The following is a 144,179-nucleotide window of genomic DNA, read 5'->3' as shown; positions in this document are numbered from 1 at the left end:
TCACAATCTGCATTCACAATCTGCACTCACAATCTGCACTCACAATCTGCACTCACAATCTGCACTCTCAATCTGCACTCTCAATCTGCACTCTCAATCTGCACTCTGAAACTGCACTCTGAAACTGCACTCTGAAACTGCACTCTGTAAGTGTGCTTACCCCTCTTCTAGTGCACTTCCTCAGAGGTAAGAAGCACTATATACATTCAGCTACAATACAATACACGCCTTTCGCGAAATTATTTTCTTCCTTTGGTTGTCTGCCCTGGACTATATATATATATAGACATATATATATATATATACTACGTGTAGAAAACAAAAAAAAGCTTAACACAAAAATGAGACAGGACGCTTTATTACAGTTTTATAAACATCAACTTTATCGACTGTTAACACCTCTCTTGGATCCGAAAAACCCAAACAGGAAATCACGATGATCATCACAAAATATGTAATTGCGCAGACAAAGCTTGAGAATACTTTCATCGTTAATAGCCCATAGCCAACAGCAAGATCTCAAATACTCTGTACCCAACAATACCTAGGGTACACTGCTAGATTGATTTAGTATGGCACTGGAAGGGGAGGTGTGTGTACGAGGCCTATCATACTGTCTTCATAAATGTAAAAAGCCTACCTGTTGTGCTGTTCGGTAACTTTGCCCTACGGCTCCGAGAATATTTGCTGAAAGAACAAGCGGGAGGCGGCTCGGGCGCAGCACGTCTTCCGGAGACGTGCGCGTCCACAGAGCTGAGTCGGCTCGTGCACAGGCCAGTAGCGGCTCGTGCACAGCTCTAGACTCCCTTGCCAGTGAACACGGCGACTATAGAACTCGCTGGCGGGAGCGCTTCGCGCTCCAACGCCAGCTCGACCTAAAAAAGGGATGCTATTAAATAACAAGCATTAAAAATGCAATAGTTCTCGCCTTTTATTAAGTTAAAGCCATTTGCTTAGCTTAGCTGTACAATACCATTAGCAAAGCAAATGGATTTAACTTAATCAAAGGCAAGACCTATTGCATTTTCAATGCTTGTATTTTTCTTAGGCACGGGAGATTAAGTGATTTGCCCAGAATCACAGGATGTTGAGCATCGTAGCCGAGACTGGAACCCGGTTCCCTCCACCTGTGTATTTTTTGTTCTCAATGTTCTTATTGACACCTTTCTCTCTCCCTTCTGCCCCCTCAGTGCCACAGATGCTCCTGGCACCTTCTGTAATCATGCCTCCCCGGGCCCCCCCTCTCCCCTGTGTATTTACAGTTGTTGGAGCCTGTTCTGTGAGAGGCAGGTGGTCTGCTGTACACACAGCGTGGTTTGGACACGTGTGCGGCATCCACCTAGCCAGACCGTCACGCGCACGCAGGGCCACTTGGGCTGCCCCACAGCCCCTCTTCTCTGGAACCTCCATAGTGAGTGAAAAGCCTTGTGATGAGCAGGGGGTCTCCCAGCCCTTGTCATGCCACCTGCGGCAGCCTCCGTGGACCATAGGGGCGGGGCTATGGAAAGGGGAACACATGACCGAGCCACCCCTCTCCCACTTCATGAAGTGGTATGTCCTGGGTTACTGTAAGGGCAGGGGGCACCTGTCACTCCCGGCATCTCTAGGAATGTAGTTACTGTAAACTCTGCGTGCCAGATAGCTCCCACTTTCGCCTGCATGCAGCTTCAGTGATTTTTGGCGGACACTGGGTAGGGCGCCTTCCTCAGTCCCACCCCATAATAGAAGTGTAGTGACCACTCACTGAAAACGCTGTCTCTCGAGGAACTCCCTCTCACACCTGTGTGTGCTGTGCCATGGAGAGCGTTGGCAGCCAAGCAGTTCCCCGCCGTCACCCCCTGCGTCAGTGGAACCGCTTACTATAACCTCCGGCTGCCATGATGCAAATTTGTAGTGCAAAGCTGCACAGCAGCCAAAGTTTCTGCGCCGCATTGTTGTTCTAGGGGGAGAGAGCAGGGTAGAGTCGTATCTACTAAGATCTCTCTCCCACCGCTGGTGCACAACCAGGGTGCCCAACGCTAAGCATGTACCTTTGCACCACAGTGCCCCATAGTGCAATGGTGTGAGGTGCGTGCGGGCCACTGCACACAATAATATGACTAGAAAAACTTTAAAGCTTTTTACACATTGGATGCATTGTACAGTACCGCACACATGCAGAAATTAAAAGGTTTCAGCAATTTAACAGTAACAACGGTGTGTAGTGAATCTTCCATTATGATGCTGGCATTTGTGTAGCGCACCGTCTCGCATTAGTGCGCCTCACAGTGCTCTCGGCTCTCTGGGATGCCTTTCCACAGAGTTCGAAGGTTCCCACCATGGACAGGAGTCTTGGAGGTCCAGGGAAGAAATGGTGCATGTATTGTGCCCTAACCCCTCGATAGATCGGGTGCCAAAGTTTCATGTAATTAATTTAATTACTTGGCTGCATGAGCGCTATAAAAGATATGTGGCCAAGACGGAAGGGTGGGACCGTGTAAGTAAAGAGCTACAAATCTAGTGCTATTGCTCAGAATTTTCCAGAAATTTCTAAAACAGCCACAACCGCTCTAAACAAACAGAAGGTTCCCTAATCTGGCAATGATATGAAAAAATGAAAATCCTTACCCTTCCATTAGTGTTGCGAAGTGATTTAGGAGACCTTGGGCGCTATATGAAACTGCCAAATAAATAGATACGGCTTCCATTGAGTAATTTCCATAAACTTTTTTATATATGGACAGGTCAAAAGGCCGCTAAATGGATTAGAATTTGGTAACGTTTAATAGTAAGCTGTATTGTGATAGAGCTGACTAGTGTCGATGTTAGCCAGTCTTCTAAACAGCAGGTATGGTTTTTACCTAACTGCACTCATTTTATCAGTTTCTGGTGACTAAAACTTTGAGTGGACGAGCCAGGATTTGAAACTGTTACCTTTGGGTTACACACTTCTGCAAGAGAAGCTTAAACTTCTGTAGTGACAACAAAATTAACTTCCCTTTTGCACTTAAACAGCAAAAATATGTATTGCCGCAGTAACAGTAGTCTTGTCATCCTGAGGGGGTTGAACTGCCGACCCACCCCAACCTTGTTCTGAGCCTCAATGGGTTACCCAAAGATCACTGCACTGGGCGCTCAACCCGCTGAGTTATCTAGCAGCCTATAAAACCGGGTTCTGAGCCGTGTCAGATCTTCAGAAGTCACGCAGATGTACACAAAACACCCCTTGATCGGGTACCTATGTTTCGAGTACACAGACATTCCCCACACAACAACCCCCAAGATGCACTCAGCCCAAAGATGCCCATAGCACACAACGTCACAAAGTACAAGCCCCCGGGATGCCCAGAGCACACAAAGTGGCGAAGCACACAGCCCCTAGTACATTCCTGTGTGATTCTTATAGTTTCTCCATTTGTATCTCTTCCTTGAGTGACTTTACAACGTGTACATTTGCAATTTTTCTGTTTGTATCTCTTCCTTGTGTGACTTTACAACTTGTACATTTGCAATTTTTTCTGTTTGTATCGGTTATGAAACTTAAGTCCTTATGTATCGCAACTGGTTCTTATGTAAATCGCTCTGACACCTTTGGGTAATGTTCGCGCTATATAAAATCCAGTGCTTAATTTGTAAAATATGAAGTGCAGGTGCTCACAGTTTGTAAAGAGGCCACACCCCCTTCCCCAGCCTCACCCAATTCCTCCAGTGGCTCCATCTATTTCCTTTATTGACTCCAGCCACATCCACAAGACTCAACACATCAGAGCCACCTCCTCACTTCTTGAGTTCCGCAAGTAGCTGAAGGCCCGGCTCTTCACAAAAGCACCTCACACTTACACACCTGCCCAAGCCCCTGGATACCCTCCTGGGTAATTAGTGCTCAATACAAATCAATATAACATAACATAATAGACCATATAGGAAGCCTATGACAAACACTTAAAAGTGTACTCAAATTAGAGAATGTGTGTAAATCTTAAAATGCAGCTTTAGGAAAGGTCATTTGAGGACTTGAGGCAGCTTTACCGACGAAAGAAAATGTGATTTTACTGTGCTGTTTAAAAGAAAGGAAAGGATGAAGGAAGGAATACATTAAAGAAGGCAGCAACAAATGCAGGCAGGAAGAGGAGCACTGGTGTAAGGAAATAAATAAGTAATGGATCAAAGAAGGAGGAAAGAAGAAATGAATGTGTAAGGAAGGAATGAAGGGATAGAGGGACAAACTTACCATTTCTGTTTGTAAAGCATATATTCATAAAGATGGGCCTTAACACCATATTACAAATGTTGTTATCCAGCTCATTTGCATTAATTGTCTCTGAAGATGAAAGACTGGATGTCCACACGAAGATTTCAATGTATGACCCTGAGAAAAATGAAAAGGGAGAGTGAGGGAGGAGGAGAGATCTGAAGGCAAAGATCGATACGGTACCCAAAGAATGTGAAGAGAAATATGGAAAGCAGAGATTGGGATTGCAAGATTGGAGTGGAACATGATAAGAAGGAAAAGTGAAAAGAGGAGAACGGCAAGGGAAGAAGAGCGGACAGCGGGGAGCGTTTGTGAGAAGAGTGGAAGGGAAACATGGAGAGGTGAGCAATGTAAAGCATTTAAGGAGCCGAGGAGGCAATTAAGAGAAAACGCAGATGTTGGGCAGAAAGTGATGGAAGATTGGAGAGAAGGGAAGGAGTGACGTGTGAAGGGGTGGAAGAAAATCAGATACTGAGGGAGAGCAAGACAAGAGTACACCTCTGCTTTATTAAATATACAGTAATTATTTATGTAAAGTTGAGGGGTGACAAGAGTGTATCATTCTTGTCTTGCATCATCAATGCATTGCAGTGATGTCCATGACACACAATCGCGCTTCTTTAACTATGTTAAGTTTTATGCTATCAAAAGATGTTTTGTGCCATCATAGGTATTCCTGATAAAACATAATAAAGTGTCAGTTATACCATTGGGATTACACTTTGATGGAGAACCACACTCTCATGCTTCAAACAAATTGTTCTATTACATGAACAGGCTATAATTCGTGAAATCCCACTGTCAACTATTTTCAAATGAAGTCAAACATTCAACTCCATTCAGAGAGGCTTCCACATACACTTTTTAACTAATAAAGCACACAATTCAACTGAGTCTGCCACCAGTGCTATATTAGGATTGTATTTTATGATCAGCAAGTAACAAAAGGATGTCTATGTCAAAAAACAGAAACCCACTAAGCTATCCACATAAATACAGTTCTGTCCTCTCCATGGTACATGTTCTACATTACCCCTTGTGGCTGCAACAGTGCCCATCGCAGAAGGGAGAGGACCAGTGTGATAGGGATGATACAGTTCTGGGACAGGTAGGAGCGAGTATGAGTATACAAACACTTTCCCCACAAGCCTACGCGTTCTGTGTCTTTGAAACTCTGGAAGCCGCATGCGCCCTGCCAGCATCAGCAAATCCTTTGCCTGCCCACACCTCATTTCACTGCCCCTTCGAAAGAATGCTTTATTAATCACTCAGTGACATGCAGTGTACTGTTTGCAAACTTCCTGCCTATCATGGTTTATTTAAAATAAAGCTTTCTCAGTATCAGACAATTCTCAGGGAAATCAGATTCCACTCTAGTGCTAATTGAAATGCCATCAATAGCGTATAATCTAGGTATTAATACACTGACTTGTAGGAAGAAATGTTTTCACTTTCAGACCACCCTCAGCTCCTTCTCGTATTTTGTTATTATGCTGCAAGGGCTTGTCTGTGCTTCTGGGGCAGGCAGTTACTAGGCAGTTTGCTGCAGGTGCCGCTGTGCTGGAATCCATCGATGGTGTCCCACAGCCAAGCACTATTCTGTCACTCTGTTACCTGTAGGATGTCAGTTGTGTGTAAAATAATGCACGCACAACTAACTAGCCTTGCAGCTACAGCTGCACTGGAAAGCGCAGACCGCTGGCTGGCGCTTCTGAAATTATGGTTCCAGTTAATTTATGAGTACAGTTTATACTGATGGTCACACACAAGGGGTATATAGAGTACACGACTACAACAAAGGAAAATTCTCCAATTTGTGAAAACTGCCCTCACTCACATACCGAAGTATGTGACATGCTTCATCATAGGGCCTGCTACAAACGCCCTGGTGTAGCCACATCCAGGGCGGAGCATTAGGGAGGGGGAAAAAATAATAAATTCCACGTCACAGAGACGTAGAACACAATCAGTCAATACGTACAACACATAACATACATGAATGATAGAACATGTAGGTAAACACCTCGTGGATCTGATATAAGTGCGACAAAAAAAGTGCAGTTAGGATGTGATTAAAACTGATTAAGGGTGCCAATAAAAAGAATTACTTTATTAAGCCCAATTTTGATACCCCTATCAGGATTAAAAATAAAGGAAAAGGATGGGAAAATGTCTTATGGAGAAAATAAGGTTCCTCAAGACTTCCCTCCTACCACTGCTAGAGTCAACATGTTTCGACCGCTTCAATTGTGCCCCGAGAGGTCACATCGGTCTTCCTCAGGACTGTCGCAGTCAAATCCACTCGTTACCCTGTGCCGTAGTTCGGTCACTGGGTTTCCCGAATGTAGTAGGTCTCATAAATCCGTACTCTTCCGGTTCTTCCAATGGTATAGTGGAGAAGATATCCCCAAAGTCAAGGGGAGAGCATTTACGAGTTTATGAGCTACATAAACTCGAACTGGTGTCCGTCAGGTGGGTCTGCCCGTGAACACAATCGTTCAGTTAGGCTGTCCCTGCCCCAAGTAATCCTGTTCCTAATGACACCGCGTAGATGGTTTATACTGCACATGACAACACACCTGCCCTTCCCCCACCCTGAAGACCAGGCACTGGCGCACACCAAAGGAAGCACACTAGCAGCATGCACCAAATCGAAACGTGCAGCTGCACAAACCTCTCTCCGAGGCTGGGGAGTTTTAATGGCCTGAGCACAGTGCTGGCAGTGCATCAGAGAAAAATTCAATAGCCCCGGCCCTGAGAAATAGGTGCAGGTGCTCAGCACCGGAAAGCACCTGCACAAATTAAGCACTGATAAAATCGCATTAAATTAAAAAAAAAGACGGCACAGGCAGTGTTACAGACCCATTCCCATGCACTGAATGGGGAGCCATGTCCCGTGCCTGTCAGCCACACGCCAGCCAATCACCGCTCTGGCTTTGTGTGTACAGGGAGACAAAGTGATGCTCGCCTTTACACCGGAAGTTACTTTATTGTCGAGCGTGGAATCGAGTGTTCAAGGCAACATTACCTGGGTCACGTCACCAGTTTACAAAATATAATAAGACAAAGTGATGCTCGCCTTTCCACCGGAAGTTACTTTTTTGACGAGCGTGGAATCGAGTGTCCAAGGCAAAATTCACTGGGTCACGTCACCAGTTAACAAAATATAATAAGAGGCAGACACAGGAACAAGGGAGGAAATCAACCTGAAGGGTGATTGACAACCAAAGGTCACCCACCCAAACCAAAGGTGCCCAGTACCCAGTTGCACCAGTCCAAGCCTGCACTTAGCAGGGGCTGCCTTATGACTAACTTCTTCAGAACAGATATTACAAGGATCGTTAAACATTCATTTTAAATGGGAGCTGGTACTAAGTGATTTAAGGCATCTGAGGTAATGGATAGAGAGGTATGAGAAACGCATGACCAGCAGACAGGCATACCAGAGAATCATTACAGGAAATGTGTATCTGTGTAGAAATGCAGTATTGTGTACTGAGATAGATATGCCTAGCAGAGTGGAATTGAGCTGAGAGATTGGTGATGTCTTTAAGGAAAACAAACATGCTTAGAACTTGCAAAAGAGAAACTGGTAACTACTGTGAATTACCTTGAAACACCTTATCGACCAGTGGCACATGCAGGCAAAGCAAACAACTGTTTGTAAATCGAGTAAATCCTTTACTAATTAATAACTCTTTAAGTTGAATTACTACCTTTGGGAAACTCACAGGCAATCAATTGAGCCTATTTGATAATGCATGAATGCCCTTTTACTTCAAAGACCTATCAGGCAAATGTGCAATGATTTAATAACACAGGCTCAACCTGGTTGATCTGCCTTCATCAGTGGCCGCGCACCGACTAAAGTCCTAGCCCTGTGTGCGCACATCCACTCCCAGAACAAAGCCCAGAAAGGCGTCACCATGTTGGGAGAAAGTACACACACCACTAACCCCCCACAACACAAATATATAGTTCTTATATATCCATAGCGTTGATGAGACGTTCTGTGGGGTGAGTAGTTCATCGAGGACACATTCGTTGGGAATGGCCACACTAGTTGTCTTTGAGGGATCATGACTGTAAGGCGGTTGTGAAACTAGAACAGAAGAAACTAAAATGTCATGGAGCCTATCTGATGAGTAAGAAGAGTTGTCATTGAAACATTCTGCAGGTAGTCTGGAGTCACTGTCACACCCACCATCTTCCCTGATCCTTTCCCTGAGCCTCATCTGGCTCCAGGCGGTGATCATGAAACCATTTATGTCACTAATCACAAAAGGTCAATGTTTGATTTTTTTCCCCAAGGTCTTCTTGATTTGGCAAGTACTACATCATCTTGCTGTAAGTAGGAGACGTGAGCGTCTCACCATTGGTCTACCTGATGCTTCATTATTTTCTTAGTCTTTGCATCTTGGTGGTGCACTTCTTGTAACATGTGGGATTTATGGTCTCCCCAACGATGTGAATGGTCATTCAGATTTTTCCACCCAAACATCAGTTCAGCAGAAGACACAGCTGAAGTACTATGGAGAGTGTCTCTGTAGTCACATAGCGTCTGACCTAACGCCCTCAGATATTGACTGGTGAATTAGCGTGACTCCTTGGACAGCTTACTTCAGAGAGGCCATAAAATGTTTCACTATACCACTGGCAGGCACCCACAGCAATGTGATTGTTCAGTGCTTAAAGTCTTTCTTTTGTGCAACTCTTTGAATTCTATTCCTGAAAAGGGTGTGGGGGTGTTGTTGTTGTCAGATTTACAATAGTTGAGATGCCAAATGATAAAAATACTTTGTTCAATGCAGAAATGGTAATATCTGACAATGTGCTGGGTACAGTCATTACTTCAGGAAACCTACTCATCAATGACCACTATTAAATGCTGACCAGTCCGTAGGGACTCAAAGAAGGTGATAGCAACTTCTTTCCACACTTGTGTTTGGATCTTGGGCATCTGCAGAGGTTCTGGAACTCAGTAGTTGCTCATAAAAAGCTGGCAGGTATGACAAGTGCTGACTTTTTTTTCAATGTATCGATCTAGGTACAGAAACCACACCTTCTGCCTTAGAGGATGCTTGTGGCCACCACTCCTTGATGTGCTTCATGTGCAAGATCTATGGAATTACTTTGTGGTGACCAGGGAATGACCAATCATGTGTCCCACAAGATCAGACCTTTTGGATGGTGAAGTAGCTCTTCCTTTATGTTTTTGAATGTAGAATTTCAATTTTACTCTGGGGTTGAGACTTATGACTCTTTTCCAGTTCATTCCATCTCTGGGACTCAATAAGGGCTTTTGCAACGAGGATTGTGGGGTCATGTTCGAATGTGTGTATTATTTCTCAAAGCTTCAGAGCACAGAGGTTTAACTGTTGAAATATACCTCGTAGGTATTCCTCAGATTTGGACAGATAATTTGCTGAGCTTTCTATAGGAAAATGAGGCATAAAGTCCGCAGGATTCTAGTCTTTTTCTGGTTGGTGAATTATTTTAAATCATTAGTGCTGTAAACATAAACCCACATTGTGTCAATGTGGTGATTGATTGTGGCCTTGGTTTGCCAAATATTGATAGTAAAACATGGTTTTGTGTTACACTGTGAAGACGTTTTCATACAGGAAAAGCGGAAAGTGTTCACAGGCCCACACTACAGGCAGGGCTTATTTCTCAGCGTGTGAATACACAGCCTCCCGCTTAGTAAGACTGTTTTTAGCATATGCCATCCTGCACCTAGTAGCTTCAGGGTCAGTGGCTCTCTGAGCTAGGATAGAAACAAGTCCTGTGGGGCTTGTATCAACTATCAGTTCCGTGGGTAATGAAACATCACTGGACGCACAGTTATCAGCTGTTGCTATTTTGTCTTTGATGTCTTGGAAAGCCTGCTGACACCGTGAGGAACACTTGAAAGCAGATCAAGTTTGTTTAAGCTTTCACAAAGTCCACGGTATTCAGGCAAAATTAGGCTGGACTGTAGAACAATAGCTGGCAAGTTCCAGAAAGGATCGGAGGGCAGAGACATTATCTGGAGTTGATGTTGATCTCAAAGCGGTGATTTTATTGGATTATGGCCTCATATCATCAAGAAAATATGTCCAAAGAATTTCAGACAGTTCATTCGAAGGGTGTTTTTGTCTTTATTGAGTATCAGATTAGACTAGACTCTTTTATGCACCAGAATACAATCATTATAGTTGAAGCTATTTTTGATACCACGTATGACTTTTCTTACCTTTTCTTGAAAGATTTCAGCTGCTGATGAAATGCCAAAACTGATTCTTTTGCAGAGGTATAAACTGTCATCATTGGAGAAAGTGGTTATCGCTTCTTTTTTTCTGCTAACTCCAATTGATAATAGCTGTGTTAAGATCAAGGTTAGAAAAGACACTGGTACTATTCAGCTGCTGTATCATGTCTTGCAGTCGTGGAAAAAGTAGTCTCTCTTCGAATTGCCTGGTTTTGTTTGCACTTGTCGACACATAGAACAGATTCTGTCTCACGCTTGTTAATTGAGATCAGAGACAATGGGGAGACCAAGGTTTGGGACAGGTTCAATGATGTGAAGTTTCATAAGGTTGATGAGTTTTTATTCAACCGGTTTTTGAATACTGACCAGAATGCCTCTGAAGTGTTGAGCAACTGGTTCACATCAGGGTCAATATGCAGCTGAATCTGTCAATCTTTTAGCTTGCATATGCCATCAAACAGCTTTGGGAAACATTCTTCAAAGTTGTTAGACATGTCCCCTAGAACGAATGGAGCACTGCAACATAAAACTTTGAGGAAGCCAAGCTCAACTGCAAATCTAAAACTCAATATGTATTCAGTCCTTGCAGTGACTTCAACGACATATACCTCGGTATGAAAAGAGTGATCGTCATGTTTAAAAAGTGGACTCAAAACACTTCGACATTTGAAGGGTCACTGTGATTCACAGCCATATATGCATAGAGTGTCAGTGTGCTTTAAGACTTGTTTATGCATGAGTGTGGCAAAGGCAGTGTTTGTCATCACATTAATGGTAACATCTATGTGCACAAAAAAATAAATTGACATTCCACCTACTTCCATGTCTGTAACAAGTTCTTTCAACTTTTGTTCTATCACTGTGACTTCAAATTTAAATTTAAATTGAGAACAGTTTAATTTTTTTAAAGTGTTCAGTTTCTGAGGGCAACTATTCAGTTGACCTTCATGATCCAAGCAGGTAGCAACCTTATTATCCAGTACAAGTGTGAGATGTGCATTTTAAACACTCTCTCACATCTACCCTTTTATCAGTGGTTGTGGGAAGCAAGTGAACAGAGTTTGAACCAGGTGCGCAGGACCTGTGTCTGCCAAGGTCAGTGACCTAGTATCCCTGTAGGTGCTGCTGTAGTGAGTATGATCGCATGAGGAGAGTCAGAGCCCAGATTGTGATTACCGTGGCAACCTCATATGCAAGGAGGGCTGCTAGTAAAACTTTGGCCTAGAGTTTAGGCCACCACCCATACTGAAAGACAACTACTGTGACCAGCATGTCCAGCCGGCATGCCTTGATCTGCACCTGACAAAGTCCATGAGGTTCACCGAGAAGCCGTTGAGGATGATACAACCTCGTTGCAGCTCTAGTGAGGAGCCAGAAGATCACACCAGCACCACCCCCTCTGCTAGGGGGAAGAGGAACTTGTCATATATGTCAGCCAAATGGGAGCGAGCAGCTTCGATCACTGGAAACCGCCAAGCAGCACTGCTCGACAGGAAGGGGCAGCACCTGTGCCTGCACCGACAGGTGCTGCCACTTCCATCGCAAGGGACCCGAATTTTCTGTACAGTATCCTGACTTGGGAGAGTCAGAGAAGAGGGCACTTATTGCACCGCTGAACACTGCTGTAACACAGAACTAAAACTTGTCCTTTGGTGCCCTGAGGGACTTGCTGCTAATGGAGCTGCCGGCACGATGGACACTTTTGACTAAGTTCCTAAAAGATCAGAAGAGAAACCCCGTGAGTACAATAATAATAACAATAATAATCCACATTTGTAAAGCACAAACAATCACCCGTAGGGGTCTCTAGGCACTGGGGGCCGTCAGGAAGATTCAGCAAGCTACTGCCCAGAGTCCCATGGTGCTGGGCTAACCTGTCGCTGGAGCTGGGGATCGAACCATGATCCCCAAATTCCAGCATCAGTCGCCCTTGCCGCGGCGCCACACCTCTCCCTTAATACGTATAGCCTAACAGTTTGCATTCTCTGATGCGGCCACCAGTGAGTAGGGAAAAAAAAACTAAACACGTTACATGGAAGAGGGTAAGAGAAGGATTTGCCTGACAACTGCTAGAGCCCCAGCCTCATGTGGGATTGTGTTAATGCATTTGGATATCACATCTCTTTGCATGTGTAGAATTAGAAGTAAAAGTTTACTTTTTCGTATAAAAGCAAGTATTTGGCTAGACCTCGATTTATTGTTCCTACTTTTTGCATTTTGAGTTATGAGTTGTATTCACTGACCTGTATCTACTTCCCCCTGAGGGAGCCTTGGACTGCTAGACACGAGCTACACCTGAGAGTAAAGTGCAGAAATGGGCCCTGATGAACAGGATACATAGTAGGACGGGCCCTGGGACATCAGGAATAAAAGACCTCAACTGCCACGGTTGAGCTTAGTAGCCCCTGCATGTCCACTGAACGGAGTTCCGACCACAAGCTATACTGTGATTTCTTTTGTTTTCTCTCAACTTGGATAGTGTATTGCTGATATCTTTTGAAAATGAATTAAACGTTCGTGAGTAATGTAGAGTTAAACAATGGAAATGCATCACCTCAAAGATGAGGCATTAGCTGAGAGTTGCCTGTGCTGCACTGAGTTCATTCCAGAGTAGTTTTGTTTTCTTTAAGATGCTTGATAAAGCACAGACCAATCTACAAGGGAATTTTACAAAGAACATTTCTTTTTATTTTTTTTATTTTATGAAAGTACAAAAGTCAATACAAAAGTAGAGAAAAATATCAGACAACCAGCCCAGCCCAGCCCTCCCCCAACCCCCACCCCATGTGCAAAAACAGCGAAATTGGCTTGTGGTGAAGAAAAGCCTGTTACACCCATTCAATTTATGCCTTTTCTTGAACCATAAAGTGTATAATTCAAAACATAATCACATGAGAATAGCTAACTTTTAACAACAGTAATGAGCTTTAAACAATACATAGAATAATCAGTATGGGCAGAATGATGTCCTTATCATAGGTTTTATAGAAATCAGTTAGGGCAGAGGTCTCCTATCCTCAAGCATCACATACATTCCAAATACGTGAGATTTATAGACCGTCATTGGCGAGCAAAGGAATAGTAAAGAAGAAGAATTTTTACTTTTCAGGGACCCCAAGATTGTGTCTGACTGAGCCAAGCAATTAAAGGTTCCCAGATGACAAGACCCTTCTTTTTTCCCCAGTTACCCTTCTTGGCAAAGATAGCCTTCTCGATGTGACGAGTCGTAATTAGTCAGGCCAGCCATTAGGAAAATAGTGGAGGGTTTGGATCTATCCAAGACGAAGCTATACAAATACATATTCTGGTCATAGCTACAAAGATAAGTTCTCCTCCGCTCTTTCTATTGATCTTATTTTGCCTCCCTAACAGAATAATCGTGGGAGTTAGCTGGATATCTTGAGAGAGGACTTTCATTAAAAAAATCTTGCATTTTTCCCAAAAAGGTTGCGAGTTTCAGACAGGTTGCAAACATGTGCACCGAATCTGCGCAAAACAATGAGCATCTAGGGTAGAGCGTACCTTTTCCAGTTCCCCATTTAGCAGCTCTGCTAGGTGTGATATATAAAATAAAGGCAGTCTTCTAAAATTGGGCCTGCAGTTTGGCAGACAGCAGATCACTCTGGGCGGATTGCACAGCCCGATTAAAAGTATTATAGGGAATATTCAGCGTCAACTGCCATTTATTTGCTATATTGAGCATATCGTTGGGCATTAGGCTGTTTAATGTGGCATAAATATATCCAATACGGGGTAGAGCGGGGCTTTTTAGATTATCGATGAGAACCACCTTTGACAACCCAGCAGGCCCCCCGGCCTTTCGAGCCAAAACGTCTCTTATGGCAGTATACTTAAAGGCCGCTTGTTCCCTCAGATTATATTGAGTTTTAAGATCAGTAAATGTTTTAATGCCTTCGGTAGTAATCGGGTCTCCCAGTTTCAAGACTCCCGTTCTATACCATTCTTGGAGATAAGATTTCCCAAAAATTACAGGTAAGTCGATGTTCTTAATAATGGGGAAATAGTAATTCAGTCTGCCAGGCCCAAATATTCTGCGGATGTTGGAAAAAACTTTATATGTACTCGTCAGGGTCTTAAATCTGACTCGTTTGTAATAACCAAATGTCAATTGCTGCCATAGACTTCACAGACCTCTTCCCCAAGTAATAGTTGGAAGGGAGACAGGAGTCCTGCAGTTGGAATGTCAGAATGTTCCTGGAGCAATTCCATGCTATACTGCAAAACTGAAGCCCAATAATAAAGTCTTAGATTAGGGAGCGCCCACCCACCTTTTTGCCTGGGAAGGGAAAACTGCTTGAAAGCCCGCCTTCGTTGAGAGCATTCCCAGATAAATTGAGAGAAGAGCTATTCAAATCTCTAAAACATTGCTTTGCTAATCTCTAGAGGGATGGCCCTAAAGAAATATAGTAGTTTAGGGAAATAGGTCATCTTGATGACATTATAACCCCCACAATAGTTAACCGCTTGCGTGCGGGCGGAATTCCGCTCGTACGCTGAGATATGCGAAACCGCATGTTACGTGACGAGCTGGGCTCGTCATCAGCGTAGCAGGAGGCTACCTCATGATGAGCCCAGCTCGTCATCAGCGTCGAAGGGGTTAAGTGCAAGTTATTCATCCATTTCAGCGCTCTTTTAGTTTCTATTGCCAACGGAATCAGGTTTTCTTCCACTATCAGGTCAGTTTTTTAGCTTTCAGAACAACCCGACTGTCCAACCAATCAATTTAATTATTTAAGATGATCTGCGTTTTACCTTTATTAAGAGCATACCCCTAGATTTTCCCAAACTATTCCAGTGCTATAACTGCATTCTCAGGGTCAGGGATCACTACGACCAAGTCGTCGGCATAGGCCATGATTTTAGTGTCTAGTCCACATCTGCTCACCGCACAAATAGCTTTGCTGTTTTCTATTGCTTTGATGAAAGGATCTATGTATAGTGCAAAGAGCAGAGGTGAACACGGACAGCCTTGGTGAGTCCCATGTGAGATTTTAAACTGCTCCATCAGTTTCCATTTATTGAGATATTAGTTGTGGGATTAGGATAAAGAGCTTATTTGGCTTAGATTGCCTTAGGCCCGAAGCACATCCTTCTCAAGACACCCCACAGAAATAGCTAGGAGACCAGGTCAAACGCTTTTTCAGCATCAAGCAGGATTAGTGACATCAGGTCTTCTGAAATCTGAGCTGCATCCAGTAGTGTGATGGTCTGTCATATGTGGTCAGTAGTACTTTTGTGGGGGATGAACCTGTGTTGCCAGTACGACACTAGGGGTTCTATTCTTAGGGATAGTCTAGTCGCAAAAATCTTAGCATATATCTTGGAGTTGCAACTAATTTGAGTAATTGGCCGGTAAGACCCCATTTCAAGTGGTGACTTATTCTTTTTCGGGAATAATACAATCTTAGCGTTGGACCAGGAAGCAGGTGGAGAAACCCCATTAAAAATGGAAACTACTAATGAGGTAAGAAGAGCACTTAATTGGGGGGGGGTGAACATTTGATAAAACTCAACCGGGATACAGACGGCGCCAGCCGCTTTCCCATCTGGTAGACTTGCCAGGGCTTTAGCTATTTCGTCCCACGTAGGAGGATCCTCTAATTGGTCATGAATTCCTGCACTGAGTTCTGCTAAAGTGATTTGGTCTAGATATTCAAAGATCTCTTCCTCTCTCAAGTCTGATGGCCCTATATTCTCCTCAGGATAGAGATTCTGATAGAACTCGCAGAATGCACTTCGAATCTTAGTTGGGCCATTCGTGGTCTCTCGTGTGTTAGGTTGAATTGAGAGTATTTCACTAGCAGACACCTGCTGTCTGGTTCTAAGGGACAATGGATGGCCAATGTGGTTGTTGTATTCATAGATTTTCTCTCTCGAGGAAGCCCATTTAGCGGCGCTCTTCTCAGCAAATATTGACCTGATTTCAGCCTTGGTGACTGTTACTTCAAGTTGAGCAGCTTCAATTTCAGCCCCCATTTGAACTGCCAAAATTAATTTCTCCTCTTCCTTTTTAATCCTATCCTGCAACTTAAAGATCTGTTCCTTTTCTTTCTTGTTTTCCTTATAGAAAACTGTAAGGTCTCCGCTCTGATGGCCATCTTCAGTGCATCCCTTACAATCATAACTGTGGCAGACCCTATATTTAGCTCAAGAAACTCTTTGATCCACCCCTGCATGAGCGTTCGATGTCCATCATCGTTGAGTAAAGCTTTTTCAAAACTCCAATTCGGGATCTCCCCCCTGGTACCCCGCCCACTGATGTTTAAGATGAGTAGGTAATGGTCTGACATGAATCATGGGACAATATCTATAGAGCAATCTCGGACTAAAAAAGATAGAACTAGAAAGTAATCTAGTCTTGCTAGGGAGAGGTGCCGGCTGAGAAGTAAGTATAGTCTGGCTGGGTACATTTTAAGCTGGCCCACACATCGCTAAGCACATGAGTTTGTTTTAGATTAAGCATGGCTCGATACATTTTGCTCTTTCTACCTACGTAGGCCCATTGATCATTTGCTTCCAGTTGATAGGTAAATTGATGTTGAGGTCCCCACAGAGAACAATTGGAAGTGGCCAGTGAGAAAATTCTCCTGTGATCCAGTTGATAACCCCGGGTCATCAGTGTTACTCCCATATATGGAGGATAAAGTGAAAACAAAGTTGGGAGGTAGATGACATTCCGCTATAACCCATGTACCAAAAGGGTCAGGTTTTACCCGGGTTGAGTTCAACGGATGTCGTTTTTGTACCATAACCCCTACCCCTTTTATCTTTGCAGCCTGTGTAGTCCCTCCAATGACCATCTATCCCAAAGAGTTCAATAGATGCTTCTGGGATCCCTCTACATGTGTTTCCTGGAGGGTAACTATTTCAGCCCCCAGTGAGTGCCAGCCCTGAGCTACCTTCTGTATTTTCCGGGTGTTGTTCAGACCACAAATATTTACTGACACAATTTTAAGGGTGTTTTGATTGTTCATACAAAATGGTTTATTTTTTCCAAATAATCAGGTTTAACCAACATAAAAATGAAATACCCCGCATTATAGACATTTTTATCCTGCATGTAATGATGCCCATAAAGTCTCTTCCCTGCCAATGCCACATGTGTACTCAATGGAAGGCCTGCGTAGGGTTTGGAAGAAAAACAGGACACTGGCGCTCTAGCAGTCACACCAATAGTTTTGGAAGTGGTAGGTATGTACAGATTTAGACGGTACAGCCAGTTTAGAGGATTACCCTAAACCTCTTAAGGAGCTAAAGGTGAGAAACCTTTGCACCAGAGAAACATATAGCAGGTACTGGGCACACGTACAAAAGATAATCAGTATTGATACTGAGTGATTTATATACAAATAAGTCAACGCCAATGGTGTGATAAACATGTTGCTTTATGTGGATATTCTTCAGAACATACAACGCCAGCCGACACATGTTTCATCAACAGGGGGATACCTATGACTCATCAGGGCCTAACAGGCGGGAAGAAAGATTGCTAGTTACCGGTGATAGTTCCAACCCGGTCAGCAACTATCACCGGTAACTAGCAATCTTTCTTCACGCCTGTTCAGCCCTGAGATTGTCCGACGTCGCAGCGTCCCCGAGAACAGCGCTGACTTGGGCTGGTTGAGCTGCCTTCATCTTGTTACCATTTTCGCTTTTGGCGCCCTTGGTCGACATAGTCGAGCTCCACTGTCGTCTTCTTGCCATTCGTAACACAAGCTTAAAGGTGATTGAAGCGAGCGTGGAGGCAACAAAGTAACAAAGCAGCCAACATTGAAAGAATGTCTATAATGCTTGTCCTAGAGCAAACACCCCGCGAAGGTTATCAGCATCCGTGACGATCTTAACAGGTTGGAAATAGAGACTATTCACTTGCGTCCTGCTCCCTCCCAGGTTCGGCATCGCTGCTCAGTCCACATAGCCGATGGTCTATGCGTACAGCGTGCATGACTGAGCGGCGTAGATTCACACTGACACCATCTTGATTCTCTCTTACAATGAACATTTCTATTGTAGATAGAGCATGTTCAATACAACATGTTTCTACAGAACAGTGTTTTGAATGAAGTCTGATTGAAGACAGGTTATAAAACCTTGCTGCAGAGGAGTGGCTATCATTAGTGAGGCAAATGCAATAGCTCTAGGACTGAGATATCTTAGGGCAGTACTTATTAAAACAAGTAAGTGCATTCTTAAACCATTTATCAGGGGGCTAGCCACTTCCTCCATTGACACTACCCACTACCACTGTAGACGACACTGCCAGCTCACCAAGAGCAGATGGCACTGTCTGTACAACCATAAAACCGCCATATTGCTCTCTCTAAACATACAAGCATTGGTAAAGCAAATAGGTTTGGTTTTATTGTACCGACACATGTAAACATGGCATTTACAACCGCTTAATGTGCAAATGTTGTTTATCATATTAAATCCTATCCTATTGACTTTACCAAATCTGAAAAAAAGCAAAAAAGGATTGCTGTCTGTAAAAAATTCAAATAGGAAATGCAAAATTAAATGTGACATATAGAATTATTATCAAGTATGCTTTTCTGATGTAAAGTAGTCCCTTATGCATTATAATGGAAGCACTTCCTGGAAGATTGGATGATGCACCAAATACCCAGCAGCATGAGGAGACAGAGTAAGGCTCTTGTGGGTGAAGCAAGAGCCCAATTTATAAATATTCATAAAGCTTGGTAACAATGCGTCTGCAGGCAGCTGTGCTGTCAAACAAGACCTAAAATTTACATTGAAAGTATAAAAGCAACCATTTGGATTGTACATTTGAACAATGCATATAACCTATATGATGTATCCTACTGTAGACATTGTAAACCAAAACAGAAGTCACATTGCACCAAATTTCCATCACATCACAGGTTCAGAGATACTGGTAAATCAGTATTTTATGTATTTTAATGTATTTATTTTACTTAGGGGCACAGAAAAACAGAAAAAGAGTCAAAGAGATCGCTAGAAATGTGTGAATAATCTCGCCTCTGACAAAAATACATCAGGAATGTATGAAAATTAGGCTAAAGAAAACATATCAAAGAAGAAAATACTTGTCCCATGTGTCTGCATAGTTTATCAAAAGTAAGGAAGATGTTTCTATAGTCTGGGCAAGTTTTGTCCGGTAAAGGGAATTGACGTTTCCTCATATCCTCTGTTCTTAGTTAGCAGCTTCCAGAACAATGCATGTCTTTTATCTCCATTACATCCCTGACTGGTCACTACCACTTTACAGCTTCCGGTTACAACTTTAAATGCATGCCTCACTCATTTAATTCTGGTTCTTAGCTCAGCCTAAGAATTTCATTAACTGATATATCATTCCCTATCATTTCTCCCCACCCAAACTTACGTTCTTGATCAAACCACTGGTAATTTTCAGTAGGCTAAGATAAAACCTCTTTACTAATCGATTAGAAAAAAACTGTCTATAGAAAGTTAAATAAGCACCAAAAAACAATTTACCAGAGTGTGTAGGGAAACTAGGCCCACACTGCCACAATTACTAGTAGAGGCGATGACACTCACCCTGCAAAACTGTAAGATGATAGGGCTTCATATCTTCACATGGCCAAAAGATGCAAGGCCACCCTAGGAGCAACATTACACAATCATTGAAGAGGGGCTGACTAGAATGGCACAGGCCATAGCATACCATAGGTGTCAAAGTTAGAAGGTCCCCATGGCACATAAGATATGTCAAATATGGAACAAAATCTGTAGATTTGGAGCAAAATAAGCAAATAACTGAGAAACAAAATCTTTGGTTGACTCAGTTTAACTTCAGAGACAAGATATTGTCAACCCAAGGGACAGTGAATGAAGTGGATTCGAGGACAGGAGACAGAAGACATGTGAGCATTGGCAATATTGTCAACTTTACTAAAGAGACACAAGAACAAATTGTGGATTTGTAATACTGGTCCAGGCGCAACAACGTGTGTCTACTGGGGCTGCCCTGAAAAATACAGTATAAATACTGGCTGAAGACATCCCTAGAAGATTGGATGCCTTTGAGACTCTGAAACACTTAAGGGTCTCCAAAGTGTTCATCACTTGTAAACTCGGCAGCTTCCAACGGCACTGAGCCCTGAATGAAAATTATACCGATATTTAATGAATGTTTCAATACAAGTTGAGACTCCTCACAGCAGCAAACAAGCAAACACAAATTATGTATGATTGAAGTTTTTTTCCCCAGATTTCAGTGTGAAGATGCAGGAAAAAGTGATCTACTTATAAAGGCGCGAATTATTAACTCTGATGCACCAATATATCAAACAAATATTTTATTTTCCAGAAAACAGAGGGTCTCAGATTCTGAAAATGAATTAGGTAAAAGTGATTGTAGTTTGCACACTTACTTTTACTGAATGCATTTGTATTTTATGATCTGACCTATGTATTAATAAGTAGGTTCACAAAATACAGAATCATTTCAATGTGACCTAACTCAGAAATATTAATGAGGTAGGTCATAAGTTGGACCCACTTTGATTGGCTACAATCACAGGCATACTGGCCTGCTGCGGTTAGTAGACAATCATGTATATGATTACTTTTCAATAAAGCAATGTTTTCTAAATGCAGCCACTTTTGGAAAAATATGAATGTTTTGTGACCATATTTTGGTTGTAAAACAAATACACCACAAGGAATGGATATTTGGAAGTGCCACCCTTAACACACCCCTTTGAAATACTATGGGTTCAATTCACAGAGGGCCTCTGCACTCATAGCAGATGCCCCAGAGTTATGGCAAGGGCCACACACATGTGGCAGGACCTTTGCACTACAGAATCCCATTGTGGCGGTCCTTTCATGACTGCGGGACCCCTGCCACAACTGCGGGGTCTCCAACATGACAGTGGATGCCCTTTGGTGTCCTAAACTAATTTAATAATTTGAAAAACCGTTACCAAATTGTTTAATGTTCTTTGCAGATTTTGAAAAGGGTTTTAGCATTTGCAAACCCCTATTGTTTACTAAGCCGGAAAATTAGCAAATTCTAAAACTGTAGGTACATGATGCCAAGAACCTCATAGAAATACAAAACAATAAGATAGAAAATATACAATACAAGAAAAGATAAAAATACAAAAATGTAAAAAGCAGCAAATAAAGCAGGCACATTTAATATTTTAAACAATAGGCATAAAAGGTTTTATCACTGCATTATTACTTTTTAAGGTGCTCAATTTAGGATTTCATTAAGAGTTGCAATTGTAGTACATGTATCGTCCATCTTATTATCAGCAGTATAAGACATTAAAAAGTTTTAGCAATACATTAAATCTTTTTAAAGAGCACAGTGGAAAAACCAACATGCATCAATCAAAAGATTTTCTTTTCTGGATTGACTTCATATAGCTAGCAAGTGTAACACCAATATCTAACGATTTTATTTTAAATAAAATGATTTGTGTATTCGAAGGAGTGAAATATTTATATTTTAATTATGTTGGGCACAATATATTTTGTATTTTCCTCCTAGAATAAGAGAAATTGAATGAACCCAGTGAGAGATATTGCGTTTAAGGCCCAGACTGTGAGTACAAAAACTATTGGTTGAATCATCTTTATCTCAGAGGCCCTTAATTCTCCAAATTGGATAAATACCAACTCTGATACTTAAAATGTGGCTATACATGTATTTGCATGGTATGTGAGATAAGTTGGGGAAATAGCCCATTATCTCTTATCCCATATATAAAAATTAGAGGTCAGGTGGTCTTTAGCTTGACTTTTAGGGGTTTCAGTGACCTTTTTGTTAACTACGTTTTAACTGTAATTAGTGGGATCAGATCTTCTATTTGTGAAATATCAATTGTAGGAAGATGGCTTTTTATCCAGTGCACAAAATTGAGATACTTTTAGACCTAGCATCTTTTGCCATGTTTCCCCTGTCTTTTTTGCTTCTGACCGCCTGTTTTGATGGTATGCTGGATTTCGTTTTTGCTGGTTTAGTGTCTTTGCACCCTTTTTCACTGCTGTTCAGTGCAAAGGTTTAACTGTTCCAGGGTGCAGTGTATGTGAAAGGTAGGACATTCACAAGTGTGTTTTACATGTAAACATAGTGAAATTCTGTGTATTTCATTTTTCACTGTTAAAAGGCTGTCTGTCCCATAGGCTATCTTTGGAGCTGCACTGTAACATTTTACATGTGTAACTTTCAATTGGGACAAGAGGGAAAAATGGAGTCTAGGCTCTATGCACTCAGAATTTAATAACACATCTTTTAGTAAAAGTGTTTTTTAAATAGTGTGTTTTAAAATGCCTATTTGTGTATTCACCATCTGGGTTTGGGGTGACAGGAGCTGGGAATGTGCATTCACACTAGACAGTCACAGAGGGGTCTGAGGTGTGTCCTGACTTTCCTGGGTGACTCACAGCCAGGCTGAATAGACCTTTCTGCATTTAGAGTGGTTGGGAGTTTTCACTAGTGCCTGAATAGACTGTGTTTGCCCTGCACAATGCTGTCTCGATCTCCTTTAGTTGAGCTGAATCAGGGAGGACCAAATTGGTTTCTACTGAACCCAGAGACTTTCTGCCTGAAACTTCAAAGGGAAAGCAGTATAAATATGGGGCCCCTGGCCCTAGAACTTTAGAACTCCTTGTACTAAGGAATCTGCCAAGATGAAGTGCTGGAGAAGCTGTGAGGAGTGACTATCACTATGCTGTGTGCTTTGCTGTGCTGGCCTGCAGTGGCTTCTTCTGTCTTGGGCAGTGATAGGACTGGACTGCACTTTCTGTAACTTATTTTCCAAAGTTTCTCCAAGTGTTTCAGGAAGAGCTTTCCCCCTGTTCAAGAAGTCTCAGGATCAGCAAAGCCTTCACCATCCTCTGGGTACAGGCTTCTGGAACTTCGGCCGTTACCGACCGGTATTTGGATTTTCAGATGTAGGGGCCATTATTTTACAGAATCTGTAAATTTACCGATTCGGTAAATCCAAATGTAGGTGACACTCCTGAGAGTGACACAGGCCCTTAAGAGTCGGTATTTTACCACATGATGCTATTGTGTGGTAAAATACCGAATCCAGGTGTGCATGCACATCTATGCATGCACACTGTGCAATGTGACACACAGACATGCCCTTAGGGCATGTATGTGTGCCACATGTCACACATGCCTTTACTTGGGGTGCTAGAGGGTGTCAAAGTGACACCCCCTGCACCGTTGCAACATTCGGTATTTACCGATTCGGTAAATCCACATTGCCTCTGAGATAAGCCTAGCGGCTAGTGTCAAGCTACCAAGGAGGTGTGCATGGATTATTTTAGAAGTGTAATCCCCTTATCTGGAATAGAAGGAAGGGTCCCTACTTTGACAAGGTACACACCTCTGCCTACTAGAGACCCTCCTTTCTAACAGGTACACTATGTAAAACGGCCAGATGACCCTTGTAGGCTTACAGGGCTTAAACAGATATTACCAAATGCTCTTTTTGTGGTAATGTCGGAGAGCAGCTAAGGCTTATTAGATGGTAGTGTTAAGCATTTATTGAACACACAGAGTAAATAAATGAGACACACTCTCAAGAAAAAACTCGAGACCAAAATAACATATAATTTTTATAGATTTTTAGACACCAAGAACTTTGTATTCGGTTAAGTAATTTAAATGTTATCTAATTTTACAGTAGAAAGAGTAGAAAATGACAGCTGTCATGTTTGAGGCATGAGCATCAAACCTGGTAATGTTATCCTAGTGGAGAAACATGCACTGCATAGGGTCTATTGCAAATGACTTACAAGACTGTTCTTGTAGACTTGAGGTGAGCAGAGGTCAAGGTCCAAGAAAGGATCAACAGTTCAGTTTTACCTGTGCTGGGGTGTCTGAGTGCAGAGGTGCTTTCAGCAGTGGTAGCTTCAGACACTGCATGCTGTAGTCAATAGGAAAAGTACCTGTAAAAAAGAGGCTGCATGGTTAAACAGGGGGGCTAGTCTGGCAGAATCCACAAGGGGGCTCTAGTATTGGGGATTAAGGCCACAGAAACACTGTCAGTTTCAATAGACTCAGGCTAGGGGGCTCAAGGGCATAGGTGTTTTGTCCAGAAGGTCATCGAGCTTGAGGTTCCCGCGGTTCTCGGTGCATCTGCAGAAGAAGAGCAGAAACATAGCAAGACAACTACTTGCATGAAGAAAATAGGTTTTAGAGATGAGTTTTATAGAAATTCTCTAGGAAAACATGACTTTAGAGAATACTGTATGAAACCCCTAGCGTGTAAAATACTGTAATATATGTGCATATATGTGTTTTACAATTTATGGAAAAGGTACGATCGGCGCGGTAAACAGCATCATTGCGATGTCCTGAATAAGAGCTAAAACAGAAAATAAGTCTGAAATATGGTTTTTAAAAGAATTTAGTAGAAAAATATGAGTTTAAACATGCTTTGAATGAAGTATGTATATAGTAATATGGGATCACTGAAATAATATCGACTGTCAAAATATCTACTACCCAAAATATCGAGAAAAAAATATCTACAGCCAAAATATCGAGTTTGTATGTACAAACAGGTAAGTACAAAAATATCGAGTCCAAAATATCGTTTACAAAAATATAGTTTTAAAAAATATCGACTTTATTAAAAAGTGTGTTAAATTAAATTAAAATTTAAAATTAATTACTAAAATATACTTGAAAATACTTACTTTAAATTATAATAATTAAATATTTAATTAAAATTATAAAAAAAATTGTAACAATCATATTTGTTAAAACATATATATATATTACCATAAAATAATTAAATAATATCCAATATTATTAACGTACAATAACAAAATGTAAAAAATACTATTCCCACTCCAGTGGGTGCAACAGTGAGGAAAGCGTTGGATAGCGTAGGGGTAAAAAATACTATTCCCACTCCAGTGGGTGCAACAGTAGGGAAAGCGTTGGATAGCGTAAGGGTAAAAATTACTATTCCCACTCCAGAGGGTGCAACAGTAGGGAAATCGTTGGATAGCGTAGGGGTTAAAATTACTATTCCCACTCCAAAATGTGCAACAGTAGGGAAAGCGTTGGATAGCGTAGGGGTTTAAATTACTATTCCCACTCCAAAGAGTGCAACAGTAGGGAAAGCGTTGGATAGCGTAGGGGTTTAAATTACTATTCCCACTCCAAAGAGTGCAACAGTAGGGAAAGCGTTGGATAGTGTTGGGGTAAAAATTACTATTCCCACTCCAGTGGGTGCAATAGTAGGGAAAGCATTGGATAGCTTAGAGGTAAAAATAACTATTCCCACTCCAGTGGGTGCAACAGTAGGGAAAGCGTTGGATAGCGTAGGGGTAAAAATTACTATTCCCACTCCAGTGGGTGCAACAGTAGGGAAAGCGTTGGATAGCGTAGAGGTAAAAATTACTATTCCCACCCCAGTGGGTGCAACAGTAGGGAAAACGTTGGATAGCGTAGGTGTTAAAATTACTATTCCCACTCCAAATAGTGCAACAGTAGGGAAACCGTTGGATAGCGTAGGGGTTTAAATTACTATTCCCACTCCAAAGAGTGCAACAGTAGGGAAAGCGTTGGATAGCGTAGGGGTAAAAATTACTATTCCCACCCCAGTGGGTGCAACAGTAGGGAAAGCGTTGGATAGCGTAGAGATAAAAATTACTATTCCCACTCCAGTGGGTGCAACAGTAGGGAAAGCGTTGGATAGCGTAGGGGTAAAAATTACTATTCCCACTCCAGTGGGTGCAACAGTAGGGAAAGCGTTGGATAGCGTAGAGGTAAAAATTACTATTCCCACTCCAGTGGGTGCAACAGTAGGGAAAAAGTTGGATAGCATAGGGGTTAAAATTACTATTCCCACTCCAGTGAGTGCAACAGTAGGGAAAGCGTTGGATAGCGTAGGGGTAAAAATTACTATTCACACTCCAAAGAGTGCAACAGTAGGGAAAGCGTTGGATAGCGTAGGGGTTAAAATTACTATTCCCACTCCAGTGAGTGGAACAGTAGGGAAAGCGTTGGATAGCGTAGGGGTAAAAATTACTATTCCCACTCCAAAGAGTGAAACAGTAGGGAAATGGTTGAATAGCGTAGGGGTAAAAATTACTATTCCCACTCCAGAGTGTGCAACAGTAGGGAAAATAATAAATAATTCATATATTATTTAAAAAAATATAAATTAATATCTATAACAAATTATTTTAAATTAATTACCAATTTATTTTAATATAACCATTAATCAATTAAAATTACAAATTAAAATTAATTATTATTATTTGTTACCCATTAATCCAAATTAATTACTAATTATTATTTATTTAATTAACAATTAAAACGTATCTATTATTTCAAATTAAATACAATTAAATAAATTGAATTATTTAATTAATTATAAATAAATTACTTCCCACCCTATTCCCCTATAAACCCAGAACCCGCTACTGAAAATAAATAAGTAAAATTAACATAATTAGCAATTAATCAATTAAATACATTTAATTGCAAATTAAAATGTAATTAATTACCCATAAAATTTTAATTAACAATTAATTCTAAAAAAATACCAATACATTTTTTTACATATTTAATTAATTTTAATTAAATTACTTCCCACCCAATTCCCCTATAAACCCACAACCCGCTATGGAAAATAAATTAGTAAAATTAACATAATTAGCAATTATTCAATTAATTAAAATTAATTGCCAATTAAAATTTAATTATTTACCAAATATAAATTAATTAACAATTAATTAAAAAATAGTACCAATAAATAAATTTACATATTTAATTAATTATAATTAAATTACTTCCCACCCTATTCCCCTATAAACCCACAACCCGCTACAGAATTTAATTACGCAAAAAATAAAAAAACTAATTTCATTATTTAACATTAATTATAACATAAATACACAATTTTCACACATATAATAACATAAAAAACATTTAAAAAAATTAGATACTATTAAAAATTAGATATTTTTAATTACCTATATTATATACTTTGATATTTTAACTGTCTATATTTTTAACATTCGATATTACATTACTTACCTTAAAAACGATATTTTATATTCTGTCCTGTCGATGTTTTGTCCAGCCTATATTTTGAACTTGATATTATGTCCAGTCGATATTTTGGAGTCGATATTATGTCTGTTTACCAGTAATATGTGTAGTGTAATGTTCAGAATGGATTTTTTTGCATATTATTTTTGGATTTGTTAGTTGCCATTGAATGTCTGCTTTTGTTTTCCGTTCTCGTGACGTATTTGTCGGGATCGCAACTTCATCACAAAAAAACCCCAAAACTGGGAAAAGGGATCTTTTTAAAGAAAATTAACAATGTTTCGGGTGCTAGGGTGGCTCTGAATTGAGCCTTTGTGTTGCTTGTATGTATATGGCTACTACACATTAAGACCGCATGCAGAGTTTCGGGCCACTGAATAACATCCTGTTGCCTTCATCTGTAAACTGCACTCCATCATTTCTATAAATTTCATGCATGTCAAAATGCAGATCATTGTTACAGATACAGCCCATGCAATGTTCGCTGAGGAATGCAGAAATAGTTTTAATAACATGTTTCCTAGCTTTGTCAATCTGTGGACAGAATTAATAAGACCACTTCCATTTCTGTATTTGGTATATATTAGAGTACACCAAGACAGAGTGAGGGAAAAGCGATGTCAGTTCTGCAAAGGTTTCTTTGATTAGGATTTCCAGCTCTACCCTTAGTCAAATTGTCTAGGTCATTGCCACCACAGTGCACAAACATGAGGTGAGGAGCTTGGGAATCCAAAATGGATTTAACCAAAGCCAGCAACTGATGAAGCTTTAGCCCTCTCTGGCCAAACCAAGTAATCTGCACATTCGGCAAACCCAAGTCTCTGTCAATACCTCTATTTTCACATTCTCTTTAGCCCAATTAATATCGCTGTGGCCCACAATCCATACTGTAAGCATTTTGAAGTGAAGGAGCAATAGTAATCATGAGAAGGTTGGAGCTGAATGAGGTAGTTTTCCAAAGAAAAAGCAGCTAAAATGGAGTTGTTATAAATATATTTATATATATTTCATTGGATGCTGTCAGCATGAAAGTGAATAAAATTAGTTAGTGTGTTGGATGCCTTAGCAAGAAGTATTAATATTAGCTGTTGTTTAAAAAAAATAAAAGTAATGCATAAATGGATATGCTTTTGACTCTGTGGAGTAAAGCACAGTATCTTATTTGGAAGTATCATGTTCCTTCTAGAATGTGCTGTGAACTTGTGACCTACTGATTCCACTGGGTTGCCAGGTACACTGAGCTAAAACTGTATTGGGGGAAGGGTGTTAAAAAGACAGATTTCTTTTTAAGTTGAGGAGTGATGACACAATTTAAGTAATACAAAAGGGGGTGGTGATGGACGGAGCATCTGAACCAATCAAAGACTCACACCCAGTCAAAAGATCTGGGTTTGATCCATCACCGTTCTTTAGCCCACTTTGCCACCCCAGTTCAGACATGGCTATATGCAAATCAGTCTGACCCTGTGCCTCATGGGAACAGTCCAGTCCGAACTGCCAAGCCATGCCTTCCCTGGACCGGAAACAAGCTTCCGAGGACCGGTTTCTGGCATTACAGCCGTCTTCAGCCCGGCTTGCTTGAATCCAGTGGCAAAGTGAGCAAGGGACTCACGTCTGAGCATACCCTGCCACACTTATGGCGGCCAAAGCGGTACAAAAGGGGGTGGTGATGGACGGAGCATCTGAACCAATCAAACACTCACACCCAGTCAAAAGATCTGGGTTTGATCCATCACCGTTCTTTAGCCCACTTTGCCACCCCAGTTCAGACATGGCTATATGCAAATCAGTCTGACCCTGTGCCTCATGGGAACAGTCCAGCCCGAACTGCCAAGCCATCCCTTCCCTGGACCGGAAACAAGCTTCCGAGGACCGGTTTCTGGCATTACAGGCGTCTTCAGCCCGGCTTGCTTGAATCCAGTGGCAAAGTGAGCAAGGGACTCACGTCTGAGCATACCCTGCCACACTTATGGCAGCCAAAGTGGTACAAAAGGGGGGTGGTGATGGACGGAGCATCTGAACCAATCAAACACTCACATCCAGTCAAAAGATCTGGGTTTAATCCATCACCGTTCTTTAGCCCACTTTGCCACCCCAGTTCAGACATGGCTATATGCAAATCAGTCTGACCCTGTGCCTCATGGGAACAGTCCAGCCCGAACTGCCAAGCCATGCCTTCCCTGGACCGGAAACAAGCTTCCGAGGACCGGTTTCTGGCATTACAGCCGTCTTCAGCCCTTTCTGCACCGCATCAAAAATTTGTCCGACTGGATTATTTTTTTGTCACCTCTGGTCTTTTAAGTAATATAGGCTACGAGACATTCCCTCGAATAATCTCAGACCATAATCCGATTTTGATAGAGATCAGAACAGACTCACGCTCGACATCAGATCCGACATTATGGTCATTTGAACGGAAACTCTTAGCAGATCCTTTATATATAGAGCACATGAATAAATGGATTAAGGAATTTTTTTATTTTAATCGAGGGTCTGCCTCCATTCAAAATGTTTGGGACTCTTTTAAAGCCGGTGTGCGTGGAGAGGCAATCTGGCAGATGCATCAAGTAGCCTTTTGCTATTCCTAAATAGCGATTTTTAAGGAATCGCTATTTAGGAATAGCAAAAGCCTATGCATGTAGGAATCGCTATTAAAATAGCGATTCCTTAACATTACTTAATTGCTACTCGCAAATTGCTAGTCGCAATTAAGGAATGCTGTCCCATTCATTCCTAAGGGCCTACAGGCCCATAGGAATGTATTGGAGATTGCATGAGCAATTTGTGAGTACCAGTAGGTACTCGCAAATTGCTCATGCAATTTCAAGGGTGCAAGGGTGTCAAAATGACACCCTGTTGCACCCTTGAAATTGACCTATGTACATATGTTGCACACACACATGCCATAAGGGCATGTGTGTGCGCAACATGAAACTTTGAAAATTGCACAAAAGTGCTTTTTTCTAAGTTTTAGCAAATTACCATGAAGTCCAACTTCATGGTAATTTGCACCCCCTATTAGCGAATTCGCTATTTATTTTACTTTCATGCATTGCATTTAAGGAATCTCAATTTGGGATTCCTTAAATGCAATCGCAATTTAAGGAATCTCAATTTAGAGATTCCTTAAATTGCGATTTTTGCATTTGGGATGATGCATCCCAAATGCAAACATACCGGGAGCAAAGGGGCAGATTCTGAGAATCTGCCCATTTGCTCCCGGTATTTACTTTGATGCATCTGCCAGTTTGTCTTTCTCCATACATAAGCAAAAAAAAGACCCGAAATACATTAGCCATTTATTACAAGGCAGTGCTGGACTGGGAAGCTAAATTAGGTAGCGCCATCAATTCTTTTCAAGATACTGAATACATTAAAGCTACCCATGCTATACACAAATCTAAGTTGTATGAGATCTTTGCGGCCAAGCTTGCAGAACAGGTGGCAATTTTTTGTTCACAAATATATGAAGTGGGGGAAAACTCTGTCTGGATCCTGTCCCAAAAAATTAGGCAAAAAGAGGTATACAATTCGATTAACAGCATTCAGGATGAGGCGGGTCAAATCTATCAGCACCATGAAGAAATCTTGGAGGTTTTTCGGCAGTTTTATAGCAAACTGTATGATGAGGACATATTATTCTATTCCGACAAATCTATTTTAGATTTCATCTTTCCTGACATCTTAACTAAATTAACTTCCGCTCAGGCGGCATTATTGGAGGCAGATATCACATGGGAGGAAACAGAGGCGGCTATACTTTCTCTTGCCATTAGCAAAGCAATGGGTCCGGACGGCTTACCGCTGGAGTTTTATAGAGTTTTTCGTAAGGTTCTAAAACAAGATTTGCTGTCCACTCTCCTGGAAGCCCAGAAAGGGATGGCTCCAATGTCCTGGAGACAATCGATAATAATGGCCTTTCTCAAAAAGGACAGACCCCCTCTTGATCCTGCCTCGTATAGGCCGATTTCTTTAATCAAAGCAGATAGAAAGGTTTTTTCAAAAATTCTAGCTTCTGGTCTTTCTGGGAAAATTTCTGTGTTGGTTTCACACTGGCAGCGCGGTTTCATTCCTAACCGTGATACCGCGGATCATGTCCGGTGAGTGATCGCCCTAATGGACTGGGCCCAGGGGACTAATACGGCACTTGGGATCACCCTGCTGGATGCCGAGAAGGCATTTGACATGGTGGCCTGGCCGTACCTCTGGGATCTCCTTTCATTGAAAGGCTTTGGTCCTCAGATGATCACCTCATTTTTTATTTTTTTTTGCAGAGTTATATATAGCGCTAACTTGACCCGAACCGAATCAGGTATCAGAGCGCTTTACACAGCACCAGTTACGTTACATGAGGACGGACACAAATTCATTTTAGGCACGGGGAGATTAAGTGATTTGCCCAGAATCACAGGAGGTTTTTTGGCGTCGTTACCGAGACTCAAACCCAGATCCCCAGGTCCGAGGTCGAGTGCCCTAGCCGTTAGGCCAACTCCTCTCGCATTAAAAGCATTGTATGAGTCACCAACTTCCTGCATTAAAATTGGGGGGAAAAAATGTGCTTTGTTTCCTATTTATCGCGGTACACGCCAGAGCTGTCCGTCATCACCACTTCTGTTTGCCCTGTACATCGACATATTCTTAAATAAATTGAATCAAGCGGAAGATATAGTCCCTGTGTATGCTGCAAATACTAACTATAGAGCTCTTGCTTACGCAGACGACATTGTGGTGACTACCACTGATATTGTAAAGGCATTACCAAAGATAGAACAGCTTGCAACTCATTTTGGTGCTGTTTCGGGCTATAAATTAAACCTGGCTAAAACCCAAATTCTATATATCGCTCCGCAACCTTTCGTACACCCGAATACTGTGTCAGTAGCGACATACTTGGGTATTAAAATTACAACTCCAGTGTCTGCAATTCCAGAGCTTAACTTTAATACACTCCTCAAAAAAGCTAATACCTCATTGGAACGTATTGATCACCTCCACCTATCCTTATATGGCCGAAATAACGTCTTAAAAATGCTGATACTCCCGAAATTTTTATATATGTTCAGAACAATTCCTCTTGAGTTTCCCTCTGGGCTTTCTCAAGCAATTAGATCGGATGTCTGCCAGATTCATTTGGGGGTATAAGCGCCTGCGCAGAGCATATAAGAAGATGATCCTCCCAAAGACAAGGGGTGGGTGGGGCATTCCATACTTTACGATTTATTACTTTGCTTCAGTTTTACAGTTCATTACCCCTTTGTTAATAGGTTCAAAGGCCCGAATCCCAGTGAGCCACTCACCATCAATATATGAACTCGCATTGGGAGTGGAGTCCAGTGGTTGCCTTTTAAAAAACGTTGAGCCTAGTTACTTTAAAAAAACTAAGTTCAAGATTTTGTAAGCGGCGTTTGGGGTATGGAAGCAGATTAGGCGCCACTTAGGGATTCAAAAAATCTCATTACATACACCCCTCTCATCCATTATTTTCCCCTCGATCTTTAGAGATCATATAATGATCAGATGGCAGAACTCTGGCATTTATTGTGTGGGCGATTTATGGCAAAATGATCATCTTATATCCTTTCCAGAGCTGCTGGCTAAATATAATCTTACACGTTTTGATCACTACAAGTATCTGCAAATATATAGCTTTTTTAATACTTTATGCCCTGAGGAAAGGTCTGGGCTCCAGAGGATTCCTCTCATCGATAGCTTGTACAGCAAAAAGAGAATAGGGTTTTTTTATAATCTATTAATTTCATCATGTTCAGATGATATAGCGGCTCATCAAGGGAGATGGGTGGCGAAGTTTGGCATCGATAACATTCTGATGGAGGAATATATTGCCCTGGCTAATACTATTTTGATAACTGGGAAATCACGCTCGCAACATTACATGGCTTTATTTGATTTATATTATTTGCCATCGAAAATTGCTAAATGGGGATCGACAAGGGGTACATCATGTAGTAGGTGTGGTCTGTTTGCTGCCGACGCAGCACATATGTTTTTCTCTTGTCCTCAACTAACTTTCTTTGTCTCTGCAAATCAAACTTTTTTATCACTCTTCCTGGGTTTTTCAGTTATTTTGACAAATGAACTAGTCTTAATTGGATTATCCTCAGAAATATTGTCAGAGGGAAACAAAATCTACTTTTTATATCTATGGCAATTATGCGTGCTTGCATTACAAAGGAATGGATCAGTCCAGAACCTCCTTCTTTTTTTACGTGGAGGGCTCGCCTCTTAGCTATGTATCATATGGAAATGGCTATGTATAGGACAAAGGGTCGTAAAAAAAGAGCCCTAGGTAGGAAGCTTTGGGCGCCGGTTCAGCACTGGATCCAAAGGGAGCTGGACTGATCCTGTCTCTGGTTTCAGTCTTAATAGCTGTTCATCTACGGTAGACTTTTGATTTGTCTCTCCTACAATGTTTCTTCTGTGTTTGTGGATCATTTTAACTATTTTTGTAATCTGTCCTGCTTGATGAAAAAAATAAAAATGAGTAAAAAAAAAAAATAGAAATTGGATTTCTGGTTAGCTAGGGCAAGAGCCTAAGCCAGGCAGAAACCACCACTGTGGTCAGGGCAAGGGAGTTACGCACCAAACCCCAGTTAAACACTGCTTACCCCCTTGGTAACTTGGCAGAGCAGTCAGGCTTATCCCTGCGGCAATGTGTGAAGCGTTTGCCCAACACACACGGCAGCAACACACTAGGCACACCACAAAAGAAACTCCACACAAGTTTATATGAAAAATACCCTTTGTATTACTTATACAACACATTAGAACATAATCACATATATACACTGTGCCACCTGGCACTTGGTATGACTTTACAGGGATTATGAACACTACGGGGCCAATCGGGCCACTGCCATAACTTCCCCTAAATAAAAGTTAGTGAAAACAACCAGGCGTTACTGGTAATAGGTCACTTAGCATAAACACATTATGCATAAATCATGAGGCATGAACATCATAGCACTTCCTGGTATAGCATGCTATGCAAAACATAATAAGTAGTAGAGCAGTACATCACCACAACACATCATGCCAATCATCATCAGTGCCCCCTAGTAAACACTTGTAAGGGGTGCACACACACTGGCCACTCTCAGGTCAGAAACTGCACAATAGGCGAACTTTACACCACATCAAATAATCATGTTATGTCCCACATAAATATAGGAGTGAACTTCAGGCCATCTGGCCTTAAACTCGGGGACCCATTCTGAGCATCCCTGCAATGCCCTTGACCAAAAGTCAGGGCACTCCCCACTCTGTGTGTCTATCAAGCAGCTGCCAGCGATCTGGTGGTGCAGCTGCGAACACCGTTTTTTGCCCCCAAACTTAGGGCAACATCAAAAGTGACTCAGGGCAGTCTCTGTCATCGAGCAGGGAGGAAAGCCTACACCTTACTCCCCCTCCGTTGCCCTGGCTCGAAATAAGTGATGCTCCCACCCTCACAGCGACCGGAGCTCAATGTGAGAGAACTCAATCCCACTCACCATTTCTTGGGGGCTGAGTGGTTCTGCGCACATATGTGCTCTGTAACACATGGGAGCCGGGAGGGGTCCTACCTCTTGTCGGCTCCGGTCTCAGGGTACTGCCTCTCTGGCAGGCCACTCACTAGAGAAAAGGCAGAAAGTGGCAGAAGTAAGCCAGCAAGGCTCCGGTCCTTCTTCAGTTTGTCTGGTGAGCCTGTGAGGCTCTGTCTCTTTTTGCCACCGGTCTCGCCCACCACAGGCTTGGCAAAATGCAGGGCAGAGCTGGGCCCCGGCAGGCCAGATCACAAGGCCCCCCCAGCAGAGCGGCAGTCCTTTGTGGCGGTTCCTCCTGGTGGATAATAGGTTCTCTGTGCACATTTAAAATAATCCGAAGTTAATCTAATGTCCAATTCTCATTCAGTGTTGCTCCATACGTCGCACTGCGTCAGTCAGTGCCTTTGAAATACCCAAAATGATCAGGTCAGGCATACCATTCCCCAGTGAATGTGCGCACTTTTTGATGGAAACCAACAAAATTCCTTATCCAAATTAATAACCGCCAAAAACTCAGTAAATGAGGCTGTGAGCTATATTTCTTGATATTTTACATCCTCTTTATTCTCAAAGGAATTTGATTATTTGACTTTTCACTTGAATTCATAACAATGTGTTGAACATCCAGTTCTGTTTAATCAATGTGTTTCACAACCCAATGCATTTCGGGTCACTGCCTGGACCCTTCTTCAGGGGTCTAAAAAATGAAATAAAACAAGATTCTAATCAGTCCATTCTTACACAACATGTTATCATTGCAAAACATAATCACATTAGGATCTCCATGTATTTCATAAACTCTGTTGAATAATGTCAAACCCAATATGTTCATAATATACAAACAGTCAGAATTATAAATATCAAAGCTGTTTCTCATGTGACTTATGCCGATTAACCCAATAAAACGATCGGCTCTAAAATCAGTCCAACAGCTGAACTATCAAGGTGCCTTGCATTCCTAGAACATATGAAATTGTTTCAGCCACTTAGTGGGTCTATCTGCATCACGATAGTGGCCGTATATACAATCCTATTGCCAAAAACTTAAACGTGATCTCTGGCTGTGTTCCCAATTATAAACTGCGAGAGTCATATGTATTTGCTTCCTAAACTAAGGTTATATTTTAGTTGGTACCTGCAGATCATGTGTCATAAAACCCCCTTTCTTAGTGGTGCCGCCTCACGCTACCTCGCATTTCACTCGCTCATATCAGTGAAAGCTGCTCAATCATATAGCTTCATATACGTGCTTAACTATTTGATGGCATAGCCATTACTTCCAATCTATATGCTTCGCCCAAACTTACTTTGTAAACCACGATACCAGCATGGAGTCAGTTTCCAAATACCAATGCTCGTAAACTCTAAGTGAATATCAATGCGCGCTGCGTGCCGCACCACGTGACAAGAGTCACGTGTGAGTTCCTCGCTATGATTTAAAAGGCAAATACGTTCTGTGGGATACCAAGAACAATAAAGTGTTTATATAAAAAAACTGACTCTATATTCATATGGATACGAGCTGCATAACTTGAAGGAACATCACTTGTAAGGTCCTAAACATGAGAGCCTGAATATTAGGATATAAATGCATTAGCAGTGTACATGAAATCAAATCATAGTACATATTGAAGTCATCTACAATGAATAAAAAACACAATAATGTTCAATGTGGTCAGAAGAATCTTAGAGAAAACATGCTAATTCAATCCGGTTGTTTAACCCAATCGGGTATGTCGAGTTCAATCTCTTAATCCAAAAGAATTCAGATCTCAAAAGCTGTTTGTGTGAATCCATGTCTGGACGAATTTTTAAAGTCTCCAAAATGGTGAATCTCAACTGAGACACGTTATGTCCTGCTTCCAACCAGTGCATAGCAACAGATGACTTTTAATTTTTCAATCTTATGTTGGATTTATGTTCTGTAAATCTTGTTTTAATCTTTCTTTCTGTGATCCCCACATACATTTTGCCACATGGACATTTTATAGCGTATACGACATTCTTAGTATCACATGTACTCGTGTGTTTGAGGCTAATCATGGTACCTTTTGATGGATGTGTAAATTCATTACCTTTGATGACATTATTGCAATGAGTGCAAATACCACAAGTTTGCATGCCTCTGAATTGAGTGGATCAACTTTTTGCAGGTTTTTTGGACAATAATAGTTATTTCAAATTCCGTGAACGTTGAAATGCAAAGATCACTTTGTTATTTGATATACATCTCAAGTCAGGTTCTGTCTCGATCAAATGCCAATGCGTTTTAATGATATTCTTTGTTTGACCAGCTTCAGTAGAGTGTTTCAAAATGCATATGTTAGTTGTTTCTTTTGTCGGGTTTTTCTGTTTGAGTAGAGTGGATCGCTCTAAAATTTTCACTTTATTAATAGATTAAGCGATCAATGTTTCAGGATATCCTCTATCCATGAATCTCCCAGAAAAGGTTTTAATAGATTCCATAGCTTCTTCCTGAACGCTTGTGATCCTTTTTAATCTTATAAATTGAGAGAACGGTAAGTGTTTTTTTAAAGAAAGTTGGTGAAAGCTTTTGAAGTGAAGGCTATTGTTCCGGTCTGTTGGTTTCATATGGACATTGGTTTTTATGCCACTACTTCCGATTTGTATTAGAATGTCTAAGAATGGAATCCTTTCTTTCTCGATCATGTAGGTAAATTTAATATGTTACTGACAGTGATTTAAACATCAAATGTTCTCAATGAGTACGTTCTGTTCCCCATTCCTAATCATAAAGATATTGTCAATATATCTTTTATATATGACAAGATTGTTCCTCCATGTTATGTCCTGTAAAATGTGATTGTGTTCAAATTTTGACAAGAACATATTCGCATAGGCCAGGGCCCTGGCAAAGCACATAGAAGTGCCATTACATTAAGAAAAAAATGTATCTTCCCATTGCCATTAAATTGAGAAAAAAATGTACCTTCCTATTGTTAATAGCTGTGGTACAACACAAAATGCATAAGTTCCAGTAATAGAATTTTATTTGCTCCTTTGCATTCATTGTTCAATAAAAACCATTCAATGGCTTCAAGCCCTTCATTGTGTGGAATTGAAGTGATTAGAGAAGTAACATCCACTATACACAACCTCCAGCAATGACTCTAGAAGGTTTAGGAAAGCTGTAGTGTCCTTAATATATGTACTCCAGTTTTGGACCAATGGTTGAAAAAATCGATCCAAATATTGACCTACTGCTTCAGAGATTGAGCCACACACTGACACTATAGGTCTAAAAGGAGGCTACCATAAGTTTTTATGTACCTTCGAAAACATATAAAATTGGGGACGTCGAGGAAATTCACTATCTAGGTGCGTGTATGTCTTCTCACTTATCCAACCCATTTCTAAAGCTTTGTCTAGAATTTGCCTGAGAACTTTTTGAAATTGCACAGTGGGATCTTTATCGAATTGCCTGTATATATTTTTACTTTAGCTGTTGGACTGATTTTAGAGCTGATCGGTTTCATTGGGTTAATTGGCATAGGTCACCTGAGAAACAGCTTTGATATTTATAATTCTGACTGTTTGTATATTATGAACATATTGGGTTTGACATTATTCAACAGAGTTTATGAAATACATGGAGATCTTAATGTGATTATGTTTTGCAATGATAACATGTTGTGTAAAGATGGACTGATTAGAATCTTGTTTTATTAAACTTTTTAGACCCCTGAAGAAGGGTCCAGGCAGTGTCCCGAAATGCATTGGGTTGTGAAACACATTGATTAAACAGAACTGGATGTTCAACACATTGTTATGAATTCAAGTGAAAAATAAAATAATCAAATTCCTTTGAGAATGTAAAATATCAAGAAATATTGCTCACAGCCTCATTTACTGAGTTTTTGGCATTTATTAATTTGGATAAGGAACCTTGTTGGTTTCCATCAAAAAAGTGCGCACATTCACCGGGGAATGGTACGCCTGACCTGATCATTATGAGTTCCTCCTGGTGCCCAGCAGTCCTTCAGTTCCAAGTAAGCACAATCAGTACACCTTACATGGGGCCATAGCCCCAGTATTTATATCCTTCAAGTCTGTACTGTCCTGGCACAGGGCCTTGTACCCAGTCCAAACCAGTTCTGGGGGCACTTGATAAATGCACAACCCTCCCCATTGTCAGTGTAGGCTCTCGCCCCAGACACACCACAGGGGGGCAGAGCCAGCATTGTGGAAGGCAGGCAGGCAGAGCCCTATTCAGGTTCAGGTGCTACTCCTTCCACTACTCCAAATGCAGATCAGGCCTATTCAGTCTAGCGCTGACTCACCCACGCTCTTTGGAGCAACTGCACCTCCCCAGCCCCTGTCATCCAGAGCCACACATACAATACACAACAGGAAGGCACAAAGACACATAGCACACAGAAATGCCCACTTCTAAAAATGGCATTTCTAAAATAGTGATAATAAATTTGCGAACACCATTATGCAACATTTATTGCCACTATTCGAAACATACCAAACTTGATCACGCCACCCCTCTCCTATCAGGAATTACTACAGAGAGGCATATCAGGGAAACCCCTATGCATTCCTATGAGAGGGCAGCCTCAAAGCAGTGAGAAACCAAATAGGTTGTTTGTCACTACCAGGACATGCCACAAAGTTAAGGCACATGTCCTACCTTTTACTTACACTGCACCCTGCCCATAGAGCTTTCTAGGGCCTACCTTAGAGGTGGCTGATATGAAGTAAAATGGGAGTCACAGACTTGGTGACCACTTTATGTGCCACGTCACAGCAGCAGTAAACTGCACACGCAGGCCCTGCAATGGCAGAGACCTAGGACAGGTTTGAAAGGCTACTTTGGTAGGTGGTGCAAGCAGCGCTGCAAGCCCACCAGTAACATTTAATTTACTGGCCCTGGGTATATGAGATACCACTTTACAAGGGACTGATAGGTAAATTAAATGCGCCAAATAGGTGTAGATCAATCTTACCAAGTTTACAATAGAGCGCACAGTATCACAGTGATATGAAAAAATGTATCAGATGAATTGTATCCATAAGAGGGTATGTGTTTAAGAGGTTAGTGCTGAATGTTTTGGGAAGTAAAAGAAAAATGAATTTGTGCCTCTTTATTACATTGTGTATTTTATTGAATAATAACAGTATAGTATTGTTATTCAATTACGCAGACACTACACATGTACTCTTGCAACCAGGCAGGTAGAAAATATGTAGTCATTCAACTATGCAGGCACTACCCATACATTCATCTAATCACTTAGGTACTAACTTTTGTACTTATGCAATTAACAAGGCTGTAACTATGCAATCATTATAAAATTTGCACAGAACCTATGCAGCCATCTTAACACCCACGTACAACCCATGCAGTCATTGAAATACTGAGGCACATGCATGCACTCATGAAACACCTAGGCACTACTCATGCACTCATCTAATTGCGTAGAGCGTGCCATTGTAGGAAACCTATCACCCATCCAGTACCTATGCAGTTATGTAATTACTGAGGCACTACTCTTGCACTAATACAATCACCCCAGCAGTACACTACTTTCATCCAGTCTCTAAAAATGGACTCATGCAGTCACTTAGAGACTAATCATCCACTCATCTAATCACCCCGGCACTACTGATACACTTATTCAATTATCTAGGCACTACCCATGTAGATATCTCAACACCCAGGCACTACCTGTTCACTCAACCAAAAACAAATGGGCAGCATCCAATCACTGAAACACTATTCATACACTCATTCAATAGGTTAGGTGCTATGCATGGACTTAAACAACCATGGATGCCCTATCCAGTCACTCATTTAATCATTCAGGCTCTACTCATACACTCATCCAAACACCTAGATACTAGTGGTATGTTCATGCAAACATGCAGTCAGTAACTATGCAGATATGGAATGACCATGGGGTTATGACATAGTCAGGGAATCACTAGCTACGTACATCCTTGGGGAATCACCTAGGCACTACCTATGCACTCATTCAATCATCAAGAGAGTACTGAGGTATTCAACCACAAACCCATGTGTTTAAAAGTACAGAGAAATATGTAGTCTTTTAGAACTATGTGCGGAATTATTTATGCAACCTGTCATACACTCTTTGCAAGTACTCAGAAGAATTAGCAAGCTATATAGTTGGATATAGATTAATGTGTAGTTTGTATTTGCAACATTTCCCAAAATGTTAATCGAATATATTTAAGTAGAAAAGTATTGAGATACTAAATACAACAGTGACACAGTGGTAGAGAGGCACGCAAATAGGTCTTGAGTATGTTTTTTGTTTTATAGTGTTGAGGTTGAGACAGTGTATGTACTTCTACACTTGGATAATGCAGCGCAGAGTTGCAAGCCATTTGGCCACACCTTGCTGCATTACTTTCAAAGCACAGGGATGCATCATAGTTACAACAATATGATGGAACCCTGAGCTCTCCCCTGTGCTGGTGCACAACTGGCTGTCATGTTCCAATGGAGGCACCCTTGCACTATGGTGCAAGGGTGCCTATGTTGTGGGCTGATTGTTTTTGTGCAGGAACAATCACAAGAGGTCTTTTCCTCTTTCTGTGTTGCTGCAGAATGCAGCACATATAGAAAGAGGAAAAAACAAGCAGTGCCTCCCTACACCTCCCCCGGGGAGGTGTGCAATTCTGACGCATTCCTAGGTGTATAAATCATTAAAAATCTGGGAATGCAGCAAAATGCATTGGTGTTGTGAGGGAACACCCAAAGCAACACCCATTCTGTAAATTGCTACATGAAAAGGGCTCAAATTTACAAGGCCACGAAAACCCTTGCAGAGTGGCTTTACATGGCCTTGTAAACATGGTGCACTACAATCACCTAGGCACTACCTATGCACTCATTCAATCATCAAGAGAGTACTGAGGTATTCAGCCACAAACCCATGTGTTTAAAAGTACAGAGGAATATGTAGTTTTTTAGAACTACGTGCGGAATTATATATGCAACCTGTCATACACTCTTTGCAAGTACTCAGAAGAATTAGCAAGCTATGTAGTTGGATATAGATTAATGTGTAGATTTTTGTTTGCAACATTTCCCAAAATGTTAATCGAATATATTTAAGTAGAAAAGTATTGAGATACTTAATACAACAGTGACACAGTGGTAGAGAGGCACGCAAATAGGTCTCATGTATGTTTTCTGTTTTATAGTGTTGTGACAGTGTATGTACTTCTACACTTGGATAATGCAGCGCATAGTTGCAAGCCATTTGGCCACACCTTGCTGCATTACTTTCAAAGCACAGGGATGCATCATAGTTACAACAATATGATGGATCCCTGAGCTCTCCCCTGTGCTGGTGCACAACTGCACTATGGTGCAAGGGTGCCTATGTTGTGGGCTGATTGTTTTTGTGCAGGAACAATCACAAGAGGTCTTTTCCTCTTTCTGTGTTGCTGCAGAATGCAACACATATAGAAAGAGGAAAAACAAGGAGTGCCTCCCTACACCTCCCCCGAGGAGGTGTGCAATTCTGACGCATTCCTAGGTGTATAAATCATTAAAAATCTGGGAATGCAGCAAAATGCATTGGTGTTGTGAGGGAACACCCAAAGCAACACCCATTCTGTAAATTGCTACATGAAAAGGGCTCAAATTTACAAGGCCCCGAAAACCCTTGCAGAGTGGCTTTACATGGCCTTGTAAACATGGTGCACTACACGACGCCAATGGTGGCTCAAAAACGTGACACTGGCAGTGCGTGGGGCTTGTAAATACGCTCCCTTGGCTTGATATTCATTTTAAAATTTACTACAGAAGGGATAAACTGGTATTTTACCATGGATAAGTTAGAAGTGAGATATGGTACGTCTGTGTTGTAGGACAGGCTGCTAAAATGTCAGAAGGTAACTAATAAATAAAGTTTAGTGATTTGCTTTGGGTTTACTATAATTGAAATGAGTGCATGTTGTAATATAGCTAGGTTCATATGTAGGCTAGGGTAAAAATTTAAATATACTTTTACAGAATAATATATACATAACTACACATCGTTAGAATGCCTACAAAAGCTCAGAGGAAAAATCAACAGAAGCAACTACAGTATATCTGCAGAAATGAGCTACAAAAGGGGCAAAATGAAGAAAAAGTGCTAAAAGAAAAAAGAGCTACTTGTAAGAGGACAAAGTAATTTCTAAAAAATATAAGAGGACATTTACAAAGATTACAAAATAAAGAAAATACCATTATGACTATGAGAAACAGCAAGAGTGGATAATGTGTACATTGGAAGAACAGAAAAGATTGGAGCAAAGATGGAAACAATATAACCAGGAGACAGAAGCAGTTTAAGGAAATCCGAGCCAGGATGTTTCGTAGTGGAGTGATTGTATATATAGAGACATTTAAAGAAGTGTAGAAGAAGGCAAGATGAAGTGAAACCAAAAAACGAGTTGGGGGAGTAGTTGATAAGGCCCTTGCTTTGAAGAGGAAGGTTTTCCTTTTGATTTTAAATAGAAGGAAGACTGTGTTGTGCATGAGGAGACAAAACCAGAAGACAAGATTAGTGAATAGAAACAACATTTTTACAGTTTTTAGTGGAGAACGGATACATAATTCTATTACGCAGCCTTTCTTTAATGAGCAAAGCTATCTCCAGGAAAACAGATTAGTTCATGCTATTGATGAAAGAAGACAATGTTATGAAATGAAGAATGGTAGTCCTATAGCAAAAGAGGTGATTGTGCCAAGAAATTTTGAAGAAGTTATTGCAGAAGAGGTACAAGGAAGGTGTAGTCAGGCTCCTGTATACAAATAGAATTGTAGTAGTGTTTGTAGTGTTAGACAGCAATCCATTGATATATTGAGAAAATTCCAACGTATCTTTCGAAAGCGAAGTTTAAAATACAAAATAAGTTATACCACTCAACAATACGAACTTCAGTTAGGAGGCTGTACTATGTGAAAACTCCTGATTTATGTTTAGGAGAAATGAATAGAGCACTTTTGCATGGTACTGTGGCAGACATAGAAAAGGTTTGTGGTGATGTGCAGTTTCGTTTCCTTGGTCCTGAGCACGATACTAAGGAAAATGAACAGTTGTTAAGAGGAGGAGTTGCAGAACAGGACACATATATTACAGTTTTAAAAAAGAGATTACAAAATTTAACACAGTGTTGTTCTAAAAAACAGATTATGTTTGTATATTTTGTTGATGCACTTACTAGAAGAGTTATACAAATACTGTTGGCTTATATTTAGCAAGCATTTGCAATGCAATCGGTCTTGCCTTTGGGACCTTATATGTATTTTCGCTGTGCAGCACACTAGCGTGGGTTCTTAAACATCTACTGTTCTTTAACATGGAGGGAAGGTAAGCACCAAACTGCGTGGCACGCAAGGTATGGGAACACATGGAAAGAAATATTGCCTTTCAGCAGGAAACAATAGTCAAAATCTCTGTTTTTAATATAAAATCAGGGCCTTCGGTAGTCAAATCACTAAAAATACAAGATTTAAAAAAAATACCATTGTCTACGGGTGCTTGGGGAAGACGATTTCCAGGGACTGGAATCTAGAGAATGCTAAAGTGATTCTAGTATTTTACTGACCTCTGCTGGTCGTTTTCTATCAAGAAAGTTAAATATAGGCAGTTGACAGAATTTTTGTTTTTAAAGTCCCTCAGCAGAAAGCACTTCTGGTGTTTTACCAACCTCTACTGGTCGTTTTCTATCAAGACAGTGAAATAGAAGCAGTTGAATAGAAATAAAAGTCCCTAAGCGGAAGCAGAAAAGTCCTAGGGCTGATCTCCAGAGCCCACAAAGTACATACACATATAAGTATATACTTAAGTATATACAAGAGGTCTCGAATGCTTGACCTAAAAAGTGAAAAAGTAAGTAATGATAACTGGCAAAAGTAATTTATTTTTAGAGGGACGCTTTGACTTGTCTATACGGCACGTCATATGTAAGTAGTGTTACAATAAATTAAAAGATAATGAACAACACATAGATATTAGATTCCCTTTTTGTAAGATAATAAAATGTCTGCTAATGTAGAAGAACTATGAAGGGCCCAAAAAAAATTAAAACATTTATCATTCTGTGCAGCATTGCAAAGGGCTCTTATGGACTGCTCTCCAGCACTCACTACAACTCAACAATCCATGCAGTATGATGCCATCAGGAAAAACCGTGGAGCCAAATCTGGAAGTTGAGATTGGCCCTCTGAAGGGAATCTCTGCCCCAGTGTTGTTGTGGCTGGTATTGAAATTCAGAGCCCTTCAGCTTTTTGTTGCCTTCTTTCTGCTTTTACACTATTCCAGCAGCGGTATGTGCGGGTAAGAGCAGTGCGGAGGTAGGGTCAGGTGGGGGGATTTTGACAGACGACGATGAGGAAAAATGTATTATTTGTATAATTTTCCCACGTGGTGGTTTGTTGAATCCCCCAAACCCGGCACACCACTCTTACCTGCACTGGCTGCTCCCACACTATTGCTTTGGTATGTTTTTAGATAGTAAAAATTGACCTAGTCCCGGTATTTTTATTTTTAATTTCTTCCTCTAGACAATGTCTTGTGCCATATTGTGCATTGTGCAATCCTGCTCACTAAGAACTCAATTTAAAGAATGTTCAAGATGGACAGATAGAGAAATGGCCGTGTTCTTCTTATTGTTTTAGTTGAAAAGCGTATTATCCAATTATATTTATTTATTTCTCTGTGACAACATTTTCTGTTTTGTTCTTGAATTTTGATTAGTGGTTTTGTAAAGTTGTAAAAAAGTTTTGTTAGTTTTATAGTTGGAGCATTTTCTATGTTAGGTTTAAGATGATAGAACATGGCTGTCCTCCCACATGAATATTTTTTCTTTGTTCCTCTCAAGTGGATCTTTCACATTGCATTCGATTGTACTACTTTTGGAGCAGTTTTTTTTATTCCTGGTGAGTTTGGGTAAGAAATGGTAGCTTGATGGATGTTTTGTAGTTATGTTCTATTCGTGAGTTCCGATGTTATAAGTTATTTTTGAAAAAAAATTTGGTTAAATGTGCTGTTAAAATAAAGTTAAACAATTATGTTTCTAAACAGCAAGGCTTAAACTGTGTGTAAAATATGTTCATATATCTTTTTTAAATATTGTCATTTGCATTTGTGACTACTGATTTCATTTCGACATCCAGTGTTGCTGTGAAGAAGGAAAATACATTTTTGATGGAGTTATTTTTGACAAATGATTACAAATGGGTGTTGCAGGGATTTCTGTTCCAATGCAGAACTATGCACAGAGACTTAGGGCCTTAGTAAATTAGGGTGTGCCAAAACTCACCTTAGTACCCACAATCCCCTACCAGACTAGCATCAGTGACTCATTGGTTCCTCGTCCTATAGCAAATACACCAATGATTAGTCAACCCAGAACATCCGACTTAGGATACCTCAGGTAAGGTGGAAAACAGAAACACTCTTTTGTTATACTATCATACCAGTCCAAAACAGGGAGCAATTGGAGACACGAGCTAGTTTGAAATGTTTATTTCTAACATCATGATCTCAGGCGCAGTACCTTAGCTAATACAAGCAGACATATAATGAGAAACAAGATTGTCAGCATAGTTACTATTCCATAGAATACAAAGGGAGAAAGCATGTTATAATGCTAACTGGAAACAGGTTTTACATATACTTAGATTTCACCCTCCCTTGCTAGTAGGTTATTTTATAACTATTAGAAGGTCTCATAGGCTTACATAGGCGGCCCCATACCTCTGGTATTTAGCAGAAGTGGATCACATCAGATTCTGCACAAGCTCTCAGCATAAGAATGTTCTCCAAGTGTGTGAGATCATGCCTACGCAGTGCATTATTAAACACGCCATTATCAGAGGTGGCCACAGCTACATATGTGTTATGGCTAGAACGTGCGCTGATCTATTAGAACAACAGCCACAGTGCCTAAGATAACCTTGACGGTCTCAGCTCACACTGTACAGACTAAACTATCGAAGCAGTTTAGAAATGCAGCAAAACAAGTTATTCTTATTTGAAGCAAAATACTCAGTGTTCTCTAAACAGGAAAGGAAAAATGGCGTTTAAACTTCCAATAAGCCCATGTCAAGTTAACACTGTATGAATGTATGGGTCATCCCCACGATACCCTCCCTTGATCGGAGCACGTGGAAGTAATAGGGTCAAATCAGGAAGGCAGAGTTCAAGTTCGAGAGGCAGAGTCAAGTTCAAATTTGCTACACTGGAAAAAACGGGAGCAAACTCCGAACTAGGAAATAGTTCCACCAAATGTATACTTCTCTCGGGACTTTATCAAAAATCGAAGGGAAACAAGAGAGAAAAAAATCCGCTGTTCAACACATGACGTCAGTCGTGGAAGAGAGAGAGAAAGGAAAAAACTGTCTCACTCCAACAGCGTATATGCACAATACGTTGCAACAGCCTCAAATAGGAAGTCATTGTTCTCATCTGAAAATATTTCAGCCATCCATTTCATTAATGGAAAAGAACAGACATGTTCCTCAATTACCGGAGCCTCTAGTACCATCAGAGGACAACTTCGGTTTCTTCAATGTAACTGGGTGCCAGGAAATCATGCGCCGCTGCAAACACATTCCAACGTCCCAAGACTCCATGCATCGCTGCAAAGGCCATAATCCCTCCGCCAGAACAAAGCAATTCTGGAGCAACTAAGGGGCTCACCAGCTGATCATAATCTGCATTGGGAGACACCGTACTGCAGAGACACAAATCCAGGGACCAGTCGAAATCGCAGCTCAGGCAATGAAAGACAGGCTGGACGCATGTGAAAAAGGAAAATCAAAACGATAATCCATAAGCCCCCCTCAATGTAGCCAGAGGCAGCGCCCCATAATAGCTAAGCATTCGGTTGCGCAGCAACAACAGTCGGGACATATTGTCGTGAACCACAGGATGTGCATTCATTTTTAAATAAAAAAAGTAACAGAAGCACTCCGGCCACCAAAGCGAGCATTAAGGAAAATCCACCAAAGAGGCTGGAAAAAATCGAATGAAAAAATGCCGGGAACACACCAAATATAGTTTGGAAGGAAGTGACAAGGCCACTACCAACAATTTTAGAAAAGTGTGCCAGCCCGGTGGTCGAAGAGGCATTAAAGATAGTGTGAATTAACTCCCCAAAATGCAAAGGCAAATGCGTATTTAAAAAAGCATGTACTTCTGTGCGGGTGTTGGCCACATTAAGGACAAATGTTTAACGAGCATATGTGAGGGCAACTTCTTTCTGGGACAATAGAGCTCTGATTCGACTCAGCTTGTTGAACTCTGCCTTCAAGGTCGGAATCGACGGCCAGATGGAAACATCCAGCTTCCCATGTGGAGGAGGAAACAAGACATTTTTACAACAAACTAGTCTCTCTGAAACCGTAACTATGTAAGGAATTCCTGAGACCATCCAACAACAGTCTTCATTATGTGATAGTAAATAGCTACCGTTTGCTAGTAATGTGAATGTTGGTGTGATAGCAGGTGTAGGTGTGCCTTTTAAAACACACGCCAGATTAGGCGCGTTCTGGTTGCAAGAGCCATGGATTTGAATATTCCTACACACTAATGAGCGGTCAGGTGTCGTTGTGCAATCCTCACCATTCAAATAAACCTCTTTACCCTCCCTCAGGCATCTGTATGTAAATGGCAGAGACCAAGCTTCATGGAGATAAGCGCTGCCTAAAGGTTCATATCTGCCTATGGCATAATACTTCATGCAAGCTTCAAACTCGAAAAGAGGGAAAGGGAGTGTGATCAATCTGTGGATAATTAACTATACACTTTTATGAAACATTTCAAAAAAATAATACATTCAATGTTTATAGTCACTGTTTTCAAACAATATTTTATATATGAAATGCAGACTAAACCATAAATCCAAACATTATTGTTGTCATTCACAATAAATTTAACTTTCAATGCATTTTTAACATGTTCAACAATGGTCCAAAAATTAAATCCACAAAAACATCATGGACGACTTTTCTTTTGCCCAATGCATTTCAAGCTCTCCGAGCTCTTCATCAGGGGCCTGTTAACATGAAAAGTAAGGTTTGATTAATCATATATATATGCAAGACATCACGTCTATCACAAGATACATGGCTTCCATACTCTGATGAAAATTGTAAAAAGCAAGCAACATGAAAACAGCCCAGTCACCTCACCCCTATGTGTAAAAAATAATAAATAAATGAACTCACTCGTCCAGAAGTTCGGAAATAACTTCAATCCTAAAAAGAAGGAAATTAAGCTTGACCCAAATTCGAGCAAATCTAATAGTTAAACTCCTCTAGAAGACACCTCCTCAGCCTTCTTACCTTGAAAAAAGCTTGCTACACGATTTACCACTCCTTGAAGGACTGCCAGCTAGCTCACTCGCCTCACTTAAGCATTTCTTCACAAATGTCATACCAGTACAAACTGACAAGGAGGAACCAGAAATGTTGGAATTTAGACCCAAATCAAAGTTTCAAGCTCCAGTGTCTCACAAAATTCTTGATGCTTTTGAAAACGCAGTGATTAATGATTTGGAGCGTCTTAATATGAAGAAATCCAAAAGGAAGAACATATCAGCATACGACAGAAGTATCTTGAAAGGACTTCAAGAAAATCAAAACATTTTTATTCAAAAAGTTGACAAAGGAGGAGCCATTATTGTAATGGACAGAACCATGTACAACCAAAAAGTTGATGAACACGTTTCCGACATATCAACTTATTTTGAACTTGAGAAAGATCCCATCGAAGATTTACAAAAGGTTCTTCAAGAGATTTTAACACAGGCACATGACCTAGGTTATATTTCAGCCACCACTAAACAATTCTTGACTGTTCAAAACCCGAGGAGGCCAAGTCTCTATATGCTCCCAAAGGTGCATAAGAACTTAAAAGATCCACCAATGCGTCCAATTGTGACCGGTTGTGGTACCCTTTTTGAACCACTCGGTCAATATATTGACAAAGTATCATCAAGATGAGAATCAGGAATGGTTTTCAATAAAGGACTCGAAATTGCAAGCATATCCAATGCCACATCAGGCCCGTTCCTAGGAGCCGGGACCAAAACAGAATTCCTCTGAAGTGCCGGACAGGAGACCGCAGGTGTCATGCTAAGAAGTATCAGCCACTCTGTGTAGTTTGACATTGTCAATGGAGATGTACCTTTTTTCTTTATGACCTGGAAGTGGTGTTAAAATGACTGTTCTTGTGCCCTGCACGCCAAGCACAGGAACTGTAGCCCGATACGAGGGTCCAAATTCTTTCTTGTTCTCGATCTTCTCTCGGACCAGTTCTTCGAATCGGGGTAGCCAGCCAACTACCGGGATATGCAACGCAGCATCAGATGTGGAGGGCAAGTGTCCCTTTGCAAGAATGTCTCTTGTCTGTTGTAGATTCTGTAAAACATGACAATGTTCGTCTACGTCAAAGGGGGAAGCAGCCGCCGCCTGGTCTAGACCTTCAAGGTCCATAACGAACATTTTGATACCAAAGAGCATTTCGTATTAGGTCCACCCACTCAGAGACCTTCTAGGGAGATTATTAAGTGCACGCTGAACGCTATTGAGATGGGCTAGCCAGTTCCTGCCAGTGCCTATAACCCTGGCTGTCAATGACTGCTTTAAATCACGGTTCATTTGCTCCACAACACTATTACCCTCAGGTCGGTATGGAGACGAAAATTTGACTTGGACCCCCGAGGAACTTATGGCATCCTTGTACGCCTTAGAGGCGAATGCTGGACCCTGGTCCGAATGGAAGGTACCACAGGCAAAAATTCCCACAAAGACACGCAAGTCTCTTATGACAGTTCGCGAATCCGCGCTGCAGTGTGGCCACACACAAATAAAGCGTGTGCAAGAATCAACTACAACTAAGATGTACTTATCCGCAGTATCCGAGGAAAATGGACCGCAGTGATCTAAGTAAACACACCCAAATGGTTTATTAGATATGTGCAACTGTGTCTGTGGCGGACGCGTAGCAGTCAAAGGCTTGATCTGCTGACAAATATCATATTGAAGGACATAATCACATGTCTGTTTGTACAGTCCCCGCCACCAGAAACGTAGTTGTAGCTGAGTTACAGTAGCCGAAACTCCTGCATGCGCGGACGCAACACCTTTGTGGGCAGCTGTAATCAGTGTGGGCCTGTGGTCTGCTTTGGGAGTCAATCTGTCACCAACGTTGGGTATTTTCACATAAGGAACTTTATCAGGACTTAAGTGATAAGTATACTTCGAAGGAAATCCCGTAGGACATTTACTTCCCATCTCAGTTGCGCCAATAGCTGCCAAGATGTCATCATCAATCTTACTTTTGGAACGTGTAACTGCTGCAACCAAATATGTTGATACTACTGACTTCGGGCCTCGTCGGCCAAACTGTTGCCAACAGCGTGAACTCCCACAGATGGCAATCATTCTTTCAGGTCAGCCACTCAGACCCAGATCATTTTATGTTTTATTGTGCTACCCTTGGAATCGCGATAATCATTTTGAATCCAAAAGAATAGATTGTCATTGTAAGACTGGACACAGTAATAAGAGTCACTCACAATAAGAGTAGTCACACTAGGATCTGCGTACTGCAATGCAAGCAATAGAGCATGGAGTTCTGCCAATTGGGCGGTACAGTCCCCTAATGTCTGTGTATGCACGACATCGGACTTGAACTCTCCATTTACCATAGTACCAACCACAATTGCGCAGGCAGAAACATACGCATGCTTAGACCCATGCGCAACTTGCGCAGAACCGTCAGTGTAAATGATACAATGGAAATCCTCCAGCGGACGCATAGACAAAGGATCTGGATGAACAAATTCACACTGCAAATACTCCTGCGACTGTAAGGAGGCATCAAAAATGAACCTGACATCCGGAGACGTCAATGGTGTGGTCCATTGTGTCCACTTTGGGTGCAAAGCTTTAGAATTAGGTACACTGGCTTTCGTCACTGCTTCCAGGGCAGGATACGGGGTAACAACCAACAGTGCGCGTTCCTTTAGAATCGCCATTTGCACTGCTGTCAAAACTTTTTCCACAGTGGAAAAACGCATTTCAGCCGAAGTGTACAAGTGTGACTTGTAAGCGATAGGTACTGTGTCACCTCGTTAAAAGTAAGGTACGTGAAACCCACCGTGCCAGGGACGATTCTTATCACCAGGTTGGTGTGGTTATCACGAGTTAGCAAGAATTTAGATTCTAGAAGATCAGCCTGCAAAGATTGCAAAAGGGCTGAATGTTCAGGCTGCCAGCACGATTTGGTAAAAGTTAGTTGTATCAAAGCATACAGCGGCTTGATACGCTGGGCATAATCAGGAATATAAGTACGGCAAAATGTTAAAATCCCAGCAAGGATTGTAATTTTTTCAGTGTTGTAAGAGCGAGCAGCTGTGTGCATTTCTCCAAGAGGTGAGGGCCTAATCCCCGACCTTCATTGTTGAGTTCATAGCCCAGGAACAACGCTGTGTACTCTGCAATGTGAGACTTTGCAAAGTTAAATTTGTAACTGAAGTCCGCAAAACAACAAATTATGCGGTCAACGCAACACAGATGCGCCCATATTTCGTTGTCTGTGAGATAAATGTCATCCACATACGAACACGCATCTGGGTCGACTCTCTCTAAGAGAGACACTATACGGGCGGCAAACACACTTGGACTATTCTTATAGCCCATAGGCAAGCATCGAAATTGGCGTTGTTTACCACCACTGGTAAAACTGGTCCACTGGGAACTTAGGCCAGTCAAGTTGTGGGCAAAAAAAACATTGGAATTGTCAAGTGTGGTTTTAAACCGTTTTCGCACAAGACCGTCCACTAAAGCAGGGCCGTGGGTATTCTGTACTGCACAGGTATCACAATGCAAGTTTAAATGCCGGTAATCCAATAACAAACGATACGAACCGTCAGGCTTGGTCACAGTAAAAAGTGGGTTATTCATCGGAGACACACAAGTTTCAATAACGCCTTGATATTGCAATTGTTCAAGGATCTGTGCCATGGAAGCCTTAGCTTCATGCCGCATGGGGTATTGGGGTTGAGGCCGTGGCATTGACCGTAAGGGAATCTCGTGTCGGGGGGGGGACTTATCCCAACCACAGTGAGTACGATACAAAGCTGGCACAAGGGCCTTAGCCCACTCTTCAGCAAAATTCAGCGCATGGTCTTTCGACACTGTGTGTGCGAAACTAGAGAGGATTACCTCCTCCCCTCTCGGAGCTGCGAGCACAAAAGGTGGGGGCCAGTCAGCCTCCGCCAACAAAATATCATATGTAGTTGTAACATTTTCCCAAAATACCCCTTTTATGGTACGTTGTATGTCCCCTTCTATTAAAAGGTCAATCTCATAAAGCCAATCGGGGGAGCTACTCTAGTGTCAGCTGTCTCAACAACAACAAATTTGTCAGTCGCTGTCACCCTCAGTAGTGGACGCAGGGCCTCTCGCACAATGGTACTCCGCGCCGCGCTGTCCAACAGCCTCAGGGCCCATGTCAGATTCCAAAGCTGCGTTCTCACTATCTGTGGCATATCTCGCTGTTAAAGAGGCACATTTGTTTTTCTGAAACTGGGGTCTTTTCTGTGAAGAATCGTCCTGCTTGCCTTTTCCGTCTATCGGGCGGGGCTGGTCACGACTCTGCTGGCCACCCCAACCTCTGCCGCCACCTCCACCACCGGACGAGGAGGCCGATGTGTCCTGTAAAGAACGAGGAGAACGTTGATCAGGAACCTGAAATCTATCAGACGACTTAATCGTAAAGCGTCTAACAGTAAATAGGGCAACCCACTATTCCCCAAGGAAATGGGTATAATCAATTCAATGGACAGCGATCCTTGAGGAATCATTTAACACAAACATTTCTTATTTATATATCATCATAATCATGAACAAATAATTTGGTATAACACAGGACAAGGTTGTATCAAAGATGTTTCCTTTATAAAAAAAGTTTTGTTTTTTTTATTTCCATTTTTGTAGTGCAAAACATTAATATATGTACAATTCATATAGGGCAACCAAATGCTGCTGTTACAATTTCTGTATCCACAGCAGTATCTTACACCCTCTGTACATTCGTATGGACTAGATAACATGAATTGTCATACAATATCATCAATTCAAGATATTTACAAATTTCTTCAGTTTTCATCAATGCTTTCTCTCAAAAAGGTGTAGTGGCGTCGACGTTTTGGTCTCACACACAATTAATTTAATGAGACCATCCTCAGGACGAAAGAGGTTGCTCCAAATCTATTATAAAACACAACATATACATTCAATATATACAATTCTCAACCTTCTCCGTATGTACAATAGTGATCGTCTGCTTACACCAAACCAAAACAAGGTGAACCATAATTAATTCAAAAGTGTTGCTGGAGGTAAGAGTGAGGGCTAAAGGTGTTGGTAGCATTTACTTACCTTCATTGACTCGGACATGGTTTGATGCTGGTGTATATTTTTATTTTTATATCTCCATTTCAGGATCGAGTGATGTAGTTTTGACTCGTCTCTCTAGTGAGTACTTATAGATAGGTGTTACACACTTGTGGTGTTCGTTGTGGTTAGTATAAACTTGTGTGATTGACATCACGTTAGTTGCTGTTGGATACACTTTCGGATTAATTATGGTTCACCTTGTTTTGGTTTGGTGTAAGCACCATCCACAGAATCTCTGACGTACCCTCTCATACCCTAATATAACCTTTTATACAACCACTCCAACTTCTACACTAGTATTTTCAAAACCATGGGTATACCCATGCCAGTATTTACACCCCCACTTACTGATTCATAAGTGTACACACACATACACTCAGTTACCCATAAAGCCACTTATACAACAACTCACTCACTAATACAGCCACAGATATATCCACTATCCATTCAGCCACTCACACACAGTCCCTCCTAGAGCTATTCACATACCACCCACTCACCTATAGAGTCAATCACACAGACATTTACTCACCTATACAGTTATACACACACCCACTATTCATACACATACTAACACATGTCACTAACCTACAGTCACTGACACAAGCCGACTCTCAGCCATACAGCCACTGTCATAATCAGTCAGTCACGCATACATTCACCCATATACTCCAACACTCACCTATACTGCCTTTCACATATGCAGTTACTCACCTATAGACCACTGACACAGCCATATACACACTCACTCACCCATACAGCCTCTGACACATACACTCACTAACTCATAGAGCTACTGACTCACCCACTCACTCATCCATACAGGCAGTTATGCACACCCTCAACCACCCACACTGACATTGAGAGACCCATACATGTACTCAGACAACCAGTCACTCGCCCACACAGAAACTCACGTACCCACTCACACACCTATACATCCACTTAGACACCAAGGGGTCCAGTAGGATGTCAGGCGGTGGCAGTCCCGCGGTGCCGGCGGTGCAGACAAATGATTTTTTCCACCCGCGAGCAGCGGAACTCACGTCCGCCATATTAGTATGGCCAAACATAGGCCAATTGCCATCTGCCGCGACGCGCACCGCCATCAAAGTGCACCCACCACCGCGGCTGTGAGAGCCAATGGAGACTTTCTGCCGTGCGGAATGACATCTGCCCCGCTACACAAATTAGGATGCCCCAAACAAGCAGACGCACCGCAGTGGAGACACCGCCCAACCAGAGACAGCGGAAGCTCAAGAGCGGAGTGCAAAACCAGACTCCCGATCCACACTACCCGGTCACGACCACCATGGACCCTGCCCTACATGTTTTTCCGGTGCTGTACCTGCTACATTACGAGCAACTCATGGACCCCTGCGGATGCCGCCGCGGGTGCGCAACTACACAAATACAGCACACAACAAACAGGCTGACACAGGGTCCAAGTCCACATCAGACACCCTGCTGGGGACAGGAACACATCCACAAGGGTACCCACACATGACCCACCTGCCACCAAGTCACCCCTCGGCATCCTGGACACACATCTTCCGCGACCATGCAGCAATGTCCCGGTCACGTCACAGCAGCGGAGACCACAAGGGAATACATGCGCACAAGAAAGGAGGCAAGGCCAGTCCATGCCATGGGCAGGGCACAAAGACCCCAGGGCCACACCTCCCCACCACACATGAGCACACCCCATGTAGGATCATGCCATGTTCCCATTCTGTGCACAACCATGCACAACAATAAGCCTGGCCAAACCACACCCTGCACCACACAAAAAACAACCAGGGAGACAGCCACAGCAGGAGTGGCTGCACAAGAACACACGACACACAGCACAGTAGCACAGGGCCAGGGAAACATACACACCACAACACCACCACACACATGGAAACAAACATGAGTAAAAGCACTAAATTAACATATACAAGGAACAAATGGACACACAGCCTGCATAGTCACACATACATACCACAGACACACACACATACACCGAATGCCAACAGCAATGGAGCCCAACAAATAGGAAAGCCAAAGTGGGGTGTACACAAATGGAAGGCCATGGAGACATACAACAAGCATGTGCACATCACATGCAAGACATGGAACACAGAACACCCCCCTCAGACCATCAAACCACACATGGCTGGTACAGTTAGTGGAGTCAAACCACAGGCACCACAGTGCAACAACACAGGGAGACAGCCAGGTAAACCAGGGAAAGGCGCAAGGAACAAAGGAAGGCCTGGAAGTCAAACAGGGAACAGCCACACATGCATACAACCACCTCACAGGAGTACAACAGCAGCACAACAGACAGGGCTCATTGACATACTCCATGACTGCCAAACACCAGGAGGAATGTACACACATACCCCCTCACACCAGCAGCACAAAACACCAGTGCCAAACACACTGAAGGCTGCTAATACTTGCCAGTCCATACACACACAAACAAACACACACCCTGGGTGCAGCCACAAACTTCACACACACACAAAGGGATGACAGAACATATATGTGCATCAAAACAACACACAAACACAAAACACAACTGAAACACACACATAACCCCTACAGAAACAGACATACCCTGTCAGCCAAACTGCGAAAGGCAATGGTAGCACAGACACAACAGGAGCGCACAACCTCATCACTCAGGAAAAAAACACACACAGTATACCACAAATCACACAAGAAGTGCACCATCACAGAACAACACAGCCACATCAAACCAACTACAGATGCACAGGCAAAAAAACAACAAACACTGCAGGGCATCAGGGGATGCACATCAGGCAATGACAAGGTTACGTACACATAGCACTGTACGCACAACAAGCAATGTGTGCACACCAAGCATAACAGTCACACACAGACATGAGTGACACAACATCAACCCACACAACACAAATCAGCACAGCACAAACACAACAGCACACCCAGAAAGTGAAGCAATATTACAGCCAACACAAATACATCCAACAACAGATGCACAAATCTGGGATACAAAGGAAGAACCATCTTGACAAGAGCACTGGGCAGCACACACAGCTGATGTGCACATGATAAACCATGACTGATAAACAGCACAAGAACATCTCATATAAGCCATTGGGGAAATGTCCTGAGTGGCACATTAATCCTGGCCAAAGAACTGCACCACAAAGCACAGTGTCACAAATGAAGTGATGGAGAGGCACATACACATGTAAACCAAAGGGACAGCTGACATCAAAGTGAAGTGTCTTGCACGTCAGTAGTGGACATGTAAGGATTGTACCATACACAAATAGATGGAGTGCAGACTCACAATGGGTAGGCATAAGAAGCACACATAGGGGACGGCATTACACCACACACACCATGCCACACAGTAGGATAAAAGGCACCATGGGACTGCAATGCATGAGAAACACAACCCCAGTGGCAGTGTGGAGCAGCAGGTCTGCACAGTCTACACAAGCAGACTCAAGATACATGGATGATCAAACAAATACAACACTGATGTGCTAGTCACACACTCTTCACACTCACAAGTGACTAAAACAACAAGTAGGAGTCAGACAGAACAGCATGGACACACCAACACACTGCACAGTCACAACAGACAACTCACACATATGCATACAACCACATCCACAGGGCAGAACAATCAAAACAACAGGCACACAACTCCTGGGTGACACGTGTGTGTTTGACAATCCAGGGGCACACACACATCAACACCCCCTACAAAGTCACACCCTTCACACTGCACACCTCTTGACTACCCAACAGAACACATCTCATGTAGGCCATGGGACCAGGAATACGGGCCATCACATGATGACGATACACATAGACAGCTGTGCAGCCATAAAGGAATAACACACATACATGATGACATTGCACAGCCTGCATGCAAAGCTGGGCACAGAATCACACCCTGTGCTGGCAGTTTCCCCCAACTTGACATGTGAACAATGTAGCCAACAATAGAAAACCATAAAAATGAGAACTGCGTTACAGGTAAAATTGACACCACAGATACCACAAGTATCAGTGTCTGGAAGAACTGAAGTCCCTGTCACCTCTGTGAAAAAAGATTAGGCGGGCAAAGACCATGGCAATGTAAAAGTGCCACATAGAGCATGGAGGGGTATAAATGCCGTCAAGGGGATTTATTCGAAGGACAATTGGTGGATCAAACTGATTTCAAAGGATATATTAATGATCCTTACAAGCAATCAATGCAGCAATAAAATAGATATTCACTTCAATACATAGCCTCTATTTAGTCAAAACATGTAAACAACATATAAACAACAGACACAGAGGTGTATCAGAAAATTAGAATTTATCAGAGGAAGTTTTTTAGAAGGTAAGTGATATCATATATACAGATGAAAATGATACAAAAATAATTAGGGCTGTAGGTACACAAATAAGTCAATTAGTAAGTGACTCAACAGAACCTAAAAACACCTATCCCAGAACAAAGTGAATAAAACAGAGTGGGGATGAGATGAAGGTCAACGTTTCGGTCTCCTAAATAACACTTTCTGAGACCATCTTCAGGACTGATGTCAATTATGCACTGTATATGACCACATGTAATCTGAAACAAAAATATTTAAAATTACATATATAGTAAATATTTGCATATTTACTACACCTTTGTGAAAAAACAAAACAGAGCAACAAAAAGGCACTGATCACAAAAACAGTAACAAGACAATGTGATACATACAAGAATAAACATGATCAAAATATCGTATTTTACACATTAGGAGCTAGTTTGTAATGTCTCTACATAGCAAAAGCATATATGCATTTCATGATACCACAAAAGTGTATCTAGAATCTAAAGACGCTGCTTCGGCAATTATTAACTAACTGCAAATAAATCATAAAGATAGGAATACATTAGACACAAAACTATTAGGTCTATTTTAGATTTCAAAGTAAATGAAATAGTCCTATGTCATATCTCATATACATGAAAGACCTTGAAACTGGCCCAGTCACCATATCGTAGTCAAAAAGAATTAGTGCATGATGTCCTATACATACAAAATATGGAGAGTTAATTCGTCTGAAAAATACGTTTGGAACCAAACTTAAACCATAAATAATCACATATAAGGTTAGACTGGAGCAGTAGGCACCTTTAAATTCAAGCGGATGCTTTACGAACACGGGGCAATTACTAAGCCCAATATAGATAAGATAATGTTACCTTGATTGCAATGCTAAAAGTCAAGCAAAGTCGTAACTCGATCAGGGTTTCGTGTGTAGCGGAGCTATTGGAACTATTCCTAAATGCAAGTGACATAATTATTCACAAATCGATAAGAAAGATTTAAATCTTAAATTCTGCAACCGAAATGCCTTGGCATGCCTTCCCTGACCATTTTTTACATAATGTATTCTGTTTGGTTTTGCACCATATACAGTGAAAATGTTTTTTGCAAAATTGTTACCTATTTGTATATACCATGTGATGTACCGAAGTTTTTTGATCAATGTCATTATATTGAAAAACTATAGGTCGCGGATGTTTTATGAACATATGAATGATCACATTACTTTTGTATTTCCTTTATTGCTCATATGCGACTGACGTAGCAGATAGATTGAGGGCCACATATTTATCATTTTTGATGCCCCTTACACGGTAATGGCAATAACAATTTATCTTATAATAGTGGCTACAATTACCACACATTCATTTCCGATGTGACGTAACATTGCCACGTCCAGGGAATATCATTTTTACGATGTCCATACTTAGGTGACTTAGGCTACTTACGCTAATTGTGTGACACGGTTGCGTATTAAATTTATGACTTTATAATTGGCATAGATATTTGGCTCTAGTGACTGTTTACTAGGAAATCTTGCCCTTTGTATTCTACTTAACCACCCGACCTTTCCAATATGGCGGCCACGCGTTTAGTCCTATTTTGCGCTCCAAACGGCGCTTGAAATATGGGCGGTGCAGCAATGATCCCCTTCCGCATCCAGCTTGCTGCCTGTCGTTTTCATCTCGAATCATTGTGAGATACCGGGTAAGCTACACTCCTCAGGCAGTTTAAGAGACAGCTTTTTTTCTATTTTCTTTTGCACTAAAAACTTTACTATGGCATGCATACTCTTACTCAAAACCTTGGATTGGCTTTTACACCTTTTTCTTTATTATCCTTCACGGAAACTGTGGTATCACAGGAGAATGCAAACCCTTAGGCTATAGCGGTATATACAAATCACTATGTGAAACGTATGTTATATTTCTGTAATGTCGATATTATGTACTTTTGTTGTAGATTCGGCATCTGAACCAGTCTGGAGCATCAGAAAGTTAAAAGCTTAAATGTACCCTTGAGAAAGGGTTCGGTAGAACCCGAAATGCATTGGGTTGTTTTGATTGGATGAAATTTTTTACTTTTATGAATTATAGATTTGTATTTGAACATCAGTGGATGAATTTATATTTTGCTTTAAGATAATCATGTGAAATATTTGAAATAAATGTGCTACATGAATGTGTTTAACACTAACTGATGTTGGTTTAAATGATGTACTAAAAATTCCTAAGGCATGTTTGCCAGACAGCTGTGCGTTGCTTAGTCCTTGTTTTCAAGTACTCTTTTTATACATTATACCTAGGGAGGGTGGTACCCCCTCTCATAGCTTCGCACGCATACACTAGATAACTTCTAGTCACAATCTTGTAAATAGTGATTACATTTAGGTGTGCAGATCCCCCCTCTTTTCACATTCTTACCTACTTGGTACCACTATTGTGGACCTTGCACCCTGCGAATATGTGGCAAGACATTTCAAGCATAACCACTAACCAAGCTGCAACAAAAGCATACTCTACTGATGAGGCCAACACTATATACGCCCTGGTGAAGGGAGTAAGAGAGTTTGGTTCAGCAACAGGATCTACAACTAATCAAATATGACAATTGGAATATCTAATGAAGAAGGAAATTAACCAGCGTTTACACGCAACTACTTTGATTGAATATCACAAGGTCAAACGGATCCCTCGAGGACTACGGATCGCCCTACGTCCAATGTTATTTAAATTTGACAAAGCATTTATGGCACGTTGGTACGCCATTCTCAATAAGTGCTCCCTTGATTTGATTCTATTGCTTGTTGAAGAAATATCGAATGTTCTGAAGGAACTGGAAATGGACATAGACAAACTTAAGGACGAATTATCCAGGAATTTAGAACAGGAGGACTGGACAAAAATTTTGGAAAACATCAATAAGACTTTGGATAATCATGCCCGTGAGGTACATGAACGCAAGACACGCAAGTTTAGAAGAGACACGATAGATTATAAATTAGATGAGGTCTATACGTGGGCCGAAAATTACGCTCAAAAAAGAACCTTTAAAAAATCAGGCACGGCCTCATCTGAAGAGAGTGTCGCAACGGATCAGGATCTGTCCATGCAGAGACCTAGTGCAACATCAGTAGCACAGAATCTAGCAAGAACAAGGGATGAGACAACGGCAAGTACATCTACAGGACAGCCTTTTTTAGAGGCAGGTCAAGGAGAGAAACTACCTCCGGACAAAACTACATCAGGAGAGGCAGGATCCGCAGGGGAAAAAATAAAAAAGGTGATACAGACAGAAACAGGGAGACCAAGGAGAGATACGAAGAAATGAGTCAAGATGAATCATTGGTGATCAACATTTCCCAGAAAATGTTAAACAAGACTGAACTTCGGATACTCAACAAAGGAGCATCTTTCGTACCCACATACACCACAAATCAGTTAGAGACCGAAGTGTCTCTCTTCAAATTCATGAGAAAACTTAGATTACGTTGGTTTTTTTCTACACAAACCACTGAAGAAACAGTACCCTCTTCAGAACATCAATTTAAACCAAAAAGTAAATTCATGTCTCCAATATCACATAAGACTTTGGATAATTTTGAAGTTCTAGTTAAGAAAGATTTGGAATTAGTAAGATATCAACCAACAGCACACTGTAACTTCACCTTACAGGAAAGAAGGACTCTAAATAAAATGAAACAAGACCCCACCATCACTGTTCAACTTGCTGATAAGGGAGGAGCACTGGTAGTACTCGACACTGAATTTTATCACCGAGGCGTGGACGCACATGTCCAGAATGAGGATACGTATATCCAGTTGACATATGATCCCACACAAGAATTTCAAAACATCTTATCAAAAATTTTGGACAAAGGTCTAGAGATGGGAGTCATCAATGAAAAAGAACGGCAATTTTTGTACAACCAACATCCTCAGATCCCATCAATCTACATGTTACCAAAAGTTCATAAGAACAGAGATAATCCACCATTTCGTCCAATCGTAGCCGGATGCGGGTCAATACATGAAGCTTTAGGATATTTCATTGATCATCACCTACAACCACTTGTGCAAACTTGGTCAACCTATGTAAAAGACACGACGGACTGTTTGAAAAAACTTGAAACTATGCAAGAGAACTTTCAGGAGGAGATACTATTGTGTACCATCGACGTAGTGGCGTTGTATACGTCTATTGCTCATGGGGAAGGACTAGAGGCAATAGAATGGAGACTATTGAATTCACAACTCTCAAGTGATAAGAGTGTGTTTCTACTTGAACTCCTACATTTTGCACTTTACCATAGCTACTTCAGGTGGCAAGACAAATTTTATGTGCAGAGGACAGGTACCTCAATGGGGTTCCCGGGGGCACCTGCCTATGCTAACACATATATGGCTTTCTTTGAGAATCAATACATATTGAGTCATCCTATATGGAAAGAACAAACCATGTTATTTATGCGATATATTGATGATATCCTTGTAATTTGGAAAGGATCTAGACAACAATTGGAACAGTGTTTGATTGAACTTAACACACATAACAGCAGAATCCAATTTACATCAGAGATTGACACACAAAGGATACATTTTCTGGATATTGAAATCTTGAAGACAGACAAAGGTTTGGAAACAAAAGTGTATCGAAAACCCACGGATGTGAACAGTGCCTTACATTTCTCAAGTGCTCACCCCTTAACCTTGAAACAGCACTTACCAGTCTCACAACTTATGAGGATTAAAAGAATAACTTCAGACAGTACAACATGTGAAAATGAGATTGAGCACCAAATAGAACAATACAAGAAGAGGGGGTACCCCGAGTCTATACTCAATGAGGCTAAGACAACGGTGTCTACTAGGAAAAGAGATGATCTCTTGAAAAAACAGAAGAAATCTTCGGTTAAAAGAGAAGTGTACGTCTTGAAACATTCCGTTCAGGCTCCTAAAATAAAGTCCATAATACGAAAGAGATGGGAACTGATAGAAAATGAGCCTGATTTTCAGAATATTTTCATGGAACCGCCATTGTTTGCGCATACTCGAGCCCAGAACTTACGAGAACTTTTAAAAAGATCTGGAACTCAGCAATGTAAAAAGACATTCAAGGGCATGAGGAAATGCCACAATTGTGGCCAGTGTGGAAATGTAATTACAGGAAAGGAGTTTCAACATCCTAAGACAGGGAAAGGGATACCTTTAAAACATACATCTGACTGTACAACAGAGAATGTGATTTATGCAATCAAATGTCCTTGCGGCCTAGTGTATATTGGAAGAACCAGTCGAAAAATCAAAACAAGGATTATAGAGCATAAAAGTCGCATTAGGAACAAAAACATGAATTCATCACTAGCTGCACATTGGGTTAGTGCCACACACACAATCCCCCAACTACGATTTACCATTCTAGAGCACGTCACCACACGATCCGGCATGGACATACATACCACATTGGCGCGTAAAGAAACAGAATGGATAAAAAAAATGGGGACCATAATCCCGGGGGGTCTTAATGACCATTATGAACTCCTATGTTTCTTGTGATTCATATAGATTGTACAGGGTAAAATTTGCATCCTCACGTTATACCTGGTTGAAGTGTTACTTTATTTAAATATGGGTTTTCTCTTTTTATATCACACTGATGCCTATCATAATCCTCACATGCCATATCTTTCTACACATGCATTATTTTCATTTGTCCACTTTCATTACTTAGAAGTCATAATTCAGCATTTGTTTTACATGGTGAAAGCATTTAGATAGTCTAGAACTCAGTATTGAGAAGATGGAGAGTACTCGTTAGGTTGACATGTTACTCCTTAGAGGATGTGCCTTTTGCTTGTTTATATACTACATTCAGATATTTGTCACTTTTTATTTGGAAGGTAATACAGTTTTAAAAATTTCCTCAAAAGTCCTCCTCCCTAAAAAACATTAGGATAGCCGAGAACACTGTAATGATTACATCGCGTCTTTCCGCCATGTTGGATCGGGTTGTTTTCAACCCGGAGTCCTTTTATTATGTTCATTTCCGGGTTTCATCACGTAAAAAATGGGAGGGATTCGTCAGCCTGAATGGAGTTTGTTTAACAGAACGTGGCAAGTTTGAAGATCGAGTAAAACTTTGGTCGGGAGGTAAGGGATGACGCCAGTTGTTTTATATCGTAGTGAGAGGCTATCTGCCCTATAGGAACAGTTTTCTGATAGTTACATTATTGTGTTTAGAGCATTAACACGGAGGCGCGAGAATTTCTTCTACAAACACGGAGAGAGAGGATGTGGCTCGAATGGGGCTGTTAGCGGTAAGCGAGGTTTTTATAATGTGGAATTTACGAGTATGGGTCAACTTCAACAGTTATTACATTGGATGATTTTGTGACTTTTTGTACAGTTGAGGATTCATGAAGTTCACCTAAGGGTATCCGGCACCTAATCAGCTGTTCTTTGGCTTTACAGAGACGGTAGGCACCTTAGCTTTTATTATTCCAGTATCTTAAGAACCGATACATGATTTAGATTTGGATTTATAATCAGGATGATTATATTATTTATAGAATCGCGTTATTTTTGAACGGACAACTCTTTTCACCAAACTCAGGCGGCTGAGTTATTAAGGTACTTTTGAGTTTGATATTTATTTTTGACACAGCAGTGGTTTCACCTTGTTGGGGTGGTTCACATGGAAACTTATAGAACAACATAGGTTGAGTATTACTCACGATGGGTCAGCTTTTTTTCTATTTTCTTTTGCACTAAAAACTTTACTATGGCATGCATACTCTTACTCAAAACCTTGGATTGGCTTTTACACCTTTTTCTTTATTATCCTTCACGGAAACTGTGGTATCACAGGAGAATGCAAACCCTTAGGCTATAGCGGTATATACAAATCACTATGTGAAACGTATGTTATATTTCTGTAATGTCGATATTATGTACTTTTGTTGTAGATTCGGCATCTGAACCAGTCTGGAGCATCAGAAAGTTAAAAGCTTAAATGTACCCTTGAGAAAGGGTTCGGTAGAACCCGAAATGCATTGGGTTGTTTTGATTGGATGAAATTTTTTACTTTTATGAATTATAGATTTGTATTTGAACATCAGTGGATGAATTTATATTTTGCTTTAAGATAATCATGTGAAATATTTGAAATAAATGTGCTACATGAATGTGTTTAACACTAACTGATGTTGGTTTAAATGATGTACTAAAAATTCCTAAGGCATGTTTGCCAGACAGCTGTGCGTTGCTTAGTCCTTGTTTTCAAGTACTCTTTTTATAGTTTAAGAGACAAGTCATTTTCTCTCGCTCTATATCGATGACAACTCTGTGTCTCCCTTCCTTTTGTTTTAGACTACTTACATTGAACATTTGAAGATTCGTTTGAGTTTGGTCTACTCTGCGGCTTAACTCGGTAATTGTCTTTCACTTGGCTTTTTCCGCCCGCACTTGAAACTCGATAGTTTTTTAACAAACAGGATGTAACCGATATTAATTTATTTTACAGACCCTCTGTTCATTTAATCCCTACGGCTTGTGAAGATCACACCACTCGTTTTTGGATTATATGTATTTAATATCGGGCAATAGGTAGGTGTCTATACCTTATTTGCACTCCCTTTGTGAAACTACTGCCAGTTCCATATACTGATGTTTTGCAAACCCGGTTTCTCTTTCAGATCACCGGTTGGTGGTACTTGAAATCCACAGCCCCTCTACCATAAGTCATAAAGGTGTGGGCTTTGCACGAAACTAGGTACATAACACTCTACTTACATTAATGTTTTAAATCACCTTTCTTATCGATTTGTGAATAATTATGTCACTCGCATTTAGGAATAGTTCCAGTAGCTCCGCTACACACGAAACCGTGATCGAGTTACGACTTTGCTTGACTTTTAGCATTGCAATCAAGGTAACATTATCTTATCTATATTGGGCTTAGTAATTGCCCCGTGTTCGTAAAGCATCCGCATGAATTTAAAGGTGCCTACTGCTCCAGTCTAACCTTATATGTGATTATTTATGGTTTAAGTTTGGTTCCAAATGTATTTTTCAGAAGAATTAACTCCTCATATTTCGTATGTATAGGACATCATGCACTAATTGTTTTTGACTACGATATGGTGACTGGGCCAGTTTCAAGGTCTTTCATGAATATGAGATATGACATAGGACTATTTCATTTACTTTGAAATCTAAAATAGACCTGATGGTTTTGTGTCTAATGTATTCCTATCTTTATGATTTATTTGCAGTTAGTTAATAATTGCCGAAGCAACGTCTTTAGATTCTAGATACACTTTTGTGGTATCATGAAATGCATATATGCTTTTGCTATGTAGAGACATTACAAACTAGCTCCTAATGTGTAAAATACGATATTTTGATCATGTTTATTCTTGTATGTATCACATTGTCTTGTTACTGTTTTTGTGATCAGTGCCTTTTTGTTACTCTGTTTTGTTTTTTCACAAAGGTGTAGTAAATATGCAAATATTTAATATATATGTAATTGTAAATATTTTTGTTTCAGATTACATGTGGTCATTAACAGTGCATAATTGACTTCAGTCCTGAAGATGGTCTCAGAAAGTGTTATTTAGGAGACCGAAACGTCGACCTTCATCTCATCCCCACTCTGTTTTATTCACTTTGTTCTGGGATAGGTGTTTTTAGGTTCTGTTGAGTCACTTACTAATTGACTTATTTGTGTACCTACAGCCCTAATTATTTTTGTATCATTTTCATCTGTATATATGAAATCACTTACCTTCTAAAAAACTCCCTCTGATAAATTCTAATTCTCTAATACACCTTTGTGTCTGTTGTTTATATGTTGTTTACATGTTTTGACTAAATAGAGGCTATGTATTGAAGTGAATATCTATTTTATTGCTGCATTGATTGCTTGTAAGGATCATTAATATATCCTTTGAAATCAGTTTGATCCGCCAATTGTCCTTCGAATAAATCCTCTTGACGGCATTTATACCCTTCTATCTAATCACCCAAGCCCTCAAGGGTATTTTGGGTTGCTCACCTTTTGGTGATCAACATAGAGCGTGGGGCACCGTCAACCATATGCACACACCAAAATAACTTTATTCAGTAAGGACACTGACAAAACAGACTACAGGAGTATCTGCCTTTATTCACATATTGCACAGATGTGACAGTAGATCAACAGTAGAGAAGAGCAAGGCACAAACTGCTTAGCATATGCATGAGAAACTGCAAGGGCAAGGTCAGAACAGGAAGGCCAGTGGGCATGGCAAAGTGCACAGCAAGTAAATGAGAGGCTGCACAGGGAAGTGTCCAACACAGCAGAGCAACAGGGCCAGTCTCCAGGGCAATGTGCACAGAAAGTACATGAGAGGCTGCACAGGGAAGAGTCCAACACAGCAAAGCAATAGGGCCAATGTCCAGGGAAAAGTACACAGCAAGTACATGAGAGGCTGCACAGGGAAGAGTCCAACACAGCAGAGCAATAGGGTCGGTGTCCAGGGCAAAGTGCACAGCAAGTACATGAGAGGCTGCCCAGGGAAGAGTCCAACACAGCAGAGCAACAAGGCCAGTGTCCAGGGCAAAGTACACAGCAAGTACATGGGAGGCTGCGCAATGAAGAGTCCAACACAGCAGAGCAACAGGGCCAGTGGGCATGTCAAAGTGCAGAGCGAGTACATGAGAATCTGCACAGGCAAGGGCAGAACAGGAAGGCCAGTGGGCATGTCAAAGTGCAGAGCGACTACATGAGAATCTGCACAGGCAAGGGCACAACAGGAAGGCTAGTGGGCATGTCAAAGTGCAGAGCGAGTACATGAGAATCTGCACAGGGAAGGGCAGAACCGGAAGGCCAGTTGGCATGGCAAAGTGCAGAGCAAGTACATGAGAATCTGCACAGGCAAGGGCACAACAGGAAGGCCAGTGGGCATGTCAAAGTGCAGGGCGAGTACATGAGAATCTGCACAGGCAAGGCAGAACAGGAAGGCCAGTGGGCATGTCAAAGTGCAGAGTGAGTACATGAGAGTCTGCACAGGGAGTGTGTGCGACTGTACCCTTCCATGGGCAACAACACAGTCAGGGGTAAACAATGGGCTAAACAGGCCCACCTGTGAGAGAGACAGGTGTGTGAGGGGGAGTAGCACTCACACTTGGCTGTCAGGCAGACTGGGAGCTGGCTGTGTGTCGGGGACAGCAGGAGCACCTGACTGGGGAGAGAGTGGGCCTGGTGAGGTAGGGCTATCAGTGGCTTGGCAAGCCGGAGGGCTGCTTGGACCATGTGGTGTAGTGGCACGTGGAGGTGGAGACATGCAGACCTGAGACACGGTGTGGGTGGGAGATGTTTGAGGGGTGTCTTTCCACTTCTTGGGGATTAAAAATGGCTTCCCTGTACTGGGGTTAATGGGAACTGGTGTGGACACAACAGGCACACAAAGCAACAGAGCCGCATCAGGTGCAGACACTGGCACTGCAAACACAACAATGATGGACAGAATGTGGATCAATGTCACACATTCACCCCAGTCCAAAGATCTGGGCCCAAATCCATCGTTTTTCCACTCCACACCACCCTGGGTTAGACAATGGCGATATGCAAATCAGCGCTGACCCTGTGCCCCATGGGAACAGTCCAGTCCGAACTACAAAAGCCATGTCTTTCCCAGAACGGAAACAAGCATCCGAGGACCGGCCCGGTTTCGAGGTAACACCTCTCTTCAGCCCGGCTAGCTTGATTCCAGTGGTGTGGAGTGCCTGGGACTCACGTCTGAGCATCCCCAGTACACTTAGAGCGGTAACTGCAAATACAACAATGATGGACAGAATGTGGATCAATGTCACACATTCACCCCAGTCCAAAGATCTGGGCCCAAATCCATCGTTTTTCCACTCCACACCACCCTGGGTTAGACAATGGCGATATGCAAATCAGCGCTGACCCTGTGCCCCATGGGAACAGTCCAGTCCGAACTACAAAAGCCATGTCTTTCCCAGAACGGAAACAAGCATCCGAGGACCGGCCCGGTTTCGAGGTAACACCTCTCTTCAGCCCGGCTAGCTTGATTCCAGTGGTGTGGAGTGCCTGGGACTCACGTCTGAGCATCCCCAGTACACTTAGAGCGGTAACTGCAAACACAACAATGATGGACAGAATGTGGATCAATGTCACACATTCACCCCAGTCCAAAGATCTGGGCCCAAATCCATCGTTTTTCCACTCCACACCACCCTGGGTTAGACAATGGTGATATGCAAATCAGCGCTGACCATGTGCCCCATGGGAACAGTCCAGTCCGAACTACAAAAGCCATGTCTTTCCCAGAACGGAAACAAGCATCCAAGGACCGGCCCGGTTTCGAGGTAACACCTCTCTTCAGCCCGGCTAGCTTGATTCCAGTGGTGTGGAGTGCCTATGACTCACGTCTGAGCATCCCCAGTACACTTAGAGCGGTAACTGCAAACACAACAATGATGGACAGAATGTGGATCAGTGTCACACATTCACCCCAGTCCAAAGATCTGGGCCCAAATCCATCATTTTTCCACTCCACACCACCCTGGGTTAGACAATGGCGATATGCAAATCAGCGCTGACCCTGTGCCCCATGGGAACAGTCCAGTCCGAACTACAAAAGCCATGTCTTTCCCAGAACGGAAACAAGCATCCGAGGACCAGCCCGGTTTCGAGGTACCACCTCTCTTCAGCCCGGCTAGCTTGATTCCAGTGGAGTGGAGTGCCTGGGACTCACGTCTGAGCATCCCCAGTACACTTAGAGCGGTAACTGCAAACACAACAATGATGGACAGAATGTGGATCAATGTCACACATTCACCCCAGTCCAAAGATCTGGGCCCAAATCCATTGTTTTTCCACTCCACACCACCCTGGGTTAGACAATGGCGATATGCAAATCAGCGCTGACCCTGTGCCCCATGGGAACAGTCCAGTCCGAACTACAAAAGCCATGTCTTTCCCAGAACGGAAACAAGCATCCGAGGACCGGCCCGGTTTCGAGGTAACACCTCTCTTCAGCCCGGCTAGCTTGATTCTAGTGGTGTGGAGTGCCTGGGACTCACGTCTGAGCATCCCCAGTACACTTAGAGCAGTAACTGCAAACACAACAATGATGGACAGAATGTAGATCAATGTCACACATTCACCCCAGTCCAAAGATCTGGGCCCAAATCCATCGTTTTTCCACTCCACACCACCCTGGGTTAGACAATGGCGATATGCAAATCAGCGCTGACCCTGTGCCCCATGGGAACAGTCCAGTCCGAACTACAAAAGCCATGTCTTTCCCAGAACGGAAACAAGCATCCGAGGACCGGCCCGGTTTCGAGGTAACACCTCTCTTCAGCCCGGCTAGCTTGATTCCAGTGGTGTGGAGTGCCTGGGACTCACGTCTGAGCATCCCCAGTACACTTAAAGCGGTAACTGCAAACACAACAATGATGGACAGAATGTGGATCAATGTCACACATTCACCCCAGTCCAAAGATCTGGGCCCAAATCCATCGTTTTTCCACTCCACACCACCCTGGGTTAGACAATGGTGATATGCAAATCAGCGCTGACCCTGTGCCCCGTGGGAACAGTCCAGTCCGAACTACAAAAGCCATGTCTTTCCCAGAACGGAAACAAGCATCCGAGGACCGGCCCGGTTTCGAGGTAACACCTCTCTTCAGCCCGGCTAGCTTGATTCCAGTGGTGTGGAGTGCCTGGGACTCACGTCTGAGCATCCCCAGTACACTTAGAGCGGTAACTGCAAACACAACAATGATGGACAGAATGTGGATCAATGTCACACATTCACCCCAGTCCAAAGATCTGGGCCCAAATCCATCGTTTTTCCACTCCACACCACCCTGGGTTAGACAATGGCGATAACCAAATCAGCGCTGACCCTGTGCCCCATGGGAACAGTCCAGTCCGAACTACAAAAGTCATGTCTTTCCCAGAACGGAAACAAGCATCCGAGGACCGGCCCGGTTTCGAGGTAACACCTCTCTTCAGCCCGGCTAGCTTGATTCCAGTGGTGTGGAGTGCCTGGGACTCACGTCTGAGCATCCCCAGTACACTTAGAGCGGTAACTGCAAACACAACAATGATGGACAGAATGTGGATCAATGTCACACATTCACCCCAGTCCAAAGATCTGGGCCCAAATCCATTGTTTTTCCACTCCACACCACCCTGGGTTAGACAATGGCGATATGCAAATCAGCGCTGACCCTGTGCCCCATGGGAACAGTCCAGTCCAAACTACAAAAGCCATGTCTTTCCCAGAACGGAAACAAGCATCCGAGGACCGGCCCGGTTTCGAGGTAACACCTCTCTTCAGCCCGGCTAGCTTGATTCCAGTGGTGTGGAGTGCCTGGGACTCACGTCTGAGCATCCCCAGTACACTTAGAGCGGTAACTGCAAACACAACAATGATGGACAGAATGTGGATCAATGTCACACATTCACCCCAGTCCAAAGATCTGGGCCCAAATCCATCGTTTTTCCACTCCACACCACCCTGGGTTAGACAATGGCGATATGCAAATCAGCGCTGACCCTGTGCCCCATGGGAACAGTCCAGTCCGAACTACAAAAGCCATGTCTTTCCCAGAACGGCACTCCCTCCGGTGATGTGCTGGATCCTGCAAAACGCGTTGTCTGGCTTTGCCTCTGGCCCTCCATCTCCTGTTTGCCAGGTGTACCCCCTACAGTGCCCTCCTTCCCCTGTTTGCCAGGTGTACCCTGTACAGTGCCCTCCTTCACCTGTTTGCCAGGTGTACCCTCTACAGTACCCTCCTTCCTCTGCTTAACTGGGCTTGGGATGGGAGTAGAGATTGTGGAGAAATGTGCCTCTGGCCCTTCCTAAGTGTACCCTTGCCATGCACCTCCTCCTCAGTGGGCACAGAAAGTGCATGCCTTGCTTTGCACGAAGCTTTAGGGATAGGAGAGTCCTTAGCTGGGGATGCCTATGAGGCATTTGAGGCTGAGGACTGCATCTTAGCTTTTTGGACCTTGCTTTTCCCTGATGGGCTTTGACTTTGCATTCTGGGCTGGCTTTGCTCTTCTGTGGGAATGGTGTCTGCGGGCGGGCCCGCTTGGGTTGTTTCTGCTGGGTGCTTCGTGTGCTGTATCATGACTGTGACGCATGTGAACCGTGGTCCCTATCATCAGACGTGGCCACTAACTGGGGTGTGGACAAAGGCCCTGGATCAGGTGGTGTAGTGGCATGTGGAGGTGGAGACATGCAGACCTGAGACACAGTGTGGGTGGGAGATGTTTGAGGGGTGTCTTTCCACTTCATGGGGAATCAAAATGGCTTCCCTGTACTGGGGTTAATGGGAACTGGTGTGGACACAACAGGCACAGATACCAACAGAGCGGTATCAGGTGCAGACACTGGCACTCCCTCCGGTGCTGGATCCTGCAGAACGCGTTGTCTGGCTTTGCCTCTGGCCCTCCATTTCCAGTTTTCCAGGTGTACCCCCTACAGTGCCCTCCTTCCCCTGTTTGCCAGGTATACCCCGTACAGTGCCCCCCTTCACCTGTTTGCCAGGTGTACCCTCTACAGTACCCTCCTTCCTCTGCATCACTGGGCTTGGAATGGGAGTAGAGGCTGTGGGGGAAAGTGCCTCTGGCCCTTCCTAGGTGTACCCTTGCCATGCACCACCTCCTTTGTGGGCACAGACACTGCATGCCTTGCTTTGCACGAAGCTTTAGGGACAGGAGAGTCCTTAGCTGGGAATGCCTATGAGGCATTTGAGCGTGGGGTCTGCATCTTAGCTTTTTGGACCTTGCTTTTCCCTGATGGGCTTTTGACTTTGCATTCTGGGCTGGCTTTGCTCTTCTTTGGGAATGGTGTCTGTGGGCGGGCCCGCTTAGGTTGTTTCTGCTGGGTGCTTCATGTGCTGTATCATGACTGTGACGCATGTGAACCGTGGTCACTATCATCAGACGTGGCCACTAACTGGGGTGTGGACAAAGGCCCTGGAGAAGGAATGGAAGTATGTGCCTGTTGAAGGGCAGACGTCACTTTGGACGACAAAGCCAGGACAGTACGGTGCAGCCTACACACGTCGGAGTGTATGCCCTTCATTTAGGCAACCACCTGGGCTAATTTTTTGTCATGGTCACTGAAGGGATTGAGTAGAGCTGTCTGGCCCACCCAAAGCTGGTGCAGAAGCTCAACAGACTCAGCACTGAGGGCCGCAGGGGTGACAGGTGCAGGGGCAGCGGTGCCAGGTGTGAATCAAACTCCCCCCCTATTACTGACACTGACAGCACCAGAGGAAGTGGATGGGAGGGTGTGCCCTGGCCGCTGTGTGGTAGAAGATGATGCAGAGTCTCCAATCCCTGTGCCCACCAACATGGATGACTCCTCGCTGCCATCAGATGATGTGGTACTTGGTATCTCAGGCATGGATTCCTCCTGCATACTCCGGTCACCCTCTGAGGCGCTGGTGACATCTGTGTCACTGGGCTCTTGCACAGCTGTAGTGCTAGTCTCACCCCCACTGGTGTCCGGCTCCTGTCTCTCCGGGGTCACTGGTGAATTTGCATGAGAGAGATATGCAGGGTCAGGTTAGTGGCAGCAACAGGACAAAGCAATACAATCAATGCAGAACAATAGAGCTCCAAATCTACCTGTTGCACACCACACTCTGCAATCACATTGCTGCAACTCACTACATAGACCCCAACAGTTCATTATCTCCGATTATCTGTCATGACTGAGCCATGTTAAAGCCACACAGCACAACACCCTGCCCATGGCTGAAATCTACCAGACACACAACTTGCTCTGCCCACACCTACGGACATGATGGGTGCACACCACTTGTTGCCACTGTCAGACCTGGATGGAACAGGAGGGGACAACCCAGACACCGATTACAACATGACAGTCAACAATGGTGAAGAGCCCATGCCAACCACCATGTTGCACTCGGGGGCCTAAAGACCAGTGCACATTGTTGTCAGATGTATAGGCCTCAACATTCATGGTGCATGCAATGGACGCATTGATGAGCTCACACTCAGATTGGGAACACTGATGTTGACTCCCAATTTGATTCCCCCGACTACCCGAATGCTGAAGAAAGTTGAAGATTGGAGAACCTGACCTTATGGGCCAGGCGGCGCAGGGCACGCTTAAGATCTCCGAGTTCACCTGCCTCGACCGACAGAGACACGAGACACTCTGTTAGGCGTAGAAAAGTAGTTTTATTAGCTGCAGCTAAGCACAGTTATCTAAGAAGTACCACACAGGTAGGTTCTCAAGAGACTGCCACTTCAATCCGTGGCGCACAGTCTATTATACAACACAAGTTTACAATGACAACTCCCAATATACACAAAACTGACAAATAGGAATAGTTCGAAAACAAGCTATCGGATGTCTAAAACACACCCTCCTTTCAGACCCCGTGTGCTCTCCTCCCCTCAGGTTAATCAACACTAGTGCCCGTAATTCAATTTGCAGGTGGCAAAACATGTGTAGAATGCTTCAAAAGAAGGGCTATGTAACAAGAGAACACACAAAGAGAATAGTGAAGGCCAGTTAAATAGGATAAGGTAGGGAAGAATGGTGGGACCCAAACAGTGGAGTAAGACATGGATTAATCAGTCTAGACACAGCTTTGCAAACTCGACCAGGCCCTGACATCAGTGTCGCACACAAGGACAAAGGTTGTTCTTCAATGAGAAAAACATGGAGCAGCTGCAAAAGGCAGAAAGACCATTTTACCGCGTTAGCCGTGCTGCCTGAGTGAGGCAACATAAATGGCGACTAAACGCAAAAATAGCGGCTGTAGCGAAGCGAGGCCGAAAACTACGTAACTTCAGACCCTCCTTTTGCCATACTCAGGCAATGCACAAAGGAACCCATGTTAATCTGAGTCAATATCAATGGTCATGAGGTCATTGAGGTGTTGCTGCACCATCATCTTAAGGTGTTCTGTCTGCTGTGCTACTGGTTTGGAGACACAGATCGTGGCACAAAGTCCACAAATGGCTGGATCACACTGTAGACAAAGACAGCAAGAAAAGACGAGTGCTAAAATCCCATAGCACTTTCCATCCCCAAGTGGACAGTAGTCCCCAAAACCATCCCATCACAGACCAATCTCCAGTATCTTGGTGAATAGACTCAGAGATGACATGTAGCTTAGAGATGGCTTGGTATACTGTAGGGGCATTGTCAGGAATATAAATGCAACAACTAGACCCAATCAGTTTACAGACTCCTCCTTTATCTGCAAGGACTATGTCCAAAACCATTCTATTCTGTAAAGTCATAAGTCGATCCGCCTGAAGCTCAGCAGTCAAATTCTTTAATGCTCCAGAAGTCACATTGATGGTAGCATCAACCACGCGGAACAACTGTCTGATATTTTTGCTGTTGGCCATCGGACCCCAAAAGGGAAGAAACCCTTTCAGAAAATCCCCTCCTTCTTGCCCTGCTGTATCTTCCGAATCTACAACTCCTCTAGCAACTCTCTTTTTATGATAATCAGCAGGAGCAGTATATGTAGGAGGGAGGAGAAAAGCTATATAACACGTCCCCGAGAAGTATGGGGGGAGCCATGTATAGGCTTTGTCATGACAGATAAAATATGTACCTTGTGAGGCCACCAATGGTGCGGGGGTAGAAGGAGTATAGACATAAGTATGGGAGCAATTGCTCCTCTCTTGCTTAGTTTTGGTATTGTGGCAAGTTATTTGCAAGCACAAACGACCTCTTTGGGGTAGCACCCAAATCGGTGTAGAACTCTGTTGCTTAAGCTTGTCAGTGAGGCTGAGAGTTATATTCCACCCATCATATGCTCTCTTCTCGTCTTTGGGAATCTTGATAATGTCAGCAATCTTTGCCATCATTACAATACCCTTTATCAAAGAACTGTGACTGAAATCCACTCCACCATTATAGGATCCACCAGAAGGATATCTAAGTAAGTTCTGGTAGCCATTGGAAAACATAGCCAGATAGGCCCAAGCAGAACCTTCGTATGAAAAGGGGAGGGCTAGATACGGCATCCCTCTTTGTGTGATATGTGGTATGAGACCACAGACCCAACAATCAGTAACATTTACTATCAATTGATGCTGGTGTAACAGTTGAATGAATGAATTATTAAGATATTCCATTCTTCTCATTTGCTCGTGGCCTGGGAGTGAGTAAAATGTATGCGGAGAAACAGTAGTGGAGGGAGTTAGAGGGGCAGAAGCGGGAACAGGTACCAACTGCAGGACGTGAATAAGCCATCCTATGCATGCTAATAAACTACATAAACATACCAAAACACATAGTGCTACGCCACAATGACCAAATAATAATTTCTTATAATGAGCTCTCTTCATCATTTTAATATCACTTCCTTTCCCTGTACTATCCATTACTCTAAAGGCGTTGCTCACGATAATCTTCCTTAATCACTTGGCTGTGATTGTTAGCCGTCCTATGACACTGCAAGTCCTGTTGAGCTAGTCACTATTCAGGTCACAGCAGCTCAAGACTCCTACCGTGACCCTGCAACTTGATGTATAAAGGGAGGAAAAAGAACGTTTCTTTAATAAACAGAATCAAAGGAAACCAAAATTAATTGTCTTTAAGCGATCTCTTTCTCAAATTGTATCGTCTCTCTCCAGGCATTGTTTGATCCTTGAATAAATGTTCGGGATCTGTAGTGTTGAGTCTTAGATGCACAGGTACAGCTTCTGTAAGACGTCATCGTACTCCTTCTCTGAGCTAGTCCAATCCAGGCGTGCACTGCTGAAAGGTATGAAACTGGGTACCTTCTCGCACTCACTATCACCGATACCTTCTCAGACCCACTGGTCATAAGGTAAAGGCAATGGTACCCTTTTGCAATGCTCGCCGTGGATCCAGTTCTTTTTTCCCAGGACTTTGACAGCTGTACGAGTTGTGAGTAACACTTGTCTTGGCGGCCCCCAGCGAGGTTCCAAGTTCTTCTTCCTCTAGAAGTTTTTCAGACACACCCAATCCCCAGGCTGGATGGTGTGTCCGGGATCTGAGGAGGCCTCCGGTAAAGCATTTTGGACCTGTTGACGAATAACATGCAATTTAGTGGTGAGATCATGCAAATAGTCAACCAACAGCGGGTATGGAATATCTGAGTACTTTTTGGGTCTGGGGACTCCCCAGACATTGGCTGGGCGTCCGAACACAATCTCGTATGGGCTAAGCCCCAAACGAGAATGAACAGTCGTTCTAGTTGAAAGGAGTGCCAAAGGCAAGGCATCAGGCCAAGAAAGGCCCGTGCTGGCCTGAATCTTTGCTAGCTTAAGTTTGAGAGTGCCATTATAGCACTCTACCAGACCTGCTGACTGAGGATGGTTTGCCGCATGGAATTTCTGTCTATTGCCTAGACCTACACACACCTTTTGCATAATCTGACCTACAAATTCACTTCCATTGTCACTCCAGACAATGCGCGGCAAACCAAACCTCGGGAAAAAATCTTTCAAAAGTATTTTTGCAGTGGACAAGGCAGGGTTGTCCTTTAGGGGGTAGGCCTCTATCCATCTGGAAAAGGCACAAACCACCACCAGGACGTACTTGAAGATATTAAAGCGTTCCATTTGGATATAGTCTATTTGCAGTACCTCGAATGGGTACGTAGGGGGTACAAAGTGACCTGCTGGAGTTGGAGTCACCTTTCCTGGATTGTGCATCAAACAAACAATGCAATGTTTCACCACATTTTCTGCACATTTAGAAATACCCTCATTCTGCCATACTGGAGCTAAAAGCTTACATATACCTCTTGCATTAATATGGGCTGGTCCAAGGGCCATAGTAAATACAGGCAGTACATACGCATCTGGTAGCAACCACCGTTGATGTTCTGACAATTCTGTCCAACATCCCGTACTGTCCAACATTCCCGTACTCTCTCTCCACGTACTTAATTCTTTCTCGGTGGCCTCCTTCTGAATCGCTTTCACACTTTCCACTGTGTCTTCACACATACCAGCTTCTGCGACCCATCTAGCGGGGCCCGCAACATACATGCGACTTTCAACATTCCTCGCTGTCTCCTTCGCTATCTCATCTGCAAAAGCATTTCCTTGACCCACGTCATCAGTAATCTTTTTATGCGCACTGCACTTCACAATTGCTATTTGAGTAGGCAAAGCAAGTGATTCAAGAAGGTCAGTTACCAACTGACCATGCTGAATCTTGGTGCCGTGGGAGGTAAAGAATCCTCTTTCCCTCCACAAACGACCAAAACTATGGGCAACGCCAAATGCATACTGACTGTCAGTATAGATAGTCACTCTTTTCCCTTTCGCCAACACACATGCTCTTGTCAACGCAATCAATCCTGCAGCTTGTGCTGAATTATGCGAAATGCGCGCAGTTTCTACCACTGTGTACAAAGTCGTTACTGCATAAGCAGCTGTGGTTTCGCCATTAGGAAGTTTGAAACAAGACCCATCTACCCATAGGATCCCATCCGGATCCACAAGTGGTGTATCCTTCAGATCTATTCTACCCTTCGTTTCTTCTTCAGTGCGAAGAAAACAATCTTGCTGATCTTGTACATTGTTTGCATCCAAAATAGGCAACAATGTTGCTGGATTCAGAACATTACATCTTTTTATATGTATATGGCTAGCTAGAAGTGTCAACTCATACCCAGACAAGCGAGCACTTGTTAAGAGCTGAGTTTTTGTCCTGTTAAGAAGAGTATCTACTGCATGTGGCACCATAACATTTAGAGTATGATCTAGCACTAGTCCAGCGGATTGACGGATAAAAATTGCCGCTGCTGCTGTTGCTCTGAGGCAACTAGGTAATTCTTTAGCTACTGGATCTAAGGTTGCAGAAAAATAGGCACACGGCCTTTGTTTGTCGCCAAATTGTTGTGTCAGTACTGATAATGCGCAACCTTCCCTTTCGTGTACATAGAGTGTGAAAGGTTTACTGTAATTTGGAGTACCCAACACAGGAGCAGAACACAAGGCAGTACGTAAATCTGAAAAACTCTTTGGACATTCACCAGTCCAAGGAAGAGTCTGGGGCGTATCTTTAAGTGTAAGTGCCAACAGAGGTTTAGCAAGTAGGGAAAAATTTGGAATCCACTGTCTACAGTAAGAGGTAATGCCTAAGAAAGCACGCACTTCTCTTTGTGTGGATGGTACAGGCATCCGTGCAATTGCGTGAATACGTTCTGGAGTCAATCGCCTTCCCTCCTTCGACAAGAGATGACCTAAATAGGTAATTTCTTGTCGGCAGTATAGTAACTTGGAAGATGATACTTTATGATGTAAATCAGACAAGTGTCGTAAGAGCGACACAGTTGCTTTTTTACAGACATTTTCCGAATCAGCAGCGATCAATAAATCATCCACATATTGGATAAGAGTAGCACCTGAGGGTAAAGAAAAGGTGTCAAGCTGAGACTTTAAAGCTTGACTATATATGGAAGGACTTTCACAATAGCCCTGAGGTGCACGCTTAAACCGGAAGCTTCGGCCTCCGAGAGAGAAGCCAAAAAGATCCCTACTTTCTTCAGCAATAGGAATGCTGTAGAAAGCATTCTTAAGATCAATCACCGAGAACCCGACTGCTGAAGCAGGAATCATAGTAAGCAAGGCTGTTATATCTGGCACAACAGGAAACTGAGGAACAACAATTTTGTTGACCTCTCGAAGATCAATCACAAAACGGTACACAGGTGGCTGAAAGGGATCAGTACGTTTGAGAATAGGTAAAACAGGACTATTGCAAACATTCCCTCTAGTCTCTTCAACCACACCCTTCTGAACCAAATCATGAACAATGGCCAACAAAGCTCTCTCACCATCACTAGATATTTTACATTGAGGAACTCGTGGCATCTTAACATTGTCTTTAACAGTAATCACGTATGGTGGAATTTGCAATAAGCCAACATCATTAGGACCCATTGCCCAAAGTGTAGCAGGAAGTGAACGCAACTCGGGTGGTAGCTGTTCTTTTGATACATACATTGGAGAAGTTGTTTTATAACCCAAAGTGAGGTGTACGCCAGAGGGTGAACAATACAGTGTAGCATGTAAACGTTTCAATAAGTCCAACCCTAATAAATTCTCTCCACGTCCTGTTGTTAAAAGGAGTGGAGCTTCCAGATCGTATGAACCAATGGAGATGGGCAAAGGGCAAGAAATAGGATTCGAAACTGGGGCGCCAGAGAATCCCACAGAAACGTTTGTTAAGCCCCACAAAGGTGCCCCAGGGAGTTTAGAATGAATTATGGAACTTCTCATAGCACCAGTATCCAAGAGAAATGGTTCTGTAACACCTAATGCCATAACATTAACATAAGGTCCTTCCTGATCTACGGGAACTGATACGACTCCCCTTACTTTGCCTATGGCTGTCCTAGCTAGTATGAAAATCAACGTTCTCATTATCGAAACAATAGTCATCATTGTAGTATTGTGCAGATTGAGAGTTCTGCTGATCAAAATAATTTGTAGAATCCTGAGGGGGAGAGGGACGTCGTTCCTGAGTCGACGCACCACGACCCCTACCTCTGGATATAGATCGAGAATCACCACGACCCCGTGGTGCTAATGGTCCACCATACCGCTGTAACAAAATTGGACAAGCATTCCTTAAAATGACCATCTTCCTTACAATAGGCACACTGATTAGGGCCCAATGGAGCTCCCGGAACTGAGGGAACTGGCTTCTGTAACAACCTCTGAAACTACGGGGGCTGTGGAAATTGGTGTTGAGCGGAACGAGGGGGGTAAGCCTGTTGCAGAAGAACCTTCGTTTTTAAGTCTTTAGTCTTTTTCTCCGCTTTCTCCTTATCTTCCTTATCCCTATTCTCATAGTATTGAGCAGTAGCCAACATCTGAGCAGTAGAAGAGACAGCCCACGAACTTTCCGATTGTTTTAGTTTATGCGATAATTCTGGAAGTAAATTAAAAACAAATTTGTCTACGAATAATCGCTGTCCACCTTCAGTACTCATGTCTTGCCCACTATGATCGATGAAAGTCTCCTTGAAACGAGTAAAGAAGTCGGAGACACTTTCATCCGTCTTTTGCTTACACTCCGCTAACTTATCCCAATTGACGCGCACCGCAGGCATCATAGTCTTCATCAAATCTATTATTCTTCCAGGTAATTCCGTAATCAAGACATCCGGTTTGGCACCACCTACTTGTCCTGCAGCCGCAGCTGTAATGGCAGCCCAATCACCACCTAAAGCTGCCGCATGATCCTGCCTACGAATCTTGGTCCATATTGCTTGTGGGACTATATTTCCCATAAGTAAGTCAATATCTGCCAGATTCATAATACAAGCGTCAACAGTCTGAGACAACTCTTTATAATACCCAGCAGGATTCTTACGAGGATCCGGTAAAGACTGTTTAAGTGCCAAAACTTCTGACCTTTTCCAAGGGTCATGTACCCATATACGCTGAAAATGAGCAGGAACAGCAGTATTAGCACCTGCTTGAGGAACCTCATCTCTCCATATCGGAGGAACTTCTCGCATAGGATATTGTGCCATTTTACGACGAACCGCGGGATCAGGCTCAAGAGAACTTTGAGAGATAAAGGTGGATCGAAAAGCAACAAGCTTCTGAACAGCATGCTCTACAGCAGGACCCACAATAATTCCCTTATCAAATTGATCCTGTATTTCGAATAAAGCCTGAGGAGGTGAGTCTAGATCCACGTCTCCCCATTCTTTAATCAGGGTATTGCACATAACATTAAATACGTATCTCTGTGTGGGCGCATTCCATGGCAGGAAAGTATCTAAAATATCACGTACACTATATTGTACACTACTCGTAATTCAATTCCTAACAAGAGAATCTAATTTAGTCCGTTCTTCCAAATCCGGAAACTGACTACGGGATTGTCTCCTAGACGACGCAGGAGAAAAATAAAGAGGCCCAAGAAAAGGCGACAAAAGACCTGAAACAGTATCGACTAAACGTTTTCGAGCTGTAGGGGAATCTGACACCAAAACAGGAGACAACGTATTCTGTAAAATAGACGAAGAATCTGTAGCAAAGGAAGCAACAGCTGGGAAAGGCTGAGGCTCAGGAGATTGGGGTACAGATATCGCTGGTAAAGGGGGCGGAGGTGGAATCACAGGAATAGGCAACTGTGCAGGAACTAAAGCAGCTGGATTAACAGCAGGCTGCAATGGCGGTGCATTAGCGCCTAACACATAAGGTGGAGGTAATGTCAACAAATGGGACATAAAGGAATCATCATCAGGCGTTTTACTCTTTGATACAGTAGGTAACACAGGATAGCATCTATCTATTGCCATACGATGCTGTCTTTCTGACACCTCAATCTCCTGCTCAGCTTTGTCATTTTTAAATTGCTGGGCAGCCTGTAGAATCGACATATTCTGCTCTTTCTTATCTTTCTTCATTTGCTTAATTTCTTTCTGTTTGTCTTCCTTACGCCATAGGTGAAAGGAGTCAAACATTGCCGGCCGGGCTTTTCTCTTGAATAGAATCTTTTCCAAATTATCTAATATATCGGGCTCAAAAGAACCATTTTGTGGCCACTGTAAAACACCATCTTTCTTGGTGTATCGGATCCATGTTTCGTTAAAGACAATAGGACCCAAACCATGCTTCGAATACAATTCGTAAGTAGGAGTTCCAACTGGAGGAATCGGACCAGAATCCTCTAGCCGGGAATCCCTAGCACAACCAAAACAACAAAATTGCTTAAACTAACTAAATCCAGGCATTTCGTAACAAACTGGACTTTCTTACAAACGTCATGGGATTTTCAGGCAATAGAGTCACAGCACGAGCGTACTTACCCCTTGGCTTCGGTTAGCGCGCTAATCGAATAACAAAATACAAAAACAAAGAGAGTGGGGGCTACCCACAAATACTTAACTAAATGCTTTTCTTACGCCAACAGATGTCCGTCTAACGTCTCGCGATACCAATCATCACCAAAGGGCCAAGGCAGGGCGACAGTCAGGGCAGCAGTCGTCAGCAGCCGTCGGGAAGGAGTAGTAACGCCTCAAAAGACCTTCGGTCCACTTCGACATGCAGGGGTCGCTCACGTGGTTCGCGAAATCCTCCGGAATTTTCTTGCGAAGCTCCTCACGACTCTCGGGCAAAACTACTACAGCTGAAGTCGCCCACACGTTGGGCCGCCAATTGGTGAACCTGACCTTATGGGCCAGGCGGCGCAGGGCACGCCTAAGATCTCCGAGTTCACCTGCCTCGACCGACAGAGACACGAGACACTCTGTTAGGCGTAGAAAAGTAGTTTTATTAGCTGCAGCTAAGCACAGTTATCTAAGAAGTACCACACAGGTAGGTTCTCAAGAGACTGCCACTTCAATCCGTGGCGCACAGTCTATTATACAACACAAGTTTACAATGACAACTCCCAATATACACAAAACTGACAAATAGGAATAGTTCGAAAACAAGCTATCAGATGTCTAAAACACACCCTCCTTTCAGACCCCGTGTGCTCTCCTCCCCTCAGGTTAATCAACACTAGTGCCCGTAATTCAATTTGCAGGTGGCAAAACATGTGTAGAATGCTTCAAAAGAAGGGCTATGTAACAAGAGAACACACAAAGAGAATAGTGAAGGCCAGTTAAATAAGATAAGGTAGGAAAGAATGGTGGGACCCAAACAGTGGAGTAAGACATGGATTAATCAGTCTAGACACAGCTTTGCAAACTCGACCAGGCCCTGACATCAGTATCGCACACAAGGACAAAGGTTGTTCTTCAACAAGAAAAACATGGAGAAGCTGCAAAAGGCAGAAAGACCATTTTACTGCGTTAGCCCTGCTGCCTGAGTGAGGCAACATAAATGGCGACTAAACGCAAAAATGGCGGCTGTAGCGAAGCGAGGCCGAAAACTACGTAACCTCAAGAGCACAACTCAGACTTCAATGGGAATGCACAGCATGGAGGCTTACTTTCGTAAGAACAGTTGCCCATATGCATTACACTGGCACCCAGCACAGCAGCCACTTACACGACACTGCACCACTCCATCAAAACTCATAGACCATCGCTGGCACAGGCCCAGTCCACATGCAGCTGCTCCCAGCAAAAGTCACCCTCACCAAATACTCACCCCTGCCTTGCTGCTGATGCTCCTTCAGACGTGCATCCAGTTCAGGATGAGTCACTGCCAAGATGCGGCCCATCAGTGGCGTCATGCTGCGGTGTGCCAACCGCCCAGTGCGAGGAAGCAGCCCCAAGGTCATCTCTGTCACGTTCTTTGCCAGCCAGCTGATGTCGTCCCACCTCGTGTGGCAGTGGGTGCGCCGTCGGTTAGATACCCCCAGAGCTTGCACCTTTGCTGCAATGGCCCTCCACAGGACCTTACGCGGGTGTACCTTGAGCTGCAGACAAGAGGGGGAAATGATCAGTGACACAGTGTGATGTACCAACATATATCAGTACAGTAGCAAGACACAAACTCATTACAAAATCTACTATCTGTCCATCCCACACTGGGGTACATCTCACATGGGCACTCTGCATGGGCTAAGCAGATGTGATTGCATGCAGTTGTGAGTGGGTACACATCTCACACACATGCAGGGTGCCAGCACTGAACCCCCTATATGGCTTGCATACATCTCCAGTCCTTTGCATGTCTGGGAACCACATACATCACATAACCTGTGTTTGGGAGTGGACTTACTGTGTGCAAGAGTGTGCAGCACTCAATGTTCATGCCCTGTGAATATCTCAATATGTCATGTTTGTGGCATTGAGGGACATGGACTCGCAAACAAAATATTTATCCACACAAGTATGGTTGTGTGCAATCTACTGGGCTAAGAAGGGGCATAGCTGGATTTGACTGTCAAAAATACAATAGTGAGGACACAGTAAGTGAAGTGATGTGACCTCGTCTCGGTGGGCAGGCACTGTGTGAGCATCTGGGCTCACACTGGGATGGACAACAGGGGCACACACAGCCATTCATCCAAGCAATCATTGTCCTGGCACCTCCATACTGTGTCACTGTATGGGTTACAATGCAACACACTTCACTCATACCTACAACTGCAGACAGGGAGACCTGTGACATTGGTACACACACTCCTTCCCCCTGGAGACAGCATGTTTGTCAGTGCATGACACAACCCCACACCCTCAGGCATGTTCTGCATCAGTCCAACTACGTGTGTGCCCCCCGCCCTACACATCCGTTTTTAATGACTTACCACGACATTTGAGGCACCATACAGACTTGGGTACTGTGCGAGCACCTCGTCCACCAGGACCTCCAGCTCCTCTCTCGTGATTGGACTGGCATGGATCTTCTCTGTCCTTGCCATCCCTGAGGACATGGAACACCTGTGGTGGAATTGGGTGGTGAGGGGTCTCAGGCAGCAGTCCATGGAGGCAGCAGCAGATGAGGGGTCTCAGGAAGCAGTTCCAGGAGGCAGCAGCAGGTCAGGGGTCTCAGGCAGCAGGCTCTGGAGGCCACAGCAAATGAGGGGTCTCAGGCAGCAGTCCCTGGAGGCAGCAGCAGGGCAGGGATCTCAGGCAGCAGGCTCTGGAGGCAGCAGCAGATGAGGGGTCTCAGGCAGAAGTCCCTGGAGGCAGCAGCAGGTCAGGGGTCTCAGGCAGCAGCCTCCGGAGGCAGCAGTAGATGAGTGATCTCAGGCAGCAGTCCCTGGAGTCAACAGTAGGTCAGGGATCTCGGGCAGCAGGCTCTGGAAGCAGCAGCAGATGAGGGGTCTCAGGCAGCAGTCCCTGGAGGCAGCAGCAGGTCAGGGGTCTCAGGCAGCAGCCTCCGGAGGCAGCAGTAGATGAGGGATCTCAGGCAGCAGTCCCTGGAGTCAACAGCAGTCAGGGGTCTCAGGCAGCAGTCCCTGGAGGCAGCAGCAGGTCAGGGGTCTCAGGCAGATGGCTCTGGAGGCAGCAGCAGATGAGGGGTCACAGGCAGCAGTCCCTGGAGGCAGCAGCAGCAGGTCAGAGCTCTCTGGCAGCAGGCTCTGTGAGCAGTGGAAATGTGAGGCTCCCTCATTCACATAAATAGCCCCCTGGGGTTGTTTCAAAGGTGCCAAGCTGCAGCAGTTGGTGGTCCAGGTCTGCCTCATTCAAAATCATCCAATGACTGCCTCCGCGGTGGCGAGCATGCCTACCACAATTTTCAAAATTGCATCATGCCACAGCAATCATCATTCCCATTGGCTCCAGGGCATGCTCCATGGCGGTTATACACTGCAGAGGCCAGGTGTGCGCTACCGCGATGGTGCATCTTTCAAAAGCATCCAATAACCGCCTCCGCGGTGTCGGAGCACGCCTACCACGATTTTTTAAATTGCATCATGCCACCACAATCATCCTTCCCATTGGATTCAGGGCATGGCGGTGACACACTGCCGGGAAGAGGTGGTAGCTACCGCGATTTGGGTGCCATACATACAATCACATGAGGCACCACCATTTGGGTGGCGGAGCATGCCTACCGCCATTTGGGCATGCCTCCATGCCAATGAGTACCGCACCTGTGTGAATGGGGGTGCTGGTGACACACCGCCGGGGACAGGTGGTAGCTACCGTGTTTTGGGTGCCATACAATCACATGAGGCACCGCAATTTGGGTGAGGGTGCATGCCCACCATCATTTGGGCATGTCTTCATGCCAAAGAGTACCACACTTGTGTGAATGGGGGTGCTGACACACCGCCGGGGACAGGTGGTAGCTACTATGATTTGTGGGGCATACATTGGCAAGGGACATCGTGCACACTTTAACAGTGCATAGTGGCCACATGATGAAGGGCACATCTTTGTGCTCACAATGCTAATGTTCCATTGACTCCCCTAGTGCCTACACATGCCATGGTTGTTTATGTGTGACATAGATTGGTTTGTAGTGCCTCACATGTCATGAATAAATCAGATGGTCGATGAGGCAGGACAGTGTTGTAGTGGACTCTACAATGTGTACACATATCAATGTGTTGAGGTGCAGTGATTACCTTGGCAATGCTGGTCTCACTATATGATGTAGTTACTTACATGCGCTCTTCTGTCTGCTCATACACGCAATTGTCAGTTTTCCGCCAACTGTGATCATTGTGTTGTGGATGTGTGCCAAGTTTGATAGATGCATTGAGGTGTGACAGGTACAGCAGCTAAGTATGAGACAGTGGTGTTGTTTTGTTACACATTGGCTGGATGCCACGTTTCCAGGCGTGCAAATATGAAATGTGGCCATATCATTATGTGCACTCACATTGACCTATGTGTCTTTGAGGGACTTGTGTATTGTAAATAGAGAGGTATGCACTTTGTATACCTCAAACGTCCACCCATGTAACCTGGTGTGTCACTCAATTATCAAGTCAGTCTTTGGATTTGCTGTGTCATCCAGAACGTGATATGCTGTGGCCCTCTCATGATGTATTTCATTGACATGTGTCCACTTTCATCTCAATTAGGAGGCGGCCAAACCAGCTTCGTCACTTGATAGTGCTGGAGGACATAAAGGATGTGGCGATCATTCGCAAATTCCGTCTTGATAGAGCCACTCTTTGTGATATGTTGGAGCCCCACCTGCAGCCTCGCCGGACATATCCAACAGCTTTCACCCCAACTTATAAAGTGATGGCAGCACTCCATTTTTTTGCCACTTGATAGTTCCTGGAGACAGTGGACAGCGCTGGTGGAATGTCTCAACCGATGTTCAGCATGGTGCTGCGTGATGTTCTGTCCGCCATGATGATATACAAGGACAGATATGTCCATTTGCCCAGGGGTGCTGAATTGGCAGCTGTGAAGGGGGACTTCTATCCCCTTGGGCAAATCCCCCATGTTGTTGTAGCCATTGATTGCACACATGTCGCACTTGTGCCACTACAGGCAAGTGAGCACATATTCCACAATCGTAAACATTATCACTCCATTAATGTACAAGTGGTGTGCCTGGCAGATATGATCATCTGGCATGTGTGTGAAAGATTCCCCGGCTCAGCCCATGACTCGTACATACTGCGTAACAGCATTGTGCCCCGGCTGATGGCCAATCTGCTTCCAGAGCGTGCATGGATTGTGGGTGAGTATGCCTAGTTGTATGGCATGCTGGTTGTATGACCTGCTGCCCTCTGCCTGTGCAACATTGCAATGTCTATTTGTCATACCTAGGTGACTCTGCATATCCCAACCGTTCATGGCTGCTGAGCCCACTGCGGAATCCCAGGACCCTGGCTGATATAAGATACAATGAGGCCCATGGGAGGACACGTCGTGTGGTGGAGCGTACTTTTGGTCTGCTCAAGTCATGTTTCCGATGCCTGGACAAAACAGGAGGTGCACTGGCATACTCGCCCAGGAAGGTGTGTCAGATCATAGTGGCATGCTGCATGCTCCACAACCTGGCCATTCGCAAGGAAATTCCCTGCTACTGGATGATGATGAGTCCCCAAGGCTCCCGCCTGCCCAACAACCTGAGTCCAGTGATGAGGACAGTGGAGAGGAGGGAGTTGGTGACATGCATCAACAGTTCATTACTCGCGACTTCACTTGAAGGTGTGTGACAATGTACAACATAACCATTGTCTGCTGATCTTGCTGTTGTTGTAAAGGGCTATGTTTGAATAGTGAAAACTGCCAGTTGTCAACTCAGCTGTGGGTGTATATGTTACTGTGACATGTCATCTGAGAACGTTTATGGGACGTGTATGTTGACACTTGTTGGCCTTTGTGTTGTCTGCATGTTGGCTTATGTAGATGGTCGGTGTTGTGTAATGTCTGTTATGCCACACTCACACCAGTGCATGCTGTTCTGTTTCCCTAGGTGCCTTGAACTTATCCTTGCCTACATACAGTACATACTTGTGACACATTATGGACATGTTGAAGACTGTACATCCTGCACTAAAGACAAAGATGACACAATAAAAGTTTGTAAGGTATTTTATTTACAAAGCTATGAGGAAGTATTCAATTTTACATAGAGGTGGTGGTGGAGCAGTGAGTTGACAGTCATGGTAAATGAGATGAAAGAGTAGATCCCACATTGATGTGGTGACCCAGTCCAACAGACAGATGCCATTCCCAAGGCAGTATGGGGAAGGACAGTCCAAACAGTCAATGCAGTGGGGAAGAGGGTTGCCATCAGGGCTGGAGGGTTGCCATCAGGGCTGGCTCCGTGACTGGCGTTTGGCAGGTGCCTTGCCTCCAGAGACTCCCAGGCTCTTCTTAGGATGGCCCCTTGGTCGTTTGGCAGGGGGGCCCTGCTGCAGGGCCAGTGGCATCTTTGGACTCACCCCTCTCTGTGGGCGCAGGGGAGGATGGTGAACTGTCATCCTGCAGCCCAACAGAGGGAGGTGGAGGTGTTGTTTGTGGCGCAGGCCTGTCCCTCAGTAACGCCACTTGCTGGCCCATGAGGTCCACCAGTTGTCCAATGCGGGTGTTGATGGACCTCATCAGCAGGATGAGCTCGCGTAAGAGTTCGTCTGACCGGCCACTTTGTCCCTGGGCCTGTTGGTATGCCCCAAGGACTCTGGTGATGTGGTCTAGGGATTCGCCCCCAGTCTCCTGGTGTCTTGGGGTGACCCTGGCCCTCCCACCTACCCTGCTGCCAAGGACCTGTCACCTTGCCACTGTGGGTCCCCGCACACTCTCCCTGCTGTCCTCAGTTGGTGGTCTGGGGTGGTCATCCTCTGCGACAGGTGGAGGTGTTGTTTGTGGCGCAGGCCTGTCCCTCAGTAACGCCACTTGCTGGCCCATGAGGTCCACCAGTTGTCCAATGCGGGTGTTGATGGACCTCATCAGCAGGATGAGCTCGCGTAAGAGTTCGTCTGACCGGCCACTTTGTCCCTGGGCCTGTTGGTATGCCCCAAGGACTCTGGTGATGTGGTCTAGGGATTCACCCCCAGTCTCCTGGTGTCTTGGGGTGACCCTGGCCCTCCCACCTACCCTGCTGCCAAGGACCTGTCACCTTGCCACTGTGGGTCCCCGCACACTCTCCCTGCTGTCCTCAGTTGGTGGTCTGGGGTGGTCATCCTCTGCGACAGGGAGGGTGTTGTAGGTGGCACTGGTGGTGGTGGTAGTGGTGGATGCACAGGCTGTAACAGCAGGGGTTTGCTATGCAATTGGTGTTGTAGCAGATGTGATAGTGGTGAGGATCTGGTCATGGGACCTGTTGTTCCCTGGCACACCAGATGGGATGCCTCAAGCTCATCGTCCTGAAAATCCTGAAAGTCTACATCCGAGAGTCCATGTACCAGGGGGGAGATGGGCTCTGCAGGTCATTGTTGTTGTTTTCTGCAGTAAGTTCTTGGTTACCTGTGGATTAGATGGGTAATGGTCATTGTAGTGCACTATGCAAGCATTGTGTTAGCTGTGTGTCATCCACTGTCTATACACTACACAATTGACTGATCTTCACATTGTTTACTATGTGCACTACTGTGCCTCCTAACATGATGCAGTGGTACATACATTATTTGTACATGGTGGGAGGTATCAATGCATGCCATGCAACTCGTGCAGGAATCATGTTCACAGGGACCTGTTGCCATGTAGGGACCAGCACACCCTTTTTTCATTGTTGCCGCCTTGTTGATTTGTCTACCCTGTCAGACGTCACATCTGGCCATGGAGTGGGCATTGTATTGTCCTGCATGCCTTTTTCCTGCCATATACATATCTTGATTTGTAACCCCACACATGCTTTCTCTTTTTTAAAATGGTCATTCTCGTTTGGGCCCCATGTCAATGGATTCATCAGTGTGTGCTGTTCATAATTGTGCCAATTTTTCCTTGTGCTTCTGCATTGGTTTGTGACTCGTTGGTAGCTTTGACAGCTCCCTTTGCTTACCTGTATGCACACTGTGCGTGGCAAGTGGGTTTAGTGAGCACATTTTTGCTATGAGAGGGCTGGTTTTGGCATATGGCGCCATTTCTTTAGTGACAAAAGTGTGGGTGCACGTACTGGCTACTTACCCGGAGAATATGTCTAGCTACCTAGTGATTTGGTTGAGGTGGTCCATTAGATGACACGTGAATCTTGTGGTATGGTGTGCTCCATCTTGCTGTACTGGGGAATAAGGGAGCATGGTGGGAGCATAATTGCAGGCCTCCCACCCCCAAACAGCCCTCCCAGGGAAGATGGCTACCAACCTGTTATGTCGTTTGGTGTACTGCAATGGTTGCCAAGTGCTACTGGGTGGGGTGGGGGAGGTATCCATCCTACTGTGGTGTGGGCCAGGGGGCATGGTGGGAGTAGTAGTGCAGGCCTCCTACCCCTAAACAGCCCTCCCAGAGAAGATGGCTACCTACCTGTTCTGTCGTTTGGTGTACTGTAAGGGCTGCCAAGTGCTTCTGAGTGGGGTGGGGGAGGGATCCATCTTGATGATGCTATGGGACAGGTTATATGGTCGGAGTAGTGGTACAGGCCTCCCACCCCCAACAAGCCCTCCCAGGGAGATGGCTACCTACCTGTTAGGTGAAGCTGAACAATGCAATGGCAGCCAAGTGCTACTGGGTGGGGTGGGGAGGGATTCATCTTGATGATGCTGTGGGACAGGGTGCATGGTGGGAGTAATGGTACAGGCCTCCCACCCCCAAACAGCCCTCCCAGGGAAGATGGCTACCTACCTGTTAGGTGAAGCTGAACAATGTAATGGCAGCCAAGTGCTTCTAGGTGGGGTGGGGGAAGGATCCATCTTGATGATGCTATGGGACAGGTGCATGGTGGGAGTAGTGGTACAGGCCTCAAACCCCCAAACAGCCCTCCCAGATGAGATGGCTACCTACCTGTTATGTCATTTGGTGTACTGCAATGGCTACCTAATGCTTCTGGGTGGGGTGGGGGAGGGTTTCATCCTGCTGTGGTGTGGGCCAGGGGCCATGGTGGGAGTAGTAGTGCAGGCCTCCCACCGCCAAACAGCCCTCCCAGGGAAGATGGCTACCTACCTGTTCTGTCAGTTGGTGTACTTCAATGGCTTCCAAAAGCTTCTGGGTGGGGTGGGGGAGGGATCCATGTTGATGATGCTGTGGGACAGGTTGCATGGTGGGAGTAGTTGTACAGGCCTCCCGTCCCCAAACAGCCCTGCCAGGGAAAATGGCTACCTACCTGTTAGGTGAAGCTGAATAATGCAATGGTTGCCAAGTGCTTCTGGGTGGGGTGGGGGAGGGACTCATCTTGATGATGCTGTGGGACAGGTTGCATGGTGGGAGTAGTGGTACAGGCCTCCCATCCCCAAAAAGCCCTCCCAAGGAAGATGGCTAGCTACCTATCAGGTGAGCTAAACAATGCAATGGCAGCCAAGTTCTTCTGAGTGGGGTGGGGGAGGGATCCATCTTGATGATGCTGTGGGACAGGGTGCATGGTGGGAGTAGTGGTACAGGCCTCCCACCCCCAAACAGCCCTCCCAGGTGAGATGGCTACCTACCTGTTATGTTGTTAGTGTACTGCAATGGCTGCCAAGTGCTTCTGGGTGGGGTGGTGGGAGGGATCCATCCTGCTGTGGTATGGGCCAGTGGGCATGGTAGGAGTAGTAGTGTAGGCCTCCCACCGCCAAACAGCCCTTCCAGGGAAGATGGCTACCTACCTGTTCTGTCAGTTGGTGTACTTCAATGGCTTCCGAATGCTTCTGGGTGGGGTGGGGTGGGGGAGGGATCCATGTTGATGATGCTGTGGGACAGGTTGCATGGTGGGAGTAGTTGTACAGGCCTCCCACCCCCAAACAGCCCTGCCAGGGAAGATGGCTACCTACCTGTTAGGTGAAGCTAAATAATGCAATGGCTGCCAAGTGCTTCTGATTAGGGTGGGACAGGGATCCATCTTGATGATGCTGTGGGACAGGGTATATGGTGGGAGTAGTGGTACAGGCCACCCACCCCCAAACAGCCCTCCCGGTGAGATGGCTACCTCCCTGTTATGTTGTTTAGTGTACTGCAATGGCTGCCAAGTGCTTCTGGGTGGGGTGGTGGGAGGGACCCATCCTGCTGTGGTGTGAGCCAGTGGGCATGGTAGGAGTAGTAGTGTAGGCCTCCCACCCCCAAACAGCCCTCCCAGGGAAGATGGCTACCTACCTGTTCTGTCATTTGGTATACTACAATGGCTGCAAATTGGTTCTGGGTGGTGTGAGGGGAAGGGATCCATTGTTGAGTGGCGTTTTAGGCTCCGAGTGAATTTTCCCGATTCATGCCCTTATATAGGTACAATTCACATTGCCCTAATATACGCATAGAAATCTAACCCTTATTTAGGCATAACCCATGCAAACCAAATACAGGCATGGCTACTTCCACCCATCCTAAACGTCACAACGATTTCTTGGAAAATCGGCTTAAGCAGTCAGGGAACTTTCCCTTATTGAATATTGATGTCTCCAAGAACTCAGTTAGTTTTACAATGAACAACTATTCCCAAGGGGTTCATTATGACGTTCTTATGCCCAACTTTACATCAAACTATGGCATTCCTAAACACCTTCAAGGTATAAATATACCTTCACTTGCTATAGCAAACTACAGTGGTTCGGAGCAGTTAGACTATCTACTTGCCCGATGCAGCTCGCTACAGCAAGTGCCGAAGGAAGCCGACTCTCCAGCTGACGCACTGATCAGGAAGCTGTCCCTTCTCATGCAGAGAATCCAGCTCCAGTGTTTCCGGCTCCCCTTGCGGGGTGTTGGCAAACCGAGTTCCGAGACTGAGATACCAGACCTCCTTCATTCTAATTAAGGTATGGAGCTGATTAGAACCTAGAGAAATCTTTGGTAGATTCTTGGAAGAGAAAACTAAAACCCATGCTACACAATACTTACTTCTTCTCGCATACTAGACTTAGGTTAGGTACATTGGGATAGGTGTATTGTAGAAGCACCAGTTGAGTATTTTAGTCTGTGTATGTATGTATTTTTATATGGCTTAGAAACTATACAATGATCTTACAGCAGGGCTCGAAAAATCCCAAAAAATTGTACTAGCCTAATAGGACTAGTGCCTTGAAAAATCTCCTCGACCTAACTGCAACCTACTTGACCTCTGTCTCTGAAAGCAGAGCAAATGTGACAAGATAACAAGATTAAATTGCATCTTTATTGTTCATTAACTTTGGGAGCAATAAAAATGCCTTTAAATCTTGTTATCTTGTCACATTTGCTCCGTTTTCACAGACAGAGGACAAAAGTTAGTTTGTCTTCCTACTCACCAGAAAGGGCGAGTAGGACCTAAAACAGCTTGACCTTGTTAAATTTTGCTCGCCTGTGTGAGGGGTCGAGTGGATTTTTCGAGCCCTGTACAGTATTATTTCATATTACTGTTTACGCTGTACGCATTATACTTTGCAGTCTGCATAACGGTTGTAACAGTTCACTTCTTTTGCATGAGAAAGAAGACTGTTCAATAAACCTTTCATTGAAAATGCTGTCTCTCTATTTCTCTGAAACTCTGTAGAAACGAAGCATGCACGATTGACTAAGTGAAATACTTATCTATTGTTTCCGCAACTCTGAGAGATATATTCTTATTCTTGGCAAACAAAGTTGTCATGTTTATGCGGTTGTCAGAAACTAATCTCTTCTTATGAATTCGAGAATGTTTCTAGTGACCTCTGAGTTAGCTGGCACACACAAAATTAAGTTTAGTATATTCGATGGAGACCTCGTTTACCTCAGTCCTACGTCAAATCTATAGGATATATTATTCCAATGCGCAGAGCCTATTGGGAATATAGGAACCACACTACATGGCGCCCAATGTTTGGGAAGGCACTAATTTAACGCTAGATATTAAAGTAACTCAGTCATACTTTTCTCAGAGACCCCCTTTTCCCGTAAAATACTCCAATAGATGTCTGGAGTGGGTAAAAGGATAAAATATCCGCCATAATTGAGTAGGAAGAAAATCCTATGTATTAGTTTTTGTTTTTTTCAACGTTGAAGGATACAGTGTTCCAAAATATTGTGCACCTTATCTTTGTTTCCTTGAAACTTGCTCTGCAACTTTCATTAAACAATGTCGATTACCAGCGACAATACCGCTACCGGTGGAGCTGCTGCAGATGCAGCCGTAATTTACAACAAGGGGTGGTGATGGACAGAGTCTCTGAATTAAGCAGAGTACTCTCACCCAGTCAAGAGATCAGGGCTAGATCCAACACCGTTTTTTAGCTCACTGCACCATCCCAGTTTCAGAACCTGGCTGTATGCAAATTAGTCTGTCCCTGGCCCAGTGCATCATGGGAACCGGGCAGACCAGACTACAAAAACCAATTCTTACACTGGGAAGGTAACAAGCTTCCGGGGACCGGTTTCTGCCATTTCAGGCGTTTTCGGCCCGGCTTGCTTGAATCCTGATGGTGCAATGAGCAAGGGACTCACATCTGAGTATACACTTCCACGCTTAGGGTGGACAAAATAATTTACAACAAGGGGTGGTGATGGACAGAGTCTCTGAATTAAGCAGAGTACTCTCACCCAGTCAAGAGATCAGGGCTAGATCCAACACCGTTTTTTAGCTCACTGCACCATCCCAGTTTCAGAACCTGGCTGTATGCAAATTAGTCTGTCCCTGGCCCAGTGCATCATGGGAACAGGGCAGACCAGACTACAAAAACCAATTCTTACAGTGGTAAGGAAACAAACTTCCGGGGACCGGTTTCTGCCATATCCGGCGTCTTCGGCATGCAGATGCAGCCGTAGCAACTTTAAACTTCACAGGTCTCCAAGAGACCGACGAAGATGCTATAATCATTCCAGAAAATTTAAGGAAAGCCATCACTATGAAACTTATAAGAAATGGCCTATCCTCGAGAGGTGGTAGGGTAATCTTTGTGATAGAGGCACATGAATATCATCAGACAGAGGTATTCTATTCATTGATTATCTTCCCCGAAGTCAATCCAGTAACTAAAGTGTTTCACTTTCACAAGGAAGATGAACCGCCAGAGGAATAAATTCCTTATGAGGATATTGAAATTCCACTAACTTACCAAGAGCATGCGCTCTGGTTTAAAGGCGCACTAAAACATATAAATCACACTTCCACGCTCAGTCCACTAGGTAGACCAGGAGCAACATGGCTAGCTATAGCAAATTACAGACCTGACCCTGACATTGAAGCAATGTCGGATGAACAAATACTTAGTAATATACAAAATTTAATAGAATTACACGGTTAAAGGTCTTTATTAAAAATACTTCTACTACTCTTAAAATGAAGTGGGAGAACACTAAACAAACTTCTAAAGAGAAGCATTCTCAATCCTGAGGTAGGTCTCCTCAAAAGGAGCCCTCTGAAAGGAGGTATAACCTCAGGAATTGGGATAATTTGAGAAAACCTGATAGATATCAAGATACTGATACATGTTTCTCTCGTACCTTTCAGACTTCGTCACAGAAATCCAAAAGAAGAGGATGGTCAGAACACAAGGAAGAACGTGTGAAGTCCAAAGACGATCAACACGTTCCAAAAAATAAGAAAACTCAATTCACCAAAAAGAAGGTAGCAGGTCTGAAAATCAGACATGCCGAGTATCTTGAGGACACAACTCAAGACCGGGGAATGGGCTCAAACAAGGTTGGACAGCGCAGCAGAAGTCACCATAGTTCACAATATCTTGAAGGATCATCTGGAGACAGTGGACTTTAATGAGTAGATCCAAATTGAAACTGCAGATACCAGGGTTAGTGTCCCACATAAGTTATATGAAGTAACACTCTGGATGGAGGGGGACATAACTAGAAAAATAAGAGCACTCTTTTGGGAGCGACGCTCTCAGGGTTATGACATTCTTCTAGCTGAACAAGACTGCCCACCTGAATTTGTCAGGGAGTGCCCACATGGTGAGGACATAATTATGCCAGGCTTCTCCAATCACATTCCAATTCATTTAAAATATACTTATGCCAGGAAATGGGCAGTTGCCCTGGCTCCTGCATTATACAAAAATCATGTAGGATGGGGTAAGGATTCTCGTCACCATAAAATCCAATTGAAAACTCAACCAACTGCACAAATGCAGTACCCAGTTAAGCAAAAAGCTAAAAAACAGGTCAGGGAGATCTTAGATCAACTTGAATACCAAGGTGTGATTGAAACATGCACCTTGTCCATGAAGAATCCTTTGTTTCCTGTCTCCAAACCAGACAATACATATCATCTAGTTTTGGATTACAGACATTTAAACTCTATTTGCAAAACTTGTGCAGTACAAAATGCACACAATACAGCACTAATGAATAACATTGTGCGTAAAAAGTATAAAACTACATTAGATATTTTTAACGCTTAATGAACCAAATCATTCCAGGAAGATGCGGATTCACGTACTTAAACTTTAATGAAGGAGAAAAAGTACCCATAGCTTACAAATCACACTTGTACACACAAGCTGAAATGAAATTCACTTTACAGAAAAAATTCTGACAGCGGTTCAAACTGCAGTAGCAAAAGAGAGAGCCCTCGCACAGGGTAAGCGCATAATGGTCGGTACTCCTGTACCTGCCTTAGGGGCAGAGACAAAAGCGAGCATTCCAAATGCAAAGGCTTTACATCCAAGATGGATACAATGGGTTAATTCTCTTGCTGCAACAGATGTTGAATACGTTTTTGACCCTTATTTGAAAACACAAGAATTTCTACAATACGAACAAGAATGTCCTCTGCCTACAGAAATTCTTCCTCTAGAGCAGTATGAATTTATAATTTATACTGACGGATCAGCACAGCCCGCTATTGGGGGTAAACAAGCTTATAGTGCTGCATGCGTAATCATTAAAGGTCGCTGGCGAGATGGCAAATTCCGATCTATGGTCACTAAAACGCAATCTCTAGGAGATTGTACAGCTCAGTGAGCTGTACTACAAGTATTCAAGAGGGCACTTGAAAATACTGATTGCGAATTCCCCACACTCATAGTGTGCGATTCCTAATATTACGTCCAATCTTACAATGAATTCTTACAGAACGGGATTCAAAACGTTTTGGCACAATCAAGCATAAATTGCTTTGGGAACAAGTAGTTCAGTTACGACAAGAACTACAAAAGACTCAGATGATACATACACTGAGTCATCAACGTGATGGCATTCACGTTGCAGGGAATTCATTGGCTGATGAAGCCGCGAATGCAGCTGTGCAAACGGGATCCGTAGCTGCAATCACTCGTTCAAAAACGAAAATAGACGGCAAAATAATGCTAGCTGTTAATGCCACAAGCAAAGGCAGCGGTGCAGCGTTACCTCAAAACTATCCACTTAAATACTGATATATAATTGATGCAAACTCCGTTTGTTTTGCTCGAATCCCTGGAGTGGGGGATAGAGTAATTCCAAACAGGAAACGTAGAGTAGTTTTGATACACAAAGCACATTTTAGAGAGGGTCTGATACATCAGGGGATCTCTAAATCTATACTAGAATTAAAAGAGACGTACTGGTGGCCAGTGATGAATGGTCACATTCACACATTTGCAATTAACTGCCATAAGATCGCAGCAGAGAACGCCGCCAGATACCTGACTATAGCATAGCCAGCCCAGTACAGACACCATTGTTAGACAGCATTAGACTATGTACACGCAGACGTCCCTATGGACGAATGCGGTCCCACAAATATTAGGACAGATTCATTTGGATGTGGCCTCAGTGCTCCGCTGAGGCTCAAACTGTTGTAAAAGATTTGCGAGTCTCTATCGGCACATACGCAGTCGGCACGCTACATTCTGACCAGGGTCCTGCGTTTAGCTCAAAAGGTTACAAGGAGGCCATGGCCAATCAGGGAGTTGCATTGCAGTATTCTAGTCCATTCCATCCTGAGGGAAATTCGGTAGTGGAGAGAAAAAATGGGACGTAAAGCAATCTATAAAAGCTAGGGTATTAGGCTCGGGTGACGGGTGGGTCAAACATCTAATAAATGTCCAACGTAGTCTTAGCAATCTGCCAAGAAGTTCTCTAGGGAGAATCACTCCATATGAAATCCTTTTTGGAACTAGAATGATTGTGCCGGACCTCGATTGTTACACTTTAGTGGTAGAACAAAAACCCTTTGATATCAAAGACCGTTTGGCTGTTTTGCAGGACTTCAATGAAATAAGAAAAAGACAAAGTAACGTGTTCATGAAGCCAACGACCACTGAGGAGAAACTTTCCGTCCCAGCAAGGCCTGTCTGGATTCCAAAGATTGGGGATCTAGTCAGAGAAAAGATTGCGGACAAGAAGAAATTTGGGCCTTCTTACAGACAACCAGTACCTGTCCTAGCAATCCACGGATCAAGAACAGTGATATTTCCGCCCCTTGCTGGTAAAAAGGAGAACAGGTTTGTGTCCATCGACCTGGTCAAACCACATCATGTGGCCGATCATAAGCAGTAGGCCAAGTGGACTCTAAAGAAGTAGCAGAGGCCCGAAACTGGCTACTATCCAAGAGGTTCAAACTGTGAGACTCATTACCTTTGAAGAATCTGCAGTGCGAAAAGAAGGACCCAAATAACAGTTCGTCAAGAAATGCCTGACTACAATGAAATAGCAACTGACTATACAAATGTAACAAGTGATCAAGTCGTTCCAGCGATTTCAACGAATCCTGATGCAATCCCTACAATTGACAGAACTGCCTCTGGCTATTTCATTAACTTTGATATGTTTTCCGAGGATCCCAGCGAACCTGAAACAACACCAGCAACAAGAACTTTCAAAGAACAAGCAACAGAACTTTTTCATCGCCTGGAAAAGACTTATCTGTTTTCACCATGGATTGAACTTTGGATTGCGTTGGGTGTACTTTTTCTTCTACTTTGGTTGACTCTTGTATTAACCTTGGGAATGCTGATTAATTGAAGATATGCTAAAAAAGACACAGCAAGTAAGAACATCATCTTACTCCTCAAAGCCACACAAATCATCTCATCGTTAACAAAGAGACTAGTCATCAGTGAATCACAGCTGTTCCTATACCAGGGGGTATAGCTTGGGACAGAACTGATTATGACATTTTTGGCCTGTCGGAGCTGTTGAAAATTCCACACCAATTCAAGAAGTTCTTGAGTGACTTTGTTTCATCTAGTACCTTTTCTGATGATTGGGACTTTGAGACTGTTAATAATATGATGTCAGACTTTGAAATGTCTGCAAAATATTCAAATCATGAATACTTAGAAGGTTCATCAGATTATGAACAAATGTATTGTTATAATCATTATGTCATCATTTATTGCACAAATCTGCAAATCCTAGAAATGTATTACTGTATAATCAATGGGAACATTGTCCTATGCCACCAAAGGGTAGCTCAGAAACATTTTATGGCAAATTTCCATACTTTTCAGGTTATAATGTTTCAAATCCAGAATCATTTTACTTTAAAAATGTTAATAAGACAGGAATAAAAAGTATGTTGACAAATACTAAGCACATTTATTCTGCAAACTTTTATGCTCAGTTGTCTACATTAGATTTTGACTTTTGGAAAGACAACATTGAGACAAAAACAGTCTGGGGCACAAAAGATTGGCAAGTGCAGGGGATAGAAGCTTTATTTCGAGCCTGTATCATCCCAGAGCAAATTATGTTTTTGAATGACACTGTCCAACAGACATCTTGTCTTGGGTTAGCCAAGATAAAAGATTTAAACAATCCGTCCATACCTACACTTGTATCTGATAGTAACAACACTATAGAGGGGGTGGTCGACGTACATACTACTTTGCATCACAACAGAACAGATCCAGATTGGAAAAAATGGTGAATCTGGCCCACAGACACAAACACATGTCAAGACAGATTCCTGAACAAAAGCCAGGGTTTCAAATTCACTAGGCCAGATCCAAGATATGTTCAGAGACAGCATCCAGGAATAGTAACATCATACAGTGTAGGGAAACTGCCTTGAGTGGTTACACAAATCTACACTAAAAGAAGTAAAACAACACTTATCTTTACTTAAAGATGACATTGATCTGAGGGACTTCTTACAAGGACCTACTAAACAGCGTCAAACGTTTTATATACGCCAAAAAAACAGCCAACCAAAGGAGCGTCTAAGTATGCGCCATATTCAAGCATCAAATCATGCAATTATTAAAGAACCCGCAACAAAGTTGAATGCAGGCTTCCTTCATCAATTTCTTTCTAGTTCTTTTATTGTGTTATTTCATTCCATTCGATTAAGAAATCCACCTTACGAATGTTCACAATATATTCACAAACACAAGTTGTAAGGCTTATACAAATTCCACAGCTACAGCCTACGTGTTTTGTCCCATCCGGGACATCAGGGCTGTGAAATAAAAACAATAAGTAGCCATTATAATCCAAACACTCTAAGTAAAATTTCTCTTCTATTACACACATAGTCAACCTGCCTATATACAATTCTATACCCAAACAAGTCAATAACCAGCCTATATCACAGTCTACATTGTTTTCATTTCAACACAGGACAGAATCCCCACAGGGTGGACTTGCGATCCCAATTCCCTTGGATATATCATTCCAAATCATCATTTATTCCCATTTTAAACTCAATACAGAAACTTGTACTCATACTCATCAACCAACAATCCTTACTTCATATCTCACCTTTTATTCTAAATCCAAGTTGATGATATATGTCGCCAATACATACTATTTCACATTCTTGATTCCAAAGACTCCTCGTAAATACCTATGATATTTCAACAAATAAAGCGAAAAAAACTTGCATTAAGATCTAATGCCCTTCAAAAGTTGACTTCGATCCTAAAAGATACCTGTATCCTTGACTCACCTATTTCTTCAAGTGCAAATTAAAATTTCAATTTACTCCCATACCAATCAGTATACTCCAAAGCTGAAAAGGGTGCTTATATTCGTAAAAACTTGTTCTAATAGAAAGAAACAAATCCCTGATTTCAGTACAATGACATTTGTAGTGTCATCAACCAAGTAGAGTTATTACCCCCTGCCAAATATTCTCACCTCGTCTAGGATCCAAAAATCCAAAATGAACTTTCAAGAATCCCAACATCGAACTAGTTTGTCGCCTGTAATACATCAAAGACAACATATCTTCTATGCCCTTATTGTAACATTACTTTGGCCCAATGAACCTTCTCATAGCTGCACCGTTGCTCAATCAAAGTGGATTAGGCACACCCCCAACAGAGCCGCCTATTGAACCATCTTATGATCAGTGTTACCTGCCGTGGTTGCATATAAACTTTCTAAATTCAAGTCTAATTCTGACTCAAGATCATTCATACTTGCGTAGTGTTTTTAATAAAGTTTCAAGTGGACCTGCTCCCTTACATTTCTAGCATATATGTACATCGCTCACCCTATTTATAAATTCACTCCAGTCACCATTTCAGTAAGCTCCACTGTGTCCCAAAAATTTCTAGTTATACAAATATCCTGCCCAGGTAGCCTATAAATGACCCAAGACAAAAGAATTCTATTAGCAATCACCGCTTCCCGAGTCCCCTACTACTGTTGATGTGACTGTCACAGAATCTCACCTTAAATTATCCCCGTTCTGGTAATGCGTCCTCACTTCATGACAGCCATTGTGATAAATCCCGCCATGACTTCAAAGCCTCAAACCCAGTTATTTATATTCCCTGTTGGCCAATCATCAAGCCCTGAATCTTCACCTGGAATATGCTCATCGCTCCTCCCCGGCTTCCCCGTGGTTCACACCCTTATTTAAATATATAAAACTGCCCATCCTCTAACTTGCGAAAACCGGAATCAATTTGATTAGTAACCTGTTGGCCGAATCAGCCAATCACAGGACTGTCTTTGCTTGCTCCATCCTCTGCATTCTACCTCGTGTTCTGTGTTTACAAAAGCCGGAAATACTTCAATTTGTTTCCTGTGAACAGTGTTCCCTCTCTGGTCCGACAACTGGAAAACAAATAGATAAAATCCTATACCCAAAATAAGCCAATCATAGGACAGTCTTTACTTTCTCTGTACGTGATACTAAATACTGGGAAAAAAATATTACTTTTTTTATATACACTTTGTTATCCATCAACAGCGATCCCTCTCAGGATACAGCCTTAGTTTGATCATTGCAAACAGTCCGCTTCACCAAAAACAGCAAGTTCAATCAATTTTTATAAAATTCCCATGTCAACTAAATCCACATTGCTCCCTGGTTTCCTCTCTGATCAGTATACAAATGTTATCCAATAACATCGACCTTTTCATGCATATCTATGCTATGTAACAAACAATGTTAGTCCCCTGTGTCATAGGGATAGAAATAACTTTTCTTTCCTCTTTTTCTATTTCATCATACTCCGGGTATTAATCAACCCGTCACATTTAGCCATTATGAGAACCAATTCACCTCAAATTACCCGGTATCATTTAATTGCGTACAAATACAATGAGTTAAATCAAACATCACCGTACTTGACTGGCTTCTCCTGAGCTATGTACACCACTCCAAAAACCAGTGAAGATACTCTACCATCAAATAATATAATCATTTCCAATGTAAATCATTAAAATATCAGAAAATGTAAACTTCATCTACCGGTATTGTTTTAAAATCTATCAAATCAATGGTGATGTCACCTCACCTTTCAGTCTCTCCCTTTAGACTATTAAAATTGATCCATCACAGGACCTGGGAATCTAAACTGTGATTACCATCAAATGACAACATTGCTGGCCATTACTATTTTATAAGTCAGCACAGATACCATCTTATTAGTCTAGGTTTCTAAAAACCTAGCATATTGGTATCTTACAGGCATCATTAAACAAACGTATATTCACATCTGCATCCAACTGTTTGTATATGAAGGATGACTAGCCTCCCTAACCCCCTTATTGAAATTCACTGTTAAAAACATATCCCCTTAGTCAGCTAGCATATGCCAGTATGGTCTAATAACCTCTCTGTGTGTCAACCCCAATTAATACTCATCAAAACAGCTTATCCCAATCAATTTATTATTGTAGGAAATAATTTAATTCTGAATCACTATTCAAACCCAACCTTACCGCTCTGCATCGGCTAATTCACCTAGCTTCTTGCTGTCTTATTTGTAATTCCCAATCCCCACCTCTACTTCTCTGTTCGATTTTCTGAATCCCATGGAACCTGAATTCCTTTTGTGAATTGTGATTCTCTTTAATATGTTGGAATATGGGTGATTTAGGATCTTGGTTCTGAATAGCTCGTTTGTGCTCTTGTATCCTGATTTTAAGATTTCTTTTAGTACTTCCAATATAAATCTTCGTACATGCACAAATGATTGCATAAATCACCCCTGTACTATTACAATTAATGAATTCCTCGATCTGATAACACCTCTCCGTATTATATCGAAATTCCTTAGTACGATTCATGCCCAAGTGGCAAATACTACAAGATCCACAGATAAAAAAGCCTGACGGTGGTGAGGGCATCCACCTGATCGAAGTGTTCTTTGGTGGTTCGATATAATTTCTCATGATCATATTACCTACAGTGGGGCTCCTTCTGTAAATTATTCTCGTTTTCTCCCCAATAATATCGAGTAAACCTGGAACCCCTTTCAGCATATGCCAGTTCTTTTTTAAAACCCTATAAATCTTATCCTTCTGAGAATTATAGGTTGTTACAAGCACTAATGGTTACTTTGTGTTTGTTTTAATCTTAGGCACTAGCGTAGTGTTTGTTTGAATCTGAGTAACTCTATTGGAAGCTTTAACCAAAATCTTATTCTGGTAGCCCCTAGTTCTAAGTCTTATATTTAGTTTGTACAATCCTGACCATTTCTCCAAATGGTATCCCATTGGTTACTGATGCCGGATGCGTGCTATCAGCTCTCAAAATGGAATTTGTAGTCGTACTTTTTTCTATAGAGTTTACTTTTGATAGAATCCCCTCAACAAACAGTTTCACATCCAAAAACTAAATTTTGTCTCTCTTGATAGTTCATGGTGAAGGTGACATTAAAGTCATTCACATTCAGAAATTGCAAATATTCTTTTAAATCCTGCTGGGTGCCCCTCCAAAGTACCAGAATGTCGTCAATAAACCGACCCCAGAAAAGAATAAAATCTGTCCATTTCGTGGCTCCACGGCTCCAGGCATGCTGCCTCTCAAACCAACCCATGAAAAGGTTGGCATAAGAGGGAGCAAACCTGGAACCTATTGCTGTGCCCCTTATTTGGTAAAAGCATTAATTCTGAAACAGAAAGAAATTATTTTTTAAATTGATAGAGCTCATCTCAATAATCATATCTGAATGCTCAATCAGACTGGCACTTTGGCACCCTAAAAAGTGCTTTGGTGCTTGTTCACCTTTCTCATTGTTAATACCCGTATATACCTGACTACGTCTAGTGTGAAAAAACTCATTCCTTGTTCCCATTTGACATTTTCTAATTTATTTAACAAATCCATAGTGTCTCGTACATGTGATGGTAAATTGCTCACTAAGGGTTTAAGGAATATATCCACATACTCGGATAAGTGTTCTGTCATGCTGCCTATACTAGAAACAATCGGTCTACCTGGTGGATTCGACCTTGACCTGTGTATTTTCGGTAATGTATAAATAAAAGGAAACAAGGGATTAGTTACTTTCAAGTATTTGAATTCTGCGTCATCCAATAGACCGGCTTCCTTCTAAGAGAATAAACGTTCTGAAATCCCTCTCAGGGCCTCAACTGTGGGATTACTCCTCAGTTTATTATAACAGTTTCGATCAGATAACTGTCTCCCGATTTCCTGACAATAGTCAACTTTATCTTGCACCACAATGTTCCCCCCCTCATCTGCTTCTTTAATGACTATACTTTCATCATTTCTTAGACTTTTAAGGGTACATCATTCCTGAGGTGTTAAATTGTCCTTCCGTTTTTTTCTTTTGTCACACTTTAATTCAAAATCCTCAACTCTATGAAACTCTTCCAATGTGTTCGGAACAAATATATCTATGGCAGCAAATTGTGGTCCCTGAGGTGTGAACTTAGAAGTGGGATGTAAACCACTAGTGCAACTATAATCAGTTTCAACACCCAGTAAACTTGCTACAGCATCAATCCCATACAGTTCCCCTTCAGTCAAGGACATCAATAATTGAACTTCATGTACATGTGAGATGGACATTTCAGAACTTTTAATCGCCGATTTGACATTAGCACCTTTGTCCAATACAGAAAAAAAAACTTTTCAATTTCAAAAGTCTTAAAATGTAAAAAAATCAATTTCCAGATCAGTGTAATTGCATGCATATTGTGGACAAAAAGATAAACCTTTTTTAAGTACAGAAATGTCATTAACATTCAAAGTTCTATGTGAAAGATCAATCACTTCCAGTTCCTTTTCAAGACTATCAATTTTAAAATATTCATTCACTGAATCCCCTTCTATTTCCTGAACTTGTCTTGGCTCCTGGTTCCCATCATTACATTTTCTGTGTTTCCTCCCCGTCTTGTACTCCTGGGATTTTTCTTTTGCCTCTCTTTATTCTGGTAATTTCCTCCAAAAAAGAGGAATTGGTAACTGGTGTTACTGTACCACCCGCCGCTCCAGGTTCATCAGTAGATGAGATGCTGGAGCTGCTGTAGTTCGCTGAGCTTAACTCACTTTGTGCACCAGTAGCTACAGTTTTCTTAGGTTTAATCACCTCATCAAATCCTTTTGCAAAGGTGAAAATTCTACCTTGTTTGTAATCTCTTTCATCACGACAAATTTTACTTAAATTTTTGTCTTTAATTTGAATTTGATGTCGGTTAATGACATCCTTCAAGATCGCATAATTTTTTTTTTCTTCTTTGAGATTCATTTCTTCAATCTCTTTCTCTAACTCAGCTATTTGGTTTTTGAGTTTATCTACCTTTCTTTCACAGTTTTTGATCAGAATGTTTATCGTTGTGAAAGATGAGGCATAAAGATTCTCTTCCCAATCTTTAAGGAGGTCTGGATCTAGAGCATCGTAAGTTGGAAAAATTTAAATTCTTAACCCTTTCGGTATTCTTTTTTGATCTAAATAATTTTTTTAAGTCATCCCGTCCCACCATTTTGAGAGTTCTGCTTTCCTTAGTCTTTCTAACTTCAAAAATGTATTATTCAGACCATCTGGGGTGTGAGGCACCCACTCACACCCCCATAGAACCTTTCATACACCCACTTCCACACAACCATTCACAAACCCATTAACAGACTCATATGAATACTTGCACACCCACTCTCTTATTCATAGATCTCCACACACATCCACTCACTCATCCATACAGCAATTCATACACCCACTCAGTCACTAATATAGCCACTGATATATCCACTGATATTCCCCTACAGCCACTCACACACTGCGTCAATCACCCACAGAGTTACTCACATACCTAGTCACTCACCTACACAGTCAATAACACAGCCACATACTCACCCATACAGATATATACACACACTCACTTACTCGTATAGATACTAACACATGACTGTGTTTGAGCGGCTGAATGGGTTTATGAGTGGGTATATCAGTGGATGTATTAGTGAGTGAGTTGTTGTATGAGTGGCTGTATGGTTAACTGAGGGATTGTGTGTGCGCACCTATGTGTGTATTGGTACGGGTTTGCCAATGTTTTGAGAATGCAGTATAGAATTTAGAGTGGGTGTATGCTGTATGTGACACATAGAACCCCAGCATCATGGAGAACACACACTCCCACTGGTTCAGGTAAACATCCAAGAGTGACATGGAGATTTGTGGTCGTCCTAGACAGTGATACAGCAAGTGGAATGAGGAAGGGAGCCCCAGTTCTCCAGGAAACTATGACGAGGGTAAGACTACAGGATTTGCCCAGGTAGCAGATGAAACAACAGAGAGTGAATTTGAGGCAGGGGCCAACCAAAAAGTACAAAGCAAAGCTCAGAGCGAAGGAAGCAAACCATTTGGGAGGAGGAAGAAAGGCACAAGCTAAGGAGAGCGAAAGAGCTTGGACCCAGGAACCACAGTCAAAAAACAGAGCAGCTTCCCCCAATAAGGAAAGCATGGTAGGTACAAGGCACCGATCGGAGAAGAATCAAAGTAAGAATTAAATAAGAGCTTGTGGCAGTGATCCAAGCCTCAGCAATCATTCAACCTAGGAGAGGGGCTGATTGGGAAATAAGATGTCAAGGAACACTGGTACTAATACAACCAAGATGCAGGAAAAATAGGATGGTACCTTTGTGCAGGCATGAGGGTGTCAGCAATAAGGATGTATGCTGCTCCACTGGAATGCACGAGAAGGACAAACTGTCCCCAAGGGTGATAGTAGCAAGAGAGGACGGCAAGATCGTTGTGCGCCCATTCAGCCACCTGGTAGTCTGCTGGACAAAGGAAAGAGACCAGTGCGATAGATATTGGCCGGAGGAAGGATCCTTCAGACCAGAGGACATGACTATAGCAGAAGATGCAGCCGACATGGGGGAGGAGATCCCAAGTGGAACTTCCATTATCTGCAGGAATTCCTAAAAAGATCAGAACGCCGGGTCAGAGCGAAACCCGTAAAGCTACCCATAGTAAGAATGTGCCTGTAACTACAGAAGGAAACGTTTGGGACTATCTATATGCCATGTGATCAGGTGGATAAAGAAGGGCTAAGGACAAAGTTACTGCCATTGTTGGGGGGAGTGTGGAAATTAATCTCATGCTTTGAGAAGAACACTGCAGGAATACACCTAGCGATAGGCGATATTAAGCGTCTGCTAAATACTCTTATTTGAGAATAGACTAACAAGGTGTTCAACCAAGCTCACATCAAAGCAATTACACTGACAAACACCAAGCATGACGGGGCCACATTCTATTCATGCAGGCACCAGAAATGGACAGTCCTGAGGGAAATGTTTCCTTACTACCCTGAGGTGGGAGGCTTAATGCAGACTATGAAACCAGGAGAGAGTATAACCGATTTTCTGGTTAGAAAGAGGGAACAATGGGAACAAGAGTCAGGACAGTTGTGGACTGATACATGCCACAGGTTCATTCTTTTACAAAATCCTCAAAAATGAGCTGCCCACCGAGATACAAAGCGCACTGGACAGCGTGGTTGGGTTAGACACCAAATCTTGGTGGAAGATACAAGTCTGTATATTACATTACCACCAAAAGAAGAAAGAAAAGGATAAAGAAAACAATGAGAAAGCCAAGAGAGACACTGCTAAATTGGTCCAACACAAATTGTAAAGGCCACCCTCCAGGGGGTTGCGTTGGCTGCGAAGCTTCACTGACAAAATATTGACAACTGAAATATCCCCATACCACAATATCGAGATATAAATATAGATTAAAAATATCGACAACCTAAATTTATATTGGTAAGTATAAAAATATCCCCCAAAATTTTTTGTCATAAATATAGTTGTACAAACTATCGTATATATATATATATATATATATATATATATATATATATATATACGAGAAGCGACAATGCTTCGAAACGCGTAAGGCCAAAGGAAAACAACACAGGACTTGCAAGCTGCATGTTTCTCGAATAAAGGTTTTGACAAACCGACCTGCGAGTGGTGAGCGGCCTCAATTCCGAGTGAATAGTTTGAATATATATATATATCTATATATATATATATATATATATATATAGATATATATATTACGCTCCAAGTTTTCCTCTCATTCGAAGAATACACGCAGGCTACTTCTGAATGCTTAAGTGTTTTTATTTAAGGCACAGAATCTGGTAGCTGCCTACGGACGCGTTTCGCCACTAAGGCTTGGTCACGGTAAAAATCAGTTTGTGCTAGGTGCTATTTACATACAAAATAGTTTGCATAGAAACAGGACTTATACAAGTTATTCAGCTCATTGGTTTTGGCAGACATCTTTGAATGGTAAAAGTCAATATACATCGATTGTTGCCATAATACCAAACAGCAATATACAATTTTGCAGTTATAAACGGTACCTCTCGCCCCAGTGGGCTAATATGCAATTATTCTACCCTACACTTCAAATATACATTTTTTGCAGCTCGAACCAAAAATTCATTGTCCTCAGTTGGTACACATTACATCTCGCCCCAGTGGGCTTATGTACAATTGATCAATTTTAGCCCAAGTGGGCACTCATGTCATGGACAACATTCAATCTTTTTACTATTCTACAATTCGATAGTATCCCAAGATGTTTCAATGGATCTTAGGTTCCTGTACAAACAAACTAAAACAAAGGAAATTAATAGCAATAAGTGTATGTGAAAATTTAAAAACTACTTATATTTACATAGTTAAAAGATCTTATTCAAAGAAGTTCTCGGACTAAATCTATTCTTCTATCTCAATTTCATCATAGATGGACTGCTAGCTCTTCATTACAATTCATCCCAATTGGCTGTAGTGTTTCAAAATCAATAATGTATCTTGATTCTAATGTTCTCAATTGGTGGAGTCTATCCCCCCCTCTCACGGATTGATTGACTGCATCTAACACCACATATTTGAGCAGGTTGTCATTCTGATCGTGATGTGTCTTAAAATGGCAGGCAACAGGATACTGTTCATTATTGTTCCTAATGGCTCTTTTGTGTTCCAATATCCTGATCTTTGCCCTGTGTTTCGTACTGCCGATATAATATTTTCCACATGAGCCAATGAGACAATAAACCCAAAATTCGGTGTTACAATCAAAGGGCCCTCTGATCGTGAACATTCTAGAACTGTTCGGTACCTTGATCTTCGTACAGTTTTTGCTACCTTTACAAGCTTTACATTTCATACAACACTCAAAACCTCCTGAGCCTAAGTTTTTTGCTTTAGTCTTTGATGTTATTGCATTTTTACTTAGTTCATCCTTCAATGATTTCCCCTTTCTAAAGGTAATCTGTGGGGTATCTTTCACATGTTGACTCAAAAAGACATCAGTTGTTAAGATTGGCCAATTCTTAGTCAGAATTTGGCGAACCTTAGAAGCCTGACCTGAGTAGGTGGTGATGAACCTCACCGTGTTTTCTTCTTCTTCTACCAACCTCTGTTTGGGTATCAATAAGTCAGCTCTTGGTATCTTGTTAACTCTTTCAATAGCTTGACTAATTGTCTTTTTTGTATACCCTCTCTCACTAAACCGGTCACTCATCACCAGTTTCTCTGCTTCAAATTCATCCATACTGCTACTATTCCTTTTTGCTCGTAGCAATTCTCCATAGGAATGCTTTGGATTAAACTGTAGGGTTGAGCACTTGAGGCAAAAAGGAGACTATTGCCCGCAGTTTCTTTTCTGTGGAGCTTTGTTAACAGTTTGTGATTTTGTACTTCTACTGTCACATCTAGGAATAGATGTGACAGTAGAAGTACAAAATCACAAACTGTTAACGAAACACAGGGCAAAGATCAGGATATTGGAACACAAAAGAGCCATTAGGAACAATAATGAACAGTATCCTGTTGCTCGCCATTTTAAGACACATCACGATCAGAATGACAACCTGCTCAAATATGTGATGTTAGATGCAGTCAATCAATCCATGAGAGGGGGGGATAGACTCCACCAATTGAGAACATTAGAATCAAGATACATTATTGATTTTGAAACACTACAGCCAATTGGGATGAATTGTAATGAAGAGCTAGCAGTCCATCTATGATGAAATTGAGATAGAAGAATAGATTTAGTCCGAGAACTTCTTTGAATAAGATCTTTTAACTATGTAAATATAAGTAGTTTTTAAATTTTCACATACACTTATTGCTATTTATTTCCTTTTTTTTTGTTTGTTTGTACAGGAACCTAAGATCCATTGAAACATCTTGGGATACTATCGAATTGCAGAATAGTAAAAAGATTGAATGTTGTCCATGACATGAGTGCCCACTTGGGCTAAAATTGATCAATTGTACATAAGCCCACTGGGGCGAGATGTAATGTGTACCAACTGAGGACAATGAATTTTTGGTTCGAGCTGCAAAAAATGTATATTTGAAGTGTGGCGTCGAATAATTGCATATTAGCCCACTGGGGCGAGAGGTACAGTTTATAACTGCAAAATTGTATATTGCTGTTTGGTATTATGGCAACAATCGATGTATATTGACTTTTACCATTCAAAGATGTCTGCCAAAACCAATGAGCTGAATAACTAGTATAAGTCCTGTTTCTATGCAAACTATTTTGTATGTAAATAGCACCTAGCACAAACTGATTTTTACAGTGACCAAGCCTTAGTGGCGAAACGCGTCGGTAGGCAGCTACCAGATTCTGTGCCTTAAATAAAAACACTTAAGCATTCAGAAGTAGCCTGCGTGTATTCTTCGAATGGGAGGAAAACTTGGAGCGTAATATATATATATCTATATATATATATATATATATATATATATATATATATATATATATATATATATATATATATATATATATTCACTGAAAAAACCATAGGTTATAGACCATATATAGTTAGGAATTAGCATTTACAAAACCTTGAAAATTCACTGAAAAAACCATAGGTTATAGACCATATATAGTTAGGAATTAGCATTTAAAAAACCTTATTTTACTCACACAAAACCATTGAAATTCCATATATAGTTAGTTGCACTAACTATATATCGCGCACCCGCAATCCACTGCTGATGATGTCACATATTACATCATTCATGACATGGTCAGTGACATCACTGATGACATCACTGATGACAACATCCAGTGATTATGTGTTTCTGTAAAGTTTAAATATGTTTTACATATTGAAGAATGAGTGGATGTATAAGTGTCTGAATGAAGGTTTTAGTAGGTGCGTGATTGACTGTATGAGTGAGTGATTAAATGCGTCTTACTGAATGCACGGGTTAGTGACTAAACTGTCTGAAAGTGTGCATCAGTATGTCTGTTGTTGTGCAAGCTGCTGCATGTGTTGATCAGTAGCTATATAAGTAGCTATATGGGTTATTGATTGGTTGCACAAGTATTTGTATGGGAGACTGAGTGTGTGTATGGCTGGCTGGGAGGTGTGTGACTCTGTGCAGATCAATGTGTACTTGTATCAGTGATTCTATAAGAGAGTAACTATGTGTTAGTATATGTTTCAAAAATGTAAGGTGTTCTGTGTTTAACTGTATAGATGAGAAAATGGAAGTGTGATTGATTCTTTTCAGGACTGACTAGGTGTGTGAGTAACTCCATGGATGAGTGGCAGAGTGTGAGTGTCTGTATAGGTGTATGAGTGCATATGATAGTGTTGTAAAGATGAGTGATTGTATGTATGAATGATTGTATGAGTGAATGTGTGTGTAGACATAGGAATCAGTGAGTGCGTATGTAGTAACTAGTATTGGTGTGTCAATGGTTTCAAAAATGATACTCTCTATTTAACACTGGGTGTAACGGAGGTTATATTAGAGTGTGAGGAGATGCATTGTATTATCACATGAATGATATCATCAGTGATGTGATCATTGATGTCAAGTGAGATGTCATCAGTGATGTCATTTGGGATGTCATCAGTGATGTCATCAGTGATGTCACTGACCATGTCATGAATGATGTAATATGTGACATCATCAGCAGTGGATTGCGGGTGCGCGATATATAGTTAGTGCAACTAACTATATATGGAATTTCAATGGTTTTGTGTGAGTAAAATAAGGTTTTTTAAATGCTAATTCCTAACTATATATGGTCTATAACCTATGGTTTTTTCAGTGAATTTTCAAGGTTTTGTAAATGCTAATTCCTAACTATATATGGTCTATAACCTATGGTTTTTTCAGTGAATTTCAATGGTTTTTTAATAGCAAATATCATAAGCTGTCGAATGTCAAGTACGTGGTAAGTAAAAACATTTTCGTGTTTATGCACACTGATCTGCTTTGAATGCTGCCCCCCACCCCTCATTTCTATTAGGAGTACTCTCTCTTTGCAGATAGTGAAGGGTAGTTAACGCAGCCCTTTGCCCCCTTTGTAATCCGTCGTGCCTGCTTCTCTCTCCATTTGATTGATTGTTCTCTTTGGTTCATTCTCTATTTACAAACAAGCACAGAGTCAAAATACTCTGTTTAGTCTTTGCAGATAGCGAAAAACCGTGTAAAAAAACAAAAGGAATCGAGCAAAATCAGTAGGCCACTAATGGGATCTCTTTTTGACCTCGCTAAAATAGAAACATTAGGAACAACCTGTTGAAAATAGCAATGCGTATGTACATAAGCGGCGTTCATTTGTGTTCACAGTACCCCTTGTTGATTGTTTGAATCGAGCATTGAATTGTTCGAAGTTGGTTCTCTTAAGGATCTTCTCTGCCTGCAAACGAGGAAGAATAGGAATATTCTCTCTCCCTTTGCAGATAGTGAAGGGTAGGTAACGCAAGCCTTTAACACGTCGTACCTATTTCATTCCTCATTGATTGATTGATTGTCCGAACATTGACTGTTTGGGAATTAGTTCTTTTTGGAGGTATTCCCTGTTTGCAAATAAACGTAGGAAAATCTTTGCAAGTAGTGAAAGGGTACGTAATGCGGACCTTTCTCCCCCGTTGTAATCTGTCATGCCTATCTACTCCCCACTGATTGATGCACCTGTTTCACCCGGACCATTTACTAGACATACGTCATCTGGCCCGACCAGAGAGCACCCCTAGTGAAAAGGACATATGCAATAATAACGAAGTGATCACTGTATCCTGTTAACAGAAACTTTAGCATGAAACAACCTGGAAAGAAAAGAATAGGAAATCGAAAATCAGTAGGCCACTGATGAACATGAACTTTTATTAAACAACGAACAAAGAAACGATAACATAACGTAATGATAAAACCTATTAATGTCCTAGAAACAAGAAAACGTTAGAAATATGCCAGTGGTGAGAGACCAGAAAAACAGTAAGAGAAACCAAATCACCCCTCGCTGTCCCACCGCCTGCCACGCCAAAAAAATCGATAGACTAGGGAAAATGCAAGTCAGTAGAACATCCGCCCCCACTCTGGAAACTTCCAAGGTGGGGCAGGGTTCCGGCTACGCCCAGCCGGGAGCAGCCCATATAAGGCAGGTCCTGCTGCCACGCCTCGGCCAGGAGATCCTAACGTAGGGTGTAGCCGGAGGAGAGGCCGAGACCAGCGGGACTCGGCCAGGGGATTGCCTTTACAACAGTTGCAGGGGGGGGGAATGTCTCCTCGACCCTCCCCTCTCTCTCCCAGTCCGGCCGCGGTGGCCCTTGAGAGTTGCAGGTAGTCCCGCCACATGCTCTTCCGGTCCGGCCACCAACGGTCGGGGGGCCGAGGCCGACGGGATCTGGCTGCAGCCGATAAACCAAGAAACCCGTTCATGGGGCCAGAGCCAGGGGCGTCCGGCCGACATCTACCGGAAGCCCGGCCCGAAGACGGACGGGACACTTCTTCTTTCTTGTATAATTGCTGCAACAACCCTGGGGGGGGATGTCTTGCACATGCCTCCGACCCCCCCCCCCTCGTCCTCATCGCCTGGTCCGGCCATAACAAATCTCAAGCGAGACGCCGTGGGGTGCACTGGGAGGGAGAGACGGTGCGAACAGGCCTCTCCCGCCTCCCCAGTGGAGGCTTCCCAGCTGCACCCTCAGCGCTCCAGGCGCCCGGAAAAGAGTTCTTCCACTGTGGCCATGCTGCAACGTCTCGCCCGGCAGGGTGCAGCCCGTCCGCTCATTTGACCCCGCGATCGCCAGTAGCTACCGAACTCTCAAAATGGCGGTCGACCTGGCAAGAGCGGGCCCAGCATAAAGAAATGGCCCGGTCACTGGTTGACTCCACCACCGTAGTCCTCCACGACCTTGAAGATTCTAGAGGAGCCGCGGGAGTCTCCGACCCCCGATGGGGAATGACTGCCATGATCACCCGTGGAGTGACGAAACTGTATCCGCGGGACGTCGGCGCCAGCCTCACTTTGAATTACTAGAATCCTGCAGACCTCACTTCCGGTGAAAGCACAGTGTGACCCGGTAGGAAAAATTGTTGCACCCCCTCCCCTTTTTGACTGATAGTTCAAACCACCGATCCTTTCCTTTGCCCTTTTAACGGAACTTTGGACTGCCTCCCCCTCTTTTACATTTTCTAGAGAAAACAAAACATTAACCACTACATTAGCATAGCAGTTGACACCAGAACTGTTTTCAAATTGAAAACCAACAACATCTTCAACAGAATCCTTTTTGTTTCTGCTGTGACCCTGCTACAGCACAGGCATTGTCCCCAGCAGTAATTCTGCATTGCCGGTAAGAATAGCTGTGGTGCCTACTGGACTCACTCACCCCCGCGGTGCCCCACGCCGTTATTTGCTGGGCGGCAACTTGCTAGACATCACTTTCGTGCCATCTAGATTTCAGCGCGTTCTGCTGCCTTGGAACTATTCGCACAACAGACCGCTACTGACAAGAATATTTCATTATTGGTGCTGTCAATTTCAATAAATCTATTGGATAATTCAAAAGAAATTGCCACGGTCTCTTCGTTGTTTAAATGTTTTTACTGTTTTTGTTTTGTTGTATATATTTATATGTTATTAAAGTTTTATATTCCTACTACTTTGTTGGAGTGCTATATATTTTTAATGTGACACATAATTGTAAAAACTTTGATGTACAAAGAGTCATTCCTGGAATCTTCCGCTTCAGGCTCGGTCCCCTCCCCAATCACAATACAGGATAGTTTTCAGATAGTAGGAACACGTGTGGTGTGACGGATCTCATCGGGTGTGGGCCTTGATCTACTATAACTCCTTTGAAGAGGGGTGATTCTTTACAGCTGGGGCCATAAACTACATCTGCAGGGCTAGCTGATAGCCTGGACAATCGGACACAGAGGAAGAGGAGTGTCAGAGGGTGCGGTAGTGAATAGGGCGAAAGGGAGGTGTCGGGCGGGCACAGTGTGATTCTCAGGGAAGAGCAGCGCAGATGGGAGGAGGTTTATTGCCCATGCATAAGACAGAGAGCGGGGGTGACCAGTGCCTGGGGAAGATGCTTGCGAGGGTGAGGAGCCATGCTACGAATCGACAGCGTGCAGAGAGTGGGTCTGGTCAAGACATCTAAAATGGCTGCCGTGCACGACAAAAGTGTGGCATTTCAAAAAAGGCAAGATGGCGCAGACAATGTTTTTCAACACTTCCTCATTTCCTTCGAATCGAACGTTAACAGACGTTGGGGCATATTACCAAAGTTAAGCGATATTTATCGCTAACGATGCTTACCAACAAATTTTTTACCGCTAAGCATCGTCAGAAATTATCGAAGATAAACCTTGCTATTATCAAGGTTTATCACAAATGCGATAATAAACGGCCGCAATGCATGAATATCGCTAAAAACTCAGCGATATTCATACATTACCGAGCTAATGCTCTTAGCCATGATATCCACTTCCCATTGGATAACATGGCTAAGAACTGCTCAGGGCAGGTGTTACTTTTTGGAGATATTCGCGCTTAGCGCGAATATCTCCAAAAGTTGGTAATAGGAGATAGATATCTTGCATGTTGTAATGCAAGTTATTGTGGTATATGGAACTCATACCATAATCTCTCAGGAAAGCAGAAACTGATCCTTTTGGGACCGCCTAAAAAGGCCTAGGGGGTGAGGAGTACTCTACTTTGCCCCCTTTTCACCTTCCGAACTATTTTATTTTACTCTCTTCTGTAATTACACAAAATAGCAGCGATAAGATGCATCGGAGACACACAGTGAGAGAAAGGAGGCCGGAGATGAAGAAGAGATGTCAAATACACATTGGAGATAATATAGTGGCAGAAGGGAAGTAAATATGAGTAAACTTACCATGTAACATAAAAATGTTGCACTCTATACTATAAGTCTCATTTTATACTACAATCACTTCGCTACAACCTCATAAATTAAAAATAAAAATGAATAATGTCTCAAACAATTTTTGATTTCTAAATATAAATTTATTCTTCAGAATTTTCTAAATTTGAAAGAACTAGTAACATGTCCTCATCAGCAATGTCCTCATGAAAAGTCTGCAATAATGATTCTTGTAACTCTATGGTCTCCAAACACTCGATAAATTCGCCATCAAGAGATTGATCAAAAAAATCATTCAAGTCATCTCCTCCTTCTGACAATATTTCATTATTGGTGCTGTCAATTTCAATCAATGTAGTGGAATCATTCAAGTCATCTCCTCGTGACAATATTTCATTATTGGTGCTCTCAATTTCAATCAATGTAGTGGAATCATTCAAGTCATCTCCTCCTTGTGACAATATTTCATTATTGGTGCTGTCCATTTCAATCAATCTAATGGAATCATACAAGTCATCTCCTCCTTGTGACAATATTTCATTATTGCTGCTCTCAATTTCAATCAACGTAGTGGAATCATTCAAGTCATCTCCTTGTGACAATATTTCATTCTTGGTGCTGTCCATTTCAATCAATCTAATGGAATCATACAAGTCATGTCCTCCTTGTGACAACATTTCATTATTGGTGCTCTCAATTTCAATCAATGTAGTGGACAATTCAAAAGAAATTGCCACGGTCTCTTCATTGTGAGCCATTTTATTTTGAAATTGCTTGCTGTAAATTGCAGAAAAAAATAATCACTTTCATTTATCGTTTTTAGTAATACATAATATAAAACTAACTTTATCAAGTATTTAGTATAACAGAAGGACTGCAAATAAATAACAGAAAACATTTTTCTAATTATCTTCAAGTGTACAACATAGTTCCCCTTACAAATTAACAACTCACCTTTTTAAAAGTAGGAAAAGTGTTAGTACTGTGTAAATCAAACACCAGAAATTCACCACCAAAAATTCCTCACAAATGTACCTCAGACAGTAGTATCACAAAATGGCTGTGGTTTCCTCTCATTTGACATATATACATAACCAATTAACTTTCATCACACACAAATACAAAACCAAAGTAACATTTTAATTGGTTCTAAATTTCAACACTTTCAAATGTGTTTTCCCCATGCAATTTTCCATAGGACATTTACATACGTCTACAGCCTGAATGGCTGAACGGAATTACACCAAACTTGGCAAAATGGTACATCAAACCTAAGAGGTCAGGAAGGATCTACTATGCCCCCTTATGGTCATTTCCCCCTTCGCTTTGACCTCCTCTTGTCTCTCAATCCTACCGAGAGACAAGATGGCGGCCGCTACGGACTGTTTGGAATGTTGACAGACGCCGGAGAACCAATCAGCTTCGCAAAGCTCCGTAACGCGAAAAGTACGCGAAGCGGAGCGCTGTTACAGATATATATCTTTTTTTGAACGTTAATTTCTCAAAATCCACTGGAGCACATATATTGAGACCTAGCAAAGGCACATCGGGCTACCAGTCCCTAATATTTTACCAAGTTTCGTGCAAATCCATTCAGCCGTTCGATTATTATTATTATTTTTTTTTTTTGCCCCGCGGGGCCCTTTTAAAACCTCCACATCAAACCTAGGGGGTCAGCGAGGATCTACTATTCCCCCTTATGGTCATTTGCCCCTTCGCTTTCGCCTCCTCTTGTCTCTCGATCCTACCGAGAGACAAGATGGCGGCCGCTACGGACTGTTTGGAATGTTGACAGACGCCGGAGAACCAATCAGCTTCGCTTCACAAAGCTCCGTTGCGCGAAAAGTACGCGTCCTGGGACGCTGCCCGGTCCGCTGTTACAGATATATATCTTTTTTTAAACGTTAATTTCTCAAAATCCACTGGAGCACATATATTGAGACCTACAAAAGGCACATCGGGCTACCAGTCCCTACAATTTTGCCAAGTTTCGTGCAAATCCATTCAGCCGTTCGGGCTAAAAGTGAGGCCAACCGCCCTATGGAAAACTCAATGTTAAAAACACGTTTTGGGACCCCCCTTTTTTCTCGACCCCCCCTGGACGAAACCCCCCCCAATTTTCAGGGGCTGCTCAGAAACAAAATGTGCCATTTTCCTGAAAATTTCAGCCAATTCCGTCCACAAACGCCAAAGTTATTAGACATAGAATTTTCAAAAATCCCATAGAGAAAAAATCCTAACTATATATACCTACTGGCGACCGCCAGTAGGTAATAGAGATATATATATATATATATATATATATATATATATATATATATATATATATATATATATATATATATTTATTTATAATAAAGTAATGAATATTAAATATACCAAAGAATAATATTAATTTAACAAAAATAAATTAAATTTAATATACATTCATTTTAACAAATATACCAAATACATTTATTTGAAAAAGGTAAACCCACATATATAATAACTATTAAAGTGTGGAGAAAAATAATCTAACAAAGATTATCAAAAAACATTGTGGAATCTTAAAATTAGATCCAGCCTTGTCAAAGATCATTGGTGACCATCCCGAAATAACATATCGCTGTGCAAAGAACATAGGTGATAGAATTGTTCATAGTCACTTCCAAGAAGCCCCAATCACAACGTTGCTGCAAAGGGAGGGCTTTTGGCCCTGTAAACATTGCAAAGTATGCAAAATTGCGGCACCCAGAAAAGAAATCAACATCAAAAATGGCACCGAATCGAAAATCAACAAACATCTAACTTGCAAAAGTGCTTATATAATTTACTTGGTAGAGTGCCCATGTAAGATGCGATATATTGGGAAGATGATCTTCAAAGTGAAGAAGAGAATTTTAGAACATATCCGTGTCACAATACATAAAGATCGGCCAAACGCCATTGCCAAACATATGAAAAAATATAATGAGAGAAAATGGTAGTCATTGAGATATTGTGCCCTGGAACAAATCCCAAATTCAGAAAGAGGAGGGGATTGCACACGGATCCTCCGATAGAAAGAATCAAGATTTATCATAATGTTCAGACCCCCACATCCCAGGGGCTTAAACCAGAATGAGGAACTTTATGTACGTCTTAAAAAGTGATGAATAGGCAACGAATCAACTGTAACATCTTTCATTGGATAAATGAATTACTCACCGGAGAGTAAGTGAAAACTGTATAAACGCTAAGAAAGTAAATCTTAGGAAGAGTACATTAAAGAACTGAGAACCGAAATAATGGCTCACTAGAGAGCACACAGTTTAATGAACATTGGCAAAAATAAGAATTTACAGCAGAAATGGCTTGACTAAATGGATATTCTTTTAAAATATTTTCACATAATACACTGAGCACATGGAAATAAGTAGAGCACATTAGTTTTTAGTCTACATATTGATTGTTTGTAAAATTGAGCACAAGTAAAGACTACACTAACCACAATGCACTTTGTTGAAATCAGGAAGTATTTGTGTGCTACTAGAAATAAAAGAAGTGTGTCTCTAGGCTTGTGTATCCCGTGATCAAGCCTTGTGGTAAGGCGAAACGCGCAAAGAGATCGGAATTAAAGCCTCTATAATTCCTGAAATCACGAGTGAGTGCGTTTTTTCAAATCGGATCCGACCTGTTGGAAAACAGTAGATCTACCTGTGTTAATTTACACTGGCGAATCGCTGCCGGAAAGGAACGCACCACCAAGAAGAAGAGCACCGGCGTCATCAAAGGGCAACTATACATATATATTTATATGTTTACTTAAAAACAATTATTAAACTAATAATTTTAATGTATTTTATAATAAATACATTATATATATATATTTAACAAATTTATATATATATATATATTTCGAAACACACAGTCCTGACTCCTTCGGACCGCTCCTCAATTAAGGGCACTCCAAGCCGTGTCACACAGCCATATTTATTTTCAGCGCTACAAAAACAAGTCAAACAAACGCGTTTCGGCGTCGCCACCTTCATCAGACACTGATGAAGGCGGCAACGCCGAAACGCGTTTGTTTGACTTGATTTTGTAGCGCTGCAAATAAATATGGCAATGAAAACTCTGTGACACGGCTTGGAGTGCCCTTAATTGAGGAGCGGTCTGAAGGAGTCAGGACTGTGTGTTTCGAAATATTGTACGCACCCCACTGTGCGTTAAGGAGGCACCCGAGGAGTAAAGAGGAGCGACGGTTGGTGGAAAGAGAGAAACGGATATATATATACATATATACATATATATATATATATATATATATATATATATAAAGCTATAACATAAAATCTATTTAAAAAACCATTCTATTGTAAATTAAAACATTAAACTATTTAAAAATCTTTAAACTTAAATTTCCCACTCCAGTCAGTTCAACAGTAGGGAAAGTGTTGGATAGCGGCGGGGTAAAAATTACTATTCCCACTCCAGTGAGTGCAACAGTAGGGAAAGTGTTGGATAGCGGAGGGGTAAAAATTACTATTCTTACTCCAGTGAGGGCAACAGAAGGGAAACTGTTGAATAGCGGAGGGGTAAAAATTACTATTGTCACTCCAGTGAGTGCAACAGTATGGAAAGGGTTGAATAGCAGAGGGATAACATGTACTATTCCCACTGCAGTTAGTGCAACAGTAGGGAAAGTGTTGGATTGCAAAGGGTTGAAAATGACTATTCCCACTTGAATGAGTGCAACAGTAGGGAAAGTGTTGGAAAGTGAAGGGCTAGAAATTACTTTTCCCACACCAATAAGTGCAACAGTAGGAAATGTGTTGGATAGCAGAGGGGTAAAAAATACTATTCCCACTCCAGTGAGTGCAACTATAGGGAAAGGGTTGAATAGCAGAGGGATAAAAGTTACCATTCCACTAGAGTGAGAGCACCCGTAGGGAAAGTGTTGGATAGTGGAGAGATAAAATGTACTATTCCACTCCAGTCAGTGCATCAATAGGGAAAGTGTTGGATTGCAGAGGGGTACAATTTACTATTCTCACTCTAGTCAGTTCAAAATGAAGAACAAACAAAATATCATTAACAAAATAAAAATATCTAAAAAATATATATAAATGTGTTAAAAAAAATGTAAATACAAATTAATTAAATTTTTTTTTTTCATCAGCTAATTATCAATTAATTAAAAATAAATCATTTCCCACTCTTTACATCTAAAAACTCCACAACCTAAATCTAAAATTAATTACACAATTTCCATATTTAATTGTCAATTAATTAATATCAATTAACAACCAATTATTAATGAATTACAAATAAATTAATTCCCACCCTTCACCCCTAAAAACCCACAACTTAAATTAATTATACTATTTCCATATTTATTTGTCAATTAATTAATATTAATTAACAAGTCAAAAGTCAAAAGAAACTTTATTTCGATTGATTTTACAATCATAAAAGTACATTATAGAAAATATTTGCAACAATTTGATAAAAATTTTCGTAAGTACAATATTAACTAATATATGGAAAAAATATTAAATTGAATTTTAAAAGAAATCGTCTGTACAATGTTGCCTCGATTAGCAAAAAGCTATATACACAAGAATTTTGCACATAAAATTTACAATGCAGAAACCGCTAGTTGAGATCGAATTTTCAAACATGCCTTTAAAAAACAAGCTATACATTTTGCGACAAATTGGGAGTCTAAAAACTGTAGTGCCAAAAGAGCGGGTCTACATCTTCTAAGACCTGTTTGTCGAAGAAGTGGGACCAACCACCGTTTACGCGGGGTCTCGTAGAAACTACAGAATAAAATGACATGCAATGTAGACTTGGGGGTACAGTCATCACAAGGACATCTAATTAATTCACGTTGCCAGTCTAAGGGCTCTGGAAACGAGACAAGACGATAAAAAGAATCAAAACGAAATCTTGTTAAAACATATCTGTCATAATTTGACAAATAATAGGTCAAATAAGGTTGTATGCCAGGAGAGGATTGAATCGCCACTAATTGGGTGTTTGATTGTTTACCAATTTCTGAGCACATACAAAGGTCTCTTAGATGGGTTACGCATAAATTCTTCAAGGTCTTTCTCATTAAAGTGGAAGGGTTGGTGAAGAAAGCTAAACAGTTAAAATCCTTCAAAAAATTACAAATATAAAATAACCAGGGAATCAATGACAAACAGTCAGTTATTAGTGACCGTGAAAGGTGACATTGCTCCTTGGTCCATATACGGTGCCAAAGGAGGATCGGTTGGAAACTAATGATGTCAGATAGATAATCCAAACCGAGCTCGATATGACTACCGTAATTAGGAGCGCTTCGAGGGAGAGCTAGTACATATTTCAAAAAGTCGTTTTCGATTACTTGGAGCTCTCCAACGGGAGCATAGCCCCATACGCCCGCTCCATACGTAGCCACACTCAAGCACTAACAACTAATTAGTGTGCCAGGGTGACTGACTCCGGAATCTGGGGATCACGGTTCGATCCCCGGCGCTGGTGGCAGATTAGCCCAGCAAAGAACAATATTCCCTCACGACCTACTAATTTCTGTACATAACAACTTTTGTGCTTTAAGCAAAATTATTTTCAACACAAGGTGGCTACATGTATTTTTTCATTTGAGATTTTTTATTATTTATTTTTTGTCATTTCTTTGTATTATTCCTTTGATTTATAACATTATTTTACAAAAAAGCACATACAATTCATATGGGCAATTAATATACAGATATCATACAGAGAAAACAAAACTAATACATATTTACCAAATTATCATACAACCACTTTCATACACACTGCATTCACTCTTCACTCTGTGTCGGAGGGATCACGTATTGTTGTGTGATCTATTACGCAAGGTCGACGCGTTTCGGTGGGCTACGACCACCTTCCTCAGGACCTCTTAGCAGAATAACCGATCTCCCCAAAGAAAATTAAATGTTCTGTATAGATATCCAGATAATGTCATCCGTTGATAATGACTTGAATCACATGAGGGAGTAGAGAACTGCAACCTTCAATGTGTTGGTCACAAACCCTCGCTTAAAGCACAAAAGTTGTTATGTACAGAAATTAGTAGGTCGTGAGGGAATATTGTTCTTTGATGTAATTTTGTTCCCCTCTTTCACTGACCTTTAAAGTATATTCAGAGGGGGTCCCATATTCATGTAAGCAGATTAGCCCAGCACCATGTGACTCTGGGCAATAGCTTGCTTAATCTTGTCGACAGCCCCCAGCGCCTAGAGACCCTTACGGGTGATTGTTTGCGCTTTACAAATGTGGATTATTATTATTATTATTAATTAATTAAAAATACATTTCTTCAACCCTATAAACCCTCCAACCTGCACCTAAAATATACGTGACAAAAAATTAAAAACAGTTAACATTATAAAGTCTCAATTAAATAAATTACAAATATTCATTAATTTATTATAATTTTATCACTTCCACCCTATTCCCCTATAAACCCACTACCCACTATAAAAAATAACATCACATACACATTTAAAATATATACTAAAATACATAACAGTAATAAAAAACAAATTGATATTTTAAAGAACTATATTTTTGCAAATGATTAATGACTTCTACATTTTTTACATCGATATTTCTTACCTTAAAGTCGATATTCTTGACTTCAAAAATCTTACTGTCGATATTTTTGTGTCACAATATTTCAAACTCAATATTAGTGTCAGTCGACATTTCCATCTCAATATTTTGACTGAATACCAGCTGCGAGAGTGCACATGGCACCAGTCTTAAAAGGATTTCCACTGTAAAACCTCAGAGGGTTTTAACCTAGCTATGGTGGCAGAGGCCAGGAGTTGGCAGCTACCAGACCTAAGGGAATGCTAGAGGCATACCGTGGCCAGAGATCGATGAGCCAGGGTCAGGCACCATAAAACCCTATGAATGTGCATCGACAAAGCCAAACACAGGGGAATGTGAATGCACCTTACGCTTACAGGACCGTCAGCCGCCTCTCTCCCGCAGCGGGAATCAGGTAGCTGGACAAACACGTGGCATCAGCAGCCACAGACAGAGTATTCAACTCAACAGGGACCAGGGTGAAAACCTTGGCAGGGAGGGATAACTGTCTTGGGAGGTAAGGCCTTCACACAAACACACAGTCCCAAAGTAAGGTAAGATGCACCCCTAGAATAAGTAACACCCATTCGCCCACATCCCACAAAAATTGAACCAAACATACAGAAGAACCAATGAGATAACATTGGGAATCCACACTTTTACTTGCAGTTAGGGATTCAGGGCTGCTGTATGTGCTCTGTTGGATATCTTCACAAAATTTCGCCACCAAGGGTACCTTCGGGAGCCAAGGCCCCTCTCTGCTTCTGATCCCCAAGGGTGAAGTTGGCTGGCCATACCTCAGGGGGATGGCAGTCCAACAAGAGGGCAGCTTGGCTCCAAGATAAAGTATTTAAACCCAGGCACCCAGGTCCCCATGTCCAAAAAGTCTATCAGGATGGTTTCTAATCCTCAGTGTCCACCAGAGCTACAGGCGAGAGTAGAACACTGAATGTGCTGAACCCTATGTCAGTCCTAGCAACTAATCAACGCACCAAGCCTCACATGTATTATCCAGGAAAGGCAGTAGGCTCGACCTCAGACACTACAACATGGCACAAAAATGGGTACATGGGGGCCATAGAACAAATTTCCTACTCCCTCTGCCTCATAATAAATGAGGCAGCTGATCAAGACCTAGGGAAATACCCAAAAACCATCAAAAGAAGCCCAAAGCTAGCCCGAAAGAAGACTCTAGAGGATGGGTGGAGTCACGATATCTGGTGCTATAAGGGAGGATCACATTGTACACCTCATGTCGTGAACTGATAGATGCACACATGTGGTCTCAGGGCACATTCCTACGACCAATAATACTTAATAGCAACACGCCCTCTTCTCGCACAGTCTCGCATAAGTATAAGTTGAAAGATGCAGCCCACACCGATGGTGCCACCATGCACATACTAGGAGAGACATGTTCTTGGAATGCCAGTGGTGCACATATAACCCTAACTAAAAACTGATGCAATCAATTCCTATGATCGAAAGACTATTCTGTAATTGTCTGCGCTAGTTCAAGCACCCAGTTAGGTACGAAGGAAGGGGGGGTAAAATGTCTCAACAAAGACATTCATCTGTCTGGTTACCAATTAGCCATGCCTCTAATTTTAAATGATCAAAAAGATACCGCAACCAGGGCCACCTTCCGGTGCCTCACCAAAATTGTGACTAGTGAAGTGTGGAGAACACACCCCTGAGGGTAGCACAGAAACCCAGGAAAAATCATTGACCTTTAATGTTTCTGAAATAAAAATATCTGCAAGTGCACCACCTCACAGCTGCCACATCAACACCGCAGCATGGATCCAAAGTGTACCAATCAAGATCACAAACTACCACTGCAAACATTTTGTTTGAATTGGTGTAATGGAAACCCCAGTCACCAGAGAACCACAGACACTTCCCCTGGATTCATACCAAGAGTTGCATTGTTCAATAATAAGTTATGTATTGTTATTATTTTTTTATAGAATTTTATATAGCGCAAACTAGACCCGAGACATCGGGTATAAGATCGTTTTACATGAGCACCAGTTTCATTACAGACGACACATTCATTTTTTTTTCTTTTGTTAGGCACGGGGAGGTTATGTGATTTGCCCAGGATCACAGGATGTTCAGCGTTGTTGCCGAGACTCAAACCCGGTTCCCCAGCTGCGTTTTCGACCGCTCTAGCCTTAAGGCTACATCCTCTCACTTCTATGTACCATCTGTCTACTTTAGGTGCTGCAGCACATATTCACTGCTAAAGAATTGACTGACAAAATGGTGTCCATTCAAAAACTCTCACAGCGTTTGTGCGGGGTCTCTCCCACGTTACTTATAATTACAGGAGCAGGATGATTGGAAGTGTTTTATGTCCCTGAGATTTCAATCAGGAGTCAAGCAAGCCAGCCATTGGAGTTACTCTGTTTCTGGCTAATAGAGATGCAGGGCCAGTCCTTCTCACTCCAAGGCAAGAGGGCAGTAGTTCAACACAGCAAAGCAGGAGTTGAGCAGAGTAGCATCTAGCAAAATGGCAGTCCTTGTAGTAGCACAGCTGTCCGATCACTTACAGAATATAGAATACAAGAATATCGACTTACCAAAATATCGATGTAAAAATATAGAATGACAGAATGTCAACTCCCAATCTACAAACAGGTAAGTGCAAAAATATCAACAACAAAAATATTGATGTTAAAAATATAGAATGCTGAAATATCAAATGTTTTAAATGTCTTAAAAGTAATATAACATTAATTGAATAATCAATATATTTAAGTAAAATAAACTCAAAATTAATTTTAAAAAGTCAGAAAAAAATCAATAAAAAATGTAATCTAAATAAATAAACATACTTATTTGTATATATATATATATATATATATATATATATATATATATATATATATATTAATTTAATAATATCAAAAACTAATTATTATTTATAATTTTAAAATGTTAAAAACATATTTTAAAATATAATGACATATATAAACCTATAATATATAAATAAATTATATATAATAAGTTAAACATTCAAAATATATATTTTTTAATTAATATTTTACAGTACATTAAAGATAAAATAGTCAAAACGTTGCATACCGTAGGGGATAAAATTACTATTCCCACTTCAGCGAGTGGTACAGTAGGGAAAGTGTTGGATAGCGGGATAGTAAAAATTACTATTCGGCTCCACCGAGTGCAACAGTAAGGAAAGTGTTGGATAGGAGGTGGGTAAAAATTACTATTCCCACTCCAGTGAGTGCAACAGTAGGGAAGTGTTGGATAGGGGTGGGTAAAAATGACTATTCCCACTCCAGTGAGTGCAACAGTAGGGAAAGTGTTGGCTAGCGGGTGGGTAAAAATCACTATTCCCACTCCAGTGAGTGCAACATCAGGGAAAGTGTTGGAAAATGGATGGGTAAAAATTACTATTCCCCCTCCAACGAGTGCAACAGTAGGGAAAGTGTTGGATAGCGTGGGGATATATTTTCTATTCCAACTCCAGAAAGTGCAACAGTAGGGAAAGTGTTGGATAGCAGGTGGGTACAAATTACTATTCCCACTCTAGTGAGTGCAACAGTAGGGAAAGTGTTGGATTGCGGGTGGGTAAAAATTACTATTCCCACTCCAGTGAGTGCAACACTAGGGAAAGTGTTGGATAGCGGGTGGGTAAAAATTACTATTCCCACTCAAACGAGTGCAATAGAAGGGAAAGTGTTGGATAGGGGTTAAAAATAACATACTTATAAATAAAAAAAAATTTGTAATTAAATAATGAATTATCATAAATAAACAATACATTAATTAAAAATACCAATAAATAAAAATGTATAATAACTTTAATAACATTAAATTACTTCCCAACCTATCCCCAATAAACACACAACCTACTCCACATACAATTTCACATAATTAATATAATTATCAATTAATCAATTAATATAAATGAATTACCAATTAATAAATAATTAACAATAAATTAATTATCAATACCAATAAATAATCAATATTAAAAATTACCAATTAATAATTCATACAATTAATATAAATATCAATTAATTAATTAATATAATGTAATTACCAATTAATAATTAACAATACCAATAAATAAAATGTAATCATTTCTTAATTACAATTAAATTACTTCATACCCTATAACCCTATAAACCCACAATCCTCTCATAAAAAAGTACACTTTTAAAATATTAACAAAGTAAATATTAATATTTAATATCAAATTAAAAACGATGTAATATGTTTTACACAATAAATAAAATTCCCAATAATATTAATATGTATTATTAATCAAAATATAATTATTTAATAATTAATTAATTAACACAATTAACAATATAAATTATGAAATGCAAAATTATGAAGTCAATAATTTATGAATGACTTGATTTAAATTAAATCACTTTCCACCCTATACCCTATACCCCTATAAACACACAACCCGCTATGGAATAAAATTACACAAACATTATTTAACATATAATTTATTAATTCAAATAAAATCTTAATGTATATATTATAATTAAATTACTTCCCACCCGATTCCCCTATAAATCCACAACCCACTACGGAAGTAAAATACCCCAAAATAATTTAACATAACATACATTACTTAAAAAAAATTCCAACATACATTACGAACATAATATATACTTTAAACACATATACTAACACTTAAAACACTAAAAATATATTATTTGTAACAACTATGGGGCCGATTAGGATGGCGGACGGAATGAACCCCCGCCACATTAGGATGGCGGGGAGTCCGCAGCGGACAGCAAGACCGTCCGCCGCTTTTCCGCCGGTCGCAAAGGCGACCGGCGGAAAAAAGTGCCTACATATGGTGGCAGTGTCTGCGAGACACCGCCAACCATATTACGATGCCGGCGGTCTTATGCCTTTCCACGGCGACATTGCCGCCGTGGAAAGGCATACGGTCTTTGCTTTGGGGACCCGTTGTGGGCTCCCGGGGTGAAGGGGGGGTGGGGGATGCTACCCCCCTGCGTTTCAAAGCACAACATGGCAGGCACCGCGCGGTGCCTGTCATGTTGTGCTTTGAAACGCACACCATGCATTTTTACAATTGCGGCGGATGGTGTTTTCAGCACCGGCCGCCGCAATGTTAAAAATGCAGGATAAACCTGCCACTCTGGCGGGTGCATCCTAATTTGCCGCATGGCACCTCTGCCCCTGTGACGGACAGTCCTATCTTACGAGGGGATGGCGGACGGACAAAGTCCCCTAAATTATGACTTTTGATATTACTAACTTCGATATTATTAAAAACGATATTTCTTACCTCGATATTCTGCACCACTATATTTTTGTAAGACGATATTTTGGCAACTGTATATTTAAAATTTGATATTTGGCAACTCAATATTTAAAATTCAATGCATCGACTGTTCACTCAGCAGTCCTTCCTCCCAACATTCTAAGCATGTGTGCCACATCTTGACTCCCCTAATCACCTGCATACTTGTGATGACCTACCCCCACCGTGATGGGCTGCTGAAAGAAGGACAGCAGCATGGGGGGGTAAGTTATTTTTGGGGGGGTTTGTCCTCATTTATGCGATGATTGAGGTTATGGTAGACAAGATCCCCCTTTCACCTTTCCTTTTGAGGAGATGAAGACCGCCCTCTTCATATTAAGCTCGGGTAATGTCCAAGAACTCTCAAATTCATTCAATTAATCAGTCATAGATCCACCATGCATATTCTTTTGAATTTGTTAGATCGCATAGGGTCAAATCATTGGACAACCCTCCCTAACATACCTCATCTTCTTATCCCAAAGTTCCAAGTGTTTAGTTCTACTACCCCTCCTCTAGGGTTATCAAGCATCCTAACTTCCTTACATAACAAAGCCATTCTATTCCTTTAGGAGGAGCAGCAAGAATTCAGTTTATACTTATCTCACGTCTGGATAATAAAATTAACATAAATAATAAGCATTTTTGATTTTTACTTAGTACAGTAACGGAATTATTGTTATACAAAATGCAGAAAATAATGATAAATGGGGTTACCTCAATGGTCGTATCTAATGCGTTATCAATAATCCTACCCACTTCTTCCCAGAAAGTTTAAAGTTGTGGACACAAGCAAAACACATGGATATCGTTCGCCCTTGATTCCCCACATTTTGGGCACTTTTTCACCACTTGATTATTCATTTTGGACAGCTTTTCCGGTGTTCAATATGACCTGTGTAAAGTAAAAAGGTGATTCCTCCTAAGAGGTGCAGTAACTATAATTTGCCATGAAAAGGTGCAGGATACTTGCCAATGATAATGCAAGTCTTGTGCTGGGAAGGTCTGTTTCCATACATTATCTTGGGTTGTAAATTATTCCTCTCCTATTTGTATCAAATGCCAATACCACTTCGATATATCCTTTCTTATTGGGTCACATTGAATTTCAGTCTCTAGTTGTTCTGTGGTTTCTGAAATTTTCTCTTGATCGTTTGACCAACTCAATAGTTGATAATATTTGAATCTAGATATTTTCCCCTGTGTGTCTTCAAGCATTGAGTTCCAGCTTCGTAAAGTACCAGAATCCAGCAGTGTTCCCCATTTTGTTATTCCTACTTCCCTCGACCCAACTGCTAAAGAATCTTTTAAGCAGTCAGGGGTTCCTGGGGACCTCCATATTGGTGCTAACTGACTGTAGTAGGGATTCTTCCACCTTCTTCTTATTTCGTACCATAACTTATATGCTGAGCCCAATACCTTTAATTTAATCTTTTCGAAGGTGTGGTGGCAGCATTTCCGAAGATCCGCTGAGCGCTGGGGGCAGACTGCGAGCTTGCGACATTGCGTGGAGCTCTTCTGCTACCCGTTCCTCTTCCCGCCATACACATTTTAAAATCGCGCTTCCCACCCGATATTTTTAGAACTCCTTCCCTCAATTCCCTTACTTGATTTTACTCCGGGCCAGACTGCGGGTGATTTAATACCCGTCCCTCCTGCAAGGTGTGCCTCCCTGCCCCGGTCCATCACGGCTGACGTGCCACTTGTTGTGGAGGGTAGGTGCCATCTTTGGTGAGGACCTGGACACCGGCAGTGACGTGCTCTGCGGTCTAGTTGGGGGTGGGGTTTCAACTTAAATTGGCCATTGGCGAGGGGCGTCCCGTGGCATTGGAAGGTGTGGTGGCAGCATTCCCGAAGATCCGCTGAGCGCTGGGGGCAGACTGCGAGCTTGCGACATTGCGTGGAGCTCTTCTGCTACGCGTTCCTCTTCCCGCCATACACATTTTAAAATCGCGCTTCCCGCCCGATATTTTTAGAACTCCTTCCCTCATTTCCCTTACTTGATTTTACTCCGGGCCAGACTGCGGGTGATTTAATACCCGTCCCTCCTGCAAGGTGTGCCTCCCTGCCCCGGTCCATCACGGCTGACGTGCCGCTTGTTGTGGAGGGTAGGCGCCATCTTTGGTGAGGACCTGGACACCGGCAGTGACGCGCTCTGCGGTCTAGTTGGGGGTGGGGTTTCAACTTAAATTGCAATGCATCCCCGGAAGCGCAGCGGGCGCGACGATGGCGTGCCGAAGGTGCGCCTAAGGTAAGCCCGTCTGCGCCCATCTGCGGCCGACCGGGGCAAGGGGCATGTCCCCCTGCCCGTTCGCTCGGATATTCGCCCTCTTATCCAACACATTTACACGCTAATTGGGCTTTGGCCCCTATTACTCGGATGAAGCTTGAATCACTGGGGCTATTTAGTGCTAGGGACTCTTTCCCTGAGATTACTTCTCCCCAAGCTCAAGTCTCTGCAACCACTTCTACCCTGTTTTCCCTTCCAGGCGCTAACACCTCCTTTATTAAAGAACCCTCTTCCCCGAAGCTTACAGTGAGCTACCTTAATACTCGCTCGCTGGTAAGATATCAACTGGAGATTTTTAAATACTTAGACTCTGTGAAACCCGACATATTGTTGCTGACCGAGACCTGGCTCAAAGCAGAGTCATCTCCAGATATCCTTGCTGCCATCCCCCCTGGTTATTATATCCTGCTAGCTAATCGAGTAGCGGGAAGGCCAGGTGGAGGAGTTGCAGCTATTATTAATTCTTCCATTAGGTTCTCTACCCTAACCACGATTCCTATCCCTTCGGTCGAGCACCTTGTGCTAAGATTGGATTCGTCAACTAGACCCCTCATCTGTGTATTAGCATATCGTCCCCCTCAACCTATGCCCAACTTTTCGACGCTGTTTGGCGACATGCTCTCTCAACTAATTATTAACAATTCCAATATCTTAGTTCTAGGAGATTTTAACTATTGGCCATCTGATGAGAAAGAGAGTGCTTGTTCCATTATGTTCTCGGATCTTTTATCTGACATGAACTGTCAGCAACATATAAATGCACGGACCCATATTAAAGGTCACGTCTTGGACCAGGTCTGGACGTCTAATGTGGAGATTTCTGTCCCCCTTATTTTTCCCTGCCTATGGTCAGATCATATTATAATTTCCTTTTCCCTCACAATCCTTTCCCACTCTAGTCGGGCCTTGGAGAGTAACTTTCGGGCTCGGAATTGGAATAGGGCTGACCTTGGGAAATTTGTCAACTTACTTAAAACCTCCCCCCCTCGGCAGCTAATCCTATCGACACCCAAGCTTTAGCTCTTACGCATTGGCTTGAATCGGCCAGTAACGCCGTCGCTCCGCTTAAACTGATTAAGCTCAAGCGCCTTCATGACGCACAAAGGTTGTTCACTGAGGAACTTAAATTCTTAAAGCTTGAGCTTAGGCAGGCCGAGCGCCGTTGACGGCGAGGCTATGCCGCAGATACCAAGCTGCGGTATATGATCTTGCTTAAAGACTATAAAATGGCAATTCTATCTGCCAAGACTTCCTATTTCTCACAAAAAATTGCTAACTCTGCCACCAAAACCAAAGACATCTTCTCCATTGTGGAGGAGCTATCACACCCAGATAGGGTTACTATTAAACCTCTCCCTTCCCAGGCGCTCTGCGACTCCCTTAACCAGTTTTTTGTGGACAAGATTGTCAACATTAAAAATAGTATCCCTTCTGCTGGCCTGTCCCTTTTTCCTAGGCCTGCCCCCTCCTCGCCATCTCCTAATCTGCAGCAATTAACCCAGATCCCCCCAATCTTGGAGGAGGAATTTTTGGCCCTCCTAGGTAAGGTCACTTCTGGGTCCCCCACTGATTGTTGTCCTCCCCTAATCCTTCGCAAGGCTTTTACAGCTTGCCCGCTTCCCCCTCTGAGCCTCCTGAATATGTCCTTGTCCTCTGGCCTGGTTCCCAGCTCCTTTAAAGTTGCTGAGGTCGTGCCCATTTTTTAAAAACCTACGGCAGACCCGACGGTTATGAGCAATTTTCACCCCATCTCCCTTCTCCCCTACCTCAGTAAAGTTCTTGAGTCTCATGTTACCAACACCCTGAGCTCATTTATTGAACTTTCCCAATACCTTGATCCCCAGCAGGCCGCCCACTCCACAGAGTCAGTTATACTTTCAGTTATGGAGGAACTGTGGAGAGGGGCGGACTCTAACATCAGCCAGGTTCTGGTGCTCCTCGATCTGCCGGACGCCTTTGACACGGTCGACCATGATATCTTGGTCGACCGTGTCGGGGAGGCTGGCATTCGGGGCACCGCCCTGGACTGGGTTCGCTCCTTCTTGATCAACCGCCACTAGGCGGTCCGGCTCTCTCAGTTTACTGCTGACAGGGTCGGCCTTACATGTGGCGTCCCGCAGGGTTCCTCCTTGTCCCCTCTTCTTTTTAATTTATATCTGACCCCCCTTATCCGGTCCCTGGGAGGTAACCATGTCACCGCGTTTAATTACGCGGATGACATTCAGCTGATTTTTAACATCGATGGCTCGGCTGAGTCTATCTTTAACTTTCAGTATACCCTCTGTCACAGAAGTGACTGGATGGGGATTAACCATCTTAAGCTTAACCCCGACAAGACAGAATTGGTTCTTGTCGGGGGAGCAGCCAATCCTTGGAAATCTATCTTTTGGCCTGCGAGTTTGGGCCTGCCTCCCAGCCCTGTTGACTCCGCAAAAAGCCTGGGGGTCATCATCAGTAATGACCTCACGATGAAGCCCCATAACAACGCGGTAGTCTCGTCCAGCTTTTTCCAGCTGCGGAAGATCCGGAAGATCGCTCGTTTCTTGACCACTGAGGCCCTTACTCTAGTCCCGTTAGCTTTAGTCATCTCGAGGATTGACTATGCCAATTCTCTCTATGCAGGTATTCCGGCCTACTTATTGAAGAGGCTGCAGTTTGTGCAGAATCAGGCTGCACGCCTCATTCATCATCAGCCAAGGCACTAACATGTCAGTCCCTTGTTAACGTCCCTCCACTGGCTTCCCGTGTCTGAGCGGTGTAAATTCAAGTTAGGTTGTACTATTTTCAAGTCCCTCACCGGTGAAAGCCCACTTTTTATCTCTTCTCTACTGCACCCCTATGTTCCTTCTCGCAACCTTCGCTCCTCTTACCCGGCCCTACTTAAGGTCCCGGTTTTTAGACGCAAGAAACATGGAGGATTGAGGTTTTCTTTCCTTGCCCCTTCCCTTTGGAACTCACTCCCTTTGAGCATTAGATCCGCCACTCCCTATGTACATTTTAGATCTCTCCTTAAAACTCATTTATTCCGCAATGCCTAGCATTAATGCTCTTATTCTGCGGACTGTTCTCCCCCATTGCTCGAGCGCCAAGAAACCGTCCGGTGTTAGTTGCGCTTAAGAAATAATTTTTACATTACATTACATCTGGGGTTGTAAATTCTTCCTCTCCTATTTGTATCAAATGCCAATACCACTTCGATATTTCCTTTCTTATTGGGTCACATTGAAGTTCAGTCTCTAGTTGTTCTGTGGTTTCTGAAATTTTCTCTTGATCATTTGACCAACTCAATAGTTGATAATATTTGAATCTAGATATTTTCCCCTGTGTGTCTTCAAGCATTGAGTTCCAGCTTTGTAAAGTACCAGAATCCAGCAGTGTTCCCCATTTTGTTATTCCTACTTCCCTCGACCCAACTGCTAAAGAATCTGGGGACCTCCATATAGGTGCTAACCGACTGTAGTAGGGATTCTTCCACCTTCTTCTTATTTCGTACCATAACTTATATGCTGAGCCCAATACCTTTAATTTAAGCTTTTTGAAGTATTTGGGATGTCCGAATTTTTATAGACAATAGTCTTCTTCTGTAGCAGCTTTCCAATAAGAAAAATAGGAGGCATGGGGTCTGAAAAGGATTCTTATGTTTTTAAATTGGAAAGCCCTAAAATAAGAGAGTATGTACGGGCTTGCTATGCCCCCTCGATGTTTCTTCTGGCATAGCTTTTTCCATGGTATTCTCACGCCTTTGGAGGTCCATATGAACCCATTAATTTTGCTTTGAATCTTTTTTAACCATTGGGTCTTGTATTATAGTGGTATTGTATGAAATAAAAAGGTAAACTTTGGTAGGATGGACATTTTGATAACATTCTAAGAGAGATATACAGTTCCATGATTTTAATAATTTCCTCATTTCCTTAACTTTTAAGTTCAAATTTACCTGAGCAATTTTGTCGATGTTTTTTAAAACCTCTATTCCCACGTTTTTAATCATGTTTTTGGTACAGCTATTGATGATTCTAAATTCCAGTACATTATTTCTGTTTTCTGAATATTAACTTGGTAACCTGAAATTTCTCCGAAATCAGTTAGCAGCTTTGTATTAATGGGAAAGGATTTGTTTAGATCACTTGTGTAAACCTTTAGATCATCGCCGTAATTAGCCACTTTATTGATCCATCCCTTAAATTGAAATGGGACTATTTCCTGGGACCTCCTTATCATATTTGCCAAAGGTTCTATATATAGGTTGAAACGGTGGGGTGATAACGAACAGCCCTGTCTCTTTCCTCTTTTAATTTGAAATGATTTTGATAAGCTGCCATTTATAAGTATTTTTGCTGCTGGGGCTGTATATATGTTCCCTACTGCTCTCGAAAAATTCCCTCCTAGGCCATAGTGAGATATAGCTTTCTGCAGAAATTACCAATTTATTCGATCAAACGCTTTGGCAGACTCAAAAGTAAGAACTGCCAGTGGGATCTTTTCTTGAGTTGCAATGTCAATAGCTCCAATAAGCTGATGAGTAAGGTCATGTAGTTGCCTCTCCCTTATGAACCCTCATTGATCGATATGTATAAGTTTACCTGTGATATTTCCTAATCGAGAGGCCAATATTTGTGTAAAGATCTTGTAGTCGTTATTTAAAGGAGATATGGGTCGATATGACTCACATTTAAGTGGGTCTTTCCCTGGTTTCAGAATCAGGCTAATAGTTGCATCATTCCAAGATTTAGGGAGTGCAAGTCTTTCCAAATAAATGTTATTAAACAGGTCCACTTGTCTAGGAGTCAATGTTTCTTTTAAAGCTACATAGAACTCATTGGAGATGGCATCCAGGCCTGCTGCTTTCCCTTTATTTGATCTATTTAGCGCATTCAGCACTTCCTCAGTGGTGATTCTTACATTTAATGTTTCATTAAACCCAAACTCTAACTTCGGAGTCAGGGAATTTCTTAAATAGGAGTCTACTTCATGATCTATGGGTACTAGATCCTCCTGATATAGAGATTGGAAAAATCTTCAAAGGCTTCTTATATTTTCATCTTATTCTCCACCTTTCCACCCGCCAGACAAATATGTATTGCCATAATTTTATTCCTGTTGGAGTCAGTTTTAATTTTTCATGCTAAGGGTTTCCAACTATTTTCCCCCTATTTATAATTTGACAATCTACTAGCTTCCCATCTTTTCCTTACCCTTCCCTCCAAATAGTTTGATAAGTCACATTTCTTTTTGGAAATTTCTTCTTATGCTGTCTCCCATTCTATATTAAAGGTTGTTGTCTCAAAATCCTATACTGATCTAAAATGTCTGATTCTCATTGACTTATTGTATGTCTATTCTCCTTGTTTCTTTGTTTCAGGAATCCCCTAACAACCGCATTATAGGCGTCCCTCACTACTTGCATGGGAACTTCTCCATTAGCATTAATTTGAAAGTATTCTTCTGTTATATCCTTCAACTTCTCCATGACTTGTTCATCAGACAAAAGTGTGCGATCTAAGGTCCACCTAACTCCTCCTTGAAGTTAACCTTGACTTATTTCTATTTGAACTAAAGAATGATCGGATAGGTGGGCAGGTACATGTTCTACTTTGGTTACACTTTTGCTTAACAATTTATCTATCAAGAAAAAATCGATTCTTGAGGCATGACCATATTTTTGATTTTTGTAAGAGAATCTATTATTTCAATCACCTTTACTCTTCCAAATGTCCACTTGACCCAGATCCTCTTTAAGTCTGGTCATCCATTCCCTCATTTTAGGGAGGTTTAAAGCTCTCCCTGGTGGGTGTCTGTCATTTATTGGATCTAGTAATAAGTTAAAATATCCACCCAAAATAATTGGAATGGATATGCTAATTAACTGAGTGTATAAAGACTGTAGGGGAGCTGGGTCATCCGTATTTGGACCATAGTACCCAAATACAAAAAGATAATTCTCCTATAATTTAATCTTAGCAGCTGCCCATCTGCCTTTCGAGTCAACATACTCTTCTACAATAGTTATTTTTGAAGGTTTTTTAACAATTATTTGCAATCACTCAATACAGCACATCTGTTTTCTAAAAACGTATTTATGAACCCATATTTCGTATTTTATCATTTCGGGCCATTCAGATTTTAAAAGATTGGTTTCCCATAAAAATATTACATCGCATTTTAACAATTTATGGTATTCAAAAAAAATGTGTCGCCTTCTCCTTTCTCTCAGCCTATTTAAATTCCAGGTTACAATCTCTATTTTACCCTCAGACTCAGTCATCTTTATTCCCTAATCTCTTCCTCATCGACCTTACAGATATTAGCTTGTTTATACAATTACCGGGATCTTGGCTTCTTTTTTTTTCTCTTTTTATTTTAATGTCCTCATTCGCCTTCAACTGCCTTAAACCAGCCGCCTTTTCGTAGCCTTACATTGATAGCCTGGGATATCCTTGGCTTTTTATATGGGGACTCTCTATGCCTCCCCCTGTAAGGGTACATTTTAGGCTGGAAGGCTATTACTCTACAGATAACCGAGGGGTGGTCGGATTCACTCCAGCAAGGTCCTTAAGAGCCTTGTAGACATTGTCGATAGCCTGGGAAAGCATACAATGATCTAGGGAGTATCCAAAAGGCTTAATCATAGGACCCACAACAAAAAAAATCACACCCACCGAATAAGCAGGTCCCAATATGCGAGTTTTTTTTTTAACTGCAAGTTCTAGACATGTCCATCTTGGATACTTCATATAATGAGGTCAGCCAATCAGAATGTTTGGGGGAGCTGGATCTACCCAGTGTTTACAAATTTGCCTCCTGGCCATTAGTATTGAATAGAATAGCAAAGATCTGGCAGGGCCTGCGATGTAACTATTAAGACCGAAGATTATCAAGGACATGTTTATATGAATTGGTACTCTTACGATACTCTTGAGTGTCTTCCGCACATCTTCCCAGAAAGAATCAATGAAGGGGCAGTCCTTAAACATATGTACATCCGATGCTTCAGCCAGTCCACATTTATTACATACTACTTGGGATCCTTTAAAAAATTTAGATAGTCTAAGAGGGGATACGTATGCCCTGTGGCAGTGAACAGGTAATTCCGCTTCAGCCAAACAGGTTTAACTAGTCTGAAGAGAGTTCTAAATGAGTCTTGCCATAGAGACTCACACAGTGTATTCGGGATCTGTTCACCCCATAGCTCGTCTACAAGCTTAAATTCCCCATGCACTGCCTCTTCAATAGCCCAATACCACAATGAAACCTCCCTCTTACCTGCCGGCCTTTCGATTAGCTGTTGTTCCAGGCTGCTGCCCCTACCAAAATGTTTTTTCTGACTTAACTGGGATTGTGCCCAGCTTTTTAGCTGGATGTACTTCTTGAAAGACCCGTCCCTGCTATCTTACTTAGATCTTCCCATGAGACAAATGTGTCCTCATTAATCAGATCTCCTCACACTTTTACCCAAGCTTCTCTTATTGTATTGCCAACTGTCCTGGAGGCACTCCAGCGAACATGGTTCGAAAAGTAGTTGAGTCCTACCATAGTTCTTAATCTGGCCCATGTTTTTGCTATTGTATGGAGGACCTTAAGTTTAACCTTTTTAAAAAATGTTTGGTCCCCAAATTTAAACATAAAGCCTTCTTCCGATATACCAGCACCCCTTAACATAGCCCGAAACATGTCTCCTCCCCCTGTACACACAGGCATTTTTAATAAAATTCGAGAATGTGAATGCTTGAAGGCCCAAGCATAGTATTGCAAGTCGGGTAGCGCCAGTCCTTCTTTCTCTCTCCTTCGCCTTAGTTTTTTCCAGGCTATCCTAGTCAATCTATATTTCCAGATGAAGGAGTTTATGTCTTGTTAAAATTTTTCGATCAGGGATTTGTCAAAAAAAGGGATGGATAAGGGGAGATGGGCCCATGACTTCATAATTTTCTGAAACTCCCTGAAAACTTGTGCTAAATTTGTTTCTGCGATTTTTCCTACTTCCCGCACTATTCTGACCCCCAAGTATCGCATACCGGAGCTGACCTGGAATTGGGTTTTTCAGTCTTCCCCGCATTTATTTCGTACCCAGATATTTGTCCCAATTCTTCTGCCGACAATATAAGGATATTGTCTGCATACAGGGCCACCCTCCTCTCTCCTTCCTCATATTTAAAAGAGATGATGTCAGGGTTATCTCTCAGCTTCTGTGCAAAGGGCTCTATATACATGTTAAAGAGTATGGCAGAGAGAGAGCAACCCTGTCTTGTTCCCCTAGTTATCTTGAATGCCTCAGTCAGAGTGCCGTTGAACAGCAGCCTGGCTGACGGTGCATGGTATAGCAGCTGGATGGTACGACGGAATTTATCTTCCAAATTAAATCTTGCCATGACTTCCGACAGGTATCCCCAATTTACCCTGTTGAAAGCCTTGGTGTCGTCCAGGGTTAAGGCTGCCAACGGGGGTGCATAGGTGTAGGGGATATCCACTGCACCAACCAGATCGTATGTTAGGTCCGCTAGTTGTCACCCTTTTACAAACCCTTTTTGGTCTGGGTCTGGGTGAAGGATGTCATTTGCCACCATCCCCAGCCTGGTTGTTAACATAGAAGAGAAAAATGTATAATCTGTATTGAAAAGTGGTATCGGTCGATATGAACCACAGTTAGCTGGATTTTGCCGGGTTTCAAAATTAGGACCACCGTAGCTTCATCCCAAGAATGAGGGGGGCTAACTCCTTCCAATAATATCTTATTATACAGTTGAGTAAGTACTGGGATTATCGCCTCCTGCAAGACACAATATATTTCTGCTGGTAGGCCGCCAGGCCTGGCCGCTTTCCCTCTTTTACCCCCTGCAATAACTTTCCTCCCCTCCTCTTCTGTGATAGCACATTCGAAATCTGTCTGTTGCTTCGGACTAATAGATGGTAATGTGGTCCCATCCAACCAGAGCTTCAGTTTTGCTCTGTCTTCTATGCAAGTATCCTTATAAATATCTTGGAAATAACCCATAAAACCTCGCCAATATCTTTATCTGAGGATAGGGAGGGTGCGTCCTCGTCCACCTTTATTTCTTTTATATGGTTCCGGATTTTGCCAGCCCCTTCCCCATACTCAAAATGGGCAATCTTGCTTGCCTCCCACCTATGCATAAGCCTCTTTTGAAGAATACTCTTCAGCTCTTCTTTTTATTGATCGAACTTTTCTAGATCTTCCTTCCGGCCAATGCCGGTCTGGCTGTTTTTTCCTTGACTGTCCTCATTTCAGCTTCCAGAGCTAAGGTCACTTCCCTATACTTTTTTTTCCTATAGATCGATCTGTTGGTAATACTGCCCCTTAAGAAAGCTTTGAGGGTGTCCCACACTGTTGTAATGTCGGCTGTACCTAAGTTGTTCTCTAAAAAGTGCTTAGTCTCAATAAGAAGGAAGGCAGTCTCTTCTTCTTCAAGCAGTGTTGTTCGATCGAATGACCATGTTCTAATCTGCTGTGACTGTATGCACTTAATAGCTAATATAACTCCTGAATGGTCTGAAAGGTGTGAGGGTGAGTATTTTATCTCTTTTACTCTATCTTTTAGATTACAAATAAGCAAAATATAGTTTATTCTCGACTTGTGTTTGTATTTAAAATTTCTAAAAGATACTCCTGGTTGGTCTCCGGATCTTTCCCTCCAAATATCGGATAGCCCCAAATGGGCCATCGTTGTCAACAGAGACAACCTGGATTTAGAAGGAACAACTGCTCTACAATTTGGGGATTTGTCCAGTTTAGGGTCCAGGACGATGTTAAAATCTCCTGCCCATATCACTGGCTCTGGAAAATCCAGGAGATGAGAGTGAATAGAATTTATATAGGAGGGATCGTCCTGATTTCCATAATATCCAACTAAGGTAAAGAGGATACCCATTAAGGTGATCTTCAAGATAAACCACCTACCGCTAAGATGTTCCCTGTGTTGTAAATCTGATCCTGCTTTTTAAAAAGGATCGACACCCCTCTAATATTAACCGTCTGGTCGGTGCATATGAATTCGTCCACCCATTTCTAAGTTTTTAGCAATTCTTTTGTCTCTCTCTTGAGAAGGTGAGTCTCCTGAATGACAATGACCTGCGCCGGGGAATCTCTCAGATATTGTAGGATTCTGGCTCTTCGTGCCCTCATGCGCAAGCCATTGACATTCCAGGACATAATCTGGAGTATTGTCATGCTATTTTAGAGTTAGCATTAGCATCTTCCACCCTAACTGGACAAAAACAAGGACATAACCTGAGAGACCTTCCAGCTTTCCCATTATTTCTACTCTTTAAAGTTTCTACATCTGGCCCGGTTGAGGTGAACAAGGAATTTTTGTTATTTATCCCCCTGTGCTCCCCTTCCCCCCACCCACTCCTCCCCC

The sequence above is a fragment of the Lissotriton helveticus genome, chromosome 4_1 (assembly GCF_964261635.1).
Source record: "Lissotriton helveticus chromosome 4_1, aLisHel1.1, whole genome shotgun sequence".
NCBI lineage: Eukaryota > Metazoa > Chordata > Amphibia > Caudata > Salamandridae > Lissotriton > Lissotriton helveticus.
The sequence above is the reverse complement of the archived record's forward strand: the minus strand, read 5'-3'. Positions refer to the sequence as shown.